The following is a 144,179-nucleotide window of genomic DNA, read 5'->3' on the forward strand; positions in this document are numbered from 1 at the left end:
AGTCTGTGCTGCTATATACTCAGAGTGCCCGAGTCACTGTTCCATGCGTTTTGTCCAGGTTTGCAGCCTCTTCCGGTGGGGGAACAGAGTCATCATAACTACATGACTCAAAACTCGGCCCCATCTTACCTGAAACCTGGAGCCAAATTTTGAATCATGTAGTTAACCTAATTAATACCTGATTAATGGACATGTGGACTATTCTTCCTGCCTTTTAAATCGCAGTGTTTCTGAAAATTCTGTTTTTAGTATTTTTATCCTATCCCTTCATAACAATGATTCTCAACTTGGATTTTTATAGAATCACCTAGACAGGTTAAAAAAAAAAAAACATTAAAGTCCAGGCTACATCCCAGCCAAATTAAACCAGAATCTCTGGGAATAGGATCCAGGAATTAATACCTATATTTCATGAAAATATTTCACACCCCTTACCCTATCCTTTAATCCTTCAAACCTGGTCTTCCTATAGGCTGCCTCATTTCACTTAATATTGTTGCCGCCCACCAAACTCCCAAGTAAGACATGTGGGAGTTGGCCTGAACTCAGCTCCAGAATTTTTGCATTTGGGCTACCCTCCGCCCTGTCATTGCCAACTCAGAAATGTCTTCATATGTGGCCCTCATCCATCTTTCTTTCTTTCTTTCTTTCTTTCCTTCTTTCTTTCTTTCTTTCTTTCTTTCTTTCTTTCTTTCTTTCTTTCCTTTCTTTCTCTTTCTTTCTTCTTTCTTTCCTTCTTTCTTCCTTCCTTCCTTTCCTCCCTCCTCCTTCCCTCCTTTCTCTTTTCTTTCTTTCTTTCCCTTCCTTCCTTCCTTCCTTCCTTCCTTCCTTCCTTCCTTCCTTCCTCCCTCCCTCCCTCCCTCCCTCCCTCCCTCCCTCCCTCCCTCTCTCTCTCTCTCTTTCTTTCTTTCGACACAGGGTCTCACTCTGCCTCCCAGGCTGGAGTTCAGTGGTGCAGTCACCACTCACTGTAGCCTTGACCTCCTGGGCTCAAATGATCTTCCTGCTTCAGCCTCCTGAGAAGCTGGCACCACAGGTGCATGCTGCCATGGCTGACTAATATTTTTATTTTTAGTAGAGACAGGCTCTCATGTTATTGCCCAGGCTGGTTTCACACTCCTGGGCTCAAGCGATCCTCCCACCTCGGCCTCCGAAAGTGCTGCAATGACAGGTGTGAGCCACCATTCCCAGCCATCTCTATTCTTTAAATCAAGCTCATCTGGCATAGCCATGTCATTGGTTTCCCTCTCACTGGGCTGTCTTGCCAAACACTCTTACTGCTGCCAAAGGGATCTTCCTAAAAGAAGACTCTGTCAAGCTCCTTGTAAAACCTCCTTAGCACCTCCTGGCCCCCAGTCTGGAGTCTAAACTCCTGGGCAAGGCACACAAGGCTTGCCATACCCGGCCTGGACTTCTCCTAACTTCTCCCTCATCACCCATACATCTCTGCTCCCCATCTCCCAAAGACACACGAACATTCCCGAAATACCCCTGGCCCTGGCACATCTTTTTGCTGACCTATAGAAATGCTCACCTCCTACTTTGATGCCTGGCTATTGCCTTTTCAATCTTTAAGAACCAACTGAAATGTGAACCACTTGCCAGTGCTTCCCAGCTGATGTCATTGCTGATTCTCCAGCTTTGGCCATAGTGCATTATCATGGTCACAGACCAGCAACGAGAGTGAAACTCGGTCTCAGAAAACAAGTGAGTCATGGTCACACAACTCCACTGAAACTGTTTGCATGGCTGTCTCTCCCACTAGACTGGGAGCACCTTGAGGGTGGGAACTTACTAACATCTGTGTTTCTGGGAAAGCACACAGTAGACCCACAGTGGGCGTTGAAACAAATAAATGACTATATAGCAGATAGGGGCCCAGGAAGCAGCTCTGTGAGATTAAAGAGGTAAAAAGAAAGAGGATCAAATGTAGGCATTTAAACACTGCAAGAATGTTTGTAAAATGGAACGAGATTGCCAAAGTTGCTTTTCTTTTCTGTTTTTGAGATGGAGTCTTGACCTGTCGCCCTTTGAGATGGAGTCTTGCCCTGTTGCCCTGTTGGCTGGAGTGCAATGGCACAATCTTGGCTCGCTCCAACCTCTGCCTCCTGGGTTCAAGTGATTCTCCTGCCTCAGCCCCCCTGAGTAGCTGGGATTACAGGCATGCGCCACCACACCCAGCTAATTTTTTGTATCTTTAGTAGAGATGGGGTTTCATCATGTTGGCCAGGCTAGTCTGGAACTCCTGACCTTGCAATCTGCCCACCTCGGCCTCCTAAAGTGTGGAGATTACAGGCGTGAGCCACCGGGCCTGGCCGAGATCACCAAAGTTTCTAAGCTCAAAGTAGTCATTTCTGGTTTAGGTCAAGGTATTGATATGATTTCAAAACGAGCATGCATGTTTTCTTATCTGAAGGAAACAGAAATGCCAGGGAAATACAATGAACTTGTAAAATAGGTATAAAGCCAGGCTCCAAGGAAATGAGGAAATGCTCGCTTGCCAAACTTGAATACAATTCCCAGCTCACCGCCTGCTACTGGGGAAACATAGGCAAGTTAATTAACTTCTCTGAGTCTCAATTTTCTCATCTGTACAATAGGCACAATATTTCCTACCTCATAGGATTGCATGATTGAATGAATTAATTCATATTTCTAGTATATTGTTAAGAGCCTGGTAGTGTTATTTTTATTTTCTGTTCATTCAGGGAATGAGTTGGCAGAAGTAGATGAAAAGAGGCATGTGTCTATTTCAGTTGGGGTCTTTATTGTCTTCAGCTTCTTAGAGGAGAAAGCCTTTGAATTCCCTTGTGGTCAAGTCTAGGGATGGGCTGACAGCCCAGGTTCCTCCTCTGGCTTTTGGCCACTGCTCTTGGTCCAGCTGGCCCTCTTCTCCTCTAAGCGCCATGGAGCAACAAGGAGCCAGCACTGTCCCTTCATGCAGGAAAGTGCCTCATTCCTCTTCCAAGTGTCCTTGACTCCTGAAATAATTGGGCAATATTTGAACATCATATACCTGGACAGGCCCTATTTGCCAAGGACATCCTAAAAATATACAGTCGGGATTAAAAAAAAAACTTGCTGATTCTAAAGATCTCTGGAAGTGGAACCTTCTAAATTTATGTCCACAGAAATAGCCAGATCTTGAGATGTCCATTCAAGGTATATGAGGGTGCAGTGCCATGTGTCTGGAACCCCAGTTACTTGGGAAGCTGAGACAAGAGGATCATTCGAGCTCAGGAGTTTGAGACCAGACTGGACAACACAGTGACTTTGTTTCTATAAAAAAAAATGTGTACATGCCGGGCGCAGTGGCTCACCCCTGTAATCCCAGCACTTTGGGAGGCTGAGGCAGGCGGATTGCCTGAGGTCAGGAGTTTGAGACCAGTCTGGTCAACATGGTGAAACCCCATCTCTATTAAAAATACAAATAAATTAGCTGGGTGTGGTGGCAGGTGCCTGTAATTTCAGCTACTTGGGAGGCTGAGGCAGGGGAATTGCTTGAACCAGGGAGGTGGAGGTTGCAGTGAGCTGAGATCATACCACTGCACTCCAGCCTGGGCTATAGAGTGACAGTCTGCCTCAAAAAAAAAAAAAAAATGGGTACATGACACATTCAGCCACAAACATCACTTGATTACCTTTTGGGTGAGGAGCTCACTAAAACATTAAAAGCCAAGCAATCAGTGTCCTCGAAGACTGTATCTGTCCGTCTGTCATCTCTCTTTTTACTGGGCACAGGAAAGGAACCTCATCTTGCCAGCATTGTGTGTGGAAATCATCTCAGTTTCAATAGGAGAGGAAAGAAGGACAGAAGGAAAACCAACATTGACTGAGGGCCTACCATGTGTAAGGCATTTTCTACATCCTCTCATTTAATCCTCAAAAAAGTTATACAGGAAAGCTTTCCTTATTCCCATTCCTACAGGTGGAGGAAATGGAGACTCATACAGAAATGACTTGCCCAGGTTCACTCATCCATCAAGCAGCAAAGCTGGGATTTGCACCTGAACCAGCCCACTCTAAAACCAACATTCAGCCCAGCGTCCAGGCAGCAAGAGTTGTCGGCTGAAGCACACAGAAATTGAATTTTCACATTCTTCTCATTTTCCCTCTCCAACCCCTCTCCACCTGCACCTTCCCCACCCCTTTCCCCCTTCTGCAAGCTTCTCTGTGACTTTCTGCTGTAGAGTGATTCCCCAGCTACAGGCAGCAATGTAGTCACAGGAATTACTGAAGGGCAAGATGAGTAATACATGCAATCCATTCATCGGCTGCAGGAATTACTGAAGGGCAACGTGAGTAATACATGCAATCCATTCATCAGCTGCAGGAATTACTGAAGGGCAAGGTGAGTAATACATGCAATCCATTCATCGGCTGCACTTGAATGTACACGGAGGTGTGTGTGTGCAGAGAGGGCCCCGGAGGGAGGCACACATCTGTATTTCAAATTAGCAAGTCAGTCACGAGTTACAGCTCCATGCCAGGGGCGTTTGTAGATAGCCAGACACACAGATGATGAAGGCACAGATGCAGATTAACTGCATCTGACTGTGCGGTAATTTAAAGCTCTCACCCTCGGTAGCCAGTCCGTGTGGTGAAATGTTCCTCCGGCATATGGTAAGTTTTAGTAGAAAGCTTGCAGTGAGAGGTGCAGGTCCCTATCAGATGTGCGAAGAACATGTGGTTGATACTAGAGCATGTGTTCACCTTTCAGGCCCACTGGATCCAGCCCATTCTCTCTCCCTTCCCAGAGCCAGTTCTATTTTTTGGAAAATAGGGACTAGATGCCACTGTGTTGCCCAGGCTGGTCTTGAAACTCCTGGGCTCTCAAACTCCTGGCCTCCCAAAGTGTTAGGATTACAGGCATGAGCCACTGCGCATGGCCCAGAACCAGCACTTGACTGGCTTCTCTTTGCTGAAAAAAATTAAAATCTCCATGCATACAGCTCTGATAATGTAACTATTTCTTAGAATTTTCAATAAATTTAACTATTGAGTTAAATAGTAGCAAAGTGCTTAAGACTGGGAAAAAGGAGGCCACATTCTCATCCCCCACCCACCTTAAATGGCCTTGGACAAGTCACAGTGTTTTCCTCAAAAGGATGAAATATTTTCTTTTTTTGTTATTTTAAAAACTTTATTTCTTACTTAAAAGCAGTGGCTCATGCCCATAATCACAGCACTTTGGGAGGCTGGGGTGGGCAGACTGATTGAGCTCAGGAGTTCAAGACAAGTCTGTGCAACATGGTGAGACCCCATCTCCCAAAATACAAAAAAGTAGCCAGGCGTGGTGGCGCTTCCTGTGGTCCCAGCTACTTGGGAGGCTGAGGATGGGTGTGGGAAGAGAAGGCTGGAATGAGCTGAGGTAGTGTTACTGCACTCCAGCCTGGGTGACAGAGCAAGACCTTGTCTCAAATAAATACAAACAAATAGAATAAATTATTGTTTGGTTGAAAAATTTTAAACTTTACTTATTTATAGATAGATAGACAGATTCTTGCTCTGTTGCCCAGGCTAGAGTGCAGTAGCTTGATCTTGGCTCATTGTAACCTCCATCTCCTGAATTCAAGTGATTCTCCTGCCTCAGCCTCCTGAGTAGCTGGGATTACAGGCACCTACCATCATGCCCAGCTAATTTATATATTTTTAGTAGAGATGAGGTTTCACTATGTTGGCCAGGCTGGTCTCGAACTCCTGACCTCAAGTGATCCACCCTCCTCGGTCTCCCAAAGTGCTAGGATTACAGGCGTGAGCCACTGCGCCCAGCCAACTTTAACTTTTTTGAAATGACTATTTTCTGAAGGATCACCTCCAGCTCTGAAATGCATTGATTCTAATCACTAGCATCAGAAAGAGCAAAGCTGCCAAGGCTGGACATGTGAATTCCAGGCTCTTCCGAAGGAGACCAGAGGCCACCGAGCAAACCCTTTTGATTCCATCACCTCTCCACGTGCCTTTTCTGTATCCCTTCTCCCATCCTTCTTTGAAATCTCTTAACAAGTGTTCTCTATCCTCTCAAAAGCTGGTTCATACCCTAGAACAGGGCCCCTCAAACCACCCAGGATCTTGTTAAAATGAAGATCCTGGTTAGAGTGATCTGGAGTGGAACCTGAGTTTCGGAGCTCCCAAGTGACGCTGATGCTGCTGGCCTTGGGGCCACACTTGGAGTAGCGTGTTACTCAGTGAGGGGTATCACAGCAAAATGCCACAGACTGGGTGGCTCAAACGACAGAAGCTTGTTTCTCATAACTGGAGTCTAGAAGTCCCAGGATGAAGGTGTTGCAGGGTTGGTTTTTGGTGACGCCTTTCTCCTTCCCTGTGGACAGTGGCCTTCTTGCTGTGTCCTGATGTGGCCTCTCCTCTGTATGGGCACCACTAGTGTCTTCTCCGCTTCTTGTGAGGACACCAGTCCTTTCTGGTTAGGGCCCTACAACCTCAATGACCTCTTAAAGGTCCTATCTCCAAATATAGGCACATTGGGGGTTAGGGCTGTAACACATGAATTTTGGTGGGACACAATTCCATCCGCAGCAGGTAGCAAGGGTCTAGAGCAGCTCTGGCCGAGTCACACATATAATTTAAAATTTTCCAATAGCTAAATTTTAAAAAAGTAAAAAAGAAACAGACAATTGATGACATAAAATTGTCACTAAAAAAAAAAAAAAGAAAAAGAAAGGCTGGGCATGGTGGCTCATGCTTGTAATTCCAGCAGTTTGGGAGGCCGAGGAGGGTGGATCATCTGAGGTCAGCAGTTCGTGACCAACCTGGCCAAGATGGTGAAATTCCATCTCTTAAAAAAAAAAGAAAGAAATGGGCAATATTAATTTTTATAAGCTATTTTATTTTACTCAGTTGACCTAAAATGTTATCATTTTAGCATATAATTGATATAAAAATTATTGAGATACTTTACATTTTTTTATACTCAACCTTTGAAATCTGGTGTATATTTCACACTCAGAACATTTCTCAATTTGGACTGGGCACATGTCCATGCTCGGATGGCCACATGTGGCTGGTGGCTACCATATTGAACAGCACAGGTCTAGAGCTCATATTTTTCTACTTCATGATGTCATAATGTCCTTGGTACAGGCCTAGGAGGAGATAAATCTGCCAGAGGTAGAGTCTAAGAAAGGATATTTGCTGATTACAGAGTACCTCCCTACACCAGCGTCATGTAGTGGTCCCAGATCTGCCCGTTCATCCCTGACCTCCTTCCTGTCCAGTATCTTTTCCTTCTTGCCCACTCCACACTGGACTGTCCTACATCCACCAGACCAGAGCCTCATTGGCTTTCCAATCGCTTCAGGACTTTACTCGGATAGTAAAGAAGCTTTCTCTGGGCACCCTTGCTTAAATTTCAACTCCCGCTGGGTGCAGTGGATCACGCCTGTAATCCCACTTTGGGAGGCTGAGGTGGGCGGATCACAAGGTCAAGAGATCGAGACCATCCTGGCTAACATGGTAAAACCCTGTCTGTACTAAAATACAAAAATTAGGGGGCATGGTGGCATGCACCGGTAGTCCCAGCCACTCAGGAGGCTGAAGCAGGAGAATTGCTTGAACCCGGGAGGCGGAGGTTGCAGTGAGCCGAGATCATGCCACTGCACTCCAGCCTGGCTCCTGATGACTGAGACTCTGTCACAAAAAAAAAAAAAAAAAAGTAAATTTCAACACCCACTTTCTCCTTCCTTCCCTCCTTCCTTCCTTCCCTTCTTCCTTCCTTCCTTCCTTCCCTCTTTCTTTCTTTTGAGACAGAGTCTCAGTGGCATGATCTTGGCTCACTGCAACCTCTGCCTCCTGGGTTCAAGTGATTCTCCTGCCTCAGCATTCCCAGTAGCTGGGACTACAGATGCACACCGCCACGCCTGGCTAATTTTTGTATTTTTTTTTTAAGAGATGGGGTTTCACCATGTTGGCCAGGCTGGTCTTGAACTCCTGACCTCAGGTAATCCGCCCACCTTGGCCTCCCAAAGTGCTGGGATTATAGGCATGAGCCACCACACCTGGCTTTAATTTTTGTATTTTTAGTAGAGACAGAGTTTCACCATATTGGTCAGGCTGGTCTCGAACTCCTGACTTCGTGATCCACTTGCCTTGGCCTCCCAAAGTGCTGAGATTACAGGTGTGAGCCCCCATGCCCGGCCTCACCCTCCACTTTCTATTTCATTCCCTGTTTTAATATTAGTCTCAGCACTCATCACTAGCTAACATACCATGTATTTTACTAATTTATCTTATTTGCCATTTGCCATTTGTATGTCCCACTAAAATATACATCTTGTGAGGGCAGGGATTTACCTCTGTTTTGTTCACAGCTGTATCTCCCTTCAATGCCTAGAATGACATGTGGCATAGGATAGGCGCTCTACCAGTGTTTCTGACTTAGTGGCTGAACGTCAGAACCACGTCATGGGTCAAAGAACAGCTGCTGTTCAGGTCCTCTACTCCTGCACTTGCCACCATTTCTGGGGAAGTGCCTGAAGCTGTGTGTCATCAGGTGAAAAGGAGAGATCATGGGTGGTGTCAGTCCTTATGGGAACCTGTGTAGAAGACAATATTTGCAGAATTAAGAACAGAAATGGCACCTACAAACAAGACACTGGGAAAGGTTCCAAGATTTTAAAAAAGGAAGCAATGAGGCTGGCTGTGGTGGCTCACACCTGTAATCCCAGCACTTTGGGAGGTGGAGGTGGGTGGATCACCTGAGGTAAGGAGTTCAAGGCCAGCCTGGCCAATATGGTGAAACCCCATCTCTACTAAAAATACAAAAATTAGCTGGGTGTGGTGGCACACACCTGTAGTCCCAGCTACTCAGGAGGCTGAGACAGAAGAATTACCTGAACCCAGGAGGCAGAGGATGCAGTGAGCTGAGATCGTGCCACTGTACTCCAGTCTAGCAACAGAGCAAGACTCCATCTCAAAATTAAAAAAATTAAAATTAAAAAATTAAAAAAAAGAAAGAATTCTGTCTCTAGCTGGGTGAGGTGGTTCATGCCTGTAATCCCAGCACTTTGGGAGGCACAGGCGGGAGAGTAGCTTGAGGCCAGAAGTTCAAGATCAGCCTGGGAGACCCTCTCTCACTGTAGTGGCATATGCCTGTAGTCCCACCTACTTGGAAGGCTGAATTTGGAGAATCACTTGAATGCAGGAATCGGAGCTTAGAGTAAGCCATGATCACTCTAATGCACTCCAGCTTGAGTGACAGAGAGAAATCTTGCCTTAACACCCATCCACAGGCCCCGCCACAAAAAAATTCTGTCTCCAGACTGCCTTTGATTTCAAGACTGCAACGTCAACTCTTGCTGGAGTTAGCAGCCTGATTCCGCCCGCCTGATTCCAGCCTGATTCCAGCCTGCCCACCCGTCCTGCACGTACCAGATTTGCCAGCCTCCACAATCACATGTGCCAATTCCTTAAAATCAATCACTCTCCCTATACACATAGCCTGTTGGTTCTGTTTCTCTGGAGGACCCTGATTCATACAAGCAGTGCTTCTCAAACGTTAGTGTAACTACGAATCACCTGGGGATTTTGTTAAGTCGCAGATTCTGATGTAGTTCTGGGTGGGACCTGAGATTCTGCATGTCTGGGTTATCAGCGGATGCCGAGGATGTGGGTCTATGGGAGACACTCTGAGTAGCAAAAGCATCTTCCCTTGTTCTCAGAGCACCTGGGCTTCTTCAAAGGAGTAGGGCCAAGTCCTCTCAGAATCTTCAGAAATGTAAGGAGTCCACAGTTAGTTCCTTCCTCTAAAGCAGGGGTCATAGCCAGGTGTGGTGGCACCTGTGGTCCCAGCTACTTGGGAGGCTGAGGTAGGAGGATCACTTAAGCCCAGGAGGTGAGGCTATAGTGAGCTGTGATTGCACCACAGAACTCCAGCCTGGGTGATGGAGCGAGACCTTATCTCAAAATAATAAATAAATAAATAAAATGAAAAGCAGGGGCCAGCAAACATTTTCTGTAAAGGGCTACATATTAAGTATTTTAGGTTTATGGGTCATATGATTTTTTTTCAAAGCTACTCAATTCTGCTATTATAGTGTGAGATTAATTACAGACAATACATATACTAGGATAGGCACAGTGGCTCATATCTGTAATCTTAGCGCTTTGGGAAGTAGAGGCAGGAGGGTCACTTGAGGACAAGAGTTCAAGACCAGCTTGGGCAACACAGCAAGACCCCATCTCTACAAAATACTAAAGATTAGCCTGGTGTGGTGCAATCCCAGCTACTTGGGAAGCTGAGGCAGTAGGAGCACTTGAGCCCAGGAGTTCAAGGTTGCAGTGAGCTCTGATTATGCCACTGCACTTTAACCTGGGTGACAGAGTGAAACCCTGTCTCTTAAGAGAAAAACCAAAACAAAATGTGAACTAATGTGTATGGCTGTGTTCCAATAGAAAACTTCATTTATTTATTGAGACATAGTCTTGCTCTGTTGCCTAGGCTGGAGTGCAGTGGTGTGATCTCAGCTCACTGCAACCTCTGCCCCCAGGGTTCAAGCAATTCTCGTGTCTCAGCCTTCCAAGTACAGGTGCCCGCCACCATGCCCAGTTAATTTTTGCATTTTTAGTAGAGACAGGTTTCCTATGTTGGCCAGGGTGGTCTCGAACTCCTGACCTCAAATGATCCTCCCTCCTCGGCCTCCCTAAGTGCTAGGATTACAGGCATGAACTACTGTGTCTAGAAGAACTTCATGAAAACAAGCTATGACTGGATTTAGCCTATGGGCCATAGTTTGCCAACCACTGGTTTATAGAATCACTTGACACTGAGGTTCTCCAGGACAGGGTTCTTATTCATTCTGGCAGATTCAGGACCTCATACATCAGAGGCATTTAATAGATGCTTAGTTAAAAAAAAAGAATAAATTGAATGAGGCCGTTAAGATTTGGCTGTCCATAATCTGCAAAGCACAGATTCTCAGTTACCAAGTAACTATCTTTTATTGTCTTTTCAATTTCAGTGTTTCAGATACTGAAATAAGAATGTGGCATAATTTTTGTAGAAGTGAACTTTCTGACACCTGCTTGCTTCCTTCTGCTGTCCTATTCCTTGGGCCAGAGATATATACATAGAATACATAAGAAGATAGATAAGAAAATTCAGGATATGATATGGAAATGTGTAATGAGAATATCATAGTCAAAAAAAATTGAAAAATTATAGAACAAGTATAGCTAGTGTATGCAAATTCTTAAATTTATTGTGAAACATTCTGCACATATAAAATGAATAACATAATATATGTGGCACAAAAATTGGCATGCACATGTAGGCCTAGCTACTCGAGGGGCTGAGGTAAGAGGATCACTTGAACCCAGGATTTCAAGGCCAGCTGGGCAACATAGTGAGACCCTGTATCTCACACATATACAAACATGCACACACAAACATTTAATATGATAACCACCAATGCAAGTGGTTTTTATGTGTTAAATATGATTTCAATGGGCTGGAGCAGATGATTTTTTTTATTATAAAAAAAATGATTTCCAGGTCTGGTGTAGTGGCTCACACCTGTAATCCTAGCACTTTGGGAGGCTGAAGTGGGAGGATTGCTTAAGCTGAGGAGTTCGAGACCAGCCTGAGCAACATAGTGAGACCCTGTCTCTACAAACAATTTAAAAAATTATTGGGCTGGGCACTGTGGCTCACTCCTATAATCCTAGCACTTTGGGAGGTTGAGATAAGCAGATCACATGAGACCTGGAGTTTGAGACCTGCCTGGCCAACATGGTGAAACCTCCATCTCTACTAAAAATATAAAAAATTAGCTGGGTGTGGTGGCACATGCCTGTAATCCCAGCTACTTGGGAGGTTGATGCAGGAGAATCGCTTGAACCCAGAAGGTGGAGGTTGCAGTGAGCCGAGATTGTGCCACTGCACTCCAGCATGGGTGACAAGCGAGACTCCGCCTCAAAAAGAAAAAAAAAAATTAGCCAGGCATGGTGGTCCCAGCTACTTGGGAGGCTGAGGTGGGAGAATGGCTTAAGCCCAGGAGGTCAAGGCTGCCATGAGCCATGTTTGTACCACTGCCCTCTAGCCTGGGTGACACAGTGAGATCATGTTTCAAAAAGAAAAAAAAAAAAAAAAAGTAAAATGCATTTTATATTATATATGTCACATGCTCATTTTAGAAAGCAAAATTTAAAAAATCTGTATATTTTCACATGCCAAGAATCAGTGAAAAGACTGTGAAAGTTGAAATTTAGAGTGGAATTTGGAAGCCCCTATGTTAACATTATTGGATGAGAGAATGTGTGGGCCACTGAGGCAGGCTGCTCAGTGCTCAGTGGTTTTGTGTATATATACATATCTTACCTGGGCTCACCTTTTTGAGATCAGCTGTCACAGATCATGCTCCTTACCCCACTACCCTTCTTATTGCTACAAGCTCTAAGCTCAAAGGAGACTGAGGAAGATGTGGGATGGAGTGATTGCAGGCCGGTGGTCTTAATGCCAACCTTTGGATGGCTGGTTTTTAACATCATGTTCAGGTTCAGTGGGTGACATGCCAGCCTCAGCATTATGGCTTCTCATATAGGACAGCAAATTTAATTTTGATGCTTAGCTAAATTGAACCACTATTTCCCAAGAGCAAAGTAGGTTTGGTCTCTATGGTTGCATTAATATTTGCATATAAAATTGGCTCCCTCCCTGTCCAAATACTCCATTTCCACATATCAGGTGATGGTTGTTGATAATGGAAAAGACCTATTAGTAAATGATTATAAAGTACTTGGCTAATCAAAATGAGGATGAAATAGCCCTCTGATAAGGCGGGGCCATGGCAAGCATTGATAACCCGGACCTTGCTGGCCCTGGAGGTCTTTGTGAAGTCTAGCCTTGGCAGGCCCCACGTGATCCGTATTGCCTCTGTGTCCCAGTGCTCCACAAGGATTGGGTGTGTCCTGGGAGCTGAGCACTGTGGATACTGTGCAGAACCTGGAAAAGGCGTGGTCCCTGCCTCCTAGCTTAAAACTGATACTGCTGTGATGACATGACCTAGCCAATGGGCGGTCAGTTTTTACTAGCTTTTCACATAGGCTTAAGGCAGTTTGTACATTGTAGGAACACATAATTTTTAATGTTTGGCAACATGGCTAGACAGATGCTTGTACATCTATGCCCACAGCAGCATTATTCACAGCTGCCAAGAGATGGAACACACAAATGTTCATCAGTGGATGAATGGAGAAACAAGATGTGGTATGTACACACGATGGAGTATCAGTGTTAACAAAGAGTGAAATCCCTTTGAAAATTTCTGTTTTTTATAACAGAGTCTCACTTTGTTGCCTAGGTGTTCTCAAACTCTTGGGCTCAAGCACTCCTCCTGCCTCAGCCTCTCAGAGTATTGGGATTACAGGTGTAAACCACTGTGCCTGGCCTGCTTCTCTTGACTATCAATATATTTTCTTAAAAGAACTGGACCTGCAGTTTCCTATGTATGTGTGCATTGGAAAATTTGTGTCTACGTTTATTGTTCTTCCCACACTATTCAGAAACCTCTGGAAGTTCAGTATTTCCTGATAACTGGAACTACAGTTATCACTTCAGTTGCCAAATGAGTTGGGTAGAAATCTGTTGTCTGGGCACGGTGGCTCATCCCTATAATCCCAGCACTTAGGAAGGCCGAGGTGGGTGGATCACGAAGTCAGGAGTGTAAGACCAGCCTGGCCAAGATGGTGAAACCCCATCTCTACTAAAGATTCAAAAAATTAGCTGAATGTGGTGGCGGGTGCCTGTAATCCTGCCTACTCAGGAAGCTGAGGCAGGTGAATCACTTGAACCTGGGAGGTGGAGTTTGCAGTGAACTGAGATCACACCACTGCACTCCAGCCCGGGTGTTGGAGTGAGACTTCATCTCAAAAAACAAAAAACAAACAACCCCCCCCACCCCCCCGCCAATAAATGAAAACCAAAAAACAAATGGTTTCCCCTGGAACTTTCATTTCAGGTACCAGCAAGACTTGTTTAGACCACAAACAATGTAAGAGAAGGGAAAGACATGAGCAGTCACATCCTAGAAAAGAAAATATATGTGATTATGATACATGTAAAGAGACACTCAGAGTAATAAGTAGTCTGCAAAATAAAAATCAAGGCAACTGTTGGCATACCATTTTGCATCTTTTGATTGGCAAAAAACAAAATGTTGACAATACTAAGTGTTGGAGAGAATCATTTTACACATGCTAGTTGGATTATAATTTGGTACGACCACGCTGAAAAGTTGATTGGGCTTGCTTCCTAAAGTGGAATATGTACATCCCTTATGAAGCAACAGTTCCACTCTATGGTATACACCAGAGAGTAATTTCTGCATCATCACCATCGTAATAGCAACAATAACAATAAAAGGGGTATGTACAAGAATGATCAAACAATACTGTTCAAAATAGCGAAACACTGGAAAACATCAGGAGAATGGATAAATAAATCTTATATAGCAATTGAAATGCATGGACTAAGCAACATATAACAATGAGAATTAATCTTTGCATATGTCAACAGTCCCAGGAGATTACCGACAGCATGGTACCTTTTTTTATAATTAAAAACAATGGGGGCCAGGCACGGTGGCTCATGCTTATAATCCCAGCACTTTGGGAGGCCAAGGCAGGTGGATCATTAGGTCAAAAAATTGAGACCATCCTGGTCAACATGGTGAAACCCCATCTCTACTAAAAATACAAAAATTAGCTGGGCATGGTGGTGCAGCCTGTAGTCCCAGCTACTTGGGAGGTTGAGGTAGGAGAATTGCTTGAACCCAGGAGGTGGAGGTTGCGGTGAGCCGAGATTGCACCATTGCACTCCAGCCTGGGTAATAAGAGCTAAACTCCATCTCAAAAAAAAAAAAAAACGATGTTGATAAAAATATTCTTTAAAATATATGTGCAGACTCAATACAACTATTTACAAAGGAAAGCCAGGGCAGGATGAACAGGAGATTCAAGCAGCTATGAAAGAGGCTAGGGTGCGGCCACATGGTTTAATGAGGGCTATCGTCCGTTTCTTTGCTTGTATTGGTTTGAGGTTGCTTATTGCATTATTAAAAAGAAGTAACCAAATAGTAGCAGGTGCAGAAGTTGATGAAGATGGCTGGGTGCGGTGGCTCACACCTGTATCCCAGCACTGTATGGGAGGCTGAGGTGGGCAGACTGCTTGAGCTCAGGGGTTTGAGACCAGCCTGGGCAATGTGGCAAGACCCTATCTCTACTAAGAAAAAAAAAATAAACACCAACACAAAGCCTGGGTGTGCTGGTGCTCACCTGTGGTCCCAGCTACTCGGAGGCTGAGGTGGAAGAATTGCTTGAGTCCAGTGGTTGGAAGTTGCAGTAAGCTGTGATCACGCCACTGCACTCCAGCTTGGATGACAGAGCAGGAGCCTGTCTCAAAAAAATGTCAGTGAAGAGAGTCCAATGAGCCAGGATAATGATTCAATAATAATCTGACACAATGCTCCTGAGTGTCCCTTTACCCTCTTCCCCACCTCTCAAATACAAACCCAAAGAAGCTTCAGTTAGCATCAGCAGAACAGCAGCTCCTTTCACCTTGTGATTTCTGCATGATGGGGAGCCTCTTATTCCCACCAAAGCCTTCCTTGTTCACCTGAGGATGTCTGCAAATGCCACTCTTCCAGATTCATTTCTTTTTGCTTCAGTTCCTCTGCCTTCTCTAAACAGGCATACAATGTTACTGTGGGGTGGCAGAGTATGATTCATTAGTCATGAATGAGTATTTTCAGAACAATCTCAATGATCTTTTCATGTCCCTACATAGAGATTTATTTTAAGATAGAGACGGGGGTCTCACCATGTTGCCCAGACTGGTCTTGAACTCCTGGGCTCAAGTGATCTTCTCGCCTTCAGCCTCCCAAAGTGCTAGGATTGCAGGCGTGAGCCACTGTGCCTGGCTTCATTCCTTTTGACAACAGCATAGGTTGATCTGCTCCACCATTTATGCAATGACTCTTTTATTAATGGACATTTAGATTGCTTATAGATTTTAATTTTACAGAAAGATGCGACAGCAAATAAAATTGCTGTAAGGAATATTCTCCTGCACTTGGGTGAGTAGGCTGGTAGAGTGAATTTCTAGAAGCAGAATTGCTCAGTCAAAATAAATACATATTTTCATTTTGGTGGCCACTGCCAAATTGCCTCCAAAATGGTTCTTCCTATTTCCAGACCCACCAACAACACACCATAGCAGCTTTGTTAGGAAGCCATGTTTTTATGGCTTCTTTTGTTTTCCCTGAGCTGGCTTAGGAGTAGGAATGCTTCTGAGACTAGGGACCAGGGAGACACAGCGCTCACCTCCTCACGTTTAACCTCTCCCCTCGGTGTCCTGATTGCTGATGGGTAGAGGCTTTGTTCTTCCTCTTGGCACTGGCAGGGCCACCGTGTTCTCCGCCTGTTGCACTTCCCTTGCAGTCAGTGAATGAGTCGGCCTGGCCTGGCAGTGCCCGAGTTGCTGGGAAATAGCGAGATCATTTCTCCTCACCTGCCTGAGGGGGATGCTCTTAGGATTGGTGAAAAGTCCGTTTGGGATGAAAGGGGCAAACATTTATATAAATCCAAACTTGAAAGTACAACCCCATAAATAATGGGACTGGGGAAATGCCAACATATGTTACAAGATCAACAAAAACCTGTCACTCGTTCAGAAACCTGACATGGTGACAAAAAGCCTTGTCACTCTTTCAGAAGCCTGACATTTCTTCTTTTGGATTCAGAACTCCCAAGGTTTGCCTTCAAGCTGTCTACAACTTTCCACCCAAAGCTCACATTCATTTGTTCTGCCGTATCTGCAATATGTGGCAGAAAAGAAAAGAAAATATTTTCTTTTTGCTCTTCCTTTGATCAGTTTCAGCAAGGCCCATCTAGCATACTTAGCAATGCAGTTAAGTCTATCTTTAGGAGAATTTTTTAAAATTTATTTTTAATTTTTTTTTTGGTAACAGGGTCTTGCTCTGTCACCCAGGCTAGAGTGCAGTGGCACAATCTTGGCTCACTGAAATCTCCATCCCCCTCACCCCCTGACTCAAGTCATCCTCCCGCCTCAGCCTCCCAGGTAGCTGGGGCCACAGGCACATGCCACCATGCCTGGCTATTTTTTTTTTTTTAGTAGAAACAGGATCTTGACATAGTTGTCCAGGCTGGTCTCAAATTCCCTAGCTCAAGCAATTGCCTGCTTTGGCCTCCCAAAGTGCTGGGATTACAGATGTGAGCCATCACATGTGCCTGACCAAAAATTTTTTTATAATACAAATAAATAGATATAGGGTTCTTACTCTATTGCTCAGGCTGGTCTCAAACTTCTGGGCTCAAGCAATTCTCCTGCCTCGGCCTCTCAAAATGCTGGAATGACAGGCATGAGCCACTATGCCAAGCAGGAATATTAATTAATTAATTAATTTGACTTTTATTTTAGATTCAGCGGATACATGGACAGGTTTTGTTACCTGGTCATATTGTGTGATGCTGAACTTTGGGGTATGAATGATCCCATCACTTAGGTACTTAGCACAGTACCCAACAGTTCGTTTTTCAGCCCCTGCTTCCCTTCTTCCCTCCTCCCAGGGGAATATATTAACAAGATTTTGGGTCAAACTTCCTAAATGCTATCCAACTGCTGTCTAGGGTCCTCACTTAACTGACTTTATATGAACCTTCATGAGGTTCTGAGTCCTTTTGTCCTGGTGGACGTGAGCCACACGTGGGTTCTTTTAGATTTCAATTACAAACCAGAACTAGGTTATGAGAACCACTTTTCTAAGCCTACAGCCTGTGGTGAAGGTGGTGTGAGGTTAGGGGCTTGTCAAAGAAGACCCAAATTCTGTCCCTAGCTGACTCAGACCTTCAGTTTCTTTAGTTATAAAATGGTGTCAAGAGGCCAGGCACAGTGGCTCACGCCTGTAATCCCAGCACTTTGGGAGGCCAAGGCGGGTGGATCATGATGTCAGGAGTTCGAGACCCGCCTGGCCAACATGGTGAAACCTCATCTCTACTAAAAATATAAAAATTAGATGGGCTCTGTGGCAGGTGCCTGTAATCCCAGCTACTCGGGAGGCTGAGGGAGGAGAATTGCTTGAACCCAGGAGGCAGAGGTTGCAGTGAGCCGAGATGGCGCCATTGCACTCCAGCTGGGGTGACAGAGTGAGACTCCGTCTCAAAAAGAAAAAAAGAAAAGAAAATGGTGTCTAGAATTGTTCTGGTCTTGGGTATGATAAGGATTTTAATTAAGGAGGTGCCATGCATGAGGACTTCGAGTGACATGGAAGAACAGTGAGTATTCTTTGATATTAAATGTCACCTTTCTTTTGAGAGTGTAAAAGCCAAATGTGATGATGGAATAATCCCTTAGAATAGCACCAATTTAGGATATCATTAAGAATATCAGCTTGATGGCTGGGCGTGGTGGCTCACGTTTGTAATCCCAGCACTTTGGGAGGCCGAGGTGGGTGGATCACCTGAGGAGTTCAAGACCAGCCTGGCCAACATGGAGAAACCCTGTCTCTACTAAAAAATACAAAAATTAACCAGGCATAGTGGTGGCGCCTGTAGTCCCAGCAACTCAGGAAGCTGAGGCAGGGAGAATTGCTTGAACCCAGGAGGCGGAAGTTGCAGTGAGCCAAGATGGCCTCATTGCACTCCAGCCTGGGCGATATAGTGACACTCTTGGAGGGACTGTCTTGGGGGGAAGAAAAAAAAAAAGAATGTCAGCTTGATGATCTGATTAGTTTTTGCATTAAGTATGCAACTGTATATATCATGCTATTTTAGTCTCAAGGTTTTAGTTTATAAGCTAAGTTATAAGCATATACAGTTGAGCCTTCAGTAATGAAGGTTTGAACTTTGGGGATCCACTTATTTGGGTTTCTTTTCTACCTCTCCACCTCTGAGACAGCAAGACCAACTCATCCTCCTCCTCTGCTCCTTCTCAACCTACTCATTGTGAAGATGATGACAAGGAAGATGTTTATGATGATCCACTTCTGCTTAATGAGTAGTAAATATATTGTCTATTCCTTATGATTTTCCCTAATAACATTTGCTTTTCTCTAGCTTACTCTAGTGTAAGAATGTAGTATATAATATATATAACATACAAAATATATGTTCATTGACTTTTTGTTGTTGTTGTTGTTTTTTGAGACAGAGTTTTGCTCTGTTGTCTAGGCTGGAGTGCCATGGTGCAATTTTGACTCACTGCAGCCTCTGCCTCCTGGGTTCAGGTGATTCCCCTGCCTCAGCCTCCCAAGTAGCTGGGATTACAGGCATGTGCCACCACACTGGGCTAATTTTTGATTTTTAGTACAGACAGGGTTTCACCATATTGGCCAGGCTGGCCTTAAACTCTGGACCTCAAGTGATCTGCCTATCTCGGACTCCCAAAATGCTGGGGTTACAGGCATGAGCCACTGTGCCAGACCTCATTGCCTGTTTATGTTATTGGTAATGCTTTTGGTCAAGAGCAGGCTTTTAGTAGTTAATTTTGGGGAGAGTCAAAGTTATACTCAGATTTTGGTGCAGGAGTTGGCACCTCTAATCCCGTGTTTTTCCAAGGATCAACTGTGCTATAATACTGAATGATTACTATACCCCTGGTACCAGAAAGGCTTAATGTCTATTATTTAATTTAAGCCACAAAAGTCTGATGAGATAGGCAATAAAATGTACCCACTTTGGCTGGGCATGGTGACTCATGCTTGTAATCCTAGCACTGTGGTAGGCCAAGGTAGGAGGACCACTTGAAGCCAGGAGTTCAAGTCCAGCCTGGGCAACATAGTTAGACCCTGTCTCTATGACAAATTAAAAATATTAGCAGGTATGGTGGTGTGTGCCCGGACCCAGCTACTTAAAAGGCTGAGGCAGGAGGATGGCTTGAGCCTGGGAGGTCAAGGCTGCAGTGAGTAGTGACTGCACCACTGCACTCCAGCCTGGGCAACATAGTGAGACCCTGCCTCAAAAAAAAAAAAAAAAATTGGTTGGGTGCGGTGGCACATGCCTGTAATCCCAGCACTTTGGGAGGCTGAGGCAGGCAGATCGCCTGAAGTCAGGAGTTTGAGACCAGCCTGACCAATATGGCGAAACTCTGTCTCTAATAAAAATACCAAAATTAGCCAGGCATGGTGGTGGGTGCTTGTAATCCCAACTATTTGGTAGGCTGAGGCAGGAAAATTGCTTGTACCTGGGAGGTGGAGGTTGCAGTGAGCCAAGATTGTGCCATTGCACTACAGCCAGGGCGACAGAGTGAAACTCTGTCTCAAAAAAAAAAAAAAATTACCCATCTTTATGTATTATGCACATGGTAGAGGTCAACAAATAAGGTGCTCAGCTTAGCTCCCTAAATATTTTTTTAAATGTAATTTCTTATTATTGTTATATGTAATATATAACAATATATATTACATATATATATGTAATAACAATAATAAGAAATTACATTTAAAAAAATATTTAGGGAGCTAAGCTGAGCACCTTTACACATATTATTTCATTTATTTCTCCTAATCCTGTGAGGTAGAGATTATCCCTGTGATCCAGACAAAGAATAAAAGATAGACAGAGGTTAAATAATGAACTAAAGCCAGTGAACTACTAAAAGGCTGGGGGCTGAGATTTGAAACATGCAAATACAAAGGATAATGCAAAAACTGTTGAGAGGGGGGGTGAGGAAAAAGCTGTTGTGCAGTTAAAGCAGCAGGAAGCTTTATTCCTCTTTGAAGTAAAAGAAAGATAATTTTGTTTCCATTTCCATTGCATTCATAAATACATATGGCAAAAATACCATGCAGTTCAACATTTTATGTTGGAGGGAGCTACTCTATGTCATAAAGCGACCTATTGTAAAGTAAATCATATTTTCCCATAGGAGCAATGTTGTAATAAAGGGCCTTGTTCTTGGCTGAGAATTTCACATCCAATAAATCAAACTGATGACCAACAATATGGTGGAAAAGCAGAACCAAACAATAAAATTACACTTCAAAGTCCAAGGATTTCAGAGCTCAAAGGGACCTCAGAGACGATAGAGTAAGTAGCTTTAAAACTTTCTAAAGCACAGAAGACCTCTTCTTCAGCAAAATCTTATTAGCCCATATATAAAACAGTTGAAAGAGAGGCCACAGCATTTGTACAAGAAGGGAGATTTTATACATATTTATGTTTGTGATGCCTTGCGAACCTTTCAGGGAATCCAATAAAACAATGATGAGGAAGAATTGCAGGGATTGTGGCCAGGGATGAAGGGATCCTTACATGCCATTCTACTCCCTCAAATGTTTGATTTTTTTTTTTTTTTTTTTTTTTTTTACTTTGAGACAGGATCTTGCTCTATTGCTCAGGCTGGAATGCAGTGGTGCGATCATGGCTCATTGCAGCCTCGACCTCCCTGGCCGAAGTCATCCTCCCACCTCAGCTCTCCAAGTAGCTGAGACTACAGACATCTGCCACCATACCTGGCTAATTTTTGTATTGTTTGTAAGGACGGGGTTTCACCATGTTCAGGCTGGTCTCCAACTCCTGGGCTCAAGCTATCCTTCTGCCTTGGCCTCCTGGGGTCACACCTGTAATCCCAGATGTGAGCCACTGAGTGTGGCCCCAGATGAAATTAATTTGACTAATATATTTTATTTAATCTAGTGCATCCAACATACTAACACTTAAACATGTAATCAATATAAAATTATTACTGAGATAGCTTACATTTTTCTTCATACTAAATCATTGAAACCATCAGTGTGAATTATGCATAATGGCACATCTCAGTTCAGGCCAGCCTCACGTCAAGTGCTCATGAGTGCTGTGGCTGGTTGCGACAGTGCAGGTCACACTGAATGTGGCTGGTGGCTACAGTGCAGGTGTGCCACACGCTGGGTGTACTGCCTGGATTTCAGTGCACACTGAATGAATGCTAGCTGTCATAAACGTTCTCCCTTTGCTCAGGCTGTTACACCTCACCCTCTTCCTCTGTTGAAGTCTTGCTCATACCTCAAGATTTGGCCAATCGGCCACAACCCCAGCAGCTTCTCCACACCTCGCATCAGAACAGACCGATCCCCCCCTCCTTTTTCTGGTCCCTCAAAGCCTATCTCTACTGTAGATATTTTATTTGTCTACCTTCCTAGAATTTAAGCTCCTAAAGAGTTATAACCCACGTTTGGTTCTTCATATCCTGGGGTCTAACTCAATGCCCTCCCCATGGGAGGGGCGGAATGCATGTCATGTGAATGCATAGAGGGACAGGAGAATTGCAAGCAAATACATTTCCTTGGGCGGCAGAGCGGTTATGGGCTGCCTGTTTGTTTCTCTTTTTGTTATTTAATTTTTACAGAGTGGCAGGCAGAGTCAGCTCCCTCTTTTCCTCTTCCAACTTCCTCTCAAGGTCATTTCCCCAAGCTGGGCCTTGCCACAGAAAAGTCTTGATAAGAAAAGCAAATGTCTTCGTTAAACAGCAGGCCCTGAGGGAAATCATGAAATGTAAGCAGGGGCACCCAAAGGCACAGACTGCACCTTTCACTTGCTGTCTCACTTAGATGTTCTAAATCTTTGTGAAGTGGAAAGAGAAATTGCCCAACCTCCATTTCTTACAGAAATTTGATCCTGGGAGTAAAAGGGCCCAGGTGATGAGGGTGTCAGGAGAATGGGGCCACATTCTCTACCAGGTTCTCTCCACGGGGCAGCCTCTCTGCTCGGGTGGGGTGGGGGGGTCACTGGTACAGGATGGGCCACATCGCAGGGCAGCTGGGGGTTCTGGAGCAGTGTGGCTATGTCCGAGGTTCACATTCTTTTATCACTGCTCTTTAGCCCAATGCTCAGTGTCTGTTTTCCTCCTGGTTTCTGCCCCTGAGAGTGAAGTTGGGGGCAGGGAGGGGTATTGAGGCATTTTTCAACCCAGGCCTCATCTTTCACCTTTTGTCAGAGCTGTGCGTCAAGTTTGGTGGGCCCCAGCCCTAGCCCGTCCCTGTCTCCTGTAACTTTAAGGAACTGCGGAGTTACTGTGTTTGATGTGTCTTAACTTTTAACACAAAGCACACCAGGGCTGGTTAATGATCGTGAACTGTCATGGCAGCCACTCTGCAAAGGTGACATTGATGGATGGGGCCTGCAGCTTGGAGGGAGGCGGGTGGGTGCAGGGGCAGAAGGTTTATTTAAGCCCAGGCTGATAATGGAGGGGCCTTATGAGTCACTGAGTGGCAAAACTTTAATGGGATAAAGAGAGCGGGAGAGTCCCCTTTCTGCACTTCAGTTGGAAGGCGTAGTTCTCATTCTCCTCCTCTTGTCTACCAAATAAAAGCATTCCTTGAAGGTTCAGATCTATTTAAAATCTTCTGCTAAGAGGAGGGAAAAAAGCCCACCTCTATAATCAACCTTGTCATCTTTCTTGGTTTGGCCTCATTTATTTAGAAGTTCATGTTTACCTTACTTACCATTTGCAAAAGGCATTCTTAAAGACATTGTGTAGGGACTGTCTAAGTAAGAATGAATTCAGTCTTCCAAATCGCTGTAATTTCCTTGGGATTACCACTGAAATGTGAACAGGAGTACAGTTGGGATTCCGTAAGTGATTGTATCTGGGAAAATGAAATCTACTTAAAAAAAAAAAAAAAAAAATTCAGGCTGAGTGTGGTGGCTTACACTTATAATCCAAACACTTTGGGAGGCTGAAGTGGGAGGATTATTTGAGCCCAGAAGTCCGAGACCAGACTGGGCAACATAGTGAGACCCTGTCCTACAAACAATTATCCAGGATTCGTGGCATATGGCTGTAGTCCTACCTTCTCAGGAGGCTGAGGCAGGAGGATTTCTTGAGCTCTGGAGTTCGAGGCTGCAGTAAGCTATGACTGTGCCACTGCATTCCAGCTTGGGCAAAGAGAAAAAAAAGTAAAAACTGGATTTCCATTTTGCTCTCAATTTATTGATCATTATTCCATCCAGTGTCACACTTGGGAAACATCTGTCTCTCTTTAGGTAAATATCATGATGTCACTCTCATTTGTAAACAATGTCGATGATACTGTCAGACAAGCCGCTTTTCATGATGCACTCAAGGTTAGACGCTAAAGCTTCTTTCTCACCTTAGATATAGATGTGCCTTTTAAGTTTCATAAAAACAAGTTCTCAGTTAGCCAGGCATGGTGGCCCATGCCTGTAATCCCAGCTCTTGGAGGACTGAGGCAGAACTGCTTGTCCCTGGGAGGTGGAGATTGCAGTAAGCTAAGATCATGCCACTACACTCAAGCCTGGGCAACAGAGTGGGACTTCATCTCAAAAAAAAAAAAAAAAAAGCTCTTGGGAAAATGGTCTGACCACAGATCCCTCCTTTGGACGGAGATGCCAAATTTGGATCTCCGGCGGACCTCTAATTTCTGAGGGTGGAGGCAGAGAGGTGCAGTATTGGGGTCCCCTGATAATCCTGTGGGCATGAAGGCTGATGCCCGCTGGAGATGTCTAGTTGGCTCCCTGCATAGTAAATTCAGCAGCCGATGGCCCCTACTCATTGCTGGACAGCATAAACATCAGGTTCTGGTAAATAAACTCAGGCTATCATGCAACTGCCCAACATGCACTTAAGCTGTGACTGACAGTTTGCTGGGGGCGGACTTAGAGTCTAGGGCCGAAGCTTTTGGGTGCAGAGGCTCCAAGGCTCCAAGATAAACAAATCTGTCGGTGAGAGTGACCAGAGTGTTAGGTCAGTCCAAGGGTCACTTATAGGTCATCCTGCTGGGAGCTTGGTCTCTGCTTTGTGTTTATGCTGGGGAGGAAAGCAGGAGGGGCCAGAGGGTTGGGTCTCCACTAGGAAAACATCCCTGGCCTGCTCATCAGAGCTTTTGGAAGTGGATTGGTATCCCCGCTGCTCCCAGTAACCAAGTAAAGGGTATGGGTGCAGGCTTGTATTTTTTACAGGAGCTGATGAACAAGTTATCTTGGAAATATAGATTGCAAGATGTGTGGGGCTAGCTCACCTGGGCTGCAGAATGCAGCAAGGGACTTCCAGGCCTAGAGTGAGGTAATAGATCACTGGTGGGAACTCATGGCAGTCAGCATTGGAAAAGGCAGTTGAAGGAATGGGAAACTTTTCCTGTTCCTCTCCCTCTTCTGAATCTTACCAATTTTCCTGGAAAATATTTTGCCAGGTTTACCTTCCTTACCAGCTAGGGGCTTTTTTAGAGAGTTTACATTCCTTACCAACTAGGGGCTTTTTTAGAGCCTAATCTTACTTTTTTCTAGTGCTTGGCTCTCTAAGATTGATAGAGAGGGGAAAGCAGGGGTATGTTTTATGGCCCTGTTAGTTGACTTTTAGCAAAGTGAAGATTGTCTTTCCCCATGGATTCTTCAGTTTAGCCATCTCCAATTCTCTCTCATTTGGAGGACAGTGTGGGGCAGAAAAGAGATGTGACGTCAAAGGAAGAGCTGATGGCATTTAAAATTTTATGACTGAAGATGAAAAAGACTTTTTAATCCAAGATTCAGTTGCTTGCTATGGAAAATAGCTCAATTTAGTAAAAGGTCTAAAGGAGCTAATGTCTTCAGGTAAGCCAGGAGTTGGAAGTACTCACAAGCAAGCTGGGGCTATTGGTAGGCCACATGGAAATAAGCCCAATTTACAAAATATATGATGAATTAAAGATGCATTTAAAGATATGTGCAAGGATGCATTAATGATCTATGTAAAGATGCATTAATGATACATGTAAAGCTACATATAAAGATATGATTAAAAGAACTGAAATTATACTGAGGGTGTGGAGGAATGCACCTGTAGTCCCAGCTATGTGGGAGGATCGCTTGAGGCCACAGGAATGTAACGCTGTAGTTTGCTATGATTACACCTGTGAATAGCCATTGCACTGTGGCCTGGGCAATACAGCAAGACCTGACCTCTAAAAAAAATAGAATAAAACAAATTTTAAAAAAGAAAGTTGAAATCACACTGAATGTCTATAACCACAATGGAATCAAACTAGGAATAAATACCAGAAAGGTTAACAGGAGAGTCTCCAAACACTTGGAAACTAAACATAAAGAGAAAAGTCTTTTTTTGGAAGTGTCAACGGAAATTGAAAAACATATTGAACTAAGTGAAAATGAAAATAAAATATACCAAGATTTGTGGGATATAGCTAAGGCAGAGCTGAGAGGAAAATGTATAGCATTAAAGGCTTGCACTAGAAAAGAGGGAGAAAACCTATGCCCATCAGAGAGAAGGAAGCAATAAAGATAAAATCAATGAAATTGAAAACAGAAGAACAATTAAGAAAATCTTTGAAACAATAACTGGTCTTTTAAAAAGATCAATAAAATTGACAAACCTCTAGAAAAGAGACAAAGCAAGAAAGAGAAAAGACACAAATTACCACTATCAGAAGTGAAGTAGGGGCTTTCACTACATATCCTGAAAATATCAAAGGACAATAAGGGAATACTACAAACAACTCTACATCCATAAATTTAGATCTGAGATGGCTTGGATGAAATGTACGGATTCCTCAAAAAACACAACCTACCACAACTCATCTAATTTAGAATAGATAATTTCACTAGCCCTACAGTTATTAAGGACATTTAATTCATAATGAATCCCCAATGCACGCGCGCGCGCACACACACACACACACACACACACACACACCCATACCCACACACAAATCTTTAGACCTAGTTAGTTTTGCCAGAGTGTTATATCAAATGTTTAAACCAGAATTAGGCTGGGTGTGGTGGCTCACAGCTGTAATCCCAGCACTTTGGCAGGCCAAGGTGGGAGGATTGCTTGAGCCCAGGAGTTCAAGAGCAGCCTGGGCAACATAGGGAGATCCCCCAACTCTAAAAAAAAGGAAAAAAAAAAGCCAAATGTGGTGACACTTGTGGTCTCGGCTACTCAGGAGACTGAGGTGGAAGGATTACTTGAGCCTGTGAGATTGAGGCTGCAATGAGCCATAATTGTGCCACTACATGCCAGCCTGGGCAACAAGAGTAAGACCCTGACACACACACACACACACACACACACACACACGCACGCACGAAAAGAAAAAAGAAGTAACATTATTTCTACACAATATTTTTTCCAGAAAATAGAAGAGGAAACACTTCACAGTTCATTTTATGAAGCTAGTATAATCTTGGTTCCAAAACCAGAAAAAGACTGACAAAAAAGAAAACTACATGGCAATACCATTTGTGAATACAAATTCAAAAAAAATGTTTTTTTTTCCCTGAGATAGGGTCTCACTCTGTCAACCAGGCTGGAGTGCAGTGGCACTATTATGGCTCACTGCAGACTCAATCTCCCAGGCTCCAGTGATTCTCCCACCTCAGCATCCCGAGTAGCTAGGTCTAAAGGTGCATGCCATCACACCTAGCTGATTCTTGTATTGTTTGTAGAGATGGGGTTTTGCTATGTTGCCCAGGCTGGTCTCAAACTCCTGGATGCAAGTGATCCTCCTGTCTTGGCCTCACAAAGTGCTGGGATTACAGACATGAGCCACCACACCTGGCCTCAAAAATTGTTGATAAAATAATAGCAAATAGAATTAAGCAATAAATGAAAATAATTAAACACCAGGACCAGATGGTATTTATTGTAGGAATGCAAGACTGGTTCAAACTTTGTAAAATGAACCAGTCAATGAAATCTACCATACTAATTGGACAGAGAAGAAAAATCACTTGATTATATTAATCCATTTATCATTAAATGCATTTGACAAATTCTGTATCTATTCCTGATAAAAAAATTTCAGAAAAATAGGAATAGATGAGAAATTCCTCAGTTTGTTAAAGAACATCTATAAAATATCACCACTAACATTATACCTGACAATCAAAGAGCAACACTGGGGACAAGGTAAGGATGTGTGCTGTCCCTGCTCACATTCAACATAGTTCTGGAAGTTCTACTCAGTGCAACAGGGCAAGTGAAGGAAATAAAAGGCATACAGGTTAAAAAGAAAAAATGGAAACTGTCTGGTAACATAACTGTCTACATAGACAATCCCAAGGAATTAAAAACAAACCAACAGCAGCAACAAAAACCTCTAGAACTAAAATAAGTTAGTTCAGCAAGGTCATGGGATACAAGATAGACATACGAAAATCAACTGTATTTTTATATGCTAGTAATGGAAACAACAACAACAACAAAATACTACACCATTTATAATTGCTCAAAAAAAGAGAGAAATATTTAGGAAGTCTGACAAAACATGTATAGGATTTGTATATTGGTAGCTACAAAATGCTAATGAAGGAAATTAGACAAGAACTAAGTAAATGGAGAGAAATACCACACTCATGGACTGGAAGACTCATTTATAGTAATTGTCAATTTTTCCCAAATTGAAGCACAGCTTTAATGTAATTCCTGTCAAAACTTCAGCAGGATTTTGATTATTCTAAAATTTGTATGGAAAGACATCTCACACTGGGGCCTGTTGCGGGGTCGGGGGCTAGGGGAGGGATAGCAGGGGGTGGAGGAGTTGGGGAGGGACAGCATTAGGAGAAATACCTAATGTAGATGACGGGGTGATGGATGCAGCAAACCACCATGGCATGTGAATACCTATGTAACAATCCTGCACGTTCTGCACATATACCACAGAACTTAAAGCATAATTAAAAAAAAAAAAACTTATATGGAAAGACAAAGAACCTAGAATAGTTAAAACAATTTTGAAAAAGAAGAATAAAGTGGGAAGAATCAACTTAACTGATTTTAGTATTATTTATTTATTTTTTATTTAAAAAAATAGGCCAGGCACGGAGGCTCATGCCTGTAATCCCAGCACTTTGGGAGGCTGAGGCTGTTAAATTCCTTGAGGTCAGGAGTTTGAGACCAGCCTGGCCAACATGGTGAAACTTTGTCTCTACTAAAAATACAAAAATTAGCTGGGTGTGGTGGCATACACCTATAATCCCATCTACCAGAAAGGCTGAGGCAGAAGAATCACGGAGGTTGCAGTGAGCCAAGATTGTGCCACTGCACTCCAGCCTGGGCAACAGAGCAAGACTCTGTCTCAAAAAATATAACATAAAAAATAAAAATAAAAAGAGAAAAAAAATAGAGACGAGGTCTTGTTATATTGCCTAAGCTGCTTTTGAACTCCTGGGCTCATGTGATCCTCTTGCCTCAGCCTCCCAAAGTGCTAGGATTACAGATAGGAGCCACTGCACCAGGATCAATCTATCCAACCTTAGGACTTAATATACATAGTAATCAACATTGTGTGGTACTGGCAGAGACATAGGTACATAGATCAATGGAACAGAGAACCAAGGAATAGATGAGAAAAGGGAAATATGGAAATATATCAAACTAATTTTTAACAAATGTACAGAAACAATTCAACGAAAAAGCCTTTTATAAACAGTGCTGGGGTAATTGGACATCCATAGGCCAAAAACAAAACAAAAGAAAGAAAGAACCTCAAGTCTCACACCTTATATAAAAATTAAATCGAAATTATTTTCTATAAAACAAAAGAAAGCTGGGTGTGGTGGCTCATGCCTGTAATCCCAGCACTTTGGGAGGTCAAGGCAGGTGGATCACCTGAGGTTGGGAGTTCGAGACCAGCCTGACCAACATGGAGAAATTCCATCTCTACTAAAAATACAAAATTAGCTGGGTGTGGTAGTGCACACCTATAATCCCAGCTACTCAAGAGGTTGTGGTAGGAGAATTTCTTGAACCCAGGAGGCAGAGGTTGTGGTGAGCTGAGATTACACCATTGCACTCCAGACTGGGTAACAAGAGCAAACCCTTAAAACTCTACAGTAAAAACATCAAACAATCCTATTGAAAAATGAACAAACAACGAGAAGGGACATTTCTCTAAAGAAGACATACAGATGGCAAATAAACACAGGAAAGGATATTCAACACCATTAGCCATTATGAAAATACAAATTAAAACCAAAATGAGATATCACCACACACCTATCAGAATGTTTAAACAAAACGTTGTGACAATACTAATTCTGCAGGTGAAGATATGCTGAAGACCAGCATGCTTTGCTGATGGGAATGTAAAATGCTTCAGCATCTCTGGAAAGCAGTTTTCAGTTTCTTCAAGAACTAAGTATGCAATTATGATATGACCCATCAATTACACTCCTGGGCATTTATCCCAGGGAAATGAAAATTTATGTTCACACAAAAACTTGTACATGGATGTTTGTAGCACCTTTATTCCTAATAGCAAAACTGAAGCAACCCAGATGTCCTTCAACAGGTTACTGGTTAAACAGACTGTGGTTCATCAATACCAAGAAATACCACTCAGCAATAAGAAACAGAGGATGGAGGCACACAACAACATGGAGGGATCTCAAGGGTATTGGGGAAAAAGCGAATCTCAAAATGATTCCATTCATATAATATTCTTGAAATGACAAAATTGTAGAAATGAAGGATAGATCAGTATTACCACACATTAAGGAGGTAGTCGGGGTAGAAGGGAAGAGGATGTGGCTCTAAAAGGGCAATATGGATCATCTGAGATCAGGAGTTCGAGACCAGCCTGGCCGACATAGTGAAACCGTGTCTCTACCAGCCTGGCTGACATAGTGAAACCCTGTCTCTACTAAAAATACAAAACTTAGCCGGCTGTAGTGGTGTGCATACCTGTAATCCCAGCTACTCAGGAAGCTGAGGCAGGATAATCTCTTGAAGCTGGGAGGCAGAGGTTGCAGAGAGCTGAGATCGAGCCACTGCACTCCAGCCTGGGCAACAGAGTGAAATTCCGTCTAAAAAAAAAAAGGCAATATGAGTTACCTCGTAGTGATGGAACTATTCTATTCTGGGTCTTCTCTGTAATGCTGTCAATATTCTGATTGGAATATTGTGCTCTAGTTTTGCAGGATGTTATCAGTGGGAGATATATCATTTTGATTCTTCTAAAATATAGATGGAAAGAAAAAGGAACTAGAATAGCTAAAACAATCTTAAAAGAGAATAACGTGGGAAGAATCAGTACTCGAGAAACTGGCTAGACAATACTCAGGATCTGCTTGTATTATTTCTTACAACTGCCTGTGAGTTTACACCTATCTCAAAAGTTTAATTAAAAATATTTTTCAGATGGATCAGGAAATGTAGTTGAAACCTTTAAATTATGAATGAGCTTGTCTAGCGTATATATTTTAGGTAGTTACTAAAATAAATATTTAACACATCTGTTTTATTTACATACAAGTATTCTGGAATGAACTGCAGTACAAAGTAACCTACACTTTTTTTTTTTTTTTTGAGACAGAGTTTTGCTCTTGTTGCCCAGGCTGGAATGCAATGGCACAATCTCGGCTCACTGTAACCTTCTTCTGCTGGGTTCAAGCAATTCTCCTACCTCAGCCTACTGAGTAGCTGGGATTACTGACATGTGTCACCACGCCTAGCTAATGTTTTTGTATTTTTAGTAGGGACTGGGTCTCTCCATGTTGGTCAGGCTGGTCTTGAACTCCTGACCTTAGGTGATCCACCTGCCTTGGCCTCCCAAAGTTCTGGGATTACAGGAGTGAGCCACTGTGCCCGGCCAACTTAAACTTTAATCTCACCAAAACTGCATGTGTATCTGTTCCATTTGTTCTGTCATAAAACTTTTCATCCACTCCCTCAATCAGTGATTTTTTCATTCAAATAACATGTTCAGTGTACAAACGATGAGTGGGGCTCAGTGCTGTCTTGGGTAGCACCATTAAGCCAGATCTTTCTATTCTTATTTGTGGCTTTTAGATATCATAGAAGTGACACGATGAAGCCTGATTTAGATTCCTTTGTGAAAACCACTTGCAGAGTATCAGTGTTTGGGCTTTTGAAAAGCCTTTTTCAGAATTTGCCACCCAAAGAAGGTACAAAAGGCTTTCTGGTTTCTCCCAAGATGTCGCCCATTAGATCAATGGACTTTTCAAATAACATGGAAAGTGAAGAAGCCCTTTCTTTTCTTCTCTAGGATTTTGTACACCAAATACATGACTTAATTTAAAAAATATGAATAAAAGTGTAAAGAATGGATAGATGGAGATTTTGTTTTTCTCTCAATTCTCCTATCAGACTCTGGAAGAAATGGGTCTGCCAACATTCGATTCCAAGAATTCTTAACTATAGGTCCCTAGGTAAGTCTGGGCACTGGCTAAAATGGCATGCCATATTTTGGGATATGTACATTCTTCTGGAGAGGGAACCCACAGCTTTCAAGAGATTCCCTAAGTCTGTGATCCAGAAAATATAATACCTGTTTTTGTTTGTTGGTTTTGTTTTGAGCGGAGTCTTGCTCTGTCACCCAGGCTGGAGTGCAATGGCCCCAGCTCACTGCAACCTCTGCCTCCCGGATTCAAGCCATTCTCCTGCCTCAGCCTCCTGAGTAGCTGGGATTACAGGCACACATCACTATGCTCAGCTAATTTTTGTATTTTTAGTAGAGATGGAGTTTCACCATGAAGAATACCTGTTTTAATGGCTATAGGATCCCAGAGACATAGAAAGAACTAGAAATATGTGGGAAGGTCCCATCCGTGGCCTGATGATGGAGCCGGCTTTCATCTCCACCCTTCCTATCTGTTCAAGGGCTGACTCAAACACCTCCTCCCCTATGAAGCTTTCTCTGATCAGCTCACCTCCTCTCAGCCAGAAGCCATCTATTCTCTGAGCTTCCAGAGTCTTTGCTTGCTCTTCTCTTAAGACACTTACTGGCCCAATGTAGTGGCTAATGCATGTAATCCCAGCACTTTGGGAGGCCAAAGTGGGAGAATTGCTTGAGGCTAGGAATTCGAGACCAGCCTGGACAACACAGGGAGACTCCGTCTCTTGAAAATAGATAGATATAGATAGATAAGTAAGACACCACTTTCTATCACATGTGAATCTAGATATTGCCTCCATTCCCTGCCCCTGTACCATTATGGATTTGCTCTAAGTGGATAATGTAGAAATATCTGTTGACCGAGTGATGGTCCTTACAAGTTTGTTGGCAGCCATTCAGAACTGGCCAGAGATAAGAATGGTTGGTTCTTTTGCTTTTTTTTTTTTTGATGGAGTCTGTGTCAACAGGCTGGAGTGCCTCCTGGGTTCAAGTGATTCTCCTGCCTCAGCCTTCTGAGTAGCTGGGTCTACAGGCATGTGCCACCATGCCCAGCTAATTTTTGTATTTTTAGAGACAGGGGTTAACCATGTTGGCCAGGCTGGTCTCGAACTCCTAACCTCAAGCAATCCACCAGCCTCAGCCTCTCAAAATGCTGGGATTACAGGCGTGAGCCACCACACCCGGCCAGTTCTTTTGATTTTCAACAGAAAATGTAAGGCGTTGGGCATTGACTGGCATTTTACATGATGTGAGCTTCCCAGTGGGGAAGGTAGTCAGTCCTTCTGCAAGGACCCAATGCCTACTCAGTGAGAAACCGTAAGCAACCCTTGCTTTTCCTCAATCCAGCTCAACGGTGGAATTGTAAATAGCACTCTGCCCTGTCCCAGTTGTCTTATTTGGAAAATACTTAAAAAACTCCACCAACCTCCTGACTTCACCTTTTCTTTTGGGTAAATCTATTATTTTAAGGGAGGGTGGGAGTGGAGAGAGGGACTCAAGTATTCCTTGTTCCAGTGGAATTTGTCCCAACCTCCCACAGCATTGCCTCCAGCCCCTGTCTTGCATTCTTGGCTTTTGAAGAGGAGGGGCAACCCCCTTCTTATCTGGGATTGCCTGCTTAAACAAACTCAGTGGTGTGGAGGTATTGTCCTTTGGAAACTTGGCCTGGGACACTTTACCAAGTGTCTGCAAACATTTAGACATGGAAAACTACCCACTGTTAACCCAGAGCCCATTGTCTCTGCTCAGGGCTGCTCTTCCCTGAAAGTGGCTTGCGGTTGGGGGTGGAGGTGGTGAGAGTCAGCCCAAGGGAATCCCTCAGTTGGGGCTCTGGACTGGGGAATTGTGCTGCTGTTTGTTTAAACAACCTGAGTGTAATTGGATTGTTTGAGATGCCCAAGATGTTTGGGAAAGTGGGGGAAGGGAGGCAGCTTGCTGGGGGAGAGAGTCACCAGCAGGGACTTTGATGGGTGGTGGGCTGGGTGGTTGTCAGCCTCCAGATTGCAAAGCCCGTGGGAAGAATGGCCCTTCCGGCTTTGCTTGGGCACATCAGGACCTGGGTCAGTAGGCTGGACCATGTAGTCTGTAAAATCTTAAAGCTGGTACTCGAGGGGTGGATCAGGATATGAGGAATATTTAACTTAATTATCCCTTTTTAACCAGAGCAATCTAAGGATAGCAGAAATGTGCAGTTACACATTTGCTTGTTTTCTAGATCTTATTTTTTAAAATCCCACAAAAATAGTGGTAATATCCAACTCAGGTTTCACCAGTAAGAATGCAGGGTAGGAATTCTTTAGGAGTCGGTATATCATTCCTTGGGACAGAACAGGGGCTATCGGGGAGTATTTGACAGGCCTATAGAAAAAATAAGTCTGTGCTTTATTGTAGAGATCATACCCTTCCACATGACCTGGGGAAAAGGGCAAAGAGTGTTAAAAAATGAGAAGAATCTGGGAATAGTAGAAGGAATCTTTGCAATGCTGGGCCTGGCCAGCACCGCCCTGTGAGATCAGACCTCACGTGAACCATGTTCTCACGTCACCTGAGGCATGCAGGTAGACGCCACAAACCAAGTGTGAATACTTATTAGGGATGCTTACCAAGTAGGAAAGAATTAGAAAACGTAAGGGGCTCCTATTACATGGCAGGCCCCCAGGTATGTAAGTTTACTTAATCACTGCTGGAACCTGTGACATAGGTTAGCAGAAAAATAGACTGTGGCTCAGAGGGTGAAATGAACTTGCCCAGACCACAAAGAAGGGAATGATTCAATCTGGATTTGCATTAAAATCCTTCTGTTTTCAAAAGCCTTTCTCTCTTCAATACTCTGCACTCAAACTACTCCTTCCCCTGCAAAAAAAAAAAAAAAAAAATGAAAATGCAGAACTCATCACTGTGCTGGTTCAAAAACAAATAACCCTCTTTTGATATGCCAGTAGCAAATCACACATATAGGCCCTCAGTTAAATAAACAATCAATTAGGGAAAGGATAGAAATGTTAATATTGGTAAAACCCACTGATCTTCTGATTGTAAATATGTTTTAGATTATTTATTCGAGGATGGAATGCTTGTCATCTTCATTTCAAGATGGCTATCACTTTTGGAGTTTAGCCCTTAGTTAAAATAAAGTTATAGTCAAGTATCTTGTAATATTTAGTGGAACAATACCTGACAGGGTACATTTACCTTTTCAACTTTTTTTTTCCCACTCTGTGGCCCAGGCTGGAGTGCAGTGGCATGATCTTGGCTCACTGCAACTCTGCTTCCTGGGCTCAAGCAATTCTCCCACATCAGTCTCCCAAGTAGCTGGGAGGCAGGCGCAAGCCACCACGCTTAGGCGCAAGCCACCATGCCCAGCTAATTTTTGTGGTTTTTTTTTTTTCGTAGAGACAGGGTTTCACCATATTGCCCGGGCTGGTCTGAAACTCCTGAACTCAAGGGATCCGCTGACTCAGGCTCCCAAAGTGCTGGGATTACAGGTGTAAGCCACTGTGCCTGTTCAAAACTTTCACGCTTAACATGAGCATGTCTGTAACACAAAAATAGCTTTGTAAAGGTGTTGTTTTTTGCTTTTTATTTTTATTTTTTTTTTAAGACAGAGTCATCCTTTGTCACTCAGTCTGGAGTGCAGTGGTGCAATCATAGCTCACTGCAGCCTCAAACTCCTGAGCTTAAGCAATCCTCCTGCCTCAGCCTCCTGAGTAGCTGGGACTACAGGTGCATGCCACCATGCCCAGCTCAATTTTTTTTTTTTTATTCACCTGGGTACAGTTGGGCTAAGGCTGAAATGGGCATTGGCCTTATTTTTTTTTTTAATTTATTTTCAATGTACTTGTTTTCACTGTGTTGCCCTTGCTCGTCTTAGCCTCAGGCGATCCTCCCACTTCAGCCTCCCAAAGGGGGATCATAAGTATGAATCACCATGCCCAGACAACTTTATAAAGTTTGGAAGATTCATAACAGGTCTGGTGCAGTGACTCATGCCTGTAATCCCAGCACTTTGGGAGGCTGAGGTAGGCAGATCACCTGAGGTTGGGAGTTCGAGACCAACCTGACCAACATGGAGAAATCCTGTCTACTAAAAATACAAAATTAGCTGGGTGTGGTGGTGCATGCCTGTAATCCCAGCTGCTTAGGAGGTTGAGGCAGGAGAATTGCTTGAACCTGGGAGAAGGAGGTTGCAGTGAGCCCAGATCATGCCATTGCACTCCACCCTGGGCAACAAGAGCAAAACTCTGTCAAAAACAAACAAACAAACAAACAAAGAAAAAAGGATTAATAACAGTATTTTGACAAATACTTTAGAATACTGTTTTCAGAGAAAAGGGCTTTCTATACTTCCCAAGCAGCTCAGTTTTGCACAAGCTCCAAGTGGTAGCTACTTCAACTGTGATGTAACAGACAGCACAGAACAATCGCTGTTTCCATGCCATTTGGCAACTCCATTCTCCTGGGCTCTGAGGGCTTCTTAAGATAAGAACCAAGGGGCTTTTCAAAATCACACCATGACCACAGTTGTTTTGTGGGAGCTGGTAGCTTCTTCTATCACTCTAGATCTTTGACACCAGAAGGCTGCCTGGCTCCAAATTCTTAAAAATTGAAGATGTCAGGTAAGTAAAGGGAATATTTACAATATGAAGGAAAAGAAGTACAGTGAGGCTGGTGGTGCAGCATTGGATGATCGGAGAGTGTCTTTTAATCCTTTGCAATTTGCAGAGGATGCAGCGGGTGAGTCCTGTGGACATCAGAGGGGCTTCGACGCTGTGGAGCTGCTGTTCAGGTGGACACTGCTGGCCTCGATCCCATCATGGAGACCACATGGATGCTGGGAATGCATCTCCCATTGGCCGAGCTGAGGATATGAGTGGGCCATGGGTGAGCCAAGGTTTCCATTTCTCTTCCCACCATGAGAATTTCATGCCAGTTAATTTTAAAGTAATTATTAATTTTGCATTTTGCTGTTCTCACTGAGGTATGCATGGATCGTTAAAGATTGGAAAGTCTGTTCTTTGATTAGTTGGAGGTTCCTTCCATCTCTTTAAGAATGCCACCTCCTCCTCCAGCCCCAATCCTGGCTTCCCAAATTTCGAACTCCCAACACTTGAAAGGCTTAAAACTTGTTAGGTTTGATGATGGCAATTTAAAATTAACAATTACCTAGGTAATGAGTGTTTTTTTCAGTAGGTTTGTTTAAAAGCGAAAACAATGTGGCTAGTCATAAAAGTTTGCTGGATGGCTCACATTTTCAGAGGAGGGACAGCACTTGTTGCAGAGATTGAGGTTTAGTGTGATGTGTATAAAGGTGTTTCATGGCTAAAGACCAAACAGAGACTAGTGTCTCCCACTTGGGAAGAATAATCACCATGATAATGGATTCACATTGTTACATAGAATAATCACAGGTTTAAATAAGACTTTGCCTGCTTTATAATTATCAGGATGTGAAAATATACTGAATCAAAGCTGGGCGCAGTGGCTCATGCCTATAATCCCAGCACTTTGGGAGGCCGAGGCGGGTGGATTACTTGAGCTCAGGAGTTCAAGACTAGCCTGGCCAACATGGTGAAACCCCATCTCTACTAAAAATATAAAAATTAGCCAGGTGTGGTATCGCACACCTGTAGTCCCAGCTACTCAGGAGGCTGAGGCAGGAGAATTGCTTGAACCCAGGAGGCAGAGGTTGCAGTGAGTGGAGATTAGGCTACTGCACTTCAGCCTAAAAAAAAGGTATAATCATAGGGTTAAATAAGGCCATATATTTATAAACTTATATGCTAAGCACACCGTAGAAGCTCAATAAATGAAGATCATTTGTATTCGTAGTAGTGGTAGAAGCAGTAATATTTCTCCTGGGAATAGCACAGGGGACAGTCTAAAGAGGCCACAGTGGGTACGTCACGATGTGCAAACAGTAGGAAGGAATGCCTGTGTTGGTACCATTTCCCAAACTGGCAACTAGGGCCAGGAAAGCTTTGATTGACAAAACTCCCTGAAGCCCCAAGGCAGGCTCTGGCAGGGAAGAGGTCATTGTGGCATCTTGGATAAAAACAGTGGGCTGGAAAGGAATGAGACCAAGGATTGAATCTTGGAGCTGTGGCTTACCAGCGCTGAAATTTGGATCCAATTTTTTGAGCTTAATGTCTTCGTTTGTAAACTGTAGATTAAAAATACCTAAATGACAGGGCCGTTGTGATGACAGATAGTGTTCTTATGTAAACGTGTCCCACTTGGATGGATATGCAAGAAATGTTTGTTTTCCAAATTGCATCTGACTTCTTACTGAATAATGAATCCTTGAAGGCACACAGTCCTCCGAGCTGGAGGCCAGGAGTAGCCTTTGAAATCGCCCAGGAAGGAGCAGGCCTGAGCAGGAGCAGTCTCCCTCCCAGCCGGACTCAGAACTTTCACCAAGGCGGCCTTTGGGCCTTGTGCTTTGGGAGTAAGGAACCCCAGGCGCACATCTTTTCTGGCCCAGCCCTTTCTTGGGCTCATTGTTCTGGGAGGCCTTGTACTATTTGTTCATCTAATCTGTTAGCAAAAAGGCAAACTGAATATCCTTCATTTGGACCTCTGGCTCATATCCCGCAAAGGTCAGAAGTGTCTTACCCCGGGTGGCTGGTGGCGCCCCTGTCCTTGTTCCTGTTTGGCCTCTCTGAAAGGCCCTGGGCAGAGAGCTGTGACAGGCACCTGGGAAAGGGCCTGGTGTCTCTGCCTCTCCAGGTCTGTTTGGACTTGATTCCTGTTCTCTGATGCCAGGAGGGACCCAGAAAAGCCCTGGGACAATACATAACGGGCCCAAGTTACAGATGGAAGAACCTAAAGTTTAAACAGGGGTGTCCCTGCCTATTTTGTACCTATTACGCAGTGAAGCCAGGATCCAGAGCCACTTTGCCTGACTGTAATGGCCCGTCTACTACTTACTCCCTGGCCTGCTGTCTGCCTCAAGTCACTCCCCAACTGTGTGATGGCCATGCTCCCTGGCCTGGCTTGCAAGAACCCCCCGGTCATCAACTCTCCACTAAGCAGGCTGCCCACCCAGATTTCTTTGCCCTGTCTCATGGGCAGGGATCCCTCCCACCTCTGCTCCATCCTGAGAATACCTGGTTCATTCCCACAGCTCTTGGGGATCTGTCTGGGTGGCCCATGACATCCACCTGGAACGCCATTATCTCCAAATCCCATTCTCCCTTCTAGTCCCAGCTGAAGTCCTGCCTCCTCATGGTACCTTCCTGCCCACCCGGCTCCCGGGAACACCTCCTCAGCCTTCTATGGCATCCACTCTCCCCTCGAAGGAGAGCTGCCCAGCAAGGCTCTTTTGTGTGTTTCCTGCTTTGTCATGTGTGTTTTTTTGTTTGTGTCTTCCTGTCTTCCTTCCCACCCTACACACCTCTTCCAACTGGATTACAGGGCCCTAAAAAGGCAGCCAGGGTTGGACTGGCTCGTGGCTGCCTCAGAGGAGATTTCCCCGCCGTGGAGAGGCAAGGCTGCATCCCCCCTTTGCTGACTTAACAACATCCTGTTTCTACTTCATGAGATACAGTGACTCACCACCAATGGTTGCTGTTATTCACCCCTTGCTTTCATAATTCAGACTAATTAGGAAACCCGCATCTGTCAGGTTCTCTATGGGACTGGATTGCTAGAGGCAAAAAAGTGCTAGAGTCAATAAGTTTAATCAGTAACAGAAGTAAAGTACGGAGTCCCAAGGAAAACCTTTAGGAAAGGGCTTCATGAGGCTGCTCCTAAGGACAGGAAGAGGTCCTAGACATTCTTTCTCCATCTACAGATTGAATGTTTATTAAGTTCTGACGACATGTGGGACTGAAAGTTTCTCTAGGCATTTATGAGGGTCATGCTGTTAAAATGAGATAAAGAATGAAATATGTTTGCTATCATTAAACAGATGTATACATACCCGGGTGTGTGTGTACGTGTGTATTACTCTTTTTTTTCTTTTCTTTTTTGTTGTATGGAGTCAGAAAGATCTAGCTGGGTTCAGATCCCAGCTTTGCTACTCCCTGGCTCTGGGACCTTGGATACATCTCTTAACCTCTCTTGCCCATTGATCATTTATAGAATGTGAGCAATATTCCTTCCTTGAAGGGGTGTTGAGAGCTATAATTGAGATGAGGGTATGGTCTGGGACCAGCAGCATCAAGGGAGCTGTCAAAATGCAGAACCTCAGGCCCCGCCCCAGAGCAACCCAAGCAGAATCTTCATTTAATGAGATCCCTCAGTAATCTGTATGTATGTTAATGTTTAAAATTCCTTTCCTCAAGGAACAAATAATCAGCGTATGGATCTATATGGAGAGGATAATAGCAGCAGCTTACGTTTGTAGAGTTCTTCAGCCTTTCTGAAGTGATAACTTTGGACTCCAAGTGAGGAGTGTTGCTGGTTGGATTTGGGTTTTGATAATGTGGACAGAAATAGCCATGAGGACTTGGTGGCAGATAGAATGTGCCTCGGGTCTGGGTGTAGGCATGGCACGGGGAGGAGGGGAGGCTGCGGATGCTGTTGGTAGAAGGGAGAAATTAGGAAGGCTGGGAGTATGTAGGAAGGAGATGGTGTGCTGGAGATGGAGGAACAGTTCTTTGAAGGCTTTGGGAGCATAGAGACAAGAGACACAGAAAGGTATCATCCTATTTACATAGAATTTGCTAGAGCAAAGTCTTTTTTAAAAGTCACAATAGCTTTCTTTATACATTAGACTCAATCCACATAGAACATATTCACATATATGGTAGATGGTAACAAAGCAAAACTATTATCAATTCAAAATAATAGATGATGATGCTGGGTGGGGATCTTAGAGATCACATTGGTCTAATCCTTTCGGCCCCTGAGGCTCAGCTAGTTTATGGACTTCTCTCATCTGCCATTTCCAGTGTGACCTCCTCTCACTAAACTTTTTTTCTTGGCTGTGAAATGGGACAATAAATAACTGTGTTTACAGGTTGCAAGGTAGATTCAATGAGAGAATTCATGGAAAGCATTTAGCATAATGCCTGACTCTAATTAAGTAATAACACATAATATTATCAAATTGCTAGTTACCCATAGAAGGTAGAGAGAGAAAATTTTTTATCAAGACTGCTACAATTATTAGTAAAGATTATAGCAGTAAATTTGAGATTCGAGGAGCTAAACCAATTTTTTGTTGCTCCCCATCTGAATGATGATACCATAATAGCAAAACCAACAATAACCACAACAATAATTACAGTATGATAAATACTAACCGTAGCTAACATTACTTGGATGCTTATTATTAAGTTGGTGCAAAAGCCATTGTGGTTTTTGCCATTAAAAGTAATTGCAAAAACAGCAATGACTTTTGCACCAACCTAATGTATTATGCCAAGCACTAAATAAAGCACTTCACTTGGACTATCTCATTTGATTCTTCAAACGTATATGATATGTATAATACTGCTGGTTTACAGATGAAGCAACTGAGGCCTGGTGAGATTAGGTATTGGGCCCAAGGCCTAGAGCTTGTACATGGAACTTAAATTGGAATCCAGACTCCCTGGCCCTTATAAATTGCTCTCTCTCCTTTTTTTTTTTTTTTTTGAGACTGCTCTGTCGCCAGGCTGGCATGCAGTGGCATGGCCTTGGCTCACTGCAACCTCCGCCTCCCGGGTTTAAGCTATTCCCTGCCTCAGCCTCCCCAGTAGCTGAGATTACAGGTGCAATCACCACACCTGGCTAATTTTTGTATTTTTAGTGGAGACGGGGGTTTCACCATGTTGGCCAAGATGGTCTCGATCTCCTGACCTGGTGATCTGCCTGCCTTGGCCTCCCAAAGTGCTGGGATTACAGGCATGTGCCACTGGGCCTGGCCTAAATTGCTATCTTAACCACTACACTAGCTCCCACACTAATACACCAGTGAACAAAATGCTCTTTCCTTTGGAGGTAACATAGGTGCTATTTGTTTTCTGGCCTGATGCTGTGATTATATATATATATAATCAATACACACAGACACACACACACAGACACACAATACATATATGCATAAAATACAGGTACCTGGGTTAAAAAAATTTTTTTTATTTGCTTTTTGAGAATGAGGTCTCCCTATATTGCCCCGGCAGGTCTTGAACTCCTGGATTCAAGCTATCCTCCTGCCTCTGCTTCCTTAAGAGCCGGGATTACAGGCATGAGCCACAGATCCCAGCACTGCTGTGATATATTTTAAAGAAAATATGTCCTATATATAGGTGAAGGGGAGGAAGGCAGCAAATCACACTGCCACGTGTGTACCTATGCAACAATCTTGCATGTTCTTCACATGTACCCCAAAACCTAAAATGCAATAAAAAAATAAATAAATTGATTAAAAAAAAAAAAAGAAAATATGTCATGGTTGCAGGATGAAAAGAGAGTAGCTTGGAAACAGAAGAAAGGAGGACTGGAAAATCCGTGAGCCCCCTGTGTGCTGTGCCAGGGACAGTCACATACAAGAACTCAATAACCCTTGACAGATACAACCTACACAGTCATGGAGAGCAAACCTTAGCCTCAGAGAGGTTAAGTCATGTGCCCAGGCTACAGGCTAGTAAGTGAAGGGGCTGGGATTTCAGCCTGAGCCCAAAGCCCAAACTAGCTCAAAAAAGCCCAAGTCATTACTTGTATTTTAACCCAAAGGAAAATTAGGTCTCTCCCAATTTCCCAAAGTCCCTAAACCTGATTTCACTGCCAAATTCCTCAATCAAATTCATCATAGTTTTAACACAGCTTGAAGGAATTCCCATAGAACTGTTTGAAATCCTGTCTTGAAAGGGCAGGTAAAGCTTCTTTCTACAAGTATTTTACTTTGGACTTCCAGCTCACCCCTTTCCAGTTGGAATCATAAGCAGCTTACAACTACACAACTGTACCTCAAGAAAACAGAAAATTGAGGTAGGAAGGAGACATTTAGGCTAGGAATAAGGTTAATTTCCAAAATATATGCCAATGGCCCTGAATCAGGTCAGGTAGGCCGTGTGGCATTTTTAATTGAAGTAAATACTATATTTACTCCCAAAGGGACTACAGGCAGCAAAATCCAAGTAACTTCCATGCTCTCCCTCGTGATTCCGTGGGTCAGGTGAATTACTATAGAAAATGGGACATACTTCAAGGCATGGTCTGGCCTTAGAGCTAAGGTTCTGCTTGGGGAACAGGCCTTTCCTTAGTCTGTCTTGTGGGCTCCAGGGTGAGACAAATGTTTGACGGAAGAACTATAGGTCCCCTCTCCGCAGCAGTTCTCAAGTTCTGAATGCCTTTTCCTCCACGGTACTGTTGCATGTGACATTTCACTAAAATCCCCGTCTCTTTTCCTCTTTTTTTTTTTTTTTTTTTTTTTTTGTGTGTGAGAGTTTTTGCTCTTGTTGCCCAGGCTGAAGTGCAGTGGCATGATCTTGGCTCGCTGCAACCCCCACCTCCTGGGTTCAAGCCATTCTCCTGCCTCAGCCTCCTGAGTAGCTGGGATTACAGGCATGCACCACCACACCCAGCTAATTTTTGTATTTTTAGTAGAGTCGGGGTTTCACCATGTTGGTCAGACTGGTCTCAAACTCATGACCTTGTGATCCTTCTGCCTTGGCCTCCCAAAGTGCTGGGATTACAGGCGTAAGCTGCCACTTTTTATGTTCTTTATCTTCTCCTCTTCTTTCTTGTTCTTGTTCTTGTTCTTCTTCCTCCTCCTCCTCCTCCTCCTTTTCCTCTTCTTCCTCCTCTTCCACTTCTTCTCAGAGTCTCACTCTGTTGCACTGCAACCTCTGCCTCCCAGGTTCAAGTGATTCTCCTGCCTCAGCCTTCTGAGTAGCTGGGACTACAGGCATGCACCGCTACACCTGTCTATTTTTTGTATTTTTAGTAGAGAAGGCGTTCCATCATGTTGGCAAGGCTATTATCAAACTCCTGGCCTCGAGGGATCCTCCTGCCTATGCCTCCCAAAGTGCTGGGATTACAGGTGTGAGCCACTCACCGCTCCTGGCCAAAACTGCTTTTCTTTGACGTGCTCTCTCTTGCGCATGGTTTCCACTGAAGGGGAAAGCTCAGCTCTTCCCAGGAGGCAAAAGTCCTCCTTCCCTAGCAAGATGGAACTCCTAAGATCTGGGCAAAGGGGCCTGTAGGATTTTTCTCATGTATGGCTATCAGAAAAATAGGGCGGGAATCAGCCTCCATCACCCGGACCCCACCTTGTGTCAACAGCCCTCACAAACAGAGGGGCCCAGCAACCACCTTTTACACCGCCTGGTACTGTACACGGGCACCAGCTCACACGCTCAGCGAAAGGAAAACAAGGCATGGCCCCGTCCCACCGATAACGCCCGACCCTGCGACAGGGGCCCTTGTTCTCCGGCTGCACCTTCCCGCGCCCGCCGGCAGCCCTGATAAGTCTGCGTGGTGGGCAGGCTTGTGTTTGAGTTGGGGTTGTCAGACCCATTACTCAAAGGGAGGACGTGGACCTGCTTTGGAAAGGGCGAACTCTGGTCTTAAGGACTAGGCGAGGACAACAATGATTTATGATTAACCCAGTGACTCCACGGTTGAGTGTGGTCTCAATGACTGCCGTTTGAGTCACGACTTTCTTGTGCAGTTGCTGTGCCTTCATCCAGCTGTGAGTTGAGGGTGACCACAGGGCAAGAAATTTACACGTTGGCCAGGCGCAGTGGCTCACACCTGTAATCCCAGGACTTGGGAGGCTGAGGAAGGTGGATCAACTGAGGTCGGGAGTTCCAGACCAGCTTGAACTCGCTGAATATGGAGAAATCCGTCTCTACTAAAAATGCAAAAAATTAGCCGGGCATGGTGGCGCATGCCTGTAATGCCAGCTACTAGGAGGCTGAGGCAGGAGAATCGTTTGAACCCGGGAGGTGAGGTTGCGGTGAGCCGACATTGCGACACTGCACTCCAGCCTGGGCAACAAGAAAAGAAATTAGCACGTTGTGGACAGTAGGTGGCCCTGCATGTTGCTATCTGATGAAGGAAGAGAGACTCTGGTTTTCCATGAACCCGCTAAGCACATGCAATACCTGGATGGGTACACCTGGATGGAATAGATCCTGTGCCTGTCACTGGCGATGTAGGGAAATTATTTATTTTTATTTAACAAAAAAGTAGAGATGGGGTGTCACGATGTGGCACAGGCTGCTCTTGAGCTCCTGGCCACAAGTGATTCTCTTGCCTTGGCATCCCAAAGTGCTGGGATAACACACATGAGCCACCACGCCTGGCCAAGGGAAACTTATTTGTGAAAGTGTTTGAGTGAGAATAACATTCTTCTTAACTCTCTCCACAATCAAAACTTGGGGCTTCTTTATGCACTTGAGCGAGTTATTGAAGAAGAAACACAAAATACAGTATTTTTCCCAGTCATTTCTCCAGCTGGAGTTAGAACATAGGAGGTGGGCAGGCAGCCTGGTGTCGGGTGCATACAGGAGCTGCCAAGTGCCCTTGTTACCTGTTTCCTTCAGCTTTGGCCACTTGGAGGGTGTTAAAGTCTAAATAGTTAGATTTTTCCCCCCTAAATTGGCAGAAGAATAAAATGTGTGAATGTATTTAAAAAACTAAAGTATTGGCCAGGCGTGGTGGTGCACGCCTGTAATCCCAGCACTTTGGGAGGCTGAGGCTGCAGATCACAAGGTCAGGAGACAGAGACCATCCTGGCTAACATTGTGAAACCCCATCTCTACTTAAAAAAAAAAAAAAAAAAGCCAGGCGTAGTGGCACATGCCTATAATCCCAGCTGCTTAGGAGGCTGAGGCAGGAGAATCGCTTGAACCTGGGAGGCAGAGGTTGCAGTGAGCCAAGATCGCACCACTGCACTCCAGCCTGGTCAACAGAGTGAGATTCCGTCTCGAAAAGCAAACAAACAAACAAACAAACAAACAAACAAACAAAACTAAAGTATTACAGAAAAGGAAGGCAGTATTATTAGTGCATTTAGAGCTTACCATGACCCTGTGAAGTTGACCTAGGTTACTATCCTCATTTTTAATTTGATTGGATTGAGGAGCATGTAAATGAGGTTGCTGGGTCCAAAGTCATCCAGTTGGTAAGGACGATCCAGGAGCAGGACCAGGGTGCTCTGCTGCCTCTCGGAAGGAAGAGCCAGCCCAGCAGCTGGTGTGGTAACCAGAGAAGATTAAAGCCTTAGGAGGAAACGTATTAGGAAAGATATAAATTTAGCTTAAAACTTTCTTTACCATTTGAGAATTTACATAGGCTTTTAAATCCAAATTAAAAATCTCTGATAAAGAAACATACTAGAAATATGTTATATATGAGAACCACCAGCCTTGTTCTCCCACTAGGGCCCCCCGCAGAAAAAAATATTCCCTGAATAAACATGTTCCGCTGCAGCACTCAGGGTGTGTGGATGTATGTTTTATGTGTGACTTTCTCCCAAGTTCCAAGTTCCACCTCCAAGTGAGATGGAATTCAGACTCCCTTTTGCCTTGAAGACACTATCATAAATTGATTTCCCATGATAGCCTCTGTAATTTTACTTCAAGTGTAATCCACAATTAAAACCTAATTTGACAACAAGTTATTTCCAATATTACATATTTTTCATTGCAATGCACACATGACATTTAAGAACTTTATTCAATAGACTTTGGGGGCCGGGCGCGGTGGCTCACGCCTGTAATCCCAGCACTTTGGGAGGCTGAGGTGGGTGGATCACGAGGTCAAGAGATCGAGACCATCCTGGTCAACATGGTGAAACTCCGTCTCTACTAAAAATACAAGAAATTAGCTGGGCATGGTGGCGCGTGCCTGTAATCCCAGCTACTCAGGAGGCTGAGGCAGGAGAATTGCCTGAACCCAGGAGGCGGAGGTTGCGGTGAGCCGAGATGGTGCCATTGCACTCCAGCCTGGGTAACAAGAGCGAAACTCCGAAACTCCGTCTCAAAACAAAAACAATAGACTTTGGGAACTAGCACAGGGACTTAATCTCCTCTTGTAACACTGTTTCTTTTCTTTCTTTTTCTTTTTTGTTGAGATGGAATCTTGCTCTATCACCCAGGCTGGAGTACAATGGTGCAAACTCAGCTCACTGCAACCTCTGCCTCCCAGGTTCTGCCTCAGCCTCCTGAGTAGCTGGGATTACAGGTATGCACTACCACGCCCAGCTAATTTTTGTATTTCTAGTACAGATGGGGTTTTACTATGTTGGCCAGGCTGGTCTTAAACTCCTGACTTCAGACAATTCTCTAGCCTCAGCCTCCCAGAGTGCTGGGATGACAGGCTTGAGCCACCATGCCTGTCCAGCCAACACTGTTTCTATCACAAAAGGTGTTATTAGCAAGGTGTGGTGGCTCACTCCTGTAATCCCAGCACTTTGGGAGAACGAGGTGGGTGGATTACTTGAGGTCAGGAGTTTGAGACCAGTCTGGCCAACATGGTGAAACCCTATCTGTACTAAAAATACAAAAATTAGCTGGGCATGGTGGTGCATACCTATAATCCCAGCTACTTGGGAGGCTGAGGAAAATCGCTTGAACCTGGGAAGTAGAGGTTGCAGTGAGCCAAGATTGTGCCACTGCACTCCAGCCTGGGTGGCAGAGAGAGCCTCTGTCTCAAAAGAAAAGAAAAAAGGGCATTATTGGTTCCAAAACTCCAACTCACACATTTTAAGAACGCTGACCAATTGTTGATGGAAGTCCGTCATTGACTGTCCTGATAACTGGTCTCTGAAGACTAATGTTCCTTATTATAAATTTCTCTAGTATGTGAAGACATAATCAGGCCAGAAAATTTATGCCAAAAGACGGGCAACAGGAAGGCACATCAAATGTAAAAACAAATGGAAGATTCTAAACATTCTGAAGTCATGTTCCTGATTATTCTGAAATAGTCTCTCATTTTCTGTGCCCTTGGCTCCCTCTTCTAACCTGCCAGCACGTTCGACAGCAGCCCAACCTCTCTCTGGTCTGTGGCCCTGAATCCTCCGAAAGTGAGAAGAAAGAGTTCCCAGAGGGCATGCCCATTTAGGAATCTCAGAGTGACTCTCAGAAGCCAGATCGTCAGGGCAGTCTCCTCACTTCTCCACGGTCTGGCTCCCTTGCTACTCCCTGCCTCTGGGTGAACTCTCCCAGACCTTAGCACTAGCTATGCCTCAAGCTGGCATGAGCAAAATATTAACGGTTGGAGATTAGTCTGCCTTTTTGAAACTTATCAACACAGTTGCTTTCTCAGATTTTGCTGTGTAGGCTGAATTAAAAAATCAGGAATCAAATTTATGTAGTTGTTCACATCTGACTTGAACAAATAAATACAGGTTTGAGTTATGGCTCTGCTAGCTAACTTGAGACCTGGATCCATCTTCCCATCATAATTTTCCCTTCTGCTTTCTTTGTGAGCCCCCTCCCCCTTTGTCTTCTTTTCATTGTTGTAAAAAATTTTTTTTACTCTTACTTGTGGGCCAAGAGCCTATTAATTAGGAGCTGGTCTATAGGCCCCGGTGGGAGCTTGTTTGGACTCAGCTCATGAAGCATTCTTACTGTACTTGATTCATGATGGGGCTGGAGGCCAATGGCTCAGTTTTGCTGTAGCCTTTCTGTGAAGGAGACCAGGCCTGGGAAAGGGGAGCACGCCTGGCTTTTGGCTCTGCTGAGCCTTCCTAATGTGTTTGTAAATCTTTTGAGCCCTGTAAGTAGCCATGCTCGCTAGATAGCTGAAGCACAGACCTGGAAATCAGCCATTCTTCAGTCCTAATTCTAATATTTCTCATCCAGGCTTGCGTGGACCCATTTATAAAATGGCTATTAATATTTCTTCCTCCCCAAGGTCCCAGATTAGGTATTTTCATATGGAATCACTCTTTGGGACCAATCCTCGTGTGGAATAACTTTACTTGATTCTCACTAATCTGGCATTTCAGGGTCTCCCCAATCTGAGTCTAACTCATTTCCCCTATTTTCATGCTTTTATATTTTGTGCTGGCCAAAAGAGACTTTACATGATTTCTTGAGACTGCTCTTTCCTGGCTCAAAATCTTGACTCTCTGGGTTCTGGACCTTTTGACATACTATGTAATAAGTGACTTTTAGAGCCACAGGCTGTTAGAGACAGCAGGGATCTGGAGGGCCAAGAAAGGCTCCGGGAGGCTGGGTGGAAGGCTCAGAGGTCACGATTTTCAGATCTCTTTCTGCAATTTGAAGGCTTTTCTTAGGCCAGTAGCATAAAGTGCTTTGGGGTGTACTATTACGAATGGCTTTGTTTTTATCTTTCAGGAACATGTCTTGCCTTTATTTTAAAGCCATGACTTCTAAAAGAAAAATGTTTTATCTCCAGAGAGGTCTAAACCTTTAAAAGTGTGAATGAAGTAAATGTGATATTTATAAAACTCTTTGGGATGAAGGGCCTTTAAGCAAACACTTAATAATGGAAAAATCAATGAAAAGAAACTGGCCAATCTGTCTCTGTAAGTGTCACATTTCTTTGCTCAAACAGCTTGTCTTCCATCTGATAGTTGCAAGGTCCACTGTTGGCAAAGGTAACATTAAGATGGCAGAACTGGGTTGGGTGCAGTGGCTCACACCAGTAATCCCAGCACTTTCGGAGGCCAAGGTGGGTAGATCACCTGAGGTCAGGAGTTCAAGACAGGTTGGTCAACATGGTGAAACCCTGTCTCTACTAAATATACAAAAATTAGCAGGGTGTGGTGGTGGGCGCCTGTAACCTCAACTACGCGGGAAGCTGAGGCAGGAAAATTGCTTGAACCCAGGATGGGAAGGTTGCAGTGAGCCGAGATCGTGCCATTGCCCCCCAGCCTGGGTGACAGCAAAACTCCATCTCAAAAAAAAAAAGAAAAAAAGAAAGAAAGAAAGAGAAAAGATGGCAGAACCATTAAGGATTTTTCAGCTTTGTCAATTACTTGTTTTATTGTCAGTCGATTTCCATGTTACTGTGTTTTTGATGATTACATTTATATCATTAAGTAAATTTTTGCTGATGAGGAATTTTAGAGAGTGATCCCATAAATACGAAATTGCTTGTTGTTACTATTCATTGGGAACATTATCAGGACGCTGTAAAACAATCTCAGTTGCAGTCCATGATCAAGGCATGGACAGAAAAGGTACAGGTCCACAGAAGGTGTAAAATGGATTTATAAATGGTGTGTGTTAAAGTGAATCGAGTGTCTCAGAGAAAAGTTATTGCAACTGCAGCCCATGTGCATTGATTGGCACCATCAGCCTCCATTCCAGCCTCAATTTTGGTTGATATCATACTAAATTGACAATAAGTATCAATTATGAAGACATTTACTCTTGTGCAAGTCCATTCTTAGTAGGATGGTATAACAGAGCAAACTTTCAAAATAATATAAATGTTCATCAATAAGGGTCTAATTAAACAGGTCATAATATAGCCATGCAGTGGGATACTATGCAACTGTTAAAGAAAAAAGGCACACTTTGGGAAGTCAAAGCAAGAGGATTACTTGAAGCTAGGAGTTCAAGACCACTCTGGGTAACATAGCAAGACTCTGTCTCTATTTTATCAAAATTGATAAAATATAACAACCAAAAAATGCAAATCTTTTTCCATGCAAAGGGAAACCTTTCCAGGATATATTGTTTAGTTAAAAAAAAAAAAAAAAAAAGCAAGATGTTGTTCCGTGGGTATGGTGTGTGATCTGGTTTTGTTTTGTTTTGTTTTGTTTTTTTTTTAGAGACAAGGTCTGGCTCTGTAACCCAGGCTGGAGTGCAGTGGTACAGTCATAACTCACTGAAGCCTAGATGTCCTGGGCTCAAGCCATCTTTGTGCTTCAGCCTCCTGAGTAATTGGGACTAAAGACATGTGTCACCATGTGCTGCTAAAATTTTTTTGAAATTAATTTATTTATTTTTGAGACAGAGTCTCACTCTGTCGCCCAGGCTGGAGTGCAGTGGTGCAATCTTGACTCACTGCGCCTCTGCCTCCTGGGTTCAAGCAATTCTCCTGCCTCAGCCTTCAGAGTAACTGGGATTACAGGCGCCTGCCAGCACACCTGGCTAATTTTTGTATTTTTAGTACAGACAAAGTTTCACCATGTTGGCCAGGCTGGTCTTGAACTCCTGACTTCAGGTGATCCTCCTGCCTCGGCCTCTCAAAGTGCTAGGACTACAGGCATGAACCACTACACCTGGCCTAAAATTTATTTTTTCTCACTATGTTGTCCAGGCTGGTCTGGAACTTCGGGGCTCAAGCTATCCTTCACTTCAGCCTTCCAAATGTTGGGATTACACAGGTGTGAGCCACTATTCCCAGCATATGTGATCTTTAGTGTAAAATAAAACAAGTGCTGGATATTTGTGTGTGCATAGAATGTTTCAGGATGAAAACACAAGAAACTGGCACTGATAAAAGGTTGTTGGAAGGCAGGGAAATGGAGAAACGAAGGTGGGAGAGAGGCATTTTTCAGTGTGAACCTTTCTGAACGGATGGCAGCTTTGTAGTATGTCAACTTGGCTAGGCTGAACTTCCCAGAATTCCCTCTTGTGTGCTTCTCCAGTTAATGTAAGCCCCTACGGAGATGGCTGTGTGAACTTGGAGGGTGGAAGTGAAGCAAAGGTGTTTTGTAGCTCACACAGATTGTTACTTAGCTGCCTGCTTCTCTTGTTGGCATGAGCAGCAGCCAGGCTTGAAATTACTCCATCTTCCCTTGGATCCTTTTTCAGCTTTTCTGAGTTCTGGGCCAACTCTGACTCCTGTGTTCAGCTGCATGGTGAGGGCACCACCTTCTCCTGCAGGACACTAATGTCAGAGGTGGCAAAAATCAACACATTTCAGTCCATGCTCCTGGATCCTAATGGACACTTGTGGGTCCTGTCTTGTCCTACTTTACATCCATCTTCCTGTGGACTGATGAATGGTGAAATTCTAGAATTTGAAATTCTAGAATGCTGAAATTTTAGCATTAGATGATAAAACAATAGCCTTATGGAGACTGATTAGCTCCTACAATTGCATAATTGCATTTAACAAATCCCTTATTTTGTGTGTGTGTGTGTGTGGTATGTGTGTAATAGCCTACTAATGGTTCGTCTTCTCTGAGTAAACTCTAATAAAAAATTGTTAGATTTTTACAAACCACAGTGCTTAAAAAAAACCCAAAAAACCAAAATTGTTAGATTTTAAAAACATATTCAAGTCATGCTGTTATGCCCTTGGACAGCCAGATCATCCCATGTGTATCAGTTAACCACTGTGGTAGAAACAACCAGAAACATTTATTGGCCTAAAACAATAACCATTGTATTTGCTGATAATTCTGTGCATCAGCAATTTTGGCTGGCCTCAACAGGATGGTTCTTCTGCTGGTCTCACCTAGACTCACCGACAGTGTAGCTAGAGCTACATGGTCTAAGATAGCCTTGCTCACATATCCGCTAATTAGTGTTGGTTGTTGTTTGGGTCATATATCTCCAGAAGTTTAACCTGGACTTCTTAAGATACTGTGTTCCAAAGGCAGTGAAAGAGAGAGACCAACCTCAATGCACAAGCAAGCACTTTTCAAGCCTCTGCTTGTATTATGTTTACCACTGTCCCATTGGCCAAAGCGAGGCACATATTCAAGCATATAGACTCAATGTAGGAGGTGGTTACCCAAGTTATGGATAAGGGAGGCGTAATTCTTTAGAGTCTATTCTAGAACAATTCACTGCATCATCCAATGGCTGGTAAAAGAGTTTATTGTACTCTGTGTCACTGAAGGAAAAGGTAAATGAGTGAGATTGATAGCAAGCTTCTCTAACTTGTTTTACACTTTGTGTCCCCCATGTAATGTTTAGCCCAGGTCCTTGCATATAAGGGGTATTCAAAAAACAATCTGTTACTTTAATGTCCGTAAATCTCAACCACCAATAGAGTAACAGAAGGCTAAAGTGAGACCACCTGTGATTACAGTCTGAAACCCACTGATTTCCAGATGGCATAAAAAACTGGAGAAGAAACACTCCTGGTTTGGTTTTCAGGTTTATGTGCTTTTGTTGAGGTCATTATGTTAGCCTGTACCTTGACCTGTCTTCCTAGAAATTGTGAGCAAATAATATCACATTCACAATTCATTTGCCTTTCTAGGTAGAATGGCTTTTTCCCCTTGTTTGTGTACCTCATAGATTTTTTTTTTTTTTTTTTAAAGACAGTGTCTCACCTGGTTACCCAGGCTAGAGTGCAGTGGTGTGATCATATCTCACTGTACATCTCCAACTCCTGGGCTCAAGAAATCATCCTGCCTTAGCCTCTTGAGTAGGTAGGGCTACAGGCATATGCCACCATACCCAGGTTTTCTTCTTTTTCTTTTTTTTTTTTTGAGACAGGGTCTTGCTTTGTCACCAGGCTGAAGTGCAGTGGCATGACCTTGGCTCACTGCAGCCTTGACTTGCCAGGCTTAAGCAATCCTCCCACCTCAGCCTCCTGAGTAGCTAAAACCACAGTCAAGCCTCACTATGCCGTTAATTTTATTTCTTGTAGAGATGAGATCTCAGTTTGTTGCCAAGGCTGGTCTTGAACTCATAGACTCAAGCAATCCTGCTACCTTGGCCTCCCAAAGTGCTGGAATTACAAGCATGAGCCACTGCACCTGGCTTTATCCAGCTTAAAAAAAAAAAAAACAAAAAACTGTAGACTGAGCAAGGTGGCTAATACTTGTAATCCCAGCACTTTGGGAGGCGAAAATGGGAGGATCACTTGAGGTCAGGAGTTCAAGACCAGCCTGGCTAACAGGGTGAAACCTTGTCTTTACTAAAAATATAAAAATTACCCTGGCCTGGTGGTGGGCACCTATAATTCCAGCTACTTGGGAGGCAGGAGAATTGCTTGAACCCAGGAGGCAGAGGCTGCAGTAAGCTGAGATCACACCACTGCAATCCAGCCGGGAGAAAGAGCAAGACACCATTTCAAAACAAACAAACAGGCCAGGCGCGGTGGCTGGTGCCTGTAATTCCAGCACTTTAGGAGGCCGAGGCGGGCGGATCACCTGAGGTCGGAGTTCAAGACCAGCCTGACCAACATGGAGAAATCCCGTCTCTCAAAAACAAACAAACAAACAAACAAACAAACAAACAAACAAACAAACAAACAAACAAACTTATAGAGACAGGATCTTGCTCTGTTGACCAGGCTGTTCTTGAACTTCTGGCTTCAAGCAATCTTCCTGCCTTGGCCTCCCAAAGTAGTAGGTTTACAGGCATAAGCCATCCCACCCAGCCTCCTCGCATTTTTTTAAATGCCTCAAAAAATGATAAAGGATAAGTGCCAACTTATAAAGCACTCCCAGAAGAATTCATTCAGTTTCTAAAAGTGTATATTTTTAGCATATTGTAAGCAAAGGTTTAAGATTACAAATAGTGCTGAAAAGGTTTATATGAAGAACCAACACTTTCTCTTCTCTTCTGTCTTTTCTCAGAGGCAACCACTTTCTACTCTATGCTCTATCTTCTAGTAATTACATCATATTTCCATATTTTGTATTTATCTTATAAGCACTATACAACTGCTCTTTTTTTAAATCCAGTTTGTTAATCCCTGCCTTTTAATCTATTTACATTTAATATAATTATTGATTTGGTTGGCCTTAAGGCTAACATCTTGCCATTTGTTTTCGATTTTTCCATTTAAAAACATTGTTTTTCGGCAGGGCACAGTGGCTCTTGCCTGTAATCCCAGCACTTTGGGAGGCTGAGGCTGGCAGAGCACGAGGTGAAGAGTTTAAGGCCAGCCTGACCAACACGATGAAACACTGTCTCTACTAAAAATACAAAATTAGCTGGGTGTGGTGGTGGGTGCCTGTAATCCCAGATACTCAGGAGGCTGAGACAGGAGAATCTCTTGAACCTGGGAGGCAGAGGTTGCAGTGAGCTGAGATCGTGCCACTGCACTCCAGCCTGGTTGACAGAGTGAGACTCTGTCTCAAAAAAAAAAATTTTTTTTCCTCCTCTCTTGATTTCAGATATTGTTTGTAAATATTTTACCTATATTTTTAAAGGATATTTTCACTGGATATAAAATTCTTGGTTGTTGGGTTTTGTCTTTCATTGATTTATGCCATTTCATTGTCTTCTGACTTATCTTACTGGTTATGAGAAATTATTCACCATTTGTTATCATGTATCATCTTCCCCTCCCACCCCAGTTGCTTTTAAGATTTTTTTCTAGCTGGGCACGGTGGCTCACGCCTATAATCCTAGCACTTGGGAGGCTGAGGTGGGTGGATCACTTGAGGTCAGGAGTTCAAGACCAGCCTGGCCATCATGGTGAAACCCCATCTTTTAAAAAAATTAAAGATTTTTTCTGTATCTGGAGTTCTTAGCAAATTGATCATGATGGACCTAGGTGTAATAGTCTTTGTTTTTATTCTGATTGGAGTTTAAAGAGATTTTTAGATATCTAGGCTGATATTTTTCGTTTTTTTTTTTTTTTTCGAGATAGGGTTTCATCAATTTGGCCAGGCTGGTCTTGAACTCCTGCCCTCATGATCCACCTGCCTCGGCCTCCCAAAACGCTGGGATTATGGGCATGAGCCACCTAGCCCAGCCTAAGGCTGATATTTTTCATTAAATTTAGAAAATTTTGGCCATTCTATATTCAAAATTTTTTTCAGGGCTAGGTATTGTGGTTCATGCCTATAATCCCAGCCTTTTGTGGGGGTGAGGTGAAAAGATTTCTTGAAGCCAGGAGTTCAAGACCAGCCTAGGCAACATGGCAAGAACCTGTCTCTAAAAAAAAATTTGAAAATTATCTGGGCATGTTTGACCATACCTATAGTCCTAGGTCCTTGGGAGGCTGAGGCAAAAGGATTGGTTGAACACCTGAGTTCGAGGCTTCAGTAGTCTCTGATTGCACCACTGTATTCCAGCCTGGGTAATAGAGTGAGACACCATTTCTTTAAAAAAAATTATTTCTTGATCTGTCTTCTATAGCCAAGGCTCCAATTAGCTGTATGTTGGATCACTTGGTATTGCCCACAGGTCATTAAAGCTGTGTTCATGTTTTTCAGTCTTTTTTCCCCTCTGTTTTGTATTGAGAGTTTCTATTTACCTATTATTCTGTCAATAATACCTTACTTTGTAGTTTCCAATATGCTGTTAAGCCCATCCAGTGGAGTTTTCACTTCAGAATTGATATTAATTTCTTTTCAGTTCTAGAATTTCCAGTTGGTTTATATTTTATAGTTTTCCTTTTTTTATACTGTGATTTCACCCATCTGTTCACTCATTGTGTCAATAATCTTTTTGTTTATACTCTTTAAACGTATTTATAATAGCTATTTTAAAAAGATTTGCCTGCCAGTTCCAACAGCTGTGTCATCTTTGCATTTGTTTCTGCAGACTTTCTCCCAGGTTATGTGTCACACTCTCCTGTCTTTTAACATATCTCACAACTTTTGACAATTTGCTGGGTATTCTATGCTGTTTTTATTGATAATCTAGGTTTGTTATTTTCTCTCAAAGGGTATTGAATGTTTTTCTGGAAAGAAGTTATATTCTGGTGGGTCAGTCTGATCATATTAAGGCTTACTTAAGTTTTTGTTAGGACACATCTAGCTGAATGTTTACTCTTAAGGTTAGAGTAGCCATTTTTCCCGATGGCTTTTTGGTGTCTCAACTGAATACTTGGGATTTTAGTGAAATATCTCCAGTCTGGCTGGTTAGAACTCCAATTTTTTCATCACCGTCCAATTTGCAGAACTTCTCTGATTAATTCACATATTCCCAGAACTGTTCTCTGCCATACTTGGCAAAATCTTGCCCTGTGCATGTATGGCTTAATACTCAGCTGAAGATGAAAGCAGATGCCTATGCAGATTTATGGAGCTTCTTCTCTGCACAACGGCTTCCTCTCTGTTACCTTTCCAAGCAAGTCCTGGCTGCTGCGCAGCAGGCCTGTTCTCCAATCTGTTTCCTTAACCCAGAAAGATGGTTGCTTTCTATTTGGCTCCACTTCCCTTGGCCTTGGGTTGGGAAGTATTCCCAGGCAGAAAACTGGGATGAATGTGGGGCTCACCTGGTGTATTTCCCTTCTCTCAAGGACCACATCCTTGTGATACTGTATGTCTGATGCCTAAAAAAAGTTATGTCATATATTTTATTTTTACAGTTTTATAAGGCTATACAATAAGTCTAAATTTTTTTATTCCATTTGACAAAACTGGAAGTCTGTCTTTTATATTCATATTTCTAAGTAATATGAATATCCTTAAGTCATCAATTTTAAACATTAACTATTGGCTTTTTATGGAATAATAGCTCATTTAAACTCTTTCCCTTTTTATTCTCGTAATGTAATTACATTCCTATTCTGATAATAATCATTTTCAGAGTTTTGTTTTTATGCATTTGTTTTCTTTTTGAGATGGAGTTTCGCTCTTGTTACCCAGGCTGGATTACAATGGCACGATCTTGGCTCACTGCAACCTCCGCTCCTGGGTTCAAGCAATTCTCCTGCCTCAGCCTCCCAAGTAGCTGGGATTACAGGCGTGCACCACCATGCCCAGCTAATTTTTGTATTGTTTAGTAGAGACGGGGTTTCACCATGTTGACCAGGATGGTCTTGATCTCTTGACCTTGTGATCCACCCGCCTCAGCCTCCCAAAGTGCTGGGATTATAGGTGTGAGCCACCGCGCCCGGCCTGTTTTTATGAATTTGTAAACCCTGCTCCCTGCTAAGCCAAATTGTGCATTCTGATTATGTTGCGTTTCCTGTCCAAATTTTGTTTTTCCTGGAGTTAATATCTGGTTGGTATATTCTATCTGCGAAATTTAAAAAAGATGCCCAAGTTTTCTCTCATTACTTTCTTTTTTTTTTTTTCTCACTTTGTTTCATGCGTAGGAATCTCATTCACTCTCTTCTAAGTGGAAAGTGTCTCTTGATAGTGTTTTCTACTAGAGCCTTTGACTTTCTGCTTCCATCTGCAATGTGGCTTGGTTGGCCTGTGTTTGATCGCAGATGTCCTGGAGCTCCCCATTACTCTCATCCTGAGACTTTCCTTCCTCCTCTTCTCTGCTGGATTCCCTTCTTGTTGGATCCATGTTTCACTCTATTTTGATTTACTTCTTCAGTTTTGTGGAACATACACTCCAGTGCCTCGCTGAGAAAGAGTGCATAGGAAGTACTTTTTTTTTAGTCTCCTTAGACATCTAAAATATGCCTTTATTTTACTCTCACATTTGATTAATGGTTGGCTACATATAAAATTCTAGGTAGAAAATATACTTAGAAATTAGAGGTTATTGCTTCACCATCCTCTAGCATCCAATGATGCTATTGAAAATGTTGATTTCAGTTTCATATGATTCCTTAAATATTGCTATATTTTTTCTTTCAAAGTTTTTAGAATCTTTTTTCCATTTATTAGTGAATTTTGATGATGACATATCCTGATATGTGTCTTTCTTCATTCTTTTTTCTTCTTCTTTTATTTATTTATTTTTTAAAAGTAGAGATGAAGTCTTGCTCTGGTGCCCAGGCCAGTCTCGAACCCCTGGCCTCAAGTGATCCTCCCATCTCGGCCTCCCAAAGTGTTGGGAATATAGGTGTGAGCCACTGCCCCGGATGTTTCTTCATTTCTTGTTCTTGGCACTGGATTTTTTTTTTTTGAGACGAAGTTTTGCTCTTTCACCAGGCCAGAGTGCAGTGGCATGATCTCAGCTCACTGCAACCTCTGCATTTCGGGTTCAAGTGATTCTCCTGCCTCAGTCTACTGAGTAGCTGGAACTACAAGTGTGTGCCACCATGCCTAGCTAATTTTTTTTTTTTTTTTGGTATTTTTAGTAAAGACAGGCTTTCACCATGATGGCTAGGTAGTCTCTATCTCTTGATTGCATGATCCACCTGCCAAAGTGGATCCCACTTTCGGACTCCCAAAGTGCTAGGATTAGAGGCATGAGCCACCACACCGAGTCAGCACTGGATTTTTTTTTTTTTTTTTTTTTTTTTTGGCAGTGTTTCGCTCTTGTTACCCAGGCTGGAGTGCAATGGCGTGATCTCGGCTCACCGCAACCTCCGCCTCCTGGGTTCAGGCAATTCTCCTGCCTCAGCCTCCTGAGTAGCTGGGATTACAGGCACGCACCACCGTGCCCAGCTAATTTTTTGTATTTTTAGTAGAGACGGGGTTTCACCATGTTGACCAGGATGGTCTCGATCTCTTGACTTCGTGATCCACTCGCCTCGGCCTCCCAAAGTGCTGGGATTACAGGCGTGAGCCACCGCGCCCGGCCTGAGCACTGGATTTTTTAATCCGGAGACTCATGTCCTTCAAATTTTCTTGTTTTATTTCTTTGATAATTTTCTCCCTTCCATTTTCTTTTTTATCTATTTGTGGAATTCCTTTTATTTGGAAGTAGAACTTCTGGATAGAGTTTTTTTTTTTGTTTGATTTCTCCAGAAAAGAAATCTCTAGTTTCATTACAAAGAATGATCAAGCAGAGGTATGGTGATGGTTTGCCTGACTGCAGCATAGAGGTGGAAACTTGACTATTTCTTATATAAACTTCCAAGTGTACCACTACTCTTACACCTATCTTTGTGTGTGTGTGTGTGTGTGAGAGAGAGATGGAGTTTTGCTCTTGTTGCCCAGGCTGGAGTACAATGGTGCAATCTTGGCTCACTGCAACCTCCACCTCCCGAGTTCAAGCAATTTTGTTGCCTCAGCCTCCCAAGTAGCTGGGATTTACAGGTGCCTGCCATCACGCCCAGCTAATTTTTGTATTTTTCATAGAGACAGGGTTTTATATGTTGACGAGGCTGGTCTCAAACTTCTGACCTCATGATCTACCTGCCTTGGCCTGCCAAAGTGTTGGGATTATAGGCGTGAGCCACTGTGCTTGGCTCTTACACTTATCTTTTTTTTTTTTTTTTTCTTTTTGAGATGGAGTTTTGCTCTTGTTACCCAGACTGGAGTGCAATGGCACAATCTTGGCTCACCGCAACCTCTGCCTTCTAGGTTCAAGCAATTCTCCTGCCTCAGCTTCCCGAGTAGCTGGGACTACAAGCGTGCATCACCATGTCCAGCTAATTTTTGTATTTTTAGTAGAGACGGGGTTTCACCTCGTTGACCAGGATGGTCTCGATCTCTTGACCTTGTGATCCACCCGCCTTGGCTTCCCAAAGTGCTGGGATTATAGGCGTGAGCCACTGTGCCCAGCCATACCTATCTTTTGTATTAATTGCTGCCTATACTTGAGCATTTCAGGAATTTTGCAAAATAAATGGACTGTGTCCGGTCCCGTTTCCATATCATGCAAATATTTAGGTTGTCTTTCCTCCTTTGTGTTGAATCACTTATCATTTCTCCATCAGTTTTAGTTCTTTAGTTCTTCTTATGTTTGGGGAGGGGGTTTCAGATATTTTTGTTTCATTGAATTTCTAATTTTGTGTTAATTTCTTGTTTTCATTGTTTTGGAATTTTACTTATTTATATTTTGAGAAGAGCAGCAAATAGAAATGTCTTTACTCTGACACCTTGGAATCCAGTTTTTTAAAATTTATGGATTTCAGCCAAATGTGGTGGCTCATACCTGTACTCCCACCACTTTGAGAGGCTGAGGTCACCTGAGGTCAGGAGTTTGAGACCAGTCTGGCCAACATGATGAAACCCCATCTCTACTAAAAATACAAAAAACTTAGCTGGGCATGATGGCATGCATCTGTAACCCCAGCTACTTGGGAGGCTGAGGCAGGAGAATTGCTTGAACTTGGGAGGTGGAGGTTGCAGTGAGGTGAAATTGTGCCACTGCACTCCAGCCTGGTTGAAAGAGCAAGACTCCATCTCAAAATAAAAAAAAAAACAAACTATGGATTTCTCCCTCTGCCTCCTTCCTGTCTCTCCCTTCCTCCCGGGTCTCAAATCCTAGTGATCAAATTCCTCATACCCCTCAGTTCTTCATTGTTTGTGTAAGGCCTCTGTCTTCACATTGGTGAAGAGTGAAGGCGGAGACAAAAGAAACCAAACAAATTAACAAACAAATCAACACCTCATTACAGAAACCAACACTATGAAGCCAATGAACTTGATGTTGTGAAAGAAAGCAAAGAGGGCAGGTTGGGGAAGTATTTAGATAGGACAGGCAGGGAGGGCCTCTCTGAAGAAATATCATTGACCCTCAGACTTGGAAAGAAGTTGGCCCTTTGAACGAGGAAGAAAGCATGTTTGAAGAACAGAGAGGAAGTCAGTGAGGCTGGAGTGTAGTTGGCAGGGGAGGAGTGTGGCTCCGACGAGCCTGTGGAGAGGTGGGCAGGGGCTCCGCCACACAGGGGCTTTCAAAGCTGCTGAGAACTTGAGCTTTTATCTGAAGGGCAATGGAAAGCGGCTGGCAGGGGCGGTGAGGCGGCGGCCGGGGTGGTTAAGTGGGGGAGTGACATCGCTTCTATAGTCATAGTTTTAAAATATCCCCGCACATGAGGCATGCAAAGCACGTTGTAGGGGGCAGATAAGAGCGAAAGTCAGGGGAACAGACGGGGGCATCTTGCAGCAGCAGTTCAGGTGGGAGATGATGGTAGCTCTGACTGAGCGGAGGTAAAGCAATGAAGATGGAGGGAAATGGGTAGCGTCAGGATTTACTTTGTACTTTATTTCTTTTAATTTTTAATTTTAATTATTTTAATTTGCAAAGATGGGGTCTCACTATGTTGCTCAGGCTGCTCTCAAACTCCTGGTCTCAAGTGATCCTCCCAAAGTGCTGGTCCCAGCCTCCCAAAGTCCTGGGATTATAGGCATGAGCTACCGCACCTGGCGAGGATTTGTTTTGGAGATAGACTAAGCAGGATTTGAGATGGACTGATGTGAGGAGTGAGGGAGAGGTATGTAGGAATTTATAGACAGCATGTACGTGAACCTGTGATCACTTCCCAGACCCCCGCAATTAGCATCTGAGATAGTGGTTCCTTTGCACCATACTCTGAGATGGCTGTCCTAGCACAGTGTCCGCCTGTGTCTGTGCTAAGAGTGGCGGTTCTCTGACGTTCTTAGGAAGTGGTACTTTGGAAAGGGGCCTACACTTGTTTCACGGCATTTCTCCCAGTTGTGGGGAAAAGAAGTGACAATAGCTAAAAAGATGATGATAATTAATAACAATTATAGCTAACACTTGCTGAGCTCTTATGAGCCAGGCACCCACAGCCACCTTATGAGAGGTTAAGTATCCTACCCTAAGTCACACAGGTAGCAAGGCGACAAGGCAGGACAGGCCCCCAGGCAGCCTGGCTGTAGAATCCGCTGTCTTTACCACTGTGCTGTTTGGCTGGCTGTGAATGTAGGCAGATGCCCTTTGCTGGGCATTGCCATCCAGGACCCTTTTTGGATGTGGAACTAGCAAGGTGCAGTTCAGGTATAATCAGTGTTTGAGAAAGAGCTTCGGATTTGAGAGCCAATTTTGTTTTTGAGACAGAGTCTTGCTCTGTCGCCCAGGCTGGAGTACAGTGGTGTGACCTCAGCTCACTGCAGCCTCCTGGGTTCAAGTGATTCTCCTGCCTCAGCCTCCTGAGTAGCTGGGACTAGAGGTACGCACTACCACTTAGTAGATGGGGGCTTCACCATGTTGGCCAGGCTGGTCTTGAACTCCTGACCTCAAGCCATCCACCCACCTTGGTCTCCCAGATTGCTAGGATTACAGGCGTGAGCCACTGCGCCCAGCCCTAGAACCAAAACCATCGCGCTGAAACCACCACCAAGCAAACAATAGAAACTTGAAAATGTAAAAAAGGACCTACGCTGGCCAGCCTAAGAAGTGACGATACCTGTGACAGGCCCGAGGTCACCACTGGCTCTTCTCGGGCTGGGTAGGTCACTTAGCTCATAGCTGCAACTTCGGCTCAGGTATTTCTGCCGGGGGCTGAGGAGTCGGCTCCTAAACCTTCTCGCTGGGAGCTAATGATTAACCGGCTCTATTTCTGCTCCTCCTGGGTCTTACTCTTTACACCCTCAGACACAGGACAGTCTGGGACATCACCAACCTTGGACACCACCAACCTGTGGCAAGGCTATAGGTTTTTAATTACAAGGAGATCCCCTTATCTCTGGCCAGTCCTTTTCTCCATTAATTTACACCTTCTCTTATCTTTTGCATCTATTGTCTCCTGCAGTGAGTGTCTATCCAGCATGTGCCTATGCTGCCACCGCCTCTGCAGCCCCTGTCCCTTGGCTGACCCCTCAGGGGCCTCATTTATCTCCCTGCTGGCCCTCCTTAGCCTGACCCTGTCCAGGCTCCCTTTGATCTGCCCCTTGCTCCTCTCTGCCTTCACCTATCGTTCTCCTTTCTCCTTTTCAGGCCACGTCCCTGCCCATTCCAGGAATTCTCCTGACTCGGACTTTCTGGGAGCTGGGCCCCTTTGTCCCTCCAAAAGGACAGGAAAGTGAGCAGGGGAAGTGACCATTTGCATAGCCAGAGAAATGGGACTTGAGAAAACAGACTAGGCGGGTCTCCTGGGTTCTGAATGAAAAGAAAAGAGAGTCGGAGCAGGGAGACTGGAAGCCAGGGGCTCTATTTAACTTACTCCTGCAAGCAGTCACTTATGAGGTGCCCACTGTGTGCAAGGTGCAGCGTGACAGGTCTGAGATACAAAGTTGGAGACCTGGCCTGATGACTGACCAACCCCTCCCCAACCCTGGATGCTGCAATGAGCTGAGGCAGGGGAAGAGACCTGGCCTGGGCAGGTGGAAAGCTGCCTGGACACCCAGGTGGTGGCCCTTGGTGGGGAAAACTGGAGCAGGAGGGGACTGACCTGTGAAGGAGCCAGCACCACATGCCCGGCTCTGTCTGCTTAAAGTAGACGTTTTCTCTCCCTTCCCTTCCCTTCCCTTCCCTTCCCTTTTCCCTTTTCCCTTTTCCCTTTTCCCTTTTCCCTTTTCCCTTTTTTCCCTTTTCCCTTTTCCCTTTTCCCTTTTCCCTTCCCTTCCCTTCCCTTCCCTTCCCTTCCCTTCCCTTCCCTTCCCCTTCCCCTTCCCCTTCCCCTTCCTTCCTTCCTTCCTTCCTTCCTTCCTTCCTTCCTTCCTTCCTTCCTTCCTTCCTTCCTCCCTCCCTCCCTCCTTCCCTTCCTTTCTCCCTCCTTTCTCTCTCTCTCTTTCTCTCTTTTTTTCAGAGTCTCGCTCTGTCACCCAGGCTGCAGTGCAATGGTGCGGTCCTGGCTTACAGCAACCTCCACCTTCCCTGTTCAAGTGATTTCTCCTGCCTCAACCTCCCGAGTACCTGGGATTACAGGCATGTGCCACCACACCTGGCTAATTTTTGTATTTTTAATAGAGACAGGGTTTCACCATGTTGGCCAGGCTTGTCTCAAACTCCTGACTTCAAGTGATCCACCCACCTCGCCTCCCAAAGTGCTGGGATGACAGCCTTGCGCCACTGCACCTGGCCTGGGCTAGCCCTGCAGCACTTCTGTGAACCTGCCTGTTTTCAGCCTGCTGCTAAGCATAACTGTTGAAAACCGCAGAGATTTCTGTGTCTCCATTTTTCTCTAGGTGTCTCTTCAGGCTGGAATTTCTCCCCAAAATGCTAGCACTGGACTGGTCCTGGGCATTCTGCCATCTACAGCAAATAGAAAAAGAAAATGTGTCCTTACTGTCGCCACCAATGTTTGCTGTGGCCCTCGGGGGAAGGGCGGGCCCCAGTGGCTGCTGGACACACCTGCTGGATGGAGGGAGGAGTCCAGCGCTCAGGTGGGGGCCGTCCAGGTGGCCTGGGAAGGCCAAGTGCCAGACCCCCTTGCTGGTGCGTGAGGAAAGCCAGGCACCGCCAAGGCTTCCAAGGACGGCCAGGCAGCTCTGTGCAGAATTCCAGGTCTCATTTGCAGGGAAAAATCGTGAGAATAAAAAAACAAAAACCCACACCGAACTCTGGAAAGATACATATAAAACGTCACCAGTGGATGCCTTAGAGGTGGTGCAGGTCTTTGAGAAGACTTTGGCTCTTGTTTTGTGTGAACAGTGGGATGTGGGGAAGTTTTGAGCAGAGGAGTAACACCGTCTGGCTTGAATTAACTTTTTCTTTTTGAGATAGGGTTTCTCTCTGTTGCCCAGGAGTGGAGTGGTATGATCACGGCTCACTGCAGCCTTGAACTCCAGGGCTCAGGTGATCCTCCCATCTCAGCCTCCCAAGTAGCTGGGACCACAGGCATGCACCACCATGCTTGGCTAATTTTTGTATTTTTGTAGAGATGAGGTTTTGCCATGTTGCCCAGGCTGGTCTCGAAGTCCTGGGATCAAGTAATCCACCTGTCTTGGCCTTCCAAAGTGCTGGGATTACAGACGGGAGCCACCGCACCTGGCCTGACTTGACTTTTAAAAGAACTGCTCTGCTGGGCACGGTGACTCACACTTGTAATCCCAGCACTTTGGGAAGCTGAGACAGGCAGATCATGAAGTCAAGAGATCAAGACCATCCTGGCCAATATAGTGAAACCCTGTCTTTAAAAAAAAAAAAAGAACTGCTCTGACTGTTGTTGGAGAATGGGTGGGGAGGGGTGGAGGTGGGAAGACCATTGCCCTGTGTAGGAAGGAGATGGTGGCACGGACCAGGCAATTCCTGTGGTGGCGTAAGAAGGGGTCAGATTCTGGGTGTGTGTATATATGTATATGGCAGTCTGGCCCCGTCAGCCAGGCTGCAGTGCAATAGTGTAATCATGGCTCACTGCAGCCTCGATCTAGGGTATATTTTAAGGAGTAGAGTCGACAGGCTTTGCTGATGAATGGGATGTGGTGTCTGAAAGAAATGGGGAAAGGAGTCGGGGGTGACTCCGAGGGCTTTGGCCTGGGCAGCTGTAAGAATGGAGCTGCCATTTGCTGAGAAGACAAAGATGGGAAATCCTCTTCTTTGCCTGGCCTGTGTCCCCTCCTCTATGGGAATAGAAGCAGTGGAAGGGAAAAAGTTGCCTTTGGTGCCTGGCGTCAGTCCTCCCACATTGTCAACAAACCATGTGGAAGGAATGGAAAAAAGGGAAAAAGAAAAGGTGAGCAAATATTTGCCTGAAGGTATCCGAGCAGCTCTTGGGCTTTGAGGGCCAAGTGGCCTCTACAGTTTGGGACAGTAGGTCAAAGAAGTGTTGGGGTCATCACGAGTACCATGATTCCTGTGGGTTCTCATCTTGGCGTTTGGGCTTTCTAGCCTCATTTTAAAGTTGTGAAGCTCTTATAATAATGTAAAGCTTTTATAATATGACCAATAGGAGTGTGTCACAGGGATGTCAGGATAAAGAATGTGCTTTAGGTCTGAACAAATTCTGGGATAGGTGCTATACAAGAGTAAGGTGCTATTCCGGGGGCCAAAGCCACCTTAGTGAGCCAGCTTCACTTTTTTGGCTGTCTTAGCTGCCTGAACTCTTCTTGAGGACAAGGAAGTCGGCAAAGAAAGGACACCCAGTAAAGCCCAGAGGACTTCCTAATTGGAGAGCATCACAGACCCTAACCTGGAGCCTGGGAACTCTTAGTTTAGAAATATTTGTAACTGGCTGGGCGTGGTGGCTCATTTCTGTAATCCCAACACTTTGGGAAGCCAAGGCGGGTGGATCACCTGAGGTTAGGAGTTCAAGACCAGCCTGGCCAACATAGTGAAACCCCATCTCTACTAAAAATACAAAAATTAGCCAAGTGTGGTGATGGGTGCCTGTAATCCCAGCTACTCTGGAGGCTGAGGCAGGATCGCTTGAACCTGGGAGGTGGAGGTTGCAGTGAGCTGAGATTGCACCACTGTACTCCAGTGTGGGCAACAGAGCGAGACCCTACCGGGCTAGAGCAGAAGCCAGTATAGCAGAATGGTTCAGCATGAGCTCTGAATTTGGATAGTATAACATTCCCTCCTGCCTCCAGCTGTGTGAACGAGAGCAAGTTAATTGATCTCTCGAAATCTTTATCCTTCTCTGTAAATTTGGATAAAGCACTGCTTTATAGGGACTTTAAGAGGATTAGATGAAGAAATATTTATGAAGTGCTTGGCATCATGTCAAAAACATGGAAATTGTGTAATAAGTAGCTATTGTTTTTCATTAAAAAAAAAAAAACAACTTTGTAGACAGAGTCTCACTATGTTGCCCAGGCTGGACTCCAACTCCTGGACTCAAGCAATCCTTCGGCCTTAGCCTTCCCTCCCAAAGCCCTGTGATGACTGGTGTGAGCCACTGCATCCAGCCCCAGACATACATTAATATTTAAAAACATAACAAGGGAGTTTTTTAATTTTTTTAAAGACAGGGTTCTGTTCTATTTCAGAGAACTGTTGTCCTCAAAACAAAACAAAAACAAAAAAACCTTCTTTATTGGAAAATTTCCGGGGATTTACCCTAATGATGACTTGAAAATCATTTATGGTGGGATATGATTATTTTTGAAAGAATATACTGTTTTTGTTTTTTATTTTTATAAGGCTGGATCTTGCTCTGTTGCCTCTGCTGGAGTGTAGTAGTGTGGTCATAGCTCACTACAGCCTCGGATTCCCTGGCTCAAGTGATCCTCCCACCTCAGCCTGCCAAGAAGCTGAGACTACAGGCACACATCACTATGCCTGGTGAATTTTTTTTTTTTGTAGAGATGTGTAGACGGGTCTTACTATGTTGCCCAGGCTGGTCTCAAACTCCCAACCTCAAGTGATCTGCCCACTTCAGCCTTCCAAAATGTTGGGATTACAGGCATGAGCTCCTGGCTGCAACAAACAAACAAACAAACAAACAAACAAACAAACACTTAATGTACTTCATAATCCCCTTACATATAAGCCAATGAGGTTGTTTGAAATTTTAAATATGTCAGGTACAGAACCCTCACAGCTTTACACATCCACAGTGGGTTTCCAACTAGATGGATGGAATGAGTGGAAATGTGTGGTGGGTAAACCTCTCAGGGGTAAGTTAGAGACAGAACTGTCTAGAGGCAAGAGATTTTTAAGTGTATTCACACACACACACACACACACACACAGACACACACACGTGCACAGTTACATAATGTCCAATTCAGGAAGATGTATTTTCAAACCAAAAATCAGGATAGATAGTATGAGAAATACAAATGGCCTCGGGAACAATGGAATAGAATCTTTACCATGTGGAACACCCATGGACTCTCCGTGGCCTCTTCACATTCTCCCCTGGCTGTGACTCCCATGCTTCTGAGTAGATCTTGGGTTTCCAAGGGCCAAATGGTCCCTACCATTTGGGATCTTGGGCCCACTTCTGTGGGTTTCTTTTTTGAGACAAAGTATCTCTGTCACCCAGCCTGGAGTACAGTGGCATAGTCTCAGTTCACTGCAACCTCCTCCTCCTGGGCTCCAGAGATTCTCCCACCTCAGCCTTCCCAATAGCTGGGACTACAGGCACAAGCCACCACATCTGGCTAATTTTTGTGTGTGTATATATATATATGTATACACATTTTCTTTTTTTTGTAGAGATAGGGTTTCTCGCCATGTTCTCCAGGCTGATCTCGAATGAATTCTTGGGCTCAAACCATCTGCCCACACTGGCCTCCCACAGTGCTGGTAGGTGCGAGTCACTGCGCCCAACCCCACTTCTTACTCTTAGTCTTGGGTAGGTTACCTGTTGGACTCTGTCTACTAAAACAATCACAAGTTAGCTCTTTAGTGGAACACGTCTAACTCCTCTTCAAATCCCCCAACCCCCAGTACAGGGTTTGATCCAGAACAAGCAGTCAGTCAGTGTTTGTTGAATGAGATTGAATTAGCATGGGTGAGAATTAGCAATGCTCTTCTACTTCCTGAGCCACCTGGATCAATACCTCCTGGAGTGCCTCAGCCCAGACAACCAGGCTGGCCCACAGACAGCTTAGCCTGCGGTCCCTGTGGGTGCACGGCTGGCTGCCTTCTTCCCCACGTGGGTGCAGGCCTGGCTTTGGGGAGCAGCCAGACTCTGCTTGAAGGCCTCGGCTCCACTGGGTGCATGTGGATTGCCCTGAAGCAGCATTTTCCCAAGGTTTGGCTTTGCTAATTATTCCTTCCCCTCCTACTGTGAAAACCTTGGACTAGAAAATGAAATCAAGGAGGGGGCATGGAAGGGCAGCTGGGAAGGAAAGGAGTTAATAAGCAGAACAAGGTCGCCCATCTGCTGCCGCTTTCCACACTCCCTTATCTGTGACGACACTGGCTCCAAGGTCCCCTCCTTTCATTAAAACTGTTGAATTACCCAAAATGATAAAATTAACTAAATTTTTGACTGGCCTTCTGTCTTAGACATAACAGAGCTTGCCTTGATATTGCGGCTGTGCTTCTCTCCTCCCTGCAGCTCCTAAGAGGAAAAGCAGCTGCTGCTGGAGAGGCTATGGGACTAGTCTGGCCCCGTCCCCCACCTGGGCAGGCAGACTGTGAGTGTCTGCAAGGGTCTGTTTCCTGGGCAGGTGAGAGACAGGCCTGCCAGCTCCTGCTCTCTGACAGGGCTGTGACAATACCTTGTCATTCCACACCTCTGCAGGGGAGAGAGGATGAGATGGCCAGGCTTCCCAAAGCCAGGAAGCCAGAGCATCTCAAAGATCATGTGGCCTCTGCGGTGGTCTTGCATTGTCTGTGTACCAGGAGGAGAGGCAGAAGAACACCCGGGCAAACCCTGCCCTTGACAGAGGTGCTGGGCTGGAAGGGGAAGAGCATGTTGCCACTGGATCAGATTGAAACCGGTTGCTGTGTGATCCTCAGCACTGAAATTCAGCTAGTCTCAATTTCCTCAACTGGGAAATAGGAGCAGTAACCATTATGTTGCAGGACTAAAGGAAGTAATGTGTTAGATTCTAACACCCGCTTGGCAGATAGTGGGTGCTCAGGCAATGTTTGTTTGACCAATTATTTCTAAACAGACCCGCCGTATAAACCTCAATGTAACCACCAAGGCTGCAGCAAGAAACCAAAACAAAAAGTAAAAGCAGGGGAAAGGCCGATATTTAAATTTCTTCAGGATACTTTAAAAAACACCAAATGAAAGTATTATAAATGCTGTTATGTGTTTCCTACTTTTCAATGTATTCATAAATCTTAGAGATTATCTTAAATTAGTACTTAAAGATTTGCCTTGTTTGTTTAAAAATTTGACTGCATAAGCTAGGAGCTATGGCTCATGCCTATAATCCCAGCACTTTGAGAAGCTGAGGTGGGTGGCCAGGAGTTCAAGACCAGCCTGGCCAACATGGTGTATTTTTGTCTCTATTGAAAATACAAAAATTAGCCAGGCATGGTGGCACACACCTGTAATCCCAGCTACTTGGGAGGCTGAGGCATGAGAATCACTTGAACCTGGGAGGCAGAGGTTGTAGTGAGCCAAGATTGCGCCACTGCACTCCAGCCTGGGCAACTGGGCAAGACTCTGTCTCAAAATAAATAAATAAATAAATAAAAGCAAAAGTAAAAATAAATGACTGCATGATAGTCTATGATCTGGGCATGCCAGGCCTCTATTGACCAACAGGTGCATATGGTATTTTGCTATGTTCAATGTTGACCCCATGAATATCCTTGTACCTGCTTCTTGGAGCACCTGTGTCTGTGTAGCTCTACACCTTTCAACACCTTAATAAACAACTTGGGAGAAAATATGGAAGGCACATTTTTCAATTTTGCTGAAAGGGAGCACTAGTACAATTGGTGGACAGAATTCTATGCGTGTCTCTCTAAGACTATCATTCATACAGTCTCATTTATATAAAAATGATATTTATCACTTATATATTGAGTACCTACCATGTACCAGATACTGTTGCAGGCACTTGGTATCCATCAGTAAGCAAAACCAAGAAAGATGGCTGCTTTGTGGAGGTGACAAACTAGCAGGGGAAGATAGCTAATAAACAATAAACATAGTCAATCAAGTAATTACAGAGCATGTTAGAAAGAGATTAGTGATGTGGAAAAAGGGGAAAAGGCAGTGTATAGGGAGTCTGGAGTCCTGGGGCAGGGGATGAGCTTGACACTCTCTAGGTGTTGTGACATATGTCTGTGATTTGGAGGATGGCATGGATGGCCAGGGATACATTTCAGTTGGATTGAAAAGAATGTGAATGAATTAGAAGTTCTCATTGGGCACACTGGCTCACACCTGTAATCCCAGCACTTTGGGAGGCTGAGGCAGGAGGATCATCTGAGGTCAGGAGTTCGAGACCAGCCTGACCAACATGGTAAAACCCTGTCTCTACTAAAAATACAAAAATTACCTGAGCATGGTGGCGGGCGCCTGTATTCCCACCTACTCGGGAGGCTGAGGCAGGAGAATTGCTTGAACCTAGAAGGCGGAGGTTGCAATGAGCAGAGACCGTGCCACTGCACTCCAGCCTGGGTGACAGAATAAGATTCCATCTCAAAAAAAAAAAAGAAGTTCTCTACCTGGCTAGGTTGGCAGACCCTTACTCTCTTGGCTACTCTCCTCTGAGAAAACTCTAGGATGCCAACATCCCATGCACACAGTAGGATGGAGGAGGCAGTTGCTATTTGTGCGGATGGTGATGTCACCCTGTTATCACATAGTGAGCTTACAGTGGTCAGAGACCCCTAGGGTAAGTGGGTTGCTTGTTTTTTCTGGAATAGCTATTAAACCAACTGATTCTTATTCTGTTCTATGTAGGATTTTATTTTTCAGCCTCAGTGGAAGGTGTCTGTGAGTTTTTCCCCCTAACAGTTTCCTTTTTTAAGTTTCATTCTGTGTTTTACTCTGCTGAGATGCTGACTCCTAACTCTAAATAATCGGAGTTTAGGGGTCCTGGAAGAATTTTTTTCCTCCAAACTAGGGAGTCGGGACTTTATTCTAAAGGCAATAGGGAGTCATTGAAAGGCTTTAAGCAGGACAATAATAAGAACAGATTTTCCTGCTGGAGACATCACCCAAGGAACAGAGGTGAGGATTAACTTGGCGGCTGCAAGACACCAGGTACGGAGATCATGTTGGAACATGGAGAGACCTGGGGAAAGCCTCTTCCCAGTCAGCAGCAGTGAGTGTGGGGTGGGGCTGGGCAGAGAATACGTGGGGAGTGGAAGGACGGGAGTGTGGAGCTGCTGTGGATGTCCCCAGGGATGACTAGATGAAGCCTTTTACCAAAATAAAGAGGCTAGGGAGGAAGAGGTGGACAAGCCTGACTTTGGGTGTGATGGTGGTGAGTAGTGGCTGACATCCAAATGAAGCTGTCTCCTGGGGCCTGGGAGACAGGTCTAGCCTGGGGACCTCAAAGTGGAAGTTATCTGCTTACTGAGAGAACTAGGAAGAGCACATGCATGAAAGAAGGATGTGACAGCTGCTTCCAGGTGCTGCCATGTGGAAGAGGACACAGATGTGCCTGTGTAGCTCTGAGTCCAAAACTAGGATGAAGTGTGAGACTTGTAGGGATGTGGCTTTCAGGGCAATAACAGAAGAACTTCTCTTTTTTATTTATTTATATTTTATTTTATTTTAAGACAGAATCTCATTCTGTCGCCAGGTGCCAGGCTGGAGTGCAGTGGCACGATCTCGGCTCACTGCAACCTCCACCTCCCGGGTTCAAGCAATTCTCCTGCCTCAGCCTCCCGAGTAGCTGGGACTACAGGCACATGCCACCAAGCCCAGCTAATTTTTTTGTATTTTTAGTAGTGATGGGGTTTCACCATGTTGGCCAAGATGGTCTCGATCTCTTGACCTTGTGATCCATGCACCTTGGCCTCCCAAAGTACTTGGATTACAGGCGTGGGCCACCATGCCTGGCTATTTTTTAATTTATTTTTTATAACAAAAGAACTTTTCAACAGGACAATTGCAGTCCTATTGGGGACAGTGGCTGACAGTCTCTGGGCACTAGGTGGGAGGGATGGTCTTCTGAGTGGCCAGACATGACAAGATGGGTTCCTGCCTGCAAGGAGTTCATGATCATTAGGGGATTTCAGAAGGGAAATGACCATTGATTGAACTGTTCATCACTAGGAGCTCAGAAAAAGGAAAGATTGGCATGAACCAGAAAGGAAAAGAGAATGGCTTCCATCTGGATGGGTAAGAAAAAGGGATTCTCTAGATCTCTGGAGCTGGGAAGAAGAGACCAGCTGAAGGCCAGTTTATAGCCTGGTCAGGGAAGGCTACCCTCTGCTGTACCCCTCTAAACGCTTCTCATCTCGCTCAAAGTCAGCTCCAAGGTCTTTCAGTGGCCTGTTGGCTCCACAGGAGCTGTGACTGATCTTGTCTCCTACCGCCCTCCCCCAGCCTGCCCTGGGTGCCAGCTGCACTTCTTCCTAGATCCCCCTCAGCAGGCCAGGCACTCTCCTGCCACAGAGCCTTCGCAACTATTGCTGGTGCCTGAATGTTCTTCCCAAAGATTTGCACAGGTCTTAGTCCCACACACTGTTTGGATTTCTGCTCAAATGTCACCTTCTCACGGGAAGCCTTGATTTCTCTACCCAAACCAGCAACTCCATCCCCTTGTCTCTGCTTGATCTTCACAGCATTCATTACCTTCTTACATATTGCAGTATTTGTGTGATTATTGTCTGTCTCCTGCAACTAGAATGGAAGCTCCATGAAGGCAAGGACTGAATCTGTTTTGATCACTGCTGTATCTCTAGTGCCTGGGACTGTGCTGGTCTCGAACTCCTGACCTCAGGTGATCCTCCCACCTTGGCCTCCCAAAATGCTGGGATTACAGGTGTGAGCCACCATGCCTGGCCTAGTTAACAACATTTTCTAGGAGCCTGCTGTGGCTCAAACTCTACTGAGTCTTGTGCGAGGTCCTAACATGTAGAGGAGCGGTATAAACCTTAAGGAAACAGTGAGCACAGCACATGACCCCCCCCGCACCCCACACCCACCCCCAAAGTTCTGGACAACTGTGGACTTTCAATATCGTTTGTTAAAGGAATGAATCAATGATCAAACTTGTGAGTTTGCGGGGTAGACAAAGCAAACCTGTATTAAAAGGACTTTATTAACTCACAAGCAACAAATGGAGTAAAAATTAGTACTGTGCTTCAGAGGAGTAAGGAGGAACTTTGAAATTGTATCTTCAAAGGCAGCAGTGGTAAAGAGCATAAACTCTGAAGCCAGATAGCCTGGGTTTAAATCACAAGGTATTAGCCGTGTGACCCTGTCCACTTAATCTCCCTTCCCTTAGTTTGTCTATAAAATGGGGATAACAAGAGTACCTCCCTTACAGGATTCTTATAAAGATTAAAAGAACACAGGTGAAGCACTTAACCAGTGCAGCATCTAATAATTGCTGTGCAATTGTTGACATTTGCAACTAGATTTGAGTGGGTTTCAGAGTCTGAACTTTAGACAATTTTTCTACTCTACCTTTGACACTGTTTCTAGCAAATTCTAGGTGTTCATTAAATAGACAATTTTTCTGCCCTCTGTGAGTTTCAGTTTTCTAATCTGTCAAACAGTAATAATAATATTACCATACAGAAATGATGTAGAATTTAAATAAAATTTTTCATTTCAGCACATGGAAGATAATGTATGCTAAGTAAATGTGTTTCGAATGAATGACATGGGTGAATCACCACCTATGGTGAATTTGGAGTGAGGGAGCCTTCTAGGAATGTAAGCAGGAGAGTGATCAGAGTGGGGAGGTGTGATTGAGATATTTGCTGAGTGACCAGTATGAGTCAGATTTTGAAGGAAGATCAGTTTACAGGTTGGTTGAAAAAAGAGAAAAGGCATTCTGGGTAGATGAAATAGCATGGAAAATCTCCAAGAAAAGCTGAAAGGAGAATGAAAACAGAGTTAATGAGATGGGAAGACCAGTTTTTGCAACACTTTGAAGGTCAGGAGTTTTCCTTTGTACTTAGAGCCCCCAGTGAATATTCCTGGGCTGTGATTTGTCTCCTGTCCTGGCCAATTAGATCATACCATGAATCTGTCACCAACCTATGCCTTTTAGGGTTGGGCGAATGGACCTCTCAGAGATGGTTAGGGTAATTCCAGTATCACTTCCTAAAGTCTACTTAGAGCTTTCAGCAGTACTTTTTGGCGTAAGGAAAACAACCTTAAAATTGCGGACAAACTTCCTGTGATTCTGGGAATATTGTTTTTCTTATTGGTCAAAATTCCATCAGAAATACCAAATCCAGGGTAGGCAATGAGGCTGTTCCCAGCCGTAGTCATGTTGCCAGGGGAGTCTGAAACACCTTTTAAAAAGCCCCCAAAATCTTTCAACATGAACACAGGCACTTTGCCGGGAGCTTGAGACCTAATGCTCTGGGGACGGCCCTCCCTTGTAAAGAGAGGAAGCTAAAAAATAAAGTGGAAGAACCTTTTCAGACGGAATTAAACAAAACTCCACAGGCCCCCAGCTCTCACGCTCTTGCTGCAGGATTCTTCACCTTACCCACAAGATGCTGCTGGGGGAACGGAAGTGATTAGAATATGTCTCCCCACCCGCTTCTGCAGTCTCTTGCCTGTGGGTGCCACCACCCTTTGAGAACTGAAGAACACATGTGCCCCCACCTCCACGGCTTGCAGAGCTCCAGGCCTGCACACGCACACTTTGCCTGTAATGTTTGCAGGTCACAGACCGGGGCCCATCCTGTGGCCTCACTTAAAAATCCACACTGCTGAGACAGCTATTTTCTTTATCTTATATTGTTGTTTACATATTTGTCTGCACAATAGATTGCAGATTTGTTGACAGTGGGCACCAGGTCTTAAGTTATTTTTGTATTCTCCCTAGCTTTTTTGTTTTTTTTTGAGACAAAGTCTCGCTCTGTCGCCTAGGGTGGAGTGCAGTGGCGCAATCTCATCTCACTGCAACCTCTGCCTTCCAGGTTCAAGCAATTCTCTTGCCTCAGCCTCCCGAGTAGCTGGGACTACAGGCGCATGCCACCATGCACAGCTAATTATTCTATTTTTTGTAGGGATGGGGTTTCACTGTTGGCCAGGATGGTCTCGATCTCTTGACCTTGTGGTCTGCCCACCTTGGCCTCCCAAAGTGCTGGGATTACAGGCGTGAGCCACTGTGCCTAGCTGCTTTTAGGTAGGGTCTCATTCTGTCACTTAGGCTGGAGTGCAGTGGCATAAACATGGCTCACTGCAGCCTCCACCTCCTGGGCTCAAGTGATCCTCCCAAGTAGCTGGGACCACAGGCACGCACCACCATGGCCAGCTCATATTGTCTTTTGTAAGACAGGATCTCGCCATGTTGCCCAGGCTGGTCTCAAACTCCTGGGCTCAAGCGGTTGTCCCACCTCAGCCTCCTAAACTGCTGGGATTACAGGCATGAGCCATTGGGCCCAGCCTGTTTCTAGCATTGACATAGTTTCTGGGAAATTCTAGAAGCTCATTAAATATTTGTTGATGTGAATCCCCACCCTAGTGACAGGGGCAGCTGCTTTCTTTTTAGCTTAATGAAACTGAACTTTTTCTCCAAATGGAATTAGTCAACCTCAAAGAGAGAAAAGTCCAGGTCTGTAGCCCAAACCGACATGCCTTTGGGGGAACACACACAAGAATGCTTTTGCCTCGGCTTTTCCAGACACAGGCTCAACAAGAGGGAACAGCGCACATGGTGGAATTATAACAAGGTGATCTTTAGATTTTTTTTTCTTTTGCCTCAACCCCGACCTGTGGCACTTGAACAATCCTGGTTTCTGGAGAACAGACTACTATAATGATAATCCAGGAAGTAAATTGCCCTTTGAAAAGCAAGGAAGAAACCAATGGGCAAAGTATTTATTTATATTTAATGCTCCAGGGCTTCTGTTTCCAGCTTTGAAGAGTTCCTGGCAAACGCTCTGTGAAGTCATTAATCATTGGGGCAAATCTAAATGTCTTGCGTGGCCGGGTGCAGTGGCTCGGGACTGTAATCCCAGCACTTTAGGAAGCAGAGGCAGGCGGATCACTTCAGTCCAGGAGTTGTGACCAGCCTGGGCAACATAGTGAGACCCTGTCTCTATAAAAAGGAAAACAAAGCCGGGGGCAGTGACTTCTGCCTGTAATCCCAGCACTTTAGGAGGCTGAAGTGGGTGGATCACTTGAGGTCAGGAGTTCGAGACCAGTCTGGCCAACATGATGAAACCCCGTCTCTACTAAAAATATGAAAAATTAGCTGGGCATGGTGGCGGGTGCCTGAAATCTCAGCTACTTGGGAGGCTGAGGAAGGAGAATCGCTTGAATCTAGGAGGCGGAGGTTGCAGTGAGCCAAGATCACGCCACTGCACTCCAGCCTGGGCAACAGAAAGAGACTTTGTCTCAAAAAAACAAAAAACAAAAAAGAAAAAGGAAAACAAAAGAGAAGAAATCTGAAATAATCCCCTCTTTTGCAGATAATCATGCTTTCCACATTTCATTTCCACACATGCACACACACAATAAACGAAAAGGTGTTACTCTATGCATATTAGTAGCCTGTTTTCCTCACTGTAACAATATTTTGTTATACATTGGTAAATACATACCAAGAGCATCGTTCTGAATGGCTGTACATAGTAGTCCATTGTGATTGTACCAAAATCTATTAAACCAATTGCCCTGTTTGGTGATTTAACAGCTGCATTGGTTTGCTAGGGCTGCCATAACAAAATACCACAGACGAGGTGACTTAAAACAGAAATTTATTTCCTCACAGTCTGGATGCTAGAAGTCCAAGATCAAGATGTCAGCAGATTTTGTTCCTCCTGAGGCCTCTCTCCTGGGTGTACAGATGGTCATCTTCTCCCGTGTCCTCATATGGTCTTTCCTCTGTGCCTGTCTGCATCCTAATTTCTTCTTCTAAGGACATCAGTCGTATTGGATTGAGCCCACCTTAATGCCCTCATTTTGATGGAATTACCTCTTTTTGTTTTTGAGATGGATACCTTGCTGCCCAGGATGGAGTGCAATGGTGTGAACTTGACTCACTGCAACCTCCACCTTTCAGGTTCAAGGGATTCTCCCATCTCAGCCTCCCAAGTAGCTGGGATTAAAGGTGCCCGACACCACATCCAGCTAATTTTGTATTTTTAGTAGAAATGGGGTTTTACTATGTTGGCCAGGTTGGTCTTGAACTCTTGACTTCAGGTAATCCACCCACCTTGGCCTCCCAAAGTGCTGGGATTATAGATGCAAGACACTGCCTGAATTACCTCTTTAATCACCTTGCCTTCAAATACAGTCACATTCTGAGGTACTGGGGACAGGGCTTTAACATATGAGTTTTTTGGGTGGGGAACACAGTTCAACCCATAACAACAGCTAATATTTTTAAAAACCTTACTATGGGCCAGGAGCTGTGCTGATTGCTTTACATAAACCATCTCATTTAATTCCTTAAGAATCCTAGGATGTAGGTACTGTTATTGTCTCCATTTCACAGATAACAAAACTGTAGCACTGAGAAGTGTGGTAACTTACCTCAAGGACTCACAGTGAGTAGGTGGTAGAGCTGGATCCAAACCCGGCAGTCTAGTTTGAGTCTGTGCATTTAGGCACTTTGATGCCCTTATAACTCATAGTTTTTACTATATTTACTATTATTTCCTACGCACTTGCTAGTTCCCTAAGATAAAGTTAAATTTCTGAGTGAGGCCAGGCATGGTGGTTCAGGCCTATAATCCCAGCACTTTGGGAGGAAGTGGGTGAATCACTTGAGGTCAGGAGTTTGAGACCAGCCTTGGCAACATTGTGAACCCCGTCCTTACTGAAAATACAGAAAATCATTTGTAGAATACAGAAATTAGAAGTCCCAGACACTCAGGAGGCTGAGGCAGGAGAATTGCTTACTGCACCCCAGCCCTGCACCCCAGTCTGGGTGACAGAGCGAGATTCAGTCTTAAAGAAAAAATATTCTGGGGCCGGGCGCGGTGGCTCAAGCCTGTAATCCCAGCACTTTGGGAGGCCGAGGCGGGTGGATCACAAGGTCAACAGATCGAGACCATCCTGGTCAACATGGTGAAACCCCGTCTCTACTAAAAATTACAAAAAATTAGCTGGGCACGGTGGTGCGTGCCTGTAATCCCAGCTACTCAGGAGGCTGAGGCAGGAGAATTGCCTGAACCCAGGGGGCGGAGGTTGCGGTGAGCCGAGATTGCGCCATCGCACTCCAGCCTGGGTAACAAGAGCGAAACTCCGTCTCAAAAAAAAAAAAAAAAAAAAAAAAAAAAAAAAAAAAAAGAAAAAATATTCTGGGTGAGTATATTTGAACATTTTTAGTATTTTTCATACAAATTACCCTCCACCAGAGCCTATACCTGTTTACATCTCCAACAGCAGTGCATGAGGGACTGTGAAGATATATACCTCTTGGTTGCTGGATGCAAAGCCTCTGTGGGGTATGTGTTGTATATGTATGTGCAGGTGAGATAAAATGATTGGCTGAGGTGAGGGACACACCTAAGAAGAATGGACTCTAATTAGGTTTGTGTGGAGTTCATCTCTTTGACTTCCATTCTCACCTGGTCCATCCTGTCATGCAAAGAAGAGCATAAAACGACTGATCCAAATGAGGGGGCCGCTGTGGTGAACAATGTATAGAAACACATTATCTTAGAAGCGAAAACAGAAGCTGGGTGTGGTGGCTCACGCCTGTAATCCCAGCACTTTGAGAGTCTGAGGTGGGAAGATCACATGAGGTCAGGAGTTTGAGACCAACCAGCCTGGCCAACATGGTGAAAACCTGTCTCTACTAAAAATACAAAAATTTGCCATGTATGATGGCGGGCGCCGATAGTTTCAGCTACTTGGGAGGCTGAGGCACAACAATAGCTCCAACCTGGGAAGCGGAGGTTGCAGTGAGCCAAAATCACGTGGCTGCACTCCAGTTTGGGTGACACAATGAGATTCTGTCTCCAAAAACAAAAAATTTGGCTGGGCATGGTGGCTCACTCCTATAATCCTAATACTTTAGGAGGGCGAGGTGGGCGAATCACCTGAGGTCAAGAGTTCAAGACCACCCTGGCCAACATGGTAAAACCCTGTCTCTACTAAAAATACAAAATTAGCTGAGCATGATGGCACATGCCTGTAATTCCAGCTACTTGGGAGGCTGAGGCAGGAGAATCGCTTGAACTCGGGAGGCGGAGGTTGCAGTGAGCTGAGATATATAAACTGAGATTGCACCACTGCACTCCCACCTGGGCAACAGAGACAAACTCTGTCTCAATAAATAAATATAAAAATAAAATGAAAATAAAAATAAAAACTGGGAGAATATTTAATCAACTTCAAAACACACATCAGGAAATGAGGGGAACCATAGAAAGATCCTTCGCCTATAACAAACAGAGTGAGGTCACTGGCTTTCTGTTTGCTCCTAGAATCCAGAGGTGTGATATTTGAAATAAATTATCTGTACTTCATCTGCTCCTAGATACTCAGACATAAGTTGCACACATCTGGAGAAGAGTTCTGCCCTGCTGATGCTAGAAGGGTGCTTGATGGAAAGGAGAAAGGAGCATCAGTCTCCAAAAAAATGATCAAAGAACAGCTGGGGGAGAGCATGGGGCCGTACTGGCCAGGTGGGCTTCTGATGCTCCGCTGTAGCCAGAACCCATACAAGCCAGGGAACTCACCAGCCAGTCTGTGTTCAGCTATAGCTTCAGTATTCTTATTTATTGTCATCCGCCGGTCCTCTGAATTTTGACACAAATATACAATCCTGTAACCACAACTGCATCCAGATAGAGATCATTTCTGGCTGGTGAGGGTGGCATATGCCCGTAATTCCAGTGCTTTGAGAGATTGAGGTGAGAGGATTGCTTGAGCCCAAGAGTATGAGGCTGCAGTGAGCTACGCTTGTGTCACTGCACTCCTGTCTGGGCGACAGAGCGAGACCTCCTCTCTAAAAACAAAAACAAACAAACTGGAGAACTTTTCCATCAGCCCTAAAAGTTCCTTCGTGCCCTTTTGTAGTTAAGCCCCCACCCCCAAGCTCCAGGCAACTATTGATCTGTGTTCTGTTCCTCCAGTTTTGCATTTTCCAGGATCTCATATACCTGGAATGCTATAGTACGCCTTTTGAGTCTGGTTTCTTTCATTGAGCGTAATGTATCTGAAATTCATTCATCTCATTGCTTGTATTCGTAGTTTGTCCCTTTTTATTGCTAAGTAGTGTTTCATTGCATGGATGTAGCACACTGTGTTTGCCTATTCACTAGTAAATGAATTATTGCCAGCTTTTTGCTATTATGAGTAAAGCCACTATAAACATTTTTGTACAAGTTTTTGTATGAAAACATACTTTCATTAGTCTTGGGTATGTACCTAAAAGTAGGATTACAAGGTTAAGTGCATGTTTCATGTTATAAGAAAATAACGGCCGAGCACCATGGCTCACTCCTGTAATCCCAGTACTTTGGGAGGCCGAGGCGGGTGAATCACGAGATCAGGAATTCGAGCCCAGCCTGGCCAACATGATGAACCCTGCCTATACTAACAATACAAAAATTAGCCAGCTGTGGTGGCGGGTGCCTATAATCCCTGCTACTTGGGAGGCTGAGGCATGAGAATTGCTTGAACCCGGGAGGTGGAGGTTGCAGTGAGCCGAGATCAGCACTCCAGGCTAGGTGATAGAGCAAGACTCTCTCTCGAAAAAAAGGAAAGAAAATAACAAGTGATTTTCCAAAGTGGCTGGGCCATTTTGCATTCCCACCATTGATGCATGAGAGTTCCAGTGCTTTGCATTCTCGCCAGCACTTGATATTGGCAGGGTTGTTTTCTTTTCTTTCTTTGGTTTAGTCACCCACACAGGTGTGCAGTGACTACTGATGATGAACATCTTTTAATGTGCTCATTTGACATCCACAGATTTTCCTTGGTGAAATGTCTCTTCAAATATTTACCCTTTAAAAAAAAATAATTGTTTTATACGGTGCAAGGTATGAGACGGAGTTTCATTCTTATTGCCCAGGCTGGAGTGCAATGGCGCGATCTCAGCTCACTGCATCCTCCACCTCCTGGGTGCAAATGATTCTCCTGCCTCAGCATCCCCAATAGCTGGAATTACAGGCATGTGCCACCCCACCTGGATAATTTTATATCTTTAATAGATACGGGGCCTCTCCATGTTGATCAGGCTGGTCTCAAACTCCCGACTCCAGGTGATCTGCCTGTCTTGGCCTCCCAAAGTTCTGGGATTACAGGTATGAGCCACTGCGCCCAGCTATTTACCAATTTTTAATGGAATTGTTTGTTTCCTTATTATTAAATGTGAGAATTCTTTTTTTTTTTTTTTCTGAGATAGAGTCTTGCTCTGTCCCACAGGCTGGAATGCAGTGGTGAAATCTTGGCTCACCACAACCTCCGCTTCCTGGGTTCAAGACATTCTTCTGCCTCAGCCTCCTGAGTAGCTGGAATTACAGGTGCCTGCCACTATGCCCAGCTAAGTTTTGTATTTTAATTTTTGTACTTTATTTTAATTTTATTTATTTATTTTTTTAAAGACAGTGTTTCACCATATTGGTTAGGTTGGTCTTGAACTCCTGACTTCAGGCGATCCACCTGCCTCAGCCTCCCAAAGTGCTGGGATTACAGGTGTGAGCCACCATGCCCAGCAATTTATTTATTTATTTAAATTTTATATTTATTTTAGTATAGATGGAGTTTCACCATGTTGGCCAGGCTGGTCTTGAACTCCTGACCTCAAGTGATCTACCTGTCTCAGCTTCCCAAAGTGCTGATATTACAGGTGTGGACCACATCACCAGCCAGATTTATTTGGTTTTTGTTCATTTTTACTTTTTAATTTCTAAGTGTGAGATTCTTTGTAGATTTTGGATACTATCCTTTATCGGGTAAACGTTTACAAATTCTTTATCCCAGTCTATGACTTTACTTTTTTTTTTCTTGAGTGAATCTTTGGGAGAGCAAATGTTTTCAATTTTGATAACGTTCAATTTATAAAATTTAAAAAAGATGGCTGGGCATGGTGGTTCATGCTTGTAATCCCAACACTTTGGAAAGCTGAAGCAGGAGGACTGCTTGAGCCCAGAAGTTTGAGACCAACGTAGGCAACATAATGAGACCCCATATTAAAACAAAGAAAAAAAAGAATTAGCCAGATGTGGTGGCTCACGTCTATAGTCCCAGCTACTTGGGAGGCTGAGGTGGGAGAATTGTGTGAGGCTAAGAGATTGAGGCTTCAGTGAGTTCTGATTGCACTACTGTACTCTAGAGCCTGGATGACAGAACAAGATCCTGTCTCAAAAAAAAAATTTGTGCTTTTTGTATTCTATCTAAGAATTTCTTGCCTAACCCAAGATCACAAAGATTTTTAAGATTTGTAGTTTTGCCTGGCGTGGTGGCTCACGCCTGTAATCCTAGCACTTCGGAAGGCCGAGGTGGGTGGATCACCTGAGGTCAGGCGTTCAAGACCAGCCTGGTCATCAAGGTGAAACCCCATCTTTAAAAATAATAAATAAGAGATTTGTAGTTTTAAGATTTACATTTAGGTTTGCGGTTGTTTTCAAGTTAATTGTTTTATATGGTAATTTTATTTTATTTCTTGGCATATAAATATTTAATTGTTTTTTTGTTTTTTTTTTTGAGACAGAGTTTCGCTCTTGTTACCCAGGTTGGAGTGCAATGGCGCGATCTCGGCTCACTGCAACCTCCGCCTCCTGGGTTCAGGCAATTCTCCTGCCTCAGCCTCCCGAGTAGCTGGGATTACAGGCATGCGCCACCACGCCCAGCTAATTTTTTGTATTTTTAGTAGAGACGGGATTTCACCATGTTGACCAGGATGGTCTCGATATCTTAACCTCGTGATCCACCCGCCTCGGCCTCCCAAAGTGCTGGGATTACAGGCCTGAGCCACCGCGCCCAGCCTCAATTGTTCTAATAATGTTACTTGAAGCATAAAGGTGTTTTAAAACTTCTAATACTCAATACATCCAGTATAGAAAGTATATTATTTCTGCTGGAGTCCAGGAGGGGATGAGGCGTGGAGGGGGTTGCTGAGATTCTCTGGCTCCACAGAAGGTGTCCCGAGAGCCCACCCCCATTCCTCTTCTAAATGGTGCCCACTGCAGGCTGCTGAGAGGAGGGACTCCCACCAACTCCCTTTCGGGGACTCATGGTTTGGCTCTTTAAAGATGGTGCCTGAGCATGAACTGACTTTGAGATTCAGTGATACCATCGGGGCTGACTGAGCACTGCTTTGGTGACTTATCTTCAGCCCCACTTTGGGGACCTTGGAACGAGCATTTGCAACTCTTTCCAAAAGATATAGCTGAAGGTTTTGATGGACCTGGGACCCTCTCTTATGTGATGGAAACCTCAGGCCTAGGCCTTCTCTGGCACCTCCCGGTTTCTGTGCTCCTGAGAATCGTAGACAAATCTGCTGTTCCATTTTTCAGGTAAAGACTCTGAGGCTGAGACACTTGCTGAAGGTGAGGCAGTAAGTGAGTGCCCCTGGCCCCGGTTTTGTTTCTTGCAGGCTTGAATATCCAGCTGCCTTTCAGGCCTTCCATTGACGGGACTTGCAGCTTCTCAAATTCATCACATCCGAATCAGAATTCATTCTTCTCCTTCCTGCCCTTCATCTCCCCACCTCAAACTGCTTTTCGTCTTGATCTCTTCTCTTGGTAATATTTCACCAACCACCCTGTTACCCAATCCAGGAACCAAGGAAGTATCTCAACATGCCCCTCTCCTGCACCTCTAGAATCAGATCAGTCCCTAAGCTCTGTTGATTCCAGTTTGCAAATAGCTCCTAGATTTGTGCTTTGCGTTCTGTCCCCTCCTGGTGCCCCTTGGTTCAGAATGTCAGCATCTATGATAAAGCTAGATCTATAAAGCTTGTCCAAACTGCGGCCTGTGGGGCCACATGCAGCTCAGGACAGCTTTGAATGTGGCCCAACCCAATTTTTAAACTTTCTTAAAACATTATAAATTAGCCAGGCATGGTGGTGTGCGCCTGTAATCCCAGCTACTTGGGAGGCTGAGACATGAGAATCACTTGAACCGGGAGGTGGAGGCTGCAACGAGTCAAGATCGCACCATTGCATTCCAGCCTGGGTGACAGAGAGAGACTCTAACTCAAATAAATTAAAAAAAAAAAAAAAGAGATTATTGTTTTTCTGCTTATCAACTATCGCTAGTGTGAGTGTATTTTATGTATGGTCCAAGACGAATTCCACTGTGGCCCAGGGAAGCCAAAAGATTGGACACCCCAGATCTGGATGTTCAAAATGTCCCTTTGGCTAGTCTACTGTTTCCCAAATCTTCTTTAACTAAGCTATCATCTGCACAGCTGTCAAAGAGATCTTTCCAGAATGCAGTCTTGATAATGTCACTCCTCAGCTTCAAAACCCTTTAGTGGCTCAGCATTACCTTCTAGATAAAGATCAGACTCTCCAGCTTGGCACCCGGTCCCTGTGTTGGCTTGGGCCACATGCTCCTTTGCCCTTTGTACTTTAGCAATAAAGAGCTCTTATTGTATGTCCAGCTTTTTCTCCTCTATGATGGTAATCTCACTGTAACAATTTGTTTACACACCTGCCTTCCTCACTAAACTTTGAAGCACTTGAGGGCAGGAACTCTGTTTTGCTCATTTCGGCCTTTCACACAGGGTCTGGCATGCAGTCTGTATAGTCATTCATTTCATAAACATCTGTTGAATATTTCCCATCATGTGTCAACATTCTTGCATATATTAAAATGTCATGTTCCTTTGTCAGAATATCTTAATGATTTTATTTTATTTTTATTTATTTATTTATTTTGAGACAGAGTCCAGCTCTTGCTGCCCAGGCTGGAGTGCAGTGGTGCAATCTCAACTCACTGCAACCTTTGCTTCCAGGTTCAAGTGATTCTCCTACCTCAGCCTCCTGAGTAGCTGGGATTACAGGTGCCCACCACCATACCAGGCTAACTTTCGTACTTTTAGTAAAGATGGGGTTTTGCCATGTTGACCAGGCTGGTCTCGAACTCCTGACCTCAGGTGTTCGCCTACCTTGGGATTCCAAAGTGCTGGAATTACAGGTGTGAGCCACCATGCCTGGCCTTCTTAATAATTTTAAACTGGAGGCCGGGCGCGGTGGCTCACGCCTATAATCCCAGCACTTTGGGAGGCCGAGGCGGGTGGATCACGAGGTCAAGAGATCGAGACCATCCTGGTCAACAAGGTGAAACCCCATCTCTACTAAAAAAAAATACAAAAATAGCTGGGCATGGTGGTGCGCTCCTGTAGTCCCAGCTACTCAGGAGGCTGAGGGAGGAGAATTGCTTGAACCCAGGAGGCAGAGGTTGCGGTGAGCCGAGATTGTGCCATTGCACGCCAGTCTGGGTAACAACAGCGAAAACTCCATTTTAAAAATAATAATAATAATAACTTTAAACTGGAGATCAGGAGTATCACTTTTTTTTTTTTTTTTTGAGACAGTCACCGTGTCACCCAGGCTGGAGTGTAGTGGCACAATCTTGGCTCACTGCAACCTCCGCCTCCTGGGTTCAAGAGATTCTCCTGCCTCAGCCTCCTGAGTAGCTGGGATTACAGGCACGTGCCACCACACCCAGCTAACTTTTGTAGTTTTAGTAGAGATGGGGTTTCACCATGTTGGCCAGGCTGGTCTCGAACTCCTGACCTTGTGATCCACCCACCTCAGCCTCCCAAAGTGCTGGGATTACAGGCGTGAGCCACCACACCCACCCAATAATACCACATTTTAGAACAATACTGAATGCTAACCACCTGGGAGTTGCTTTCCAAAGTGAGGAATGACTGTAAATTAAAATGCCAGCATTTGGCTGGGTGCGGAGACTCAAGCCTATAATCACAGCACTTTGGGAGGCCAAGGTGGGTGGATTACCTGAGGTCAGGGGATTGAGACCAGCCTGGCCAACATGGTGAGATGCCATCTCTACTAAAAATACAAAAATTAGCCAGGCATGGTGGTGCACGCCTTTAGTCCCAGCTACTCAGCAGGCTGAGGCAGGAGAATAGCTTGAACCTGGGAGTGGAGGTTGCAGTGAGCTTAGATTGCACCACTGCACTCTGGCCTGGGCAACAGCACAAGACTCCATCTCAACAAAGCAAAGCCAAACAAAAGAAAACCAAAAAAATGCCGGCATCTGAAACGCTTATATGAAAGTAATCCTGTCTCTTGCTCAGGTATTCATTTTGCTCTTGAAGCATGAGGACAGATCAAGTGACGGGGCGTTGTGGGGTCGTTAGGCTGCTGTGAGAGGAGGATGAGGAGCTCAGCAGTGACAGGAAAGCCTGTCCAAAACAGAATTCACTGTTTTTCCACCATCTTCTTGACCCACCCATGTGACCCTTGCCAGTTAACGGCATTGCAGGAAGGCCAGTCTCCTCCCGCTTTCTCCCCTCACCCGCTGTGTGCCAGCCCTCATAGCGTTCCTGAGTTCATGAGAGCACCCTGGACACCATCATATGCCTCTGCTTTGGTATGGGCCAACAATGGTCTTCCATTGACTCTTGACTTGTGGGTTCTGCATTCCTCTTTACTGTGTGTGTGTATGCACTTGTGTGTGTGTGGATGCATGTGTGTCTGCACGTGTGCATGTGTGTGCATGGGTGCGTGCATGGGTGCATCTGTGTGTGCAAGTGTGTGCATATCTGTGCTTTTACCCTCCTTGATCCTGATTAACTGCCTCCTCATCTGTGGAGTTTTCTCACCTCCTCCAGGAAGAATTAGTCCGTTGTTCTGCACATTGCTGAGACAGTTCACTTCCTGATTATTTGTCTTTGTGTGAACTATGGGTCCCCACTGCATAGGGGCTGTGCTTACTTTTTCTTGAAAGGTGCCTCCCACCCTAGCACAGCGCTTAGCACAGAGTGTGCCTTAATCACTACATAAATGTTAGTGTTAAAACCACTCGCTCACTCATTCACTCCGTCCACTCCTTCATTCAATCAGCCACTACCAGGCTGGCATCCATTTTTCCTTTTAGTGCAAGGACTTTGCAGGCAGAAACCTTTCTTTTCTTTGTTTTTAATTTTTTTTCTAAGATGGAGTTTTGGTCTGTTGCTCAGGCTGCAGGGCAGTGGCACAATTTCGGCTCACTACAACCTCTACCTCCTGGGTTCCAGTGTTTCTCTTGCCTCAGCCTCCTGAGTAACTGGGGTTACAGGCACACGCAACCATGCCTGGCTAAATTTTGTATTTTTAGTTGAGATGGGGTTTTACCACGTTGGCCAGGCTAGTCTTCAACTCCTGACCTCAAGTGATCTGCCCGCCTCAGCCTCCCAAAGTGCTGGGATTATAGGTGTGAGCCACCGAACTCCACCCACAGACAGAACCCCTTTCTGAGGTCTGTGCCAGGCCTAAAGTGTTACCTCTCCTTGCTTGCCGTCAACCCCTACATTCCTTCTGGAACAGGGTTATTTCTTTTCCTTCTTTCCTTCTTTAGAACAACGCCCTTGCCTATCTTCGTATTTGGATTGCCCCTGCATAAAAACCTGGTTGTGCTCTGAGGGTGGTCTTTAGAGGATAGTCAAAGCTCTCTCTATGGTGCCCAAGACTATAGTCTCCATATTAAGAAAAAAGTCTCACTGGCTCTGTCTTTTATTCTGCAATACTGTCTCTCCCTCGACGATGAGTCAGCAGTCATTTGAAGCAGAAGAACGACTGGGATGGGGAAGAATCTGGGGCAAAAGGAGGCCGAATTGAGAAGGAAGAGAAAAGAGATGCTAAGGCTGCAGAAAAGGAGGACGTGAGTGTTACGGCTTTTTTGTCTAGCAGGCTTTCTGCTTTTTACTGGAAAGTGCCCCCTGCAAAATAAAAACAAATAAATAAAAAATAAAGATTAAGAAAAAAAAAAAAGAAAGAAAGAAAATAAAAGAGGCTGGGTCCGGTGGCTCACACCTGTAATCCCAGCACTTTGGGAGGTAGAGGCAAGTGGATCATGAGGTCAGGAGTTCAAAATCAGCCTATCAGCCTGGTCTGGTGAAACCCCATCTCTACTAAAAATACAAAAATTAGTAGAGCATGGTGACGGGCACCTGTAATCCCAGCTACCAAAGAGTATGAAGCAGAGAATTGCTTGAACCCTTGAGGGGAAGGGTACAGTGAGCCAAGATCGCATCACTGCATTCCAGCCTGGGTGACAGAGCGAGACTCTATCTCAAAAACATATATAAAAATAAATAAATAAATGAGAAAGGAGGGTGTGGGAATTCTGGCTGCTCAGAGGGTGCCAGGCCCTGAGTTCAGCAGCCCTCCATGCAAAGCCACTTCTGCTCATGGTTGTCCCTTCCTGTCTCTCCTGATTGGGTTTATCCCGCCCCCTATCTCTCAGGATAGTCAGGGCAGCTTCCCCGTCCTCTTGTCACTGCCTCCGACATCCTGCCTGTCACACATTCTGCCTTTTGCATCTTCTAAATATCTCTAAGATCAACTCTTCCTTTCTGCTCTCCGTCACGTTCCATCCCCGGCTGATCCCGCCCCTTGCGATGGGTTCTGCAGATGGGCCTGCGTGGTCCAGTCTTCCAAATGCCCCTCTTCAGTGATGCCTCTCCTCAGTTAGGGAAACATGAGCAACCTCGAGGCCCTACAGGGAGCTCTTCCTTCTGACTCAACATATTTATTTCTTAATGCACCCGAAAGGAACCCCCCCAATGCAGTCTCCAGTCCCCAGTCTCTTCCTGACCCTGCATTCCTGCCCTGGCTGAGATAAACCTCTCTCCTCCCCACTTAATCTGCCACTTAATCTGCATCCTGCCATCCACGAAAGGACTGCAACCCATGCTGAAGTCTTCTTTGCTTGCATATTGAATGAGCCTGCCATTGCTGGGGATGTCTCTATCTTCTTGCTGGTTAAAACGTTATTGCTTTCATCCAAAAGCCTTTGTAAACTTCACAGAGCCATGTCATCTGTCACATACATTGCCAAGAGCAAAATGGGTCAAAGTTAAAGCAAATTTGGTCATTTAGCATAGGGTTGTTTCCGAATGATCCCAGGGATGTTAGTTTTGTCCCCCCACCCCCAATTTGCTGCTGCTGCTGGGGGGTCTGTGAGCCTCTCAGCGAGCTATTTCGGGCAGGGCTCAGCGGGTGCTCACTACACATACGTTAATTGACTTATTGAGTTAGTCATTTGGTCTTTGACAAACATTTATTTACTGCCTACAGAGAAGGCTCAAGTAGACGTTAACATATCTTCCCAAATGGCACCAAAATTCAACCAGAGCCACCCAACACCTAGAAAAGGACTTTGACCAATGAAAGCAACCTGAGAACAGGTTTCGCTGCCTTCAGCTCACCTTGAGCAGGGGCCAAGCTCAATGTGTTGGGAACAGGCACAGAGAGCTCACTTGCTGCATGCTATTTGTTCAGAAATAGGCTTCCCGAAGCATGAGTCTATTGGTGAGAACTCGGCCTTACAAAGTCAACACAAGGCTTCTGGCTGATTCTCCAGGACACTGGGCTGCTGTTGCTTTCTATGCAGATCCAGAACTTCCTGTCCTCTGGGTTCACAGTTTCACAGCACAGGGAGTCCGTCCTGGCTTGGCCTTTCCCTCTCACAGGCCTGTGGTCAGGGTTTGTGGTCAACGGTAAGAGCTTCCTTAAGGGAAGGGGTTTGTAAATCCATTTCTCTAAGTGACCTCCTGTAGCTGCGGCTTTGGGGCTGGTTCTCACCTCTCTGCGTGGCTGCAGCTCCCTGGAGCTGAACATGGAAAGGACATCCCAGTACTCAAGTGGTCAAGTAGACTCTGAGAGGCGGCTACTGAGGCAGAGTAAGGGACTAGTGGGAATATCTATTGGCAACAGAAATGCAAACGTACCTTCAGTTCAGGTTTAAAGGCCTAGTCAATGATTACATATTTTTATTATTTACCTTGTGAAAATTCCCTTGAGGAGAGAGAGAGAGGAGAGAGAGAGAGAGAGAGAGAGAGAGAGAGAGAGAGAGAGAGAGAGAGAGAGAGAGGCAGGCACTTGATTCTCCACCTCCAAATTTTAGAGTCACAGAGTTTTTGTGGCCATGCGGGAACATCTGTGACCTCGGGCTTGGGCTGGGCTCAGAGCAGGGCAGTCCGATGGAAGGCCTAAGCCTTGTAGACCTTAGCCTGGGAGAGGTTTTGCTTGAAGCAGAAAGTGCAGAGCCACAGGGAGGTTGCAGCTCACAAAGGTAATTCTCCCAGCCTCCAGATGACAAAGGTTGCGTTTACACCTGGCCAGAAGGTTTAATCATCTACCATTTCCAAACACAGCAGGCTAACAACCGGCTGGGCCGAAAATCATGAAAGAAAAAAATCACCAACAAGAGACAGTACAACAGGAGGAGGAGGAGAGAAATGGGTCAGTGTGCTTGCTCTAGAGGAAGAACCCCTAGGTTTGGCCCCTGGGTGGGGAGCCAGGAGTGAGGGTCCTGGGTGGGAGCCTTTGATGAGAGACTGAGCCAGTGTTCCCTGCGCCAGCATGAACAGCACAGTTGCCACAAATCCCATGAAAAAATGGCCCCTTGTGGGCCATGGCTGTCTTTCTCACCATGGCTGTGGAGAAAGAAGTCTCTGCCATAAGGATCTTCCCCTGGGGGCTTGCAGAGAGGACTACCCATGTTACTGTTGTCTTGTTTGCTTATTTTTATCTTTGCCTTCTTGTTAGAGGAGATCTGGTGGCATTTTTGTCACTAAATCAGGCAGCCTGGCATAGCCATTACATGCTTCCACCTCATATCAGACTGCTGGGGTTCAAATCTCAGCCCTACCACTCATTTGTGGCTTTGGGCAAATAACCTCAGCTCTCCATGTTTTGGTTCCTCCATTTATGTAATACGGATGGTAATGGTACTAGCCTTATAGAATATTGTTGGGGTTAAATGAGATAAAGTGTCATTATTGTTATTTCATGGAAAAATGCAATTCAGGGGACTTAGAGATAGCTTTAGCTGTTGGTTGATGGTGTCTGGGTCTGATGCATGTTTAGCAGAATGATGACAGATTTATGTGTAGCAGAGATTTGGGGATGCTGGTGTTCACAGGACAGTGGTTACACATTAATTTTTCACATATTAATCTGGTCACAACAAGAAAGCCACAGAACCCCATCAATGAATAGGGTCTTCATAATAAAGTTTTTATTGCAGAGGCAAGATCAGTCCTTTAGGTAATTAGTAATAAATAGTATTGAATGTCTACACACAAGACACTCTGGTCAGTGGAGGGGACATAGCAGAATTGGATCCTGGCCCTCCTCCCTCAATAAATTTACCATCTTGATAGGGGGACAAGACATACATGTAAATAGATGGCTAACAACTCAAGATAACGTATGTCAAATGCCAAATGAGTTGTATTGTAGAGCAAACGTATTTGTCTTATCTCTTCCACTCACTCCCTGAAGACAGAAACCGCATCTGTCTTGCTCATGCTATGCCCTCTGGACACATCTGGATTGTTACTGAGGCTTCCTGAATACTCACTATGGCCCAGGCACTGTTTTCAGTGTGTTATAGGCAGTAGCTCTTTTTTTTTTGAGATGGAGTCTCACTCTGTCACCACACTGGAGTATAGTAGCACGGTCTTGGCTCGCTGCAACCTCCACCTCCTGGGTTCGAGTCTGATGTCTCAGCCTCCTGAGTAGCTGGGATTATAGGCACGCGCCACCACACCTAGCTAATTTTTGTATTTTTAGTAGAGACAGGATTTCACCATGTTGGCCAGGATGGTCTCGATCACCAGACGTCATGATCTGCCTGTCTCAGCCTCCCAAAGTGCTGGGATAACAGGCGTGAGCCACCACGTCCCGCCAGCGTTAGCTCCTTTAAGCTTGTCACATAAGCTCTGATGTAGATACTGTCATCAGCCCATTTTCAGGATGGGAAAGGTCGGTGAGACAGAAATGCAAAAACTTGCTCAAAGGCACGTGGGAACACCTGTTACCACTCTGCAGTGTCCATTGCACATACCAAGAACTCTTTCCCCAGCTGCCCCCTTCAGTGCCTAGAGCTGTACCTGGCACAGGGACAGGGAAATGCATTTATGGGGAGCTTGCCAATGTTCCAGACACTGCTAGGCACTTAACATGGATCTTGTTCCTTCATCTTTATCAACTCCATTGAGGTAGGGGCCATGATGTTCATATGGAGGAAGAAGGGGGTTCTGAGAGACCTAGGATGTAAGCAGGTGCAGGCTGGCAAAAAATGCTTTCTGGGCTGGGCGCACTGGCTCCTACTTGTAATCCTAGCACTTTGGGAGGCCGAGGTGGGTGGATCACTTGAGTCTAGGAGTTTGAGACCATCCTGGCCAACATGGCGAAACCCTGTCTCTACTAAACATACAAATATTTCACTGGGCATGATGGCATGCACCTGTAATTCCAGTTGCTTGGGAGGCTGAGGCAGAGAATCACTTGAACCCGGGAGGTGGAGGTGGCAGTGAGCTGAAACTGCGCCACTGCACTCCAGCCTGGGTGATGGAGTGAGACTCCATCTCAACAACAGCAGCAACAAGAAAAGCTTCCTGAATTGATGGACAAACCAACAGACTGACTTGGACTCAGAGGAATGGGGTGGTAAAGGGAGTCTTTTCCAAGAAGCAGTATGTCCACTGGATTATGAAGGGATTGGATTTGGGTAACCAGGAAATGTGGGAGAGAGATGGAAATGGAGTGAGAAGGCTGCACAGGAGCCTTGGCAGTGAGCTCATGCCAGCAGGCTGGCTGGAGTGAACAATATGTGCAAATAGCCTGGGACAGTGAGAATGGTAGATCAGGACAGATTATAAGAGGCCTCTAGTGCCAAGCAAAGGAGGAGAGACCATGAAGGAACAGACTCCACAGAAACAAGCTGGCCACGTCTATGAAAGCTTAATGTTTCTGGATCTTTAACTGGGTCCAAACATTTGATAAGCCTGGCATGGCCTTTAATTTCTTCATGCTACAATTATATTAAATTACATAACATCTTTCATCAAGACCACCGGAAAATTACACAACACCTTTGTTCCATACAGTATGAGAAAGTTTAAAGGCTTGCAAGAAAATACCAGTGTTCTCCTTTTCATGTGCTTTTGAGTTCAAGGCACACTCTGAGGTTGTACTGCCTCATTGTTGAGGAAATGGGGCAGGCAATGAGGACCAAGGCACAGAGCCTGGTGTAACCTACCAGGAGGGCTCAGTGTTCAGCTCAGTGCCAGGTGCCCCGGGGTGCCACAACCACAGCTATCTGTACCACTACCACAGTTTGGGTTTCTGGCTGTGTGTGTGACCTTTGACACAGCTCCTTACCACTCTGATTTTTGTTTTTCCACCTGTGGAAAATAGGATCATAATGGTTCCACTTCCTTTGCTTACCTGGCTATGGTGACGAATGTGTTGGTGTTTGCTGAAGGCCAATGGGAACCTAGACATCACACAAGCACCTGTGTTCTGACTCTGGGTAGCACCCAGATGGTGGCGGCGGTTCTTTATTTGCTCTCATTACAAAGACAGAATCTCATTCAATGCCCAGTTCCTTTGCTTTGTCCCATTATAGTGAAGCCAGGATTCTGGACGGGGGTGGGGAATGATGCTGGTGTGGCAGAGAAAATAAAGACACCCACTTTGGGAGGCCGAGGCGGGTGGATCACGAGGTCAAGAGATCGAGACCATCCTGGTCAACATGGTGAAACCCCGTCTCTACTAAAGATACAAAAAATTAGCTGGGCATGGTGGCATGTGCCTGTAATCCCAGCTACTCAGGAGGCTGAGGCAGGAGAATTGCCTGAAGCCAGGAGGCGGAGGTTGCGGTGAGCCGAGACTGCGCCATTGCACTCCAGCCTGGGTAACAAGAATGAAACTCTGTCTCAAAAAAAAAAAAAAAAGAAAGACACCAAGATGGTTGCTTGTTTTTCGTTGGTGTTTCATATTTTGTTAGCTGTGATTTCTAGGCATTGGAAAGTTTTAAAGATTTATGTAACTTCAGTATCTTGCAAGCTATACTTCAATTAAAAATATATAGTGCTCATACTTCTAATCCCAGTACTTAGGGAGGCTGAGGAGGGAGGATTGCATCAGCCCAAGAGTTTGAGCCCCGCCTAGGCAACATAGTGAGACTGCATTTCATAGTGAGGGGGAGGAATATACATACATATATATGTATATCTAAATATATATTCCTAATATAGATTATGTACATATTATGAATGTATGTATGAATATAATTTATATATACATATAAATACACATAAACTTTGCAAAGTCGAAGGTTGGAAAATGAAAGAACTGGTATTTAGTGCTCTAATTTAGAATGTAGTTCTTTTAGTACGACACTGGTTTTTTTTAAAGGAGAAAAGACAAAAATAGCTCCTTAAACTACCAGAAAGTGTTTGTTAAAAGATCCTTTGAAGCTATTACAGAATCTTCTCTCATTGGTTCTAAGCCTCAAAGAAGTAAAATCCCAAGTAAATAGTGTGTTAATTATTGGTCATGTGGAACTTAGAATGGAGGACTAGATTCCTCTGAAAACATGTTTGGGATTTTCCTCAAAATTCCATGTATTTTTCGAATGAATATTTGAAAACCTTTGATTAAGCAAGCCAGCCTTCTTGTCTTCCTGTCCTCTATCAAGATTCAAACTCAGTTGGCCGCCCACTGATATGAATCTGTAAATAAACTAAATCCTCCCTTTGAACAGCCTGGTCCCTAACTTGCTATCTTATGAAAATGTTTGGGAGATGACAGCATCAGACCCACACTCAGCACAGACCAGCATGTCTGCCCTTTGCTAAGGTGGCCTGGGAGACTATAGGTCTTTTGAGGAGAAAAGGGAGAGCCAGGGAGTGATAGAACAGCAAATAGGCCTGCACAGAGTCTGGCATCCCTGACCCTCTGCCTATTACTGTGTGTGTGAATGTCGGAGTGGGGATGCTGATTCCACAGGGATCCAACAGTATTTCCATTTAGCCTTGTGCCTTGTGGTAGGAGGGAAGAATGTGGAGAATAGGGTTTTTAATAAATGTGTATTTTCATAACACATGAAACCCTCTAGTCAATACCTGTGCCTGGTGGTGCGCGTCTGCCTATAGTCTCCAACTACTTGGGAGGCTGAGGCAGGATGATTGTTTGAGCTCAGGAGTTTGAGCTGTAGTGAGATATGATTGAGCCGTGACTAGCCTGACACTGCACTCCAGCCTAGGCAATATAGTGAGATCCCCATCTCTAAAACAAAACAAAGCAAATATGTATTTTCATTGTCTCATTTCTAAACCCTAATCTGTCCAGGTGTAGTGGCTCACGCCTGTAATCTCAGCACTTTGGGAAGCCAAGGTGGGTGAATCACCTGAGATGAGGAGTTTGAGGCCAGCTTGGCCAACATAGTGAAACTCTGTCTCTACTAAAAATATAAAAATTAGCTGGGCATGGTGGTGGCCACCTATAATCCCAGCTGTTAGGGAGGCTGAAGCAGGAGAATCACTTGAACCTGGGAGGCGGAGGTTGCAGTGAGCCTAGATTGTGCCACTGTATTCAGCTTGGGCGACAGAGCAAGACTCTGTCTCAAAATAATAATAATAATAAAATAAAACCTAATCCTTCTGCTTCCTTCCCTCACCTTCTGACATTTCATATTTTCTCTCATTTCTTTATTTTACTTGTTTCTTTAAATGAATCCTTTCTGCTCTCATCTTCCTTATTTTTCTAACGTCATCTCCTTTTTGTCCATTTCCTAATTTTTACTTTTTCCTATTTATTTTAATTATATTATTAAACTTCCTCTTCTTATTTGTTTTCTCTTGCTACCCTCCCCTGGGACTGTAAGTCAGAGAACTTGAACTTGACCCAGAGCATGGCCAGACACATCAGCTATACCCTACATCATGTTTCTTTAAAATAAAGTCTGCCAGCACAAGAGGCTTGTAGAATTTGCAGGACGCATACCCGGGGCTCTGATTTGGCTGTAGGACGCATACCCAGGGCTCTGATTTTGCTGTAGGACGCATACCCAGGGCTCTGATTTGGCTGTAGGACGCATACCCAGGGCTCTGATTTGGCTGTAGGACGCATACCCAGGGCTCTGATTTGGCTGTAGGACGCATACCCAGGGCTCTGATTTGGCTGTAGGACGCATACCCAGGGCTCTGATTTGGCTGTAGGACGCATACCCAGGGCTCTGATTTGGCTGTAGGACGCATACCCAGGGCTCTGATTTGGCTGTAGGACGCATACCCAGGGTTCTGATTTTGTTCGCTATTCTGTATTCACATTGTGATTTTATTAGCTGCTAATCAGAGAAAGAGGCTGTCTTTCTAGTCATTGGTAAGCTGGCAAGGAGCAAAAGAACCAAATCCCTGGCAAGCAGCTGGTGAGAAGGTTGTGCTGGAGAAATAAACAAGCATTTGTCTTCCGTTCCACAATTCAGGCTAACTTGCATTCTCTTTACCTGGTGGTTATGACAGAGATTCTGGTAGTTTCTAAGCTAGAAATGAACCTTTAGAAGCAATTTGCAAAGATGCCACAGCTGCAGAAACGAATGAAATAACCAGGTTGGGGTCACGAGAGTCTGAAAGGAGACCTACGTTAAGAACCATCTGAATGCTTTTCAATATTCAACCTTCAGCACCCCAGAAGCCCACCCCAGTTCCCTATTTGCCCCAGTACGTGTATCAGTGTTCCCAGTAAAACAGGGGCTCTAGCACAGTGGTTAAGGCCTCTGCAATGAGACTAGGTTTGAATTCCAGCAAAATAACCTCCCGAAGGCTCAGTTACCTTGCCTGAAAATAGGTACAATAGGAACCATTGTTAAACTGGATGATCCAAGTCAAAAGTTGGCACGAGGTCTGACGCTAATAAGTGCTCAAGTGTTGTTATTACCCTTGCCCACTGTTGAGGAAGTTGCAAGCCTCAAAAAGATTTAATGGAGAGCTACATGTGCCCATACTCCTCCCTCCCTCAGGGCGTGGCAGGAAACTGAAGCCCCATACCAGCGCACAGCAAGTGCCCTGCCACCAGCCCCAGCTCCTCCTAACTTTACCTACTGCATAGTGAGCCAGAAATGATTTTAAAGGAAGGTGAGAAAAAGTCTTTTACTGTTGTGATAAACATTCCTCTCTAATATCAGTTATCTACTAATCTTCAACTGTGTAACAAATCAACCATAAAATATAATGGTCTCAAACAACAATTTTTTTTGAGACAGCATTTTTTTTTTTTTTTTTGAGATGGAGTCTTCCTCTGTTGCCCAGGCTGGAGTGCAGTGGCATGAACTTGGCTCATTGCAACCTCTGCTCACTGAGTTCAAGTGATTCTCCTGCCACAACTTCCTGAGTAGCTAAAATTATAGGTGCCTGCCACTGTGCTTGACCAATTTTTGTATTTTTAGTAGAGATAGAGTTTTGTCATCTTGGCCAGGCTGGTCTTGAACTCCTGAACTCATGATTCACCTGCCTCGGCCTCCCCAGGTGCTGGGATTACAGGCTTGAGTCACTGTGCCTGGCCAAGATAGTATCTTTCTCTGTCTCCCAGGCTGGAGTGCCATGATGCAATCAGAGCTCTCACTGCAGCCTTGATCTCCTGAGCTAAACCCATCCTCTTGCTTTGGCTGCCCAAAGAGATGGGATTTCAGATGTGAGCCACCGCGTCTGGCCACAACAGTCGTTTTTATTTACCCATGCCTCTGTGGGTCAGCAATTGAGGTTGGGCTCACCTGAACAGTTCTGCTGGTCTTGCCTGGGTCAGTTGGCAGGCTGGCTGGGACAATGGCTCTCAGTGGCCTCACATGTCTGGCATTTGGTGCTATCTGTCAGGGCCTCAAGGAGGCCAGCCAGTCTGGGCTTTTCACAGGTTGTGGCATTCCAAGAAGACACACACAGAAGGTCTGGTCTCTTGAAGCTTAGAGTCAGGTCTTAGCCACAGTCCACTGCAGGACCCCTCAGCCTCAAAGCATGGGCAAATAGACTCTACCTCTTGATGGGAAACCTAGCAAAGTCATACTGCACATGGACATGCATGTAGCAATGGGAGAAATTATTATACTCATCTTTGCAAAGAATCTATGAAAGTCCACCTCTGGCCATAATAAATCATATCCCTTTTTCATGAGCAATACTTATTCCCCAAAAGCTTAGCCCATTAGGACATCAGGCTTAGAAGTCCAGGATGTCGTCATTAATATTAAATCCAGATCTAGATGAGGCTCTTCTGGTAAACTGTAAAAAGTACCATGGTAGGTTTAGAGCCAGGGTGGTGAAGACAACTTGTATTTTTAGCTCACAGGAATCTGCACCATTCTGGCCGGATGTGGTGGCTCATGCCTGTAATCCCAGTACTTTGGGAGGCCAAGGCAGGCAGATTGCCTGAGGTCAGGAGTTCAAGACCAGCCTGACCAACATGTGAAACCCTATCTCTACTACAAATACAAAAAATTGGCTGGGTATGATGGCAGGCACCTGTAATCCCAGCTATTTAGAAGGCTGAGGCAGGAAAATCATTTGAACCTGGGAGGTGGAGGTTGCAGTGAGCCCAGATCATGCCACAGCACTCCAGCCTGGGTGATGGAGAGACACTCTGTCTCAAAAATAAAAAGAAAGAAAGAAAGAAAGAAAGAAGAGAGAGAAAAGAATCTGCATCATTCTGCCCCTAAACATACCATGGCACTCGAAGGATGAGACAATTGTGGACATTCCCACTCAGAGACTCACAGCAGTCACTGGTCCATGACAATTCTGAAATCTTGCTGGGTGCATTTTTTTTTTTTTTTTTTGAGATCGAATTTCACACTTGTCACCCAGGTTGGCACAATCTCGGCTCATTGCAATTTCTGTCTCCCAGGTTCAAGTGATTCTCCTGCCTCGGCCTCCCAAGTAGCTGGGATTACAGGTGTGTGCCATGACTCCTGGCTAATTTTTGTATTTTTAGCAGAGACGGGGTTTCACTTTGTTGGCCAGACTGGTCTCGAACTCCTGACCTCAGGTGATCCACCCACCTCAGCCTCCCTAAGTGCTGGGATTACAGGTGTGAGTCACCGTGCCAGGCTGGTGTATGTTTTTAGATCTCTTTACTCTGAGGACAGGGAATTTTCTTTGATTAAGGCCCAGTTTTGCTAACTGGAAGTGGTTTCCTAGTCCACTGCTCTCCTTGTTCAGACTCTTGGTTCTGCCCTTTGGGCTCTTTGCTCCACTGTTTAAGATGTTCTATCCTTTTCTCTAGGAATAGTCCAGGTTTTCAGCGAAATAGCTTTCTCAACCTACTTCCTGCCCACGGAAAATTGGGGACACAGAAATGCATTTTCATTTTGAACAAACTCGGTCCCTTTTAGTCTCATGTAATACACCTCCCTTAAAACTGTATGGATTTCTAGTAAATCAAATTATAGTCCTTATCTAGGAGGTAGACCTCGTTTAGTGTGAGCAATGAGTCAAGCAGCTACAGAAAAATTCCTTTAAGATTTGTGAAGCTTTTATCCAATGAGAAGATCTACTAGGCCTTCTGAGGTATTGATCAAAAGATTTTAAAGCCACATCTTTGATTTTATCTTTTTCTGAAGCCATTTCTTTCTCTGATAATATTTTGCTAACTCAAGAGTCTTGGAGATGAAAAATCGTTTTATTTTTCAATTGGGCACATACCAGACCTTCTAGAGTCCCTTCAAATTCTGCTTGCAAATTAAGCATTCCCTTCTTTAGCTTATCTTTCTCTCTCCAAAGCAGAAATCTTCTTACTTAGATCCACAGTTCATTAGGAACATTTTCTATCTTCCAAGCTACTGTAGATGACATTTGGCCAGTTGTTCTGTTACTACATAAAACACATTGCAGCCAGGTTCAGTGGCTCATGCCTATAATCCTAGCACTTGGCCGGGCATGGTGGCTCATGCCTGTAATCCAAGCACTTTGGCGGCTAAGGCGGGTGGATCAACCTGAGGTCGGGAGTTCAAGACCAGCCTGACCAACATGGTGAAACCCCATCTTAAAATAAATAAATTAATTAAAATAAATTTTAAAAAAAAGAAAAGAAAAAAAAATCCTAGCACATTAGGAGGCTGAGGTGTGCAAATCACCTGAGGTCAGGAGTTCGAGACCAACATGGAGAAACCCTGTCTCTACTAAAAATACAAAATTAGCTAGGCATGTGGTGCATGCCTCTAATCCTAGCTACTAAGGAGGCTGAGGCAGGAGAATTGCTTGAACCAGGGAGGAGGAGGTTGCAGTGAGCCAAGATCACGCCATTGCACTCCAGCCTGGGCAACAAGAGGGAAACTCCGTATCAAAACGAAAACACAAACAGATGGAGAAACATTCCATGTTCATGGTTAGGAAGAATCAATATCATGAAAATGGCTATACTGTCCAAAGTAATTTACAGAATCAACGCTATCCCCATCAAGCTACCATTGACTTTCTTCACAGAACTGGAAAAAAACCACCATGAACTTCATATGGAACCAAAAAAGAACCTGCATAGCCAAGTCAATTCTAAGCAAAAAGAACACAGCAGGAGGTATCACACTACCAGACTTCAAACTATACTACAAGGCTACAGTAATCAAAACAGCATGGTACTGGTACCAAAACAGAGATATAGACCAATGGAACAGAACAGAGGCATCGGAGGCGACACAACATATCTATAGCAATGGGGAAAGGATTCCCTGTTTAATAAATGGTGTTGGGAAAACTGGCTAGCCATGTGCAGAAAGCAGAAACTGGACCCCTTCCTGACACCTTACACCAAAATTAACTCCAGATGGATTAAAGACTTAAACATAAGACCTGGCACCATAAAAACCCTAGAAGAAAATCTAGGCAAAACTATCCAGGACATAGGAGTAGGCAAGGACTTCATGAACAAAACACCAAAAGCATTGGCAACAAAAGCCAAAATAGACAAATGGGACCTAATGAAACTCCACAGCTTCTGCAATGCAAAAGAAACAGTCACTAGAGTGAATCAGCAACCAACAGAATGGGAAAAAATTTTTGCAGTTTACCCATCTGACAAAGGGCTGATATCCAGAATTTACAAAGAACTCAAACAGATTTACAGGAAAAAAACAAACAAGCCCATTCAAAAATGGGCAAAGGATATGAACAGACACTTTATGAAAGAAGACATACATGAGGCCAACAAACATATGAAAAAATGCTCATCATCACTGGTCATCAGAGAGATGCAAATCAAAACCACATTGAGATACCACCTCACGCCACTTAGAATGGCAATCATTAAAAAATCTGGAGACAACAGATGCTGGAGAGGATGTGGAGAAATAGGAACACTTTTACACTGTTGGTGGGAGTGTAAAGTTCAACCATTGTGGAAGACAGTGTGGCGATTCCTCAAGGCCTTAGAAATAGAAATTCCATTTGACCCAGCAATCCCATTATTGGGTATATATCCAAAGGACTATAAATCGCTCTACTATAAGGACACATGCACACGAATGTTCATTGCAGCACTGTTTACAATAGCAAAGACCTGGAACCAACCCAAATGCCCATCGATGATAGACTGGACTGGGAAAATGTGGCACATATACACCATGGAATATTATGCAGCAATCAAAAATGATGAGTTCGTGTCCTTTGTAGGCCCATGGATGAATCTGGAGAACATCATTCTCAGCAAACTGACACAAGAACAGAAAATGAAATACCGCATATTCTCACTCATAGGTGGGTGATGAAAAATGAGAACACATGGACACAGAAAAGGGAGTACTACACACTGGGGTCTATTGTGGGGAATAGGGGAGGGACAGTGTGGGGGTAGCTGGGGAGGGATAGCCTGGGGAGAAATACCAAATGTGGGTGAAGGGGAGGAAGGCAGCAAAACACACTGCCACGTGTGTACCTATGCAACTATCTTGCACGCTCTGCTCATGTACCCCAAAACCTAAAATGCAATAAAAAAATTAAAAAAATGAAAACAAAAACAAAAACAAAATGGATTGCCTTTCCCCTGTCTCCTGTAGCAGTTTTCTCACAGCATTTCCAGCATCTACTAAGAATTTCTTATCATTGGCTGATGTCTGTTATCCCAGCACTTTGGGAGGCTGAAGTGGGCAGATCACTTGAGGTTAGGAGTTTGAGACCAGCTTTGGGCCAACGTGCTGAAACCCCATCTCTACTAAAAATACAATAATTAGCTGGGCATGATGGTGCGTGCCTGTCATCCCAGCTACTAGGGAGGCTGAGGCAGGAGAATTGCTTGAACCCAGGAAGCAGAGGCTACAGTGAGCCAAGATTGCACCACTGCACTCCAGCCTGGGCAATGGAGCAAGATTCCAAACCAAAAAAAAAAAAAAGTCCTTATTAATTTTACAGCTTATACCCTCCACCTGGTTCTAAAGCCAATGCCACTTGTTTTAGGTTATTTATGGCAACACCCCACTTCCAGTATAAATTTCTATATCAGTTGTTTATTGCTGTGTAACAAACCTTCCCGAAATGCAGTGGACTTAAATGATAATGATTTAGCTGGGGGTGGTAGCCTGTACCTATCGTCCCAGCTACTAAGCAGGCTATGATGGGAGGATCCCTTGAGCCCAGGAGTTAGGGACCAGCCTGGGCAGCATAGTGAGACTCCAACTGTAAAAAAAAAATCAAGTAAATAAATAAATACCATTGATTTGCTCATAGTTGAGTGGGTCAGCAATAGGGGATGGCCTCGGTTGGACAGTTCTCCATGTGCTCTCACCTGGCGTCACTCATGTGACTGTAGTCTGGTGTCAGGTAGGCTGGGACTGGCTAAGCCCATGGTCTCACTCACATGCCTGGGACTGATGTTGGCCATCAGCTAGGCCTCTCTTTCCATATACTCTCTCATCCTCAAAGAGGCTAGCCTGGACTTCTTCAGAACAGCAGCATGGCAAGAGGGCAAGAGTGGAACCTGTACAGCATCTTGAGGCCTAGGCTCGGAAATCATACAGTATAATTTTTACTACATTCTACTGGTCAACGTTAGACACAAGTTTGGTCCACAGGTAGAGTTAAGGAAATAGACTTCACCTCTCAATGGGAGGAGGGGTAAGGTCATATTAAAAACGGGTGTATGGGCACAATGGCTCATGCCTGTGATCCCAGCACTTTGGGAGGCTGAGGTGGGAGGATCACAAGGTCAGGAGTTCAAGACCAGCCTGACCAATATGTTGAAACCCCATCTCTGCTAAAAGTTAGTCAGGCGGGCCGGGCACGTTGGCTTATGCCTCTAATCCCAGCACTTTGGGAGGCCGAGGAGGGCGGATCACGAGGTCAAGAGATAGAGACCAGCCTGGCCAATATGGTGAAACCCCGTCTCTTAAAAAAAAAAAATGGCCGGGCACGGTGGCTCACGCCTATAATCCCAGCACTTAGGGAGGCCGAGGCGGGTGGATCACGAGGTCAACAGATCGAGACCATCTGGTCAACAAGGTGAAACCCTGTCTCTACTAAAAATACAAAAATTAGCTGGGCATGATGGTGCGCGCCTGTAGTCCCAGCTACTCGGGAGGAGAATTGCTTGAACCCAGAAGGCGGAGGTTGCGGTGAGCCGAGATCTTGCCATTGCACTCCAGTCTAGGTAAAAAGAGTGAAATTCCGTCTCAAAAAAAAAAAAAAAAAATGTCAGGTGTTGTGGTGCCCACCTATAATCCCAGCTACTTAGGAGGCTGAGACAGGAGAATCACTTGAACCTGGGAGGTACAGGTTTCAGTGAGCTGAGATTGGGCCGCTGCACTCCAGCCTGGCAACAGAAGAAGACTCCGTCAAAATAAACAAACAAACAAACAAACAACAACAACAAAATGTGCATATGAACAGGAATGGGAGGAATTATCTCAGTCAATTTTCAAACAATCTATTGCAACCGTAGTCTTGAACATGATGTTCAAAGCCTGTCTATCTCCCCACAATTCTGTATGTCACAAAAATATTATTCCTTCTGACATTTTTTTCCATTTTTTTAAGTGTGGTAAAATAAACATAACAAAATTCACCATACCTCTTCATAGCTATTAAACTATTAATACATTATTAGTGTAATTAGTGCACACCATCGGTGTAATGCTTAGTATACCACTATCTGAGCTTCTTCCATCCCACCCCCTTATTCAATTACCGATTGGTTGCCAAGGCTAAAAGCATTCGGGCATCAACTTAAAGCCCAAATCCTTCTGTGTCTCTCCTTATTCCACCACGCCTTTCTCAGGAGAAAGGTAAGGCTTTGCTGTAGTAAATTCCCCTGTTGACACTCCTATGTTTCCTAAGACTCTAAACACATAAGTCACTGTGTAACTTCCTGAGTATTATATTTTGCCATCTGAAGTCTTAGTCACTTCCAGCATCCTGGGAATAAAGTTGAGAGCAGGTAAAAAAATCCCTGACCTCCGGCAGAGCCTGTGGCTTACTTAAAAAGAAAACCAGCCATTCCCTCACTGCTCATTGTCTCTTCCATTTGAGTTAGAACATGGCCAGACACCGTGGCTCATGCCTGTAATCTCAGCACTTTGGGAGGCTGAGGTGGGTGGATTGCTTGAGGTCAGGAGTTCGAGACCAGCCTGGCCAACATGGTGAAACCCCGTCTCTATTTAAAAAAAATAATAAATAAAATAAAATAAAAAAGAACATGAATATATTGTTGTACTCAAGAACTGCTTCAGCATTTCATGGGTATTCAGATGATTATAAAGTTGCTTAGGCGGCCAGGCATGGTGGTTCACTCCTGTAATTCCAGCACTTTGGGAGGTCTGGGTGGGCTGATCGCTTGAGGTTGGGAGTTTGAGACTAGCCTTACGAACAGGGAGAAATCCCATCTCTACTAAAAATGCAAAATTAGCCAGGCATGGTGGCACATGCCAATATTCCCAGCTACTCGGGAGGCTGAAGCAGGAGAATCACTTGAACCCAGGAGGCAGAGGTTGTAGTGAGCCGAGATCGCACCATTGCACTCCAACCTGGGCAACAAGAGCGAAACTCCATCTCAAAACAAAAAACAAAAGACAGAGTTGCTCAGTTAAGCAACTTTTCGTATAGCTGGTATACACTGTGAAGCCATTTGCTTAAGCTGTTAAAAATAAATTATTATCATTAAAAACATGTATTTAAAAGTCCTCTTTCACACAGATGAAATAACCTCAAGCTTTAGAAATAACCAGACATTAGGAAATTTGGAACATGGCGAGGGAACAATGAAGAAGTTTTCTAATTTGACTCTAAATTAAACTATTTTGCAATTTTCCTCCAAAACACTTTCCACCCCGAACACCTTCAGTAATGCTATTTTTCTTTGCACCCTGACTGTCCTTGGTCCACATTCCCAGCTGCTTTTTATGTTCCAAATGTCTGTTTACTTCCAGAAGAAACAAACAAAAGGAAACACTGAAGGGCACCTCTTTCAACATTGACCTTCAGTGAACACTTTGACTCATTTAGTTTGTCCTCTCCTTATTAAGAACCAACAGGATACTCAAAATCTGTAAAGGGCTGTGGAGGAGGCAACAGGAGTGAGAACCACTTGGGAACAGCGCTGTGTCACTTTTAACTATCAGTGTCACAACTGTACAAAGCAAAGCAACTTTGTCCTTGGTAGTTGCTGAGTTCGCATCTGACATTCCCAGGCTGCAGCACTCCTCTTTGTAAAATGTATAAGACTCCAGACAGTGAATGAGTGAAGTCTGGACCCAGGAGCCTGAATGCCTGGGTTTGAATCTGGTATCATCATTTATCAGCTGTATAATTTTGGGCAAGTTACCTAACTTTTCCTAGGTCTCAGTTTCTTCATCTGTAAAATGGGAATAAAAGTAGACCCTCCCTTTTTGGGATATTGTGAGGACTAAATGACTAGAAGTATGCTTGCTACTCAGAACTATTATATATGTTTAAGAAATTAAGAATGAGGCTGGGTGTAATGGCTCATATCTCTAATTGCAGCACTTTGGAAGGCTGAGGCAGGAGAATTGCTTGAGCCAGGAGTTTGAGACCAGCCTGGGCAACATAGACTGATCTCATCTCTACAAAAGAGGAAGAAGAAGAAGGAGAAGGAGAAAGAGGAGAAAAGAAGAAATTAAAAACAGGCAGGGCATGGCATCTCAAACCTGTAATCCCAGCACTTTGGGAGGCCAAGGAGTGCAGATCACTTGAGCTCAGGAGTTCAAGACCAGCCTGGCCAACATAGTGCAACACTGTCTCTACTAAAAATACAAAAATTAGCTGGATATAGTGGTATTGGCTGTAATCCGAGCTACTTGGGAGGCTGAGGAAGGAGAATCGCTTGAACCTACGAGGCAGAGGTTGCTGTGAGCTGGAATTGCGTCACTGTACTCCAGCCTGGGAGACAGAGTGAGACTCTGTCTGCTCCCCCTCTGCCCCCCCAAAAAAAGAATAAATAACAAACTTCTCTGATGGATCTGTGCATACAAAGAGAACATTAATGCATTAGGCTGGTCACGGTGGCTCATGCTTGTAATCCCAGCACTTTGGGAGGCCAAGGTGGGCGGATCACAGGTTAGGAGTTCAAGACCAGCCTGACCAACATGGTGAAACCCTGTCTCTTGAAAAAAAAAAAAAATTAAAAAACAATGCATTAAAATATTGCATGAACTTGAAGAGGTGTTGTAAGGAGAGGCTTTTTCTTTTCAGAGTCCTTGATGAGAAAAAAAAAAAGACCCTCGTTTTCTGAGTGTTAAGACTATATAACCATTATAGTAATTGTAAAATATTATCTGTAATATATAACATCCTAGGACCCTCTTTGAGGAAAGAGTCTCTATTACTCTTTTTCCCCAGGTATTCCTACCCTCCCCCCCAACTCCTGCGTGAGAGACAGTTTCACTTAGTGTTTAAGCACGTGGGCTTTTGGAGGGAGGTAAAGCTCTGTGACCTTTGAGTGGGTTTCAGTTTCTTCCTCTGTGAGATAGGTGTGGTATTTGGTGTGAGAATCAGAACAGATGAACAAGTAAAGCACTCAGCGCTTGGATGAATAAAGATTATTACTGGTAGGGGATAGTGGCTCGGGCCTGTAATCTCAGCTCTTTGGAAGGCAGAAGAGGGTGGATCACTTGAGCCCAGGAGTTCCAGACCAGTCTGCGAAACATAGCAAGACCTTGTCTCTACAAAAAACACAAAAATTGGCCGGATGTGGTGGCTGATGCCTGTGCTCCCAGCTAACACGGGAGAGGCCAAGGCAAGAGGATTGCTTGAGCCCAGGAGGTCAAGGCTACAGTGAGTTGTGATCCTGCCACTGCATTCCAGCCTGGGCGACAGAGTGAGACCCTGTCTCAAAAAAAATTACTAAAATCATTATTATTAAAAAATTTCTCCTAATCCTGGATCATATTATCTGGACTGAGGCCCTAGAAAAGTGAGAAGTTTATCTGGCTCCTACAAATGTCACTATGACAATCAGCAAATGATAACCATTGATAATATAACAGCAATTAACCCCAAAATTTCTGGAAGTTTTCTGGAGGACCAAAGAAATGACAAGAAAAGTCTTGGTCTGGAATATTCCAGAAGATACATTCTGAGGCCGAAAAGGAGACTCGAAGGAAGCCTGAACTTTCCATATCCAAAAACTTCTTTGGTCAAGAGTCCCATTTTTGGCTTTGCCACAGAGTCACTGGGAAAATCATCTGCCTTATTTTGGGTCCTGGTTTTCTCGTTTAAAAATAGATGTTATGATATCATGTTGACAGGAAAGAAAAAATATTGAAAAAACAAAGCAAGTAAAAATGGAGAGGTTGCCTTGAAGGTCCTCTTTACCTCTGAGATGCTTGGGGAAGACCTCCAATGGAACTGGTTTCAGCCAGGTCACCCATCCATTCACTACCAGAAAGGAAACCAAACAGAGCCGAGATAAGAAATTCCCTTTCAACAAATATCTTGTTATTATGCTGATTTTCAGCCGCTTAATCAGTCTAAAAGCAAATCCCATCTCAATGGAATTTATAAAAGGATTAGGAAATGGAAAAAAGAGGGGTATGTTAGCAAACTCACTTGATTCAGTTTAAACCCATTTCCCTCAATCCTTTACGTTTTTTTTTCCTGCTTAACCAAAGAGGGTGGAGAGAACAAACAATTCACTGGGTCACAGGCTTGTATTTTAGGTTTCTCTATTCATAGCTGGCTGTGTAACTGACCTGCCTTTAAGGGGCTCATTTCTTCGGTTATAACACTGAAGGAACATAAATAAAGAGTCTCTTTAGCTGTGGCCTCCCTCGATGTTTCAAAAACAAGAAAAACCTAAGTTAGGGCAGGACACAAAGATGCTTTAAGACTCAGTCCGGAAAAAGGACACGTGTCACTTGGACTGGCGGTAGTAGCTCTGGGCTTGATAGCTAAAGCTGTTTTCTGCTTTGCTCTCTTGTTTTATTTTTGTCTAGTTCCAAATAATTAAACTGTGTCAAGTAAAATTCCACTCAATCTTTTTTTTTTAGACAGAGTTTCACTCTGTTGTCCAGGCTGGAGTGCAGTTGCGTGATCTTGGCTCTCTATAACCTCTGCCTCCTGGGTTCCAGGGATTCTCCTGCCTCAGCCTCCCAAGTAGCTGGAATTTCAGGTGTGTGCCACCATGCCTGGCTAATTTTTAAAAATTTTTAGTAGAGACTTGATTTCACCATGTTGGCCAGGCTGGCCTCAAACCCCTGATCTCGGGTGATCCACCTACCCTGGCCTCCCAAAGTGCTGGGATTACAGGCGTGAGCCATAGTGCCTGGTCAGAATTCCACTCAATCTGATTAGCATTTAGAGGAGTTCTTTTGAAGATTAAATATATTAAACAGTGTTGTTGTCTATTATCAAATGGCTACATCCAAATCTCTGCCTTTGGTTGCAGCCCAATTTGGCCCAACTCTGGATCAAGTTCTCCTGTATGATAGTAAGGCATTTTGAAAGGGATGATGTCTAGGTTTTCATCTTCAACTTTTTGTTTTAACCTTGGAGAATCTGAGAAGGTAGGGAGTTAATTAATTTTACAGTAGACAGACATTTGTGTAGCCCCTCATAATGCTGAAGCACCCTCACAGGCACAAAACAAATGCATTCTTGTGACAGCTCTCTAAGGTCTGTCCTATTAGCATCCTTCTTGTTTTATTTTTTACTTTTGAGCCGGGGTGTCACTCTGTCACCCAGGCTCTGGAATGCAAGGGCACCATCATGGCTCACAGTAGCCTTGAACTCATAGGCTAAAGCGATCCTTCTGCCTCAGCCTCCTAAGTACCTAGGGCTACAGGTGTGTGGTACCACCTGGCTCATACTTCTTTTTCTGATAACTTATTTGTGTATGCTTTGTAATCTTCAAACCGCAATTTTAATTCTCACAGCAAATTTGCAATTTTAGTGTTATCATCATGTTTTAAAAATGAATAAGCTGGGTGTGGTGGCTCATGCCTGTAATCCCAGCACTTTGGGAAGTCAAGGTGGGAGAACGAGGCCTAGAGTTGGAGACCAGCCTGGGCAACATAGCAAGATCCTGCTTCTACCACAAGAAAAACAAATTGAGCATGGCTCCCACTTGAGCCCAGGTGTTGAGGCTGCAGTGACCCATGATTGTGCCACAAACTGCAGCCTGAGCAACAGAGCAACACCTTGTCTAAAAAAAAAAAAGGAATGGAGATTTGACATTTCAGTGGCTTCCCTGAGGCTTCCTGCTGGCTGGGGTCTGCCCGCTATGGACCCACTGCTCATACAGTGGAGAGTATAGATACAGTGGAGAGGACCCACTGCATACAGTGGAATGCCTGGCACCACCATGAACCCCAGCTCATAGGATGATACCAAGTAATTCTGCCTCCACGTGATGCCAGCTCTACCTGCAATCTGCTTCTGAGCCTCTGGACCTCAGTTCCACTCTCATTTTTGTTTTTTGAGATGGAGTTTCCCTCTTGTTGCCCAGACTGGAATGCAATAGTGTGATCTTGACTCACTGCAACCTCCGCCTCCCGGGTTCAAGTGATTCTCCTGCCTCAGCCTCCTGAGTAGCTGGGATTACAGGTGTGTGCCATGGCGCCCAGCTAATTTTGTATTTTTAGTAGAGACAGGGTTTCTTCATGTTGGTCAGGCTGGCCTCGAACTCCCAACCTCAAGTGATCTGCCCGCCTTAGCCTCCCAAAGTGCTGGGATTACAGGCACGAGCCACTGTGCCCGGCCTCAACTCCACTCTCTACTGTTCATTTCCTCACACCTTGACAAAGAGCTTAGCTTAGAATATTTCAGTAGCTTGCCTGCCTGTCTCCCGTCTAAGTTTGTGAACTCAAGGGCAGGGACTGCCCCCCTCTTTGCTTCTGTAATGCCCAGAATAGTGCCTGACATATATGGGTACTTGGTAAGTGTTTGTCAGTGAACAAATCAATAAGTTCACCTCACTAGGCAGATTCCAAAGCTTATGAAATATTTTACAGGTACTGCAATTTTTGTATTTAAATATTTTGGTATAAATTCGCATTTTGGCTATTCCTGATAAAAAGAATTAAAACCATTCATGTTTCCTTAGACAGTGTTGTCCATTCACTCCCATCTAAGTCTCAGAATCTTATCAATGAACAAATATTTGAGTATCTACTATGTTCAAGGCACTGTGCTAGGCTCTGTAGATGAATCAAGGAAACGTAAGAGGTGAACCCGTCTCTCCAATAATTTACAGCTTTGGCAGGACTGACTATTCTTTGTCCACTCAGAGGTCTTTCTGAGGAGCTTATAGTGCAGAGAACAGTCATGGGGTGAGAAGAACCATGAGGAAGTTTTGGAGGAAGCCATCAAATTGTCCATTTAGAGTCTTCGATTTCAAGACCCTCAGCTACGGCTGGTTAGGGAGATGAGCATAACCTTTAGAAGTTAATTCTCCAGATAAATAAAAGACACACCAGAAGCTTACACGTTACAAAATGCAGGAGACAGGGAAGTGTGTGGCATAGTAACCCTTTCATCTTCAAGGCGAGAAAAATATGGCATGGTTCAAGACAAACAAGCTATAAATTTCAGGCTTGAGCCCCACCAGAGCTGCCTCCTAAATACGACTCAAATCAAAGCTGTCAGGACTGAGTCACTCGCAAGTCACGCCACTGCAGCCAGTATCCGCCCTCAAGCTCCCAAGGGCTGGTTCTGTCTCTCCCGAATCCAACTTAAACTCTCTGGGCTCCAGCATTGGAAAGTGACAAAGTAGAAGATTTGCAGGGACAGCCAAGAATGCCTTACAAATCGGGGGAATGGGGTCCTCTTGGAGCCAGAACTGTTAGTTGTAAAATTCTCAGAGCCAGACAGAGGGAAGGGAACAGATTTCTTTGGGGTTCTGTTGTTTATACTTAAGTGTTTGGACTTAGAAGACCGTGATGGGCCTGTAAAGGCCTTGTCATTAGAGATTACAAAGAGAATTACTTTGGTGTAGCCAGCCAGACACATCTTCTGTTTCTCTTTATTTTCTTTTGAATGTCTTAACTTTTCTATGTGAACAGTGTCAGAAATTGCTTGTATGGCTCTGCAGGCTCTGCCCTTATATGTAGTTTAAACAGTCACAGCCAGCATTTACTAAATGCTTATTACTGCCAAGCACTGTTCTAAATGCAACAACCCTGTGAGGTGGGTACTGTTATTATGACATGATGATTGCAATTCCCATTTTACAGATGGGAAAACTGAGATGAAAAGAAATTGAATACAGCTGGTAAGCAGTGAAGTTGAGATTTGAACATAGGCTCATGTCTCTAGAATCTGCCAACATAACCTCTCAGTTGCTCTCAGCAGCACAGCTGGGGCCCGTTCATCTACATGACAAGGGAAAGCTAAACCCTTCAGTAGACAATTCTTTCTGAAGCTACACTTGGAGACTCAGATTCTGAGGGCACAAAGCCAACATAGATTAGTGGGTCAGTTCTTTTTTTTAATTTGAGACAGAGTTTTGCTTTTGTTGCTCAAGTTGGAGTGCAATGGTGCGATCCTGGCTCACTGCAACCTTTGCCTTCTGGGTTTAAACGATTCTCCTGTTTCAGTCTCCCGAGTAGCTGGGATTACAGGCACATGCTACCACACCTGGCTAATTTTTATATTTTTACTAGAGATGAGATTTCATCATTATTGGTCAGGCTGGTCTTGAATTCCTGGCGTCAGGTGATCTGCCTGCCTCAGCCTCCCAAGTGCTGGGATTACAAGCATGAACCACCATGCCTGGTCTTTTTTTTTTTCAACCTCCACCTTCTGGGTTCAAGCAATTCTCCTACCTCAGCCTACTGAGTAGCTGGGATTACAGGCAAGCACCACCACACCCGGTTAATTTTGTATTTTTAGTAGAGATGGGGTTTCTCCATGTTGGTCAGGCTGGTCTCGAATTCTTGACCTCAGGTGATCCACCTGCCTCAGCCTCCCGAAGTGCTGGGATTACAGGTGTGAGCCACTGTGCCTGGCTAGTGTGCAAGTTCTGATCCTGCCTTTTTTTTTTGTTTGAGATGGAGTTTCGCTCTTGTTACCCAGGCTGGAGTGCAATGGCACGATCTCGGTTCACTGCAACCTCCGCCTCCTGGGTTCAAGCAATTCTCCTGCCTCAGCCTCCCAAGTAGCTGGGATTACAGGCGCGCACCACCATGTCAGCTAATTTTTGTATTTTTAGTAGAGACGGGATTTCACCATGTTGACCAGGGTGGTCTCCATCTCTTGACCTTGTGATCCACCAGCCTCGGCCTCCCAAAGTGCTGGGATTACAGGCGTGAGCCACTGCGCCCGGCCCTGATCCTGCCTTTCACCATCCAAGCTGTCAGCGGGAAGAGGACAGCTTGCTCTCCCAACCTCAGGTCCCCAGATGCAACTTGCGTGGCACAGTCATGGAAAAATGGAGCCTACCTCCAGAGGGACTGGGAGGGCACTGGGTGTTGTGTGATGGTGGGGAGTGGAAGCAACTGAGGTATGTCAAACGCTCTGGGAAGAGATAAGCCAGTGTTGGGTATAAACTATGGAATTCTGTCCAGCGTTTAGAAGAGAGGAATTTGATATAGATACACCAGCATGTATTCAGAAAGCATGTGGCTGGGTGCAGTGACTCATGCCTGTAATCCTAACACTTTGAGAGGCCAAGGTGGGAGGATCACCTGAGGCCAGGAGTTCAAGACCAGCCTGGGCAACGGAGCAAAATTTTGTCTCTATGAAATTTTTTAAAAAATTAGCCAGGTGTCCTGGCACATGCCCGTAGTCCTAGCTACTTGGGAGTCTGAGGCAGGAAGATTGGCAGAGCATAGGAGTTCGAGGCAGCTGTGAGCCATGATCACTCCGGTGCACTCCAGCCTGGGCTACAAAGTGAGACCCTATCTCTAAATTGAAAAAAAAAGAGGGGGGAGCCAGATGTGGTAGCTCATGCCTTTGATCCCAGCACTTTGGGAGGCCAAGGCAGAAGGATGGCTTGAGCCCAGGAGTTCCAGACCAGCTTGGGCAACATGATGAAACCATGTTTCTACAAAAACACAAAAATTAGCCAGGCATGGTGGCGCATGCCTGTAGTCCCAGCTACTCAGAAGACCGAGGTGAGAGGATCGCTTGAGCCCAGGAGGTTGAGGCTGCAGTGAACCAAGATCAACGCCACTGTGCTCCAGAGTGCAGACCGAGAGCAAGATCCTGTTTCCAAAAAAAAGTGCAGCAAAGGAAAAAGTATAGGGTACTACGTAATCGTTTAAGAAGTTCTGAGCTTATTCTGGAGCCTTTACAGATGTTACGCTATTAAATAACTGAACGGCAAGTTAGGGAGCCCAAGTATGAATGCTCAAGCAGCAGTGGTATCCCTAACAGGGAGTGAGGATACCAGGCAGCAAATGCGCACTGAAGCCAGCAGGTCAGAGGCCTCTGAGCAGAGAGCTAATGGAGGTGGAGAAGTAAGCGGGGTGGAGGGCTGGAGTGAAGCCCCATACCCAAATACAAAGGCATGTCCTGGGCCCACCAGAGAAAGAGGTCTGTGGGGTGCCCAGCTTTCCAGTTCTTCTTTCTGTCCTTCCCTCTCTCCCCTTTCTTCTGTTCCTCCTTTCCTCAGTTTTTGACGGTGCCTTCTTGACAGGGGTTTTGCCTAGTCTGGTCTCAGACTCCTGGCCTCAAGTAATCTTCCTCTCTCAAGCTCCCAAGTGGCTGGGATTCCAGGCACCTGCCATGCCCATGCCCCTTTCCGATAAACATGGCCATCTCTGCCCAGGCGCAGTGGCTCATGCCTGTAATCCCAGCACTTTAGGAGGGCAAGGCAGGTGGATCACGAGGTCAGGAGTTTGAGGCCAACCTGGCCAGTATGGTGAAACCCCCATCTCTACTAAAAACACAAAAATTAGCTGGGAGTGGTAGCGCATGTTTGTAGTCCTAGCTGCTCAGGAGGCTGAGGCAGGAGAATCACTTGAACCTGGGAGGCGGAGGTTGCAGGGAGCCAAGGTTGCGCCACTGCACTCCAGCCTGGGTAACAGAGCAAGATTCTGTCTCGAAACAAAACAAAACAAAACAAAACAAACAAACAAACAAAACATGGCCATCTCATCCCCACCCCACACATACTGCCAGAGATACTGCTATTTTCAGTGGTTCTCCATTAGCCAAGACATTATGAAGATTTTCTTTTTGTATTTTATATTGGACTGAAATAGAAGTTTGTTTTCATTTTCCACATATAAAATGGTCATGCTATATTTTTTAAGCTACACCCACCCCTCCCCGGAAATTCTGAACCTCCTCCACCCTACCCCACCTACCTCCAGCTGTGAGCCCTGATTTCCCCTGGACCATTGGTTGCAAAATAAGCAGTATGGATAGGTGGGTGGAGGAGATAAGGTCCTCTGGAAGGTAGGTTAGGGCCAGATCACAGAGGGCCTTAAATGTTGCTTCGGTGGCTGGGCGTGGTGGCTCGGGCTGTACTTGAAACAGTTTGGGAGTACAGGGCGGGAGGATCACTTGAGCCCAGAAGGTTGAGGCTGCAATAAGCCATGATCATGCCACTGTACTCTAGCCTGGGTAACAGAGCAAAACCCTGTCTCAATAAACAAACAAACAAACAAAATGTTGCCATGGTAACCACCCCCACCTCATTTAATAAGAGGCACACATTCTTATTAAATGAGGTGGGCAAAAAGGGGCCATTTAGGATTGTGCTGGAGTGAAGTAAGCACACCTCTATGGGACCCTCTTCAGCTTGGTTCTTGTTGGGTAAGGAAGAGGTGGTCTGATATAGGAAAAACTTGCTTTGGTTAACCCCGAGGCTGAAGAGGTGGGTTTTCCATGAGATCTGTCTCTGAGCCCAGTGGCTTTTCTCACCCCCAGGAAACAGGAGAAAAGGATCTTTCCCATACTGCAGGCTCCCTTAGGAGGAGCTGAGACATGGCCTTTAGTTCTAACTTGGTATCTGCAGGTGGCGATGAGGGTACGGATGTGGGGGCACTTCTCTGAGCCATTTTCATATTACAAATGGAAAAACAAAATTAATGCATTGACCTGAAATAAGGATGTATGAGTTAAAGAAACTCAGGGCTGGGTGCAGTGGTTCACGCCTGTAATCCCAATACTTTCGGAGTCCGAGGCCAGCAGGTCACCTGGGGTCAGGAGTTCGAGACCAGCCTGATCAACATGGGGAAACACGATCTCTAATAAAAACACAAAAATTAGCCTGGTGTGGTGGGGGTGCACACCTGAAATCCCAGCCTTGGAAGGATGAGGTGGGAGAATCGCTTGAATCTGGGAGGTGGAGAGGTAGAGGCTGAACTGAGGTCATGCCACTCACTCCAGCCCCTGGGTGATGAGCGAGACTCGGTCTCAAAACAAACAAACAAATAGAAAAAGAAAAGAAACTTCTTTGCTTTGGGCTTGAATTCTATCTACCCAATATAGTAACTTTGGTCATCTATGCTGATTTCAAAGATGCATTACGTAAATTCAGCTTGAACTGGACACAGTGGCTCCTGCCTATAGTTCTAGCTAATTGGGAAGCTGAGGTAGGGGAATTGCCTTGAGGCCAGGAGTTCAAACCAGCCTGGGCAACATAGCAAGATCCCATCTCTAAAAACTTTTTTTTAACTTTAAAAAACAATTTTAAAATGCAGTTTGGGGCTGGGTGCGGTGACTCATGCCTGTAATCCCAGCACTTTGGGAGACAGAGGCGGGCATATCACGAGGTCAAGAGATGGAGATCATCTTAGCCAGCATGGTGAAACCCCGTCTCTATAAAAAAAATATGCAGTTTGTTTGGTGGATAGGATCTTTCAGTATGTTAAATCCATGGATTAACAATAATACTGATAATAAGCAGTCTCCTTTTCTAAAAGGTTTGTTGAATAATCAGGAGGAGAACCAAGTTTGCCAGGTAAGAGGGAATAAGGACATGAGAGACTGACATAAGCCTGACAAAGCTGCCTTCTATGCAGGAAAGCACCACAGTCAAGGTCACGGAGTCTGGGAGAAAAGAAGGTGAGGCAGTGGTGCTCTGCCACTTGTCTCTACTTGTTGCTGAGTGGCAGCCATCAGTTGCAGTCAAACTTTGGAAGACATCCTGAGTCTCTATCAGGCTTTCTATCCAAATTTGGCATTAGTTGGTACCTACCTGTTGATCCACAAGCAGTACTGTGTTTGCAAGGAGTGTGAAACCCACCTCCCTATGCCTGCACCCTACTCCTCTTCAAACTCAGAGAAACCACATTCAGTTTAGCCTTGTGCAGGAGTTAGCCTTTAATCTCATTAAATTTTGTTGATAGGAAAGGCTTTCTTCATCCACCCAGTTTCCCATCCATTCATTCAACAAATTTTCATGTGCAAAGTATTGTGGAAGATGTATGAGCTTCCATCTCTGAGCCCAAGGTCTATGAAGTTGAAGTTCGCAATGCCAGGCCAACAGGAGTAGGGGGGATGATGACTGACACTATGACAATTTCTTTTTTTATTTGCTTTGCTTTTTTTTTTTTTTTTGAGACAGAGTCTCATTCTGTCACCAGGCGCCAGACTGGAGTGCAGTGGCACAATCTCGCCTCACTGGGTTTATACAATTCTCCTGCCTTAGTCTCCCAAGTAGCTGGGACCACAGGCGCACGCCACCACACCCAGCTAATTTTTGTATTTTTGTACAGACGGGGTTTCACCATGTTGGCCAGGTCTCGATCTCTTGACGTCATGATCTGTCTGCCTTGGCCTCCCAAAGTGCTGGGATTACAGGCTTGAGCCACTGCGCTGGCCTCCTTTTTTTTTTTTTGACTAATTTTCGCTCTTGTCCACCAGACTGGAGTGCAATAACACGATCTTGGCTCACTGCAACCTCCACCTCCCGGGTTCAAGCACTCCTCCTTCCTCAGCCTCCCAAGTAGCTGGGATTACAGGCACCTGCCACCATGCCTGGCTAATTTTTGTATTTTTAGTAGAGACGGGGTTTCACCGTAATGGTCAGGCTGGTGGTCTTGAACTCCTGACCTCAGATGATCCTCTGACTTCGGCCTCCCAAAGTGCTGGGATTACGGGTGTGAGCCACCTCGCCTGGATGACACTATGATAATTTCAATGATGAACTGTAATTAGCCATTGTTTGGAGGAGGCTGGTGGTTAGAAGCCTCCTAAGCCTGCTGGCTAGGAGAGGAGCCAGGCAGGGATGGGCAGGCAGCTGTGGGGCCCAAAGGAGACAAAACCTGAGCAGGGCTGTAACCAGGACAGATTAAAGAAGTAGTATGCCCGGGTGTGGTGGCTCACATCTGTAATCCTAGCACTTTGGGAGGTGGAGATGGGTGGATCACCTGAGGTCAGGAATTCAAGCCAGTCTGGCCATGATGGTGAAACCCCATTAAAAAAAAAAAAAAAAGAAAGAAAGAAGAAAAAGAAACAGTATGCTCGGGTGTGGTGGCTCATGCCTACCATTCTAGCACTTTAGGAGGCCAAGGCAGGAGGATCACTTGAGCCCCAGGAGATCGAGACCAGCCTGGAAAACATGATGAAACCCCGTCTCTACCAAAAATGCAAAAATAAGCTGAGCATGGTGGTACACACCTGTGGTCCTAGCTACTGGGAGGCTGAAGGGGAAGGATTGCTTGAGTCCAGGAGGCAGAGGTTGCAGTGAGCTGAGATTGCGCCACTGTACTCCAGCCAGAGTGACAGAGCTAGACCTTGTCTCAAAAAGAAGAAGAAGAAAAAGAGGAAGACGTATGAGCATGATCATGATCAGCCACTCCAAAGGGTGGACCTCCCTACAGCTCCTGTCACACATCTGGATATGAGTGCCCTCCCATCTTCTTTTTAGAAATGGATCAAACGTGAATCAGGAGTACATGGCATCCTCATGCACTACGCTTTTCTGTGCTGTGGGTGTCTCAGCTGGTCATATTTAGGGGACCAGAGATCCAAGGGCCCTTCAACATTTAGCCTTCATCACCTAAAACCCCCAAGGTCTGGAAAACTGAGCTCCTGACAGGTGCCGCCAACCAACGGAGCAGTTGCCTGGGCTGCTGGGAGGGTTGGAGGCGGGCTTCCTGGTGTCAGCTAACCTCAATGCTTTCTAAGAGGCAGTGAGTGAAAGTCAGTGTGCTTGGCTGAGCACAAGTCCCTGGGATCTCTCAGCCTTAGCCAACGGCCCAGCCAATAGGAGGCCTATGACATGTGCTGCTTTTGGCTGAGCAGGAAGGAAAACAGGGCCCCACTGAGCACCTCCCAAGCTTGCTCCCACTTTGGCACCTAAAATAGCCAATTTTAGCTGATCAGGTTCATTTTGCAACTCGGTTATGTGATTCTCATGCATTACCTCTTATCTTGAAACAGAGGTGTGAAAACAGAACGGACTTGGCACAGACTGGCTGCCTGAAGGAGGGTCTTTGTGTGAGGCTCAAGACTTGCAGGGTGGAAAAGAACACACAATGCTGGCTCTTATCCCCCCGCTTGCATTCATTCTACCGAGACCAGACCATGCCCTACCTACATTACAAATATCTCTGGTCCCTGTAGAGAGAAGAGATAGCACTTCTCTATGATGCCACTATGTGGGAGACTTTGGCCTCTGCCTGGGGTGAACCTGCAACCCCACACAAACTACTCAAATAGCTCGTGGATGTTTCCCAAATGTGTAGTGAGGCTTATTGCCCAAATATGCAGGTGGCACCTTGGCCCTGCCCTCTTGGGATAGAGAAGCAAGATGGCACCATGCCAGTAGCCTCACAAAGTGGCGTTGTTACCTCTCTTTTAGATGTTCCTGTGTGGCTTCATTGGTGCAGAGGAGGATCTGTTTACACCGACGGGCTCATATTGATCCTTCTCGGGGAGGGGAATGACAATGCTGGCCTCTGTTTCGTCTCTGGAGTATGCTGGAAGTGCTTGCCCCACCCCGGAGGGTGTCCTGTGATCCCTCTTGGTTGGTGTGATACTGAATTACACCCCTGGAGGGTGAGCTCATTCCTGGTCTCAGAAAACAAGTTTCTAACCAGGGTTGGGATAGAGGAAAAACTCCAGGTATTGGGTTCTTTGAGAAGCCCATTGTCTCCATGAAGTAAGTTGAAGGCACTGTTTTTTCAGAGTTGGGTCTCTGGAAAACAGGGAAGTCCACAGTTTCATTTAAAATGTACATGAAATGTCTCTGGGGATACGATGGAGAAAAATTCTGAAATATACATAACACTGAAATCTCTGGGGTTTGAATATCACACATCTTTTCCCCAAAGCCTTTAAATCATATCATGGTCTCTTTTTTAAAAAAACTTCAGCTGTCGTTTTGCTGGTGAGTTTTGTTTTCCTCCTTCAGAAACACTATGGGCATTTCAGGCCCAGTGTCCTGCTATAGAGGATATGAAGTAGTAAAGAGAAGCACAGAGGGTCGTCTGCTGGATCAGGAGACAGGGCCCAGGACAGAGAGGGCCTTGGGAGCAAATGTCTGGATTGCCAAATCAGACTGTGTCTCCTAGGGACCATCCTCACCTCAAGGTGGAGCCCTAGCATGTGCTCCTCATTACATTCTTTGTTTTAATAATTTTTTTTTTTTTTAGAGACGGAGTTTCACCATGTTGGCCTGGCTGATCTTGAATTCCTGACCTCAGGTGATCCACCCGCCTCGGCCTCCCAAAGTACTGGGATTACAGGTGTGAGCCACCACGCCCGGCCATTCCCCATCACATTCTTATGACTTTCTTTTCAGCAGACTGAGGGATCTACTATAACTTTTCCCTGACCTGGCTTCACCAGTACATGACATTAGCAAAATTAGCCTATTCTTTAGTGACCTTCAAGAAATTCTTTTTTTTTTTAAATAGAGACAGGGTTTTGCTATGTTGACCAGGCTGGTCTTGAACTCTTGGGCTCAAGCGATCCGCACACCTTGGCCTCCCCAAATACTGGGATTACAGGTATGAGACACCACGCCTGGCCAAGAAACTCTGTCCCCACATCTCTGTCTACTCTGGCCTCACCTCTGGGTAGAATAAGGCACAGAATCCACACCATCCTCTTCCTTGAATGCCCTCCAATTTGGCTTCAGGAACCCTTGCTGGTCCCTATATGCAGAACCCTGGGACAGCTTAGCCTATTTCCTCTTCTCTAGTTGGCTTCCTTTCAATCCATTCCCCACTCTGTAGCAAATCTGCCTGTCATTCCCCAACTTGAAGGGTTTTAACAGATTTGCCGAGTTTTGAGGAAAAGTATAAAGCTGTTTGTGTGGCATTCAGAGTCCTTTGGATTCTGGCACCTCTTCACCTCTCTCGCTTTATCGTGTGCACACCAAGCTTCTTCCAGCCAGATCTGCCCTGTGTTTCTGGCTGGCTTACCCCACACAAGTATCCCACTGCCCCCAGTCTCTGCTTCTTCTTGCAGACTGCGAACAAGCAGGGTGGCATCCTATTTGTCTTCCTCTCCCCAGAACTTCACAAAATACAGGTGGCAAAATACACGGGCTCAGAAATTGTTTGCTGAGTCATTTTCAGTTGCAGTCTTTCCTAATATGTATTATATACCTTTTTAAACAAAGCGAACTCAACAAACTGTAATTGTTTCTTCCAGCTCAGTTGTTCTCCTGCAGAGACTGCTAGATCACAATTGTATCAGGATACCATGTAGTCCTTATGTTCCAGACTTGGGAGTGAAAGGAAAGCATATTTAGAGGGTGATCTTGTATTAACTAACAGCTTTTACAAACGAGTTGGACCAAATGATTCCACTCTTAGGACCCTATATTATAAAAATGCAATTTTTGAGATCAAAATACTGGAACTAATGGTTAAAAGGTGCAGCCACATTGATACCGCAGAAAATTAGATAGCTGTTATTAAGGGGGGAGATTTGTATTTCTTTTCTTTCCTTTTTATTTTTTTATAAAGACAGGGTCCTTCTTTATTGGTCAGGCTGGAGTGCTGCAGTGGTGCGATTCTAGCTCACTGTAGCCTTGAAATCCTGGGCTCAGGAGACCCTCCTTCCTGAGCCTTACAAATAGCTGGAACTACAACCGCGAGCCTCCATGCCCAGCTGATTATGTTATTCTGTAGAGATAGGGTCTTGCTTTGTTGCCCAGACTTGCCTCAAACTTCTGGGCTCAAGCCATCCTCCTACCTCAGCCTGCCAAAGTGCTGGGATTGCAGGAGTGAGCTGCCATGCTTGGCCAGTTGTGTTTCTGACATGAAGGACGCCTACGGTATCAAGTGGTGAAGAAAGTGAATTGGAGAAAAATTTGAACAGTATCATCCTCAAACATTCACGTGCAATTTTTTTTGTATGTATAGAGAACGATTTCAAAGGTTATGCGTGAAACAGAAGACCATGTCCATTCCTGGGACTGGGATATAGAAAAGAGTAGGAGGAATGGTTGATTTTCTTTTTCTTTTTTTTTTTGAGACAGAATTTCACTCTTGTTGCCCAGGCTAGAGTGCAATGACGTGATCTTGGCTCACTGCAACCTCTGCCTCCCGAGTTCAAGTGATTTTCCTGCCTCAGCCTCCTGAGTAACTGGGATTATAGGCATATGCCACCATGCCTGGCTAATTTTATATTTTTAATAGAGACAGGGTTTCTCCATGTTGGTCAGGCTGGTCTTGAACTCCTGACCTCAGGTGATCCACCTGCCTTGGTTTCCCAAAGTGCTGGAATTATAGGCATGAGCCACTGCGCCTGGTCAGGAATTGTTGATTTTTACATTATATTTTCTGGAGTGGCCTGAGTGCTGAATTACAATGAGGTTCAATGCAGGGAGCATAGGGTTAGAGTCAGTGACCTCAAAGCTCTAACATTATTATTATGATTATTTTTTAAAGACAGGGTTTCACCATGTTGGTCAGGTTGGTCTTGAACTCCCTACCTCAGGTGATCCACCTGCCTTGGCCTCCAAAGTGCTTGGATTACAGGCGTGAGCCACTACGCCCTGCCAACATTATTATTATCATTTTTTTTAGGAGATGGGGTCTCGCTATGTTGCCCAGGCTGGAGTGCAGTGGCTATTCACAGGCGCAATCCCACTACTGATCAGCATGGGAGTTTTGACCTGCTCCGTTTCCAACCTGGGCCGGTTCACCCCTCCTTAGGCAACCTGGTGGTCCCCCACTCCTGGGAGGTCACCATATTTACGCCAAACTTAGTGTGGACACCCGATCAGCATAGTGCACTACAGCCCAGAACTCCTGGACTCAAGAGATCCTCCAGCTTCATCCTCCCGAGTACAGGCATGCACCACCGCGCCCGGCTACTATTATTTTGAGACAGAGTCTTACTCTGTCTCCCACGCTGGAGTGCACTGGGGAGATCTCGGTTCACTGCAACCTCCACCCCCTGGGTTCAAGCAATTCTTCTGCCTCAGCCTCCTGAGTAGCTGGGACTATAGGTGTGCACTATCACGCCTGTCTAGTTTTTGTATTTTTAGTAGAGACGGGGTTTCACCATGTTGGTCAGGATGGTCTCAAACTCCTGATCTCATGATCCACTCTCCTCGGCTTCCCAAAGTGCTGGGATTACAGGCATGAGCCACCATGCCTGGCTTGTTATTTTTTTTCAATTTATTTTTTTTGAGACCTAGTCACCCAGGCTGGAGTGCAGTGGCGTAATCTTGACTCACTGCAACCTCTGCCTCCTGAGTTCAAATGATTCTCCTGCCTCAGCCTCCTGAGTAGCTGGGACTACAAGCTCATGCCACCATACCAGGCTAATTTTTGTAATTTTAGTAGAGATGGGGTTTCACTATATTGGTCAGGCTGGTCTCAAACTCCTGACCTCAGGTGATCTACTCCCCTCAGCCTCCCAAAGTTCTGGAATTACAGGTGTGAGCCACGGCGCCCAGCATTTTTTTTTTTTTTTTTAAGTAGAGATGAGGTTTCACCATGTTGGTCAGGCTGGTCTCAAATTCCTGACCTCAGGTGGTGATCCACCCACCTCTGCCTCTCAAAGGGCAGGGATTATAGGCGTGAGCCAGTGCACCCGGCCAAAGCTCTAATATTATTAACACTGACATGGTTGGTTTTTCTCTCTGCCTTCTGCCTGTTTTCTGTTTGCCAGAGGTCAATGTCCTGCCTTCTACGGACCTTTCTTAGGGCTACTTGCGTTTAAATAGGGGACCCTGGAAGATGGGCAAGGTTTTCAAGAACCCCGGTCATGGCTTGCCAGTGGTGAAGAAGACTCTTTTGGTCAGGGGATGTCCCATGGGTCTGAGTTTCAACAGCTCTCAGTGGAGGAATGGTGAAGCCTACAGCAGCAGCCCTTTGCCCCGATGATTACGCTGTTGGAGAGTCAGCCTGGGTTAGGGTTTAAGTGCAGATGTGCAATGCGGATGAGGTGGAGGACCAATATAAATGCTAATAACCACTATTTACTCAGTGCTTATTGTATCTGCACTGGGCAAAGTACTTTATAAACATTCTCTTATGTGACTGATGATTATATTATCTCTGTATAACCTACAGATTTATTTTATTCTCTTTATTTTTTTTCCCTGACTTGAAAATTAAAGCTTGCAGATGGTAAGTGATGAGGGCGGGATTTGAACCCAGGGAGTAGAGAGTGAGGAAACAGAGTCTAGTCACTGTTGCTACATCCCACGGAAGACTCATATTTGAAGATGCCTCCAACAGCATAACCAGAGCAAAGCGCTGCTGCAGAGTCCACCACGCTTCAACCAAGAGCTGTTCAAACTCAGCCCCACGCTGACCACCCATCACCACTGGCAAGCCATGACTTGGGTTGTTGGGAAACCTTGCCCATCTTCCAGAATTCCCTATTTAAAGAACACAAAGGGACAGTGTCACATGTTGGAAAGAGGACAGACTTCCAAGACTGATGCCTGGTTTAATCCCCATTCTGTGGCTTGGTAATGACCCAGTGCAAATGGTCTCCCTGAGTTTTAATTTGTCATCTATAAAGTGGAACGATCATCCCCATCTCACAGAGCTGTGGTAAAGAGTAAAGGAGTTGGTATATGGCAAGCAGGAAGCTCTCCTTGGCCCTTAGGACACTGGCAGCTGGTGGTGAGGATGTGGATAGAACTTCGTGCTCTCATAATCCTGAGCAAGTGTTGGACAGCACCAGTCACCAGGTCCTTGCGCATGCGTTATCTCATTTGACCTTCACCATAAGCCATCAAGCTATCTCTCTACCCTCTTTAATTGCCTTGCTTGGGGCAAGAGTTGTTTACATTCAACCCTGCTTCCTCGCTTCCATTTACACCTCAAACCACTGGAATCTGGCTTGAACCCACCACTTGGCCAAGGTCTGGCCAAGGTCACCTATAGTCGGTCTGCTCCAGGTAAATTCAAACTCAGCAGACACTTTTCAGGCCCTAGCTTCTTGGATTTCACATTTGAGCATTCTTCCTTTCACTTCTAGGGTTTTCTCCTTGCCTCGCCAGGTACTGCTTCTCTGTCTTTTTCATGGTGTCTCTCCCTCTATGGCACATTCCTTGTTCTTCCTATTTTTGAAACTTGCCACGTTCTCTTCACTCAGCGGCTGGAGTAGTCTTCAGATCTGATGATGACATTTCCCTGCTCTATGAAACTGCCCTTTGCTCTTGACATCAAGACCACAGTCTTCATTCAACATGGCTCTGAGGCCCCTGCCCTCAGGTGCCTTGCATCTCTACTGTCATTTGAGAAATAAGCTCCTTCTTGGAATTCTAAGTTCCATCACAAGTAACTGGAATAGGTCACTCCCTCTGTCCTTGGTCAGGTTTCCTTTGCCTTGGTTCTTGCTGCCTCCTCTGCCTGGAATGAATAACCACCGGCCCCCTCTAGCCCACCCACCACCATTTGCCTGGCTACCTGGTCACCCTGGCCCAGGTGAGGTGTGTCTCCTATGTGCCCCAGCAAAAACCGTGTGCTGCCACAATCCCAGTCCTTATCCCATGAGAAGCTGTCTCTTCTACTGCATGGCCTTGGGAACAGGGCCAGGACTTGCTCATTTCTGTGTTCTCAAGCCCCTAGAACACAGTGCTGGGTCACCCAAGACAGATGCACAATACATTTTATTAAGGGAAGACTTACCTGCTTTGTATAGTCTGTGACTTACAAGTTAAGACTCTTGTAATTTTGAATGGTTGAGCTTTAATATCAGAAATTAACTGGTTCCTCTAGAATATCGAGGAACAGCCACTCCAAAAAGAGGATATATGCTCTGTTATGTACTATTTGGGGGTGGAGGGTGGCCAGGATGGTGGAGCAGAGAAAAGAATGTTTTTTTTTTTTTTTTCTTTGGTTTAGTTTTTTTTTTTTTTGAGACAGAGTTTCATTCTTGTTGCCCAGGCTGGAGTGCAATGGTGCGATCTTGGCTCACTGCAACCTCTGCCTCCTGGGTTCAAGTGATTCTCCTGCCTCAGCCTCCTGAATAGCTGGAATTACAGGTGTGTGCCTCTGTGCCCGGCTAATTTTGCATTTTTTGTAGAGACGGGGTTTCTTTATGTTGGTCAGGCCGGTCTCGAGCTCCTGACCTCAGGTGATCCGCCCACCTTGGCCTCCCAAAGTGCTGGGATTACAGGCGTGAGCCACCTCACCTGGCCAAGAATTTTAAGCTAGTCATCTCCCCAGCTTTCCTCTAACTCCTGCGATTTCTCCTCTTGCTAAGATAAAATGAAACCTCTACCTTCTCTCTACTCTCCTTATCTATGAGTGCTGGTTGGAAGGATCTATTAGAGAAAGTGGTAAAATGCCCCATGCAATCCCAACATAGGACTCTCTCTAGGTTTGAGATGTGTAAAACCACTTCCCCTTTGTTGCCTGTCCTGAATAGCAGGGAGATTCATTTAAGGAGAATAAGAGCTTCAGTACTTGGGGACTGAATCACAGGCACCAAGGCCTGCTAACTCCAAGGTGTCCTCCAGCTCTGCAGGTTCTGCCTCTGCCTGCCCACCTAATATGCCCCAAATTTCCAAATGGTACAGCTCATTCCTCCCCAAAAGTCCCCAGTCAACTCCTGCTCTATGTAAGTAGTTACCAACCCAGGCTGAGCTTTAGAATCATCTGGGAGTTTTGTGTTTTACTGTTGTTGTTTGTGACAGAATCTTGCTCTGTTGCCCAGGCTGGAGTGCAATGGTGCCATTATAGCTCACTGCAACCTCTACTTCCTGGGCTCAAGTGATGCTCCCACCTCAGCCTCCCAAGTAGCTGGGACTACAGGCACATGCTACCATGCCCAGCTAATTTTTAAATTTTTTTGTAGAGATGAGGTCTTGCCATGTTGCCCAGGCTCATGCCTGGGATTACAGACATGAGCCACTGAGCCTGGCCCCTCATGGTAGCTCTTTATGGTTATTGGTGATGTGCGTGCCCTAGTTGACCATCTGCCTCTGAAGGATGTCTGCAGCATAGACCAAAACGCCCACAGCCATGTTCGGAGTAATACTAGTTAGATTGAATTCAGTGGAAACCTCAGCTGCTTTTGGATTCTCCTGGATTGTCCAGGAGTTGAATCCATCCTTTCCTTTTCCATGCTTGGGCACCTTTTCTCTTTTGCCCCAATAATTCACCATGAGGTGGGCTGCACTCACTGAAGGAGGTCCAGTTTGGCTCAAATATGAATCACAAGATTGTTTTGGGGGCCTATGAATGTACTTAGAATGGTTCAGGCCAACATAGATGAGAATACCAAAGCTATGAACTAAACACTGCTTTGCAAATAGATAGATGAACCTCATATGTTTTGTTTTATATTTTTTACTGGTACATAACATATGTACCTATTTTGGGGCATACACGTGATAATACATTCATAGGATTTGTAAAGATAAAATCAGTGTAATTGGGACATGCATCACCTTGAGTGCTTTTCTTTATGCTAAAACATTTGCTTTATTCCCTTCTAACTATTTCAAAATATACAACAGATGATTGTAAACCAGTCACCTTGCTGATCTATCAAACACCAGGTCTTATTTCTTCAATCAGACTGTATATTTGTGCCCATGAAGCAACCTGTCTTCATCCCCCACCTCCTCCCCTTCCAGCCTCCAGTAACCACCAGCCTATTCTCTAACCTCATGAGATTTGCATTTTTAGCTCCCAAATACATGTGAGAACATGTGATATTTGTTTTTTCATGCTTGGCTTATTTCACAACACAGTGACCTCCAGTTCCATGCCTGTTGCTGCAGATGACAGAATCTCATTCTTTTTTAGTGCTGAATAATATTCCATTTTGTATATTTTCTTTATTCACTCATCCATTGATGGATACTTCGATTGATTACATATTTCAGCTATCATAAATAATGCTGCAATACACATGGGAGTGCAGATATCTTTTCCATATATTGAAAACATATAGACTTTATCCTTAAAAATTAAGTCTCTACATGTAACATCTGGAACAAAGAACATTAAAAAAGAAAGTAAAATTCTCCCCTGAGTCTGAACTGCTTTGGCATCTGGAACTTCCTTTTTCAAACCCAAAGCTGCCTCCCAACTGGTTCCTACGGCTTGTCTTTAAATTTTCCATCCTAACCGGCCACCACCCCTTCTGCCGTAAACTTGCACATTCTTAAGTCCCTACTCTTTTCTGGCGCTCCTCCCTTACTTAGAATGGGTTTCTTATCACTGAAAGCATCCTACCCACTGTTCAAGGTCAAATTCAAATGTCAGCTCCTGGGTGTCCCCAGCCAGAAATGATTCTCTTCTCACCCATGCTCCTAAGATAACTATTTTCTTACCATTTAATTATTCTTCACTCAGTAAACATTTACTGAGCACCAAATATGTGCCAGGTTTACTTATTTATCCTCTCACTCCATGGCCTTTTTTTTTTTTTGAGATGAAATTTTGTTCTTGTTGCCCAGACTGCAGTGCAATGGCAGTCTCGGCTCACTGCATCTTATGCCTCCCATGTTCAAGCCATTCTCCTTTCTCAGCCTCCTGAGTAGCTGGGACTACCGGCGCCTATAACCTGGCTAATGTTTGTATTTTTAGTAGAGACAGGGTTTCACCGTGTTGGCCAGGCTGGTCTCAAACTCCTGACTTCAGGTGATCCGCCTACCTTTGCCTTCCAACGTGCTGGGATTACAGGCATGAGCCACTGCACCCAGCTGCTCCATATGCTATCATAATTACTTGGTTCTTACATGAGGGCAGGAGCTGAATCTTGTTCTTTCTTCCATCTCCCCCCAGCCCTTCTTTCTATGAATAGTGCTTCTCATATGGTCGTGTGCAACAATGTGGTTGACTGAATTGGGTGTTGTTGAACATGGTCTTGGCAGTGTGAACTGCATACACGTTTATTTTATGGGCAATGCTATTTATTTTAATCTATCAAGGTTCTGTAAGGCCTGTCACCTACAGAAGTTTGGGAAATGACTTCAGAACGAAGGGAGCCTCCAGTAAGGACACAGAGTGCCACCCTCCAAATCCTTCCAGCAGCACCTATGGTGGATGAGAAATACCTTCTCCAGAGTTGGCCTCAGAAATGAAGATCTGAATTGTTTGGTCACCAATCAGGATGAGTTTGCCACTGTCCTGCCTCCACTCTTCACTCACTCATGCGAATTGTGTGTGGCTCTTCCTGCCAAGGTTAGTGCTCTACCTGAACACACATTGGCTGATGTTTTTTTTTTTTTTTTGATAGACTCCTGCTCTGTTGCCCAGGCTGGAGTACAGTGGCCCCATCTCGGCTCACTGCAGTCTCTCTGCCTCCTGGGTTCAAGCGATTCTCCTGCCTCAGTCTCCCAAGTAGCTGGGACTAGAGGCACGTGCTACCACACCGCACCTGGCTAATTTTTGTATTTTTAGTAGGGACAGGGTTTCACCATGTTGGCTAGGCTGGTCTCGAACTCCTGACCTCAGATGATCCCCTCACTTTGGCCTCCCAGGGCTGGGATTACAGGCATGAGCCACTGTGCCTGGCCATATTGGCTAATGTTCTGATCTGAGTTGCTGGCGTGTTCCCCACTGGGCTTGTATGCGTGTGTAGAGCATGGGTGCAGCCCTCCGCAAGTCTGTTCCTGGGATGGCTGAAATCCCCCCCAGACCCTCTTGCCAGACATCTCCCTTGTATTTCCTCTGCTTGTCTTTCACTTGACCTTTTGCTGGTCATCAAAGGGTTTTCTGGCAAGGTGTTTGCTTTCTCAGTAACCAACTGAGAGCTGCTATTTGGTTTCTTGAGAACTGGATTAGGATTTTTCTAATGTTCAGAAAGGATTCCTAAGCCCACATTTCTGAAAGGCTAAACATTTGAAATCCCTCGCTAACGCTGATTTCAAATTCAGAACACAACTTCCCAAGCTCCACACCTTTCACAAGGTCTGTCTCATGTTTACAACAGCAAGTTTCATCTGTCTTTCTCTTTTGCAACTTGGATAGCACTTTCAGCCCTATCAAGGACTTGTCAAGGTGAAGAGAATGAAAGATTGAGCAAGAGACACAGTGTGAAACTAACAAAAGCTGGGAGAAAGGAAATGTTGCTGAGGGGAAGGTGGCTTTGTGCAAATGTAATTTCTGCGGGAAGCGGTTTTTACAAAGTCAAGATGAATTGTTGTGTTAGTACAGAGATTTTTTTTTCCATCTACAAATGATCAAGGAAAATGGATTTTTAAAATGTAAACATTCTCTTGTAGTATTTACAGCTTCTCTAATATAGGAGGACAAAGGTCTCAGAGCTTAAAGTAAAAAATGCAGGAACAGGGAGATAACAGCTCTTTTACAGTTTGATTGTAATATAAACATAACAAGAAAATCACCCTATACATAAGAGATCATGATGAATAAATATCTGGGTGAGAAGACTATTGAGTCTTTTTTCTTTTTCCTTACTTTTTCTTTCCTAAGGAGTTTTCTTTCTTTGAGAAAAGCCTTTGGTGATGAAGATAAATAGTGATTGAATGAAAAGCCATTGTTGGGCTTTGCTGATAGAGGGTTTTGGGGAAATGATTTGTCAGGGCAGAGAAACTAATAGATGAAATGTGAAACCTCAGACATCACCCACTTCAATCCTGCATTTGTTTATTACATTTGTTCAGTACATAAGAGTACTGAATCCAGGCAGGTATGATTTAAGAAGGCACAAAGCCTCATTTCACGACATTTCAGGACTCACCTCTGTCCTCTGTGACACACAGGAAATACACTTACTTTTCTACCAAACTGGTGTCCTAATTAAAACCTCCTGTGGGCCGGTTGTGGTGGTTTACACCTGTAATCCCAGCACTTTGGGAGGCCGAGGCTGGCAGATCATCTGAGGTCAGGAGTTTGAGACCAGTCTGGCCAACATGGTGAGACCCCATCTCTACTAAAAATATAAAAATTAGCCAGGTATGAGAGTGGGTGCCTGCAGACCCTGCTACTCAGGAGACTGAGGCAGGAGAATCACTTGAACCTGGAAATCGGAGGTTGCAGTGAGCCGAGATGGCACCATTGCACTCCAGCCTAGGTGCCAGAGCAAGACTCTATTGTAGAAAAACCCTCCTAAGGGAAGAAATCCTTGAATTGCTTCCATAATGACGTCTATTCTCTTTGGTAGCAAAGTCACTTACCAATAGAAAATCTGTCATTCTGGGAAGGTCATTATTACCCTGGGCATCTGGTTTCTTGTTTAGTGAATTTTGGCTATGCTGGTTCTCACTCTTGTTGATCCTTGAGAGGTTTCTGTACCTTTAGGTTTTGCTCCCGACCCCTAGTCCTTTGTCTTAGTCAGTTTCAGCTGATTTAACAGAGTTATCCTATACACCGGGTGGCTTATAAACTACAGAAATTTCTTTCTTTTTTTTTTATTTTTATTTTGAGACAGTCTCGCTCTGTCACCAGGCTGGAGTACAGTGGCGCGATCTCAGCTCTCTGCAACCTCTGCCACCCAAGTTCAAGCAATTCTCCTGCCTCAGCCTCCCGTGTAGCTGGGACTACAGGCACATGCTACCAGGTCCAGCTAATTTTTGTATTTTTAGTAGAGACGAGGTTTCACAATGTTGACCAGGATGGTCTCGATCTCTTGACCTCGTGATCCACCCGCCTCAGCCTCCCAAAGTGCTGGGATTACAGGTGCGAGCTACTGCACCCGGCCCTGAAATTTATTTCTTACAGTTCTGGCCACTGGAAAATCAGAGATCATGGTGCCAGCACACTTGGGGCCTGGGAACGGCCTGTTTCCTGGCTCACATCTGGCTTTCTCATTGGATCCTCACACGATAGGAAACTCTCTGGGCCCCTTTTCCTCTTTTCTTTTTTGTTGAGACACAGTCTTGCTCTGTTGCCCAGGCTGGAGTACAAGGGCTCAATCTCTGCTCACTGCAACCTCTACCTCCTGTGTTCAAGGGATTCTCCTGCCTCAGCCTCCAGAGTAGCGGGGATTATAGGTGCATGCCACCACTCCTGGCTAATTTTTTTTTTGTATTTAAGTAGAGACAGGAGTTTCACCTTGTTGCCCAAGCTGGTCTCAAACTCCTGAGCTCAGGCAATCCACCCGTCTCGGCTTCCCAAAGTGCTGGGATTATAGGCGTGAGCCACCGAGCCCGACCACTGAACCCCTTTTCTAAGGGTACTGATCCCATTCATGAAAGTTCTACCCTGGTAACCTAATGACCACCCAAGGCCCTACTTCCTAATACCACCTCACTAGGGATTAGGATTTCAACATACAACCTCTGGGGAGACACAAACATTCAGTTCACTGCATCGCCCCAAGGTCTCACTGCCTCCATAGGAAAGCACTTGGTAAGCGTTGTGTAGGGCAGTGGTGCGGAACAGCGGGTTTTCTCTATGCTCAAGGCACAGGTCTATGGGCTCGGGCTCCGTTCCACAGTCTGACTTCTCTTCCCTGCTCCATTTGGCTCTGTGGCTGCTGACAAGCTCTGTCCACTGGCACCAGCGCCCGCTTTAGAGGTTGTTAACACTATTGGGGTGTCCTCTAGGAGAAGGGTGAGCCATCTCAGGCCCAGGAGGCCCAGTGATCAATCATCCACGTTCTCCTTCCAGGGAAGGGACACCTAGCTATGCTCCCTATTCCTTATTCCTTGCACGGACAGAATGTAGCGATTCTTTCCTAGCTGCTCACCTGTCTGAGCCCCAACCCACAGAGATCTTGAGGGCAGTGATTAAGTCTTATTTATTTATTTGTTAATTTTGTTGTTATTGTTCGTTTTGGGTTTTTTGTTTGTTTGTTTGTTTTTGAGACAGAGTCTCACTCTGTCACCCAGGCTGGAGTGCAATGGTGTGATCTTAGCTTACTGTAACCTCTGCCTCCCGGGTTCAAGCTATTCTCCTGCATCAGCTTCCTGAGTAACTGGGATTACAGGCGTGTACCACCATGCCAGGCTAATTTTTGCATTTTTAGTAGAGATGGGGTTTCACCATGTTGGCCGGCCTGGTCTTGAACTCCTGACTTCAAGTTATCTGCCCGTCTCGGCCCCCCAGAGTGCTTGGGTTACAGGTGTAAGCCATTGCGCCTGGCCTGTGTCTCATTTATTTCTGCATCCCCGTATCTAACCTAGGGTGAATGTTTAAGAGATGTTTGTTGTATGAAGTGATGCTCAGTGACCATTTGCGTCTGTGAAAAAACAAAACTAAACAAAACACTTGCCTTTCTTTTTTTTTATTTTGAGCCGGGGTTTTACTCTTGTTGCCTAGGCTGGAGTGCAGTGGCGTGATCTTGGCTCACTGCAACCTCTGCCTCACAGGTTCAAGCGATTCTCCTGTATCAGCTTCCTGAGTACCTGGGATTTGAGGGGCCCATCACCAAGCCTGGCTAAATTTTTGTATTTTTAGTAGAAACAGGGTTTACCATGTTAGCCAGGATGGTCTTGGACTCCTGACCTCAGGTGATCCACCCACCTTGGCCTCCCAAAGTATTGAGATTACAGGCATCAGCCACTGCACCTTGTCAACACTTGCCTTTCATGTCAACCATTTATTAATGAGGTAGTCACTAAGCCCGTCCTATGAGTGGGTGCCAGAGTAGTACTGGACACGCAGTCCCTGCTCGCAAAGAACTTCCAGTTAACGAATGTGACAAATAGAATTGGATAACTTAATCAAAGTGTGCTGACCAGTGGTGGCCTCATGATGGGGACTAGACCCTCATCTTCATCAGGCACATTGGGAGAAACCCAACGGCATCAAAGTCACATTGGATGTTGTTGTGGCCACTGGTAATGTCTGGTTAGTATTAGGTCCAGTGCAGGTGACAAACAATGGTTGGTCTAGCCATTCAGTGCCTAATTGTGTTATATCCTCTGTGTGTCTCAAAGCATTTTCCATACAGGGGAAAAAAAGACTCCAAGCTTTCAAGTCAGAGCTTGGCATCTCAAATGCTTTTCCACAGTCTCCCCTTGGTGATGAAGACAATTTCTTGTCTCCTGAGTCCTCCTCTGTTAACAATTTTTAAGAAATTGTCTAAACAAGTTGCCAGGGACATGGGGTGATGGCCGGGGGGCACGTGAGTTTATGTCCTCCTGAACAGACTACCCTTGACAAGAGATGTATTGTGTGACACCAGCAGCTAAACTTGTAAAACGTGTTCAAAGCTCAAAATGTATCATATTTTACCTGAGAAAGTAAGGGATCATATGAAACATGCTGGAGAATGCGCCCTGCTGCCTCTGCAAAATAGTAGAGTGGAGAGCGAATTTTGTCCATGCCTTGCCAGCTTTCAGGAGGGAGATGCAGGCAGGGGGGCTCTTTGTTTGCTCAGCACCTCACGCCAGGCCATGCCTGTGACAGCACAAAACAGGGCTGTGAATGCAGTTCTATCACAAAGGTTCTCAAATATGAAAGTCGAGTTGGAACAAAGAGCAGGCACCAGCCAGACTTCCTCTGTTAAAAATTACCCAACGCGTCACCTGGGTGCCAACATTCCCATAAATCCCAGCAGCTATAAGCAGCTCTGTCTCATCTAGTGTAACTGGACGGCTTTGAAACCCTGCCGGAGACCTCGTGGCATTCCATGAAACGACCTCATCACAGGGGAATGAACTTTATCTTGAAGCCTGTAAGTGTGTTTGCTTGAAAGATGATTTACCACACTCAACAATGACCAAATTTCCTAAATTAAACCTGATCTTCTTATTATAACTCCAAATCTCACAATCTCATCGAGAGGAATAGATCAGCTAGGGAAGTGTAAATCTCTCTGGGATAGCCTTTCAGTGAATCTGAAGGCTGATTCCCAGTTAGGCAGAAGAAAAGATAGGAAGGTTTCTCACTGCAGACAAGCAGAAAGCAGTGCCTGTCAGAGTGACAGGTTGAGGGAAGCTCCCTCCCAAACTCTGCCCCATCTTCCTCCCTCTAGGTCCTAACTTTTTGTCTCTTTTTCTTTGGGAAAGTGAGGCTTTCAAGGGTTCATGATTTGTGACAGAGAACATTAGCACCCCTTTCTCCTTTTTGCTTGGGTTTTGCTTTGTTTTTTTTTTTTTTTTTGAGACAGTCTTGCTCTGTCAGCCAAGCTGGAGTGCAGTGGTGTGATCTCGATCTTGGTTCACTGCAACCTCTGCCTCCCAGATTCAAGCAATTCTCCTGCCTCAGCCTCCTGAGTAGCTGAGACTACAAGTGCCCACCAACACACCCAGCTAATTTTTGTATTTTTAGTAGGGATGGGGTTTCATCATGTGGCCCAGGCTGGTCCTGAACTCCTGACCTCATCATCCATTTACCTTGGCCTCCCAAAGTGTTGGGATTACAAGCATGAGCCACTGTGCCTGACCCCTTTCTCCCTCTTCTAGGCCAGTAGGAGAAGCCCATCACTATGGGCAGCAACTGCACTGACCTCTTAGAGCAGCCAGAGCCTTTCCCAGACCTGTCTTCCTTACTCTCTTTGCTCAGTCCCCAATGGCTTCTAACCATGCAGCCTGGTTCTGAGAAGAGAATGGCCCACATCCCTTGCTAAAATTTCTTCCCTTTGCTCTAATTGCTCCAGGGCACTTAACAATCCTGTTAAAGGATAGGGGCTAATCCATGGAAATCATTTGGGAACACACAGAAGACAACAGAATTCAAAAGCAGGCAGGAGGCAGGGTGCCGCATATCTGAAAGACTGTATAGAAGGTAATCTTCAAGACCCCAGCAGTGAGTATGGCTTGGACAGGCAAAGAGAAGGTGTTTTAGATGAGGGACATGTCATGTCATAGCTAGATGGCAGGTACACACTAATTTTCTAGACCGTGATCCTTTGTGCTGTTGTGTTGAAACTTGTGCCAGAGCTAGTTGTTTAAAAGTAAGGGTCGGGTACGGTGGCTCACTTGTATAATTCTAGCACTTTGGGAGGCTGAGGTGGGCGGATCTCTTGAGGCCAGGAGTTTGAAACCAGCCTAGCTAACATAGCGGAACCCTGTCTCTACTAAAAATACAAAAGATTAGCCAGACATGGTGGTGCACATCTGTAATTCCAGCTACTCGGGAGGCTGAGGCAGGAGAATTGCTTGAACCCAGGAAGTGGAGGTTGCAGTGAGCTGAGATTGTACCATTGCACTCTAGCTTGGGTGACAGAGGGAGACTCTGTCTCAAAAAAATATATTTTTATAATAAAACAAAAGTAGAATCAGGCCAGGTGTGGTGGCTCATGCCTGTAATTCCAGCACTTTGGGAGGCCAAGGTGGGAGCATTGCTTGAGGCCGGGAGTTTGAGACCAGCCTGAGCAACATAGGGAGACCCCATCTCTACAAAATCAGCTGGGCATGGTGGTGCACACCTCTGTCTCAGCTACTCAGGTGGCTGAGGCAGGAAGATCACTTGAGCCCAGGAGTTTGAGATTACAGTGAGCTGTGATTACACCATTAAACTCCAGCCTGGGCAACACAGTGAACGCCATCTCTACCAAAAAATTCTTTTTTTTTTTTTTTTGAGACAGAGTCTCACTCTGTTGCCCAGGCTGGAGTGCATGACCTTGGCTCACTGCAACCTCCGCCTCCCAGGTTCAAGCAAATTCTCTACCTCAGCCTCCCGAGTAGCTGGGATTACAGGCTTGTGCCACAATGCCCAGCTAATCTTTACGTTTTTTAGTAGAGATGGGGATTCACCATGTTAGCCAGGCTGGTTTTCAACTCCTGCCCTCCTGATGCACCTGCCTTGGCCTCCCAAAGTGCTGAGATTACAGGTGTGAGCCACCACATCCGGCAAAAATTCTTTTAAAATAGAAATTAGCTGGGTGTGGTGGCATGCACCTGTAGTCTTGGCTACCTGGAAGGCTGAGGTGGGAGGATTGCTTAAGCCCAGGAGTTCAAGGTTGATTGCACCACTGCACTCCAGCCTGGGTGACAGAGCTGGACCCTGCCTCAAAAAATAAAAAAGCAAAGAAGAAGAAAAAGAAAAGTAGAATCAAAGCCCTGTGATTCTGGAATTGCGGAGCAGGTCTTAGGGAGAAGCTGGATATGAGGACCACAGAGGTGTCTTCCAGCTCTAGAACCCTTGGTACCTTCAACATGCATAGTTGTGAGTGTGAGTGGACACTGAGTGCCCTATGGACATTCTGCTGACCTGAGGTCACTTACCTTTCTTAGCTGATGAGGCTGCTTGTTACAGAGGGCAGCAAGGATTTCAGTCAGACACGGCTGGAAGGAAATTCTGACTCTACTCTTATAAACTTGTGCTATTTGGGATATGAGACCAACTTAAATGCTTTGCAAAATTGGAATAATGATGCCCTTTTTCCAGAGCTAATTTGTGGGAAAATTGAGGTGATATACAAAATTTCAGGGGCTCCATAATTACTGGTTTCTTTTTTTCTTCCTGTTTCACTCCTCTGGAGGAATTTTTTTCCTCCTGTAAACTTTTATTTCTCCTAGCTGGGACTTCCTTTCTCACTTCCCCCACCCACCCCAAATTGTCCCTGGTCTCAGTCTGAAGGACCCAAGTGTGTGTACGGAAAGATTAAGCTGTCCTTTCTGTAAAGGAGAAACGTATTCAAAATGGGGCACATCAAAAGTAAATGTAGGTGACAAATGTTTATATTTGGAAAGTGTTTCTGCTTTGATCCTCGTTTCTATTTTTTTTGAGAGTTTGACGAGCGTGCCCTCTGGGCCTTGGTGTCAAACATCTTCAGCCAGCAGAGCACTTTACTTGACGGGAAACTCATTTGATCCTGCACTTGCTGCTCCCCACAGTCCGGGAGATTCGAAGTCACAGAATAGAACTCCCCTTGTCTTCTTTCCATGCTGCCCACAGCCAGTGTGGCTGGGCCAGGGATGGGCCATGCTTGCTTCTCTGAAGCCCTGTTCTTGGGACTGCAAAGCCAGAGGCCGATGGAGGCCTTCCCTGGCTCTGTTCTCTGGAGGATACTTGGCCATCATGAGTGGTGATGGCATCCCCTGCCTCCCTGCCTCCCTGCCTCCTCCATGAGCTTGCACTGAGTTTTTTCTGAACAACCTCTGACCCAGCCACTTTGGAAGACGCCCAAAGTGATGTCCCAAAGGAGAACTTCAGCATTGAATGCTGAGGAAAATCTCCACACAGTCAGCTACTGAACTGATTTTTTCGGGGTTTCCTGCCACGTCTTGCCCAATCCTTGCAGGCAGATTATAAAAAGGCTCCATGTTGATGAGGCGCAGTGGCTCCATGCTGTAACCCCAGCACTTCAGGAGGCCGAGGTGGGCGGATCACCTGAGGTTGGGAGTTCAAGACCAGCTTGACCAACATGGAGAAACCCTGTCTCTACTAAGAATACAAAACTAGTTGGGTATGTGGCACATGCCTGTAATCCCAGCTACTCGGGAGTCTGAGGCAGGAGAATCGCTTGAACCCAGAAGGCAGAGGTTGTGGAGAGCTGAGATCACGTCATTGCACTCCAGCCTAGGCCACAAGAGTGAAACTTATCTCAAAAAGAAAAAAAAAAGAGGCCCCATGTGTGCGATGGCTTAGGGTGACAGGGATGTGCCACAGCCTCTTGTTGTTTCAGCACGCCAGCCAGAAGAACGTGTGGCCAGCTGCACCGCTGATTTTCACTGGGAGGTCTCCTTGTTCACTAAGTGGTTTCTTTCAGTCCAGACTGATTTCTTCCTACTTTTGGAACTTTGAACTGAAAATAGGAAAGAAGGCTATTGGGATGGCATCCACTGTTTCTGCTAGGGTCACTGTCCAACCAGGTAAAACAGGACCCACTCTGAGTATTTCCAACAGAGCGATTTCCATGCCAGGAACTGGTTATGTGGGTGAAGGAACGGCTGAGAAGCCACATGGGACAGTGAGACGACAGAGAGGTTGGCAATCATAGGAAGGCACTGCCACACCAGGCTGGAGGGACAGAGGAGGAGGTCGTATTAGTTGGGTGTAGGGGTCACCTAGCAGAGGCCGGGACTACCGTGGGTCTATCTTGCAGGAACTTGAGTCTTGGACAAGACACATCCTCTACAGTGGAGAAGGAGCCAGGAGAAAGGTTCCTCCTTCTCCTCCTCCCCATCTCCCACCATTGGGCATTGCTAAATCTGGGCAGAAGCCATTGATAAAAGTCCTGGGAAACAGACTGCGGGGCAGCCACTCACTCACCAAATAGCAGGGAACAGTGAGGAGCTTTTTTGGTTCCCCCTGCTGCTTAGAAGCCTGCTCTGAGACTTCTTCCTTCTCTGAAAACCAGAAAGCAGTAGGAGGGGAGAAGGCCAGGATCCTGCAAAGGGAATGGCATCAATGGCCTGTGTGCTGCACAGTCAGAGCTGACCTCCTCTGTGGGGGTGCTTGGCAGGCCCTGCCATTCTCACAGCACCACTCATCCCTGAATAACTTTGGGGTTCTCTCAACAATAGCTGTGGCCTACTGCTTTTTTCTCTGAACTGCTGGCATAGGCAGGTGTCATTTCCAAGAATGGCCTGGGCTGGGATTAGCAGGCTATGAATTCTCCCGGGGTCACTGAGAAATGTGCCTCTTACATGCCTCGATAACTAAGAGGCACCCGTGTTTGGCTCTGTATGGTACATGCTAGGTTGTGGTGATGCTCTCTCTGGGTAAGAGAACATGGTTGATTCTAGAAATCTCCAGCTTAGTCCACAACTCTTACGGCTTTACAGACACTGCCTTCTTATCTCGATGTGTCTTGTGAGAATATATTTTTTGAGAATTGGGGGTTGCTAAGCAACCCTCTGGAAATGTGGGCCTACAGATTTTATGTTTCTGGGTCACCTTGGGAAAGATGTGCTGCTGCCCTGGGCCTTGGTTCTCTCTGACAGATGGCAGAGTTATAGAGGCTTTCATTTCTTCACTTGAAAAATGGGTTGTGGAAATGTGAGACAAGAGATTTCAAAGTATTTTGTAAATTGCCCATGCTTTTTATTATTATTACTCTTTGAGATGGAGTCTCACTATGTTACCCAGTCTGGTCTTAAATTCCTGGGTTCAAGCAATGCTCCCACCTTAGCCTTTCAAAGTGCTGGTAAATGCCAATGAATAGATGAATGAATGAATACATATACAAAATATTTGCCCTCAAGGAGATAGTCTAGTGGGAGCAGCAGACAGACAGATAACGGAATAAATATGGTAGATTTTTTTTTAACTTAAAATTTTTTTTTATTTTTTATTTTTTAGAGACAGGGTCTCACTATGTTACCCAGGCTGGAGTGCAGTGGCTATTCACAGGTGCGATCCCACTACTGATCAGCACAGGAGTTTTTTTTTTCCTTTTTTTTTTTTTTTAAATAGAGACGGGGTTTCACCATGTTTACAAGGCTGGTCTCGAACTCCTGACCTTAGGTGATCTGCCCACCTCAGCCTCCCAAAGTGCTGGGATTACAGGTGTGAGCCACCACACCCGGCTGCACAGGAGTTTTGACCTGCTCCGTTTCCAACCTGGGCCAGTTCACCCCTCCTTAGGCAACCTGGTGGTCCCCCGCTCTTGGGAGGTCACCATATTGATGCTGAACTTAGTGCGGACACCTGATGGGCATAGGGCACTAGAGCCCAGAACTCCTGGGCTCAAGCGATCCTCCCACCTCAGCCTCCTGAGTAGCTGAGACTACAGATACATGCCACAGTACCCGGCAGATTTATTTTAATTTCCCTAGTTCAGATGATTAAAGAGCTATTGTTGTTTTAGGTGGTGAAAAGTAAAGTAAAGCATTTTCAGTGGGTTTCTTTTGCAACTTTAAGCGAGGTTTTATGGTGTTTTCTCAAAATCAAATACTTCTCTAAAGCAAATAGCTTGACATTTCATATCACCTTATAGGTTGGGGCTATAAAAAGAACTGAAGGATGATTCCACATCAATTGTTATAAACTCAGTTTGCATGCAAAGGTGTGTGGGTTCATAACAGATCAGAACAGTGATCTGTCAGGCTGTAGTTCCCACATTTTCCCCATCTAAAATTCTCTCTCTCTGTTTTTCTGAGATGGAGTCTCACTCTGTTGCCCAGGCTGGTGGGCAGCGGCATGATTTCGGCTTACTGCAACCTTTGCCTCCCAGCTTCAAGCGATTCTCCTGCCTCAGCCTCCTGAGTAACTGGGATTACAGGCATGCACTACCATGCCCAGCTAATTTTTGTACTTTTAGTAGAGACAGGGTTTCACCATGTTGCCCAGGCTGGTCTCAAACCCCTGACTTCGGGTGATTCGCCTGCCTTGGCCTTCCAAACTGTTGGGATTACAGGTATAAGCCACACCATGCCTGACTCTCATTTAAAGTTGATAATGGTTGGCTGGGCGCGGTGGCTCACTCCTGTAATCCCTGCACTTTGGGAGGCCAAGGTGGGTTGATCACCTGAGGTCAGGAGTTCAAGATCAGCCCGGCCATCATGGTGAAACCCCATCTTTTAAAAAAAAAATTGATAATGATTATCTTTAAATTTTTCTAATCATTGGACAATGATAAGCACACCCCTAGAAACAACATTTCAGAGGATTTGAAGCATGGACCATTGCTAAAACCATTTAAAACTAGGACCAGGCTGGGCGTGGTGGCTCACCCCTGTAATCTCAGCATTTTGGGAGGTCTAGGTGGGCGGATCATCTGCGGTCAGCAGTTCAAGACCAGCCTGGTCAACATGGTGAAACCCTGTCTTTAAAAAAAAAAAAGAAAAAGAGAGAGAGACAGAGAGAAAAAACTAGGACCGTTAGTTCTGAAGCAGAACTTCTGTTTTCATAGCTGGGGTCATTTGATATATTCACCTCAGTCCTTCTCTGTTGCTGTCTCTGTGCATTCTTCTAACCTGATTTAAGCCCATTTAAAGGCACAGCAAATTCATCTAAGGCTCCAGGTCTCATCCCATCTCCTTATCCTCATGCCGGGCTAGGTCCTTGACACACATGCTAGGTCCACATGACATGATGATTGAATGAGTGCATGAAGTATTCTCATTCATTATTGTGAGCAGCTTTGCAAGTACTCTTCTATTTATCTTGTAATAGCCTTGAATTGTGCGTAAGGAGACAGCAAGTAGGTTTCTACATGAAGAAACAGAGACCTAAATGGATTGTCCAATATGACACAGCAAATTGAGAGGGAGCCAGGCTGTGGGCTCAGTCTCCTCACCTTGACCACAGCCATTGTCTTTTGTTAAATAACCAAAATAACAAATGTTGGCTATAAACTCTCCTAACATATTTGGTTAATTATGAAACTTGCCAATTAAGAGCAGCATCAAAAGTATTGGACACTTTACTGTTAATCTCTCTTGAGAATTCATTTTTGGAAACAAGATGTTAAAACCCTCAGTGGCCAGAGAGAAGAATCAGCTGACATGCAATCTAATCTATGCTTAGGTATTAAAGCTTCTCTTAGTAACTGCCCCCTCTCCACTTCTTTTTTTGATGAACGACACATAAAAACCAGTAGCAGTATGTCTAGGATTAGTAAGTCAATTAATTGTCTATAATATAAGAAAAAAAAAAAAATCTGGGCCTAGCATGGTGGCTCATGCCTGTAATCCCAGCACTTTGGGAGGCCGAGGCAGGTGGATCACAAGGTCAAGAGATCGAGAACATCCTGGTCAACATGGTGAAACCCCGTTTCTACTAAAAATACAAAAAATTAGCTGGGCATGGTGGCGCGTGCCTGTAATCCCAGCTACTCAGGAGGCTGAGGCAGGAGGTTGCCTGAACCCAGGAGGAGGAGGTTTCGGTGAGCCGAAATCGTGCCATTGCCCTCCAGCCTGGATAACAAGAGCGAAACTTGGTCTCAAAAAAAACAAAACAAAACAAAAAACAAACAAACAAAAAAAACCCCTGGCACTTTGGAGGCCAAGGCGAGTGGATCACCTGAGGTTGGGAGTTCAAGACCAGCCTGACCAACATGGTGAAACCCCATCTTTAAAAAAAAAAAAACCCAGAAGATAGTTTGAGAAAATGAAAGTGTTAAATTCATGAGAAAAGAGGTCAGTGGTAGCTCTAGGTCTCTACAGAAGGGAACTAATACATCCTTCTTATAAGGAAAAGCAAAAGGAGAATCAGGCTGTGGCTCTGCCCTGGAGGGCAGCTAAAAGGCCAGAGTTTAAAAAAGCAAGTGAGCAGAATGAACCAGTCAGTTGTCCTAGAAAAGTGTGCTGGCGGCAAGAGAGAGAGAAACGAAAAGAATAAAAATCTACTGTCTCTATACATGTTTTTTTTTTTTTTTTTGAGATGGAGTCTCGCTCTGTCGCCCAGGCTGGAGTGCAATGGCATGATCTCAGTTCACTGCAACCTCCGCCTCCTGGGTTCAAACGATTCTCCTGCCTCAGCCTCCTGAGTAGCTGGGATTACAGGTACGCACCACCAGACCTGGCTAATTTTTGTATTTTTAATAGAGACGGGGTTTCACCATGTTGGTCAGGCTGGTCTTAAAAAAATTTTTTTAAAGGCTGGGCACAGTAGCTCAAACCTGTAATCCCAGCACTTTGAGAGGCTGAGGCAGGAGGACTGCTTGAGGCCAGGAGTCCAAGAACAGCCTGGGCAACACAGTGAGACCCCATCTGTATAAGTAATACTACTTATATATATTATCTATATTATCACATATAACATATAACATGTAATATAGGATATAATATAGTATATGTTATATATGAACTTGCCAACCAGGTTGTGTGTGCACTGGCATGTGGATGGGGGCCTAGACAGTCTGTGGTGAAATGGGAAGCCTTTTTAGGTTGAGTCATTCTTGGTTCAGGGCACTTCATGTAATGT

At 44.9% G+C, this 144,179-nt stretch overlaps 1 long non-coding RNA gene and 1 pseudogene across 1 annotated transcript; both read left to right on the forward strand.

Annotated features, from left to right (window-relative positions):
* The first annotated feature begins 36,564 nt into the window (after positions 1–36,564).
* Positions 36,565–86,183, forward strand: LOC118146849 (uncharacterized). Its single transcript, XR_008476021.2, has 4 exons — positions 36,565–36,715; positions 36,822–36,980; positions 84,373–84,520; positions 84,833–86,183. It is a non-coding gene; the product is annotated as an uncharacterized LOC118146849 (long non-coding RNA).
* A 2,432-nt stretch (positions 86,184–88,615) lies between these two features.
* Positions 88,616–88,672, forward strand: LOC128929512 (U7 small nuclear RNA; annotated as a pseudogene).
* Positions 88,673–144,179: the final 55,507 nt, after the last annotated feature.

This window comes from Callithrix jacchus, chromosome 13 (genome assembly GCF_049354715.1).
Source record: "Callithrix jacchus isolate 240 chromosome 13, calJac240_pri, whole genome shotgun sequence".
In the NCBI taxonomy this organism is placed as follows: Eukaryota; Metazoa; Chordata; class Mammalia; order Primates; family Cebidae; genus Callithrix; species Callithrix jacchus.